We start from the raw sequence: 117,248 nt of genomic DNA, 5'->3' as shown, positions 1-117,248 counted from the left end.
ACGATGGAACTATAAACAAATACATAGCACATCATGCCAGGCACACTTAATCCCTCTTTTGAATGAATTACCAAAATTAGGGAGTAAGAGGGAATTTGGTAAGGCCTAATATAACCAATGTTTAATACTATAGCCAATATATTATAACCAAGAATCTCACTTGAAGAAATTTATTTGTGTATAAGCTATTACAAAAACAGAAAAACATTCATTAAAAAACCTAGCAATGATAACTGGCTATTCACAAAGTTGGGGGACGGTATCTGGTAGAATCTTTATACTATTATGATAGAACCAAGATTACTTGATGTTTTTATTCATCTTCTAGTAGAAGGCAGGAGGAGGTTATATAGTATCCTTCATTAGTATGATAAATTAGGTTGGAAGTTGTTAAAAAAAAAAAATTAAGGATAGAGGAAATAATGTATCATGGAAAAGATAGGATCAAAATATGGCAAGAACTAATAAAATGAGACTCAACTTGGATCATCTGAGATTCAGAAATTGAGCCAAAGTCTGGCCTGAAGGGAGGAGAGAAAAAAAGCAAGTAACAAAAATCACAGTGTTCTTGCAGCTTACATAGGCTGATACCAGTTCTTCCAAGTTATAAAGGTTAATTATTACATCACATCTTATCCTAGGATATGTACACAGCATAAAAATAGGACAGAAACATAGAAAGAGATTGACCTTGAGATTTCATTAGTATAAGGAACACCAGAGTGAGGAAGTTCCCTCTGAATTGTCCAGATTTAGAGGACTGAAAGCTAAATGATTAGCCTGTGGATCATTGCAAGTTTGTAGCTCAGACAAGATGTATCAATGTAAATTCTGTTGCTAGCTCTCTCTTTTCTATACCACACAGTGTATGTGCAGAGCAGACAGGAATAAGAAAAAAGATAATATAATTTCATTTTACATATGATACAAAATAGCCAGTTACTTTCCTAAAAACAGCTGTAGGACTACAAAGTAAGATAAATTCACTGCACATTAGAGACTGAAGATCGATGTATAGAAAAAAATATTTGGATACTCTAGAAGAAGGGAGTGACATGGATATTTAGCAGACTGCCTGTAGCAACTTGTGTACATGTGACAATCATAGCATTCTGGATTTAATAGGAAGAATTAGAACGGGGACTTGAATTATTCCATCTGCTCAGATATGCTCTGGGGTAAAAGAATTCTATCCCTCAAATAGGGTAAAAAATGTATTAATGTACCATGGAACCAACTCATTACCTGTGGTCTCTGGTCAGGATTTGAGCCAAATAAATATTTTTTGGTTAAAGGAAAAATCTACCCAAGAATCACTGAAGCAGGCTTCAAGTAAGGAAGATGAGTGGGTTGTTAAGGAGGGGCCCTTGTCTTTAGGCTCAAGTAAAGTCTGAAGCTAGTCCTGAATGTCATAAATCAGGAAGAAGAGAGAAGTGAAGGGAGGGGTTCTTGTTTTACTATCTCTGAATTTCTGGCTGAATTGAATTTGGGAAGTGGCTCAAATTCTGAACTGTCTCCTTGAGTAATGAAGACATAAGGAGAAAATATTCGGAAGAGTAACAGAAGAAATCAGAAACTATCAAATCCAAGGCTGTCATATAGGGTTATTTTTGCTTAGGCACACCTTTCAAATTGCTCATGAGTTTCAATTTGCTTCCCAGAAATGTAATATTGAATTCAAGATATCTTAGTTCTTGAAATGTGTTAAATAAAATAAATCTGATTTAGTTAATCCAGAGTTAGTTAAATTCAATATTCAAGATTTAATCTATCTAAAGCATACAATTGATTTTTCAATCACAGCGGGTATCATACGTGAATATCATGCTATTTCCTCACAGGGATGAGTTTCACTTAATGAATCCCTAAATCTGGGTATAGTTCCAGGGGCATGCTTCAGCTAAAGACATAGTGAACAAAACCAAGGGTGGGAAATCAGGGACATGTGGTAGTCATAGCTATAGGCAAAGCCAAGGATTTCAAGGATAAAAGTTGGCTGAGCCTGGCATGAATAGACAATGACGTATGAAGCAACACAGCAAGAAAAAAACATGGCCATGAGTCTGAAGATACCAAATATAGAAAAATCATCAAAAGCAAGAGGAAAGATGGCTAGATTCATAAGAATTATTTTCAGGGAGAAGAGTTGAAAGATAGGCCTGAGAAGTCTATTAGATTTTAAAACTTCTCAGAAACAGAGATTATTTTCATTCTTATCTTTTTATTTCTGAAGAACCTAGCTAAATGACTAGACCATAAAAGGGACTTAATAAATTCTTATCACATAATTCTATTCAATAGATATTTATTGAAACACCAAGGGTTTCAAGGATGCATTTAATTAAACAAATATTTATTAAATTGCTAAAGTGTGCAGAGTGATGTCCTAAGCACTAGGAAGATAAAAAGTTTGGCTCTCTTCTGGAGCTTATCATCTTATGCAGGAGTTATTAACCTTTTGGTATAATGCATTCCTTCAATAGTCTGATGAAATCCATAAACTTTTTCTCAGAATAATGTTTTTGTTTTAAAAAATTAATAATTAAGGGAAATGCCAAATTTCAGTTAAAAATTAATGAAAATAAAGATGTATTTTTTTCTTCCCAAGTTCATTTTCCCATGAAATCTATCCATAGATCCCTGTGGTGGTCCTTGGACTTGAGGTTAAGAATTCCTGGTTTAGTGGATAAGATTACTGTCTACTAGAGGATGGATTATGACTAAAATGTGGTTCCATATTTTAGCCTTCAATTGCTTATAGTCTACTATAGGGAAATATCCCATGTACATAAATCACAATAATTCAAAACCAATAGTGGAAATTCATGAGAATGAAAATGAGACATTTGGGATAAGAGAAATTGGGAAAGAAAAAGGAGTATTTAGGCAAGACTCTAAAGGATAGTGAGATTGCATTTGTTGAAAATATGGCAGGAAGGAAAATTCAGGCACAAGAATCATAGATGTTAGAATTATAAAGTGACTAATTTAGTATACAAAATCTCTGATATGCATTTGAATTCTAAATTTTGGGGATTACATATTGAAAACTTTGCATGAACAAAAAGTCTGCACCATCTTTCAGAAACAAGTAAATAGATTCATCTAACTAGAAGACAAGGTATAGAAAAGAGAATGGTATGAGACCAGACTGGAAAGAGTAGTTTGCATACAGATTATGAAGGGTTCCAGGAAAATGTACCTGGACTTTAAACAATAGACATTAGGAAGTTTATAAAAAATTTTGAGTAAGGGAATGACATGATCAGAGTTGTACATTTAGAAACTTAATGGCATATAGGTTAGGTTAACTGGCAATGGCATGTAGGTAGGATTAATTGCAGCAAAGGAGATGCGAGAAATTAGGGGGGAAATGCAGGTTAGGAGCCTTAAGCAATAGTCTAGGTGAGAGACAATGAAAGTTTAAAATAAGGCAATGTCACAGGATGTAATGAAGGCAATAGATGAAAGATACTGTGGAATTAAAATAGATAGGATTGGTGACATGCTTCTCTAGCAAGGAAGAAATCAAAGATGAATCCAAAGTTTCATGCATAGGTAATTAGTATAATGTTGTCATTAAAGAGATCTGAGGTCAAAAAGAGAAGCAAGTTTGGGGAAGAAGGTGAAGTTTTTTGTTTTGTTTTATATATTTTGAGTTTTAAATATTATTAGTTCATTTGGATGATGTCTAAATGGTACTAGGAAATACATGTAAGGATCTTAGAAGAAGGGCAGGTATGAAATATGGACTTGTAAGGTATCTGGAGAGAGTTGACGAAGACTATAAAGGTTGCTGAGATTGCTCAAGGAATGATAATAAAAGAAAAAAAGAGGAAAAGGGCCAAGATAAAGCTTTATCAATTTCTCTAGATTATAGTTAAATTTGAAACAACCCAATTTAGCTAATTCAAATTTGTTCCTTCTGAAATTTGTACTTCAAAATAATGAAATTTTAAATACATATTATTTCCTCATCTTATTTATTCTTTCATTGTATTAATAATAAATAACATTTGTGTAGTGTTTAAAGTTTGCAAATTATTTTATATATGAACCCATTTTGAATATCTATTAGTCTCAGTGGAAAATCATTTATCTTCCATCATCCTCAATTTCCTATTCTGCCAAACAGAACCTACTTCACAAGATGGTAATGAGCCTCAAATCAGATAACATCAACTAGGTACTTCTCAAACTTTAACTGCTATGAAAGATATTCATTATTATTATTCATAAAAAGTTTTTTTAATGGAATTCTGATATTTTAAAGCTAGGAAATATAGCAGAGATAATCCAACCCAATCTTCACATTTTATTCCTCCATCATCCATTGACTCCATCTTAAATGGTATCCTGAGGACCCTGCGAAAATGGAGATTTCAGAGAATGGCTTGCTAATTTGGCTAATAAATACATAGACCGGACAGTATCCCAAATGATCAGAATTGGAAGGGAGCTTTAGAAATCACCTTTCTCTTAGAGATAAGACAATCAAGGGTTCAGACAGGGATTTTGATCTGTCTGTGGTCAAAAAGTTAGTAAATGGTAGAATGGACTCTTTGACCTAGTTTTTATTTTTTGATTTACTCCAGTTTTCTTTCCACTATACCACACTTCTCTGACTAGAGATGGAGATGTGTCCATGTAAGAGCATGACTAAGACTTCCTTTGAATTCTCTTGGAATCTTGTCTCAATCTTACTGAGTAGCAAGAATGCAGAAAAATATTTATATTGTCTCTGGATCCTAGATCCCTGCCCTTCTCAATCATTCAGCTGACTTGACTTCATATATCTGTGACTTACCTACTCCCCATGTATCTCTGGAGAGATTTCAGAGAGCTGGAGAAATTGATGGTAAGATAGACAGACAGACAGGTAGGTAGGTAGATAGATATCTTTATCTCAATATCATTGGATTTCATTGGAATCCTATGCATTTTAAAAACATTATTCTGGATAATTTATCTTTGGAGTCAAAGAACATGCATCTTTTTATGGTCAACTATTCTTTATATAATTCTTTATATATATATATATATATATATATATATATATATATATATATATATAAAACCATATGAACAAAATAGATTTTCATGTGGGACCTAGTTCTTGAGATAGACCTAACAGCATTCTTGAGACAGCCTTGTATGGTGTTTGCAGAATACCTGCTATTCAAAATTTGTTTTTTGTTTTTGTTTTAGGTCTTAAGTTGGCATATGCTGAATATATCACAAGAAGATATCTCTTTCTTATTCAAAGGCAATGGACTGATGAGAGTAGATTGATCCATAAAAGTGCCAGGAGTAAAAAAAAAAAAAATTCTAATTAATTATTTACTCTCTGCAACTTTCATAGACTCCTTTACTCAAAGAATGTTATAGGTAGAAAGAGGCTTAAGTAAAATTTTAGAAGAAATTGTAGAAGTTTATACAAGAGCATTAATGCTCTCTCTAGTCCTATTTCATTTAGACTAGTGCAAAAAATACACATGATCCTTTCTTAGAAAATTCTTCTTTTGGAAAATAGTTAGAAATTTTTACAGATAAATTCATTGAGACTATTCTTTGTACCCTGAAAGCCTATGTATTCCATTAGATTGAGAGGTTTTTACCTTGGGGTTCACCTTTTTTCAGGGGGCCTGTGAATATATTTTAGGGGATATCTTAACTTGAATGGGAAAAATGCTTCTTTATTTCAATATATGTTTCCTTGTAATCCCACATATTTACTTTAATGCATTAAAAACATGATTGTGAAAAGGAGTCTATATACTTCCCCAGATTGCCAAGGGAGTCTTGAAATGTGTCCAAAATGATCTCATAGATTTGAAAGGGTTGTTAGGAAGCCACTGCCCCCATGAAATAGGTAAGGAAACCGAGGCCAGGACAGATTGAATTTTGCTTCTACAGTTGCAAGGAACCCTGGCAACATTCCACAAACCAGTGTTCCTTTTACCTATGTGGAAAGCAGCTCTGGCATGTTTGTCAGGCAACCTAACTTAGACAAGTCCCTTGGCCACCTTCTGCTTGGGCAGGCAAATCACATCATCTTTTCCTGACCAGGGAATTTCCTGAACAGCGAATACCGCTGGCAGTCTTCCTTTTTAAAAGGCTGCCATGGGGCAATCCCATGGTTCTGGCAGCAGCTCAGATGTCCTCTGGTGACCAGAGATTCTAGTCCCTGGGTACCAAGAAGGAAGCAACAGTTAGAATATTATTACATATGTTATAGTCTGCTAAGTATATGCTCTTTAAATGTAAAAAATCATCCAAATATATAAAAAAAAGAGAAACAAGAAAAATTAAAAATATTAAATACATTTACTAACAGGGGAAAAAGAAAACTAGTTCGTGTCTCTAAATAGAGACACAAAGAATGTTATTTTTCAAACAACCTTGTAGTTCAGAGTGATGGATTTGGACAGTTATTGTTTCATCATCCATCTTTAATCAGGGCCCTAACTCAACCATTCTTGACTGATGAGATTGTGGACTCTTCTTAAAAACCTCTAGACAAAGAGATAATCATGAATGACCTTCCTTAGTATCAGCCTCTTTCCAATTTTTGTATCATTGTAGTTCATTGTTATTCTCGTGTTTCATTTTCAGGAAGGGTAAAAAATTGTTGATCGCCAACATACTTTGAGCATAAAGACCTTTGTTGATTTTTCTATCATGTTTTTCAGGTAGTGTATTTTTATATGTCTGAATTATTCTTTTGGCTCTCTTTACTTTCTCTGAGTTTGTCAAATCTGTTGAGCTATGAAATCTAATAATGAGCCAAATTTTAAAGCAAAAATCTGAGTTTTTTCTGTGAAATCAGGTTTTGATGAAGCTAAGGCCTTACCAGCAAAGGGACAGTTTCTGGAGGCTCAGTGTATTGATTTCTTGGAACTTTAGTTCTAGATACAAGTTAAGTTATTCTTGAAGGATCCTGATAACTAATGGAGGAGAGGCTCAGTCCAAGGAATTTGATTTCACTTTTTGCTAGAAAGAGAATGAATATAATGGAAGCAATAATATAAAGGTAGATTTCAAATAAGCCAAAAGATGGAGAGAGAGTTATATTACAGTAAGAGTTTAGCAGTTTAGCACTCTCCTCCTTTGCTGTCTACCTCTAATCAATCCCATTGAGAAAAAGTTTGGCTGGAATGGACCTACCACTAAATATGTAAGAGGTGTTTAATTCTAACCTTTTCCACTTCAAGTGTCAGGAATTTACTCTAAGTATTTTGTGTTTTTAACTTGTCTGTAATCTTTATTTCCATAACAATTTAAAAGCCACCTTCACCTTGATATATACCTAACTGCTATGACCTAAGATGTATACTAAAAACTCATATGTATCTTTTTAATTTCAGTGAGTTTGGTGTTCTTTTCTTGGGACTTCACTGTACTTCACCTGGGAGCCCGTACACACAGTACTTCTACCTTCATGCCTATCTCTTCTTGTATGCTTATGGATGGTCTGAATCTACAGACCTCATGCTTGTTCATCTATCCAAATATCCCTTAACGCTAATTAGTTCCCACAAAAATTATTTCCATTTTATACTGTCTATATCTTGGTTGTACATAGTTGTTTATATATATATATATATCCTCCATTAGACAATGAGATCTTTGAGATTGTGTTTTTGCCTTACTTTTTATTCCATGCTTGCCACACACTGCCTAGTACCAGATATTTAATAAATAAATGCTTGTTGATTTGATTGACTTGACTCTTGCTATCTGCAGTGCTCTTAATAAATGCTTGGTGACGATTTGAAAGATTGGGGGGGGGGTGCTTAAGAGTAAGAGCCAATAAAAAGCTTGTGTGTGTGTGTGTGTGTGTGTGTGTTTAAATGGGAGTACAGAGACAGAGAAAGATAGAAAGAGTGAGGCAGAGAACAATCTCTAAGTATCAATTGTTGGGGGGAGGACAGAGAAAAATAGGGAAAGGATTCTCTCTACATTTAGGGAGGGGCTTTAAACTATATGAAAGAGATTCTTCTGAGCTTTGATTAAAACAATAATTTTTATAAATTACTTAATAGCTGAAGAGATTAAAACAGTAAGTCAAGGCTATACAAGAGTCATGAATAAACAGACTTTGATGGTATAAGGAATCTTGGTAAAAGTAGATTTTCTTAGAGGTAGGGAGTCTCAAGCAGGTTCACTCCTCCCAATTGTTTGTTTGTTTAATCCTTTGAAGCTTTTCTGCCCCTGGAAAGGTAAGAGCCATTGTGTGGGGAGAGTAATCTTTCTCTTATATAGCCATCCTTACCTGACAGCACCACCTACTGGTTACATATACATTACAGAAGCAACATCTTCCCTTTTAAGTCAAAGTAGCACTAAAGCAAACAGAGCAAGCTGAAATTCATGTTCCATTTATAATCTTTTGTAACTTTGTGAAAAAATTTTAATAAAGAAAAAATTATAATATTTTAGTCCTAATGTCTGCAATATCCTTATTTGAATTTTGTTTAAATATTTTCCTACACTATTTTTTCCAGAATCATGTTACTAAATCTAGGATAGACCTATGTATTAAAAGTTTTGTTTTGTTTTGTTTTAAGAGATTTAAAAACTTAAGATTTTTAAAACTGTTCAATTGTCTCCGGTATAGTTATTTACTTTATCTTCCCATTATCTCCTTTACTTTAATGTATTCCTTCATTAACTCCTTTAGTTGTTAAAGCTGTCTCATTCTAAGTACTTTAAGATTATCTAATGGAATTATTGAGTAGGTTTAATATAAATTGAGCCACTCAAAGAGTATTTCATTATGTAACTGAAGTCAGTCCTGAACCAGATTTGGGGCTGGAAGTAGGGTAGACAAACATATTTAGTAAGGACCTGCCCTTAATATGGCAGAATGTACTCAGTTGGAATAGACACTTTAGCCATCATTACTACTTTTTGAGTAATTGAAATATCCTCCTAATTACTCTCTCTGCCTCCAGTCTCTCCTCATTTTCATCTATGCTACATACTGTTGCCAGTGTGATCTTTCCTCATTTGACAGGTGAGAAATTGGAGCCCAAAAGAGACGGATTTTGGCTCTGAATTTGCTGGTGACCCTGCCAATGCCTCAGAACCCCCTGATACTTTGCCTATCAAAACTGATTGCAGTACTTTTCCACTCAAATATCTCTGATAGCACAATATTGCTTTTTGAAGAAAATTTAATGAGCATGTGAGGACTTCCATAATCTGGCTCTATTTTTACCATTTTAGGCTTATTTCATTCTACTTTGCTTTACATATTGTATCCTCCAGTCAGACTGAATTCATTATTTCACAAACTCATCCCAATTTTTTTCTGTGCCTTTTTTTTCCCAAAATATCTCTTACAGCAACATATATTCCTCTCCCCCTCTCTGCTTAGCTGAGACCATCTTCATCTCCATATTTTTATTACTTCATATGAAAATTGATAGATAAAAAGATATATAGGTAAATAGGTAGATAGATGATAGTTAGATAAACCAAACATTTATTAAGCATTTACTATCTGTCAGATTATTTGTTATATTTGAGGGATATAAATGCAAGTAAGCAAAGCAATTTCTAACCTCAAAGAGCTTAATTTTAATTGTAAAAAAGTATAAAAGGAGTTAGAAAACTATAAAGTTGGTGGGGAAGTTGTATGGCAGATAAAGCAGAAGCTCACTTTCAGAGCCAGGTTTTTTCAGTGAAGAGGTGGGAAATCAAGGTCAGAGTAGAAGCAGAATGGTGCAGTCATGAGCAGGAAATTATCTCGTTTCCATGATCTTTCATAGTACTTTGCACCTCTATATACCGTTGCTTATGTGATCTTTCTCCATTTGACAATTCAGAAATTCTAGTCCAAAAGAGGTGGATCCTGACTCTGGATTTGCCGATGACTCTGCCAGTGCCTCAGAACCTCAAAATACTTAGGATATTCTAATGTGTGGTATGTTTATTTGTGTACCTGCCTTGTCCCCAGATTTGATTACAGGTTCAGAGAGGACAGGGACTGTGTGTTCTCTCTCACCATAGCTTTCCTTATAGCACAGTGCTTTGTGCTAGGAGAAATATGAACAATGTTTGTTGAATTGACCTGAATCTAGAGGGATTCAGTCTGACCTTGGAGGAACTCATGTTTTTCATTATTTCTGCCATTAATTTCTCCCCAATGTGTTGATTTCCTATTGTGTAGTAGACACACTGATTTTCCCTCTGTGAAGCTGTTGTTACAACATATCTCCATTGGGTGGCAGTACATGTAAGCAACAACAATCTACATTTTAGTGTTTTTCCCCCCATCTTCTAAATGCAGGACCATAGAATGCAGGAGCTAGAAGAAACCTTGGGGATCATCTAGTTCAACCCTCTGAAATTAAATTTGTATCCTCTTTATGTGAACTCTGAGAATAATTTTATAAGGTTATAATTGCACCATATTTTGATGGGAAATGAGCAGAAGCTAAATTATCTTTAAATGTGCTTTTATTTTTAAATGTTTATAATTGGGTTTTTAAAAAATGGTTAGTGACCATATTTTGAGTCTTTAAAGTGGGAGTGCTCCTCAATACTATAATTTTTATTGATTCCAATTTGTCTGTAGCATTTTTTATGCTATGTTAACAAGAACTTATTTTTACCAGACTCATGCTTTGTGAACCTTGAGGGAAAATGTAACTTTTTCCCTGAGTTAATTTCATGCTGGTCTCTAAACCAAGGACAAATTCTGGATTCAGGAAAATGCATTATCCAGGCTACTCAACCCAATCACCTCTGTTGTCCTGGGTTACAGACTTAGCTGCTTATTCACCCTGTATTTGGAAAGCTGAATGGTACTCAACACAAGTGATCATTTCTATCTGGTAGAGTTTAGAGGGATCTACAATATCCTGTTTTTAATGCAGCACAGGTGGTAGCAGTTCAGGTTACAGAAGGCCATTTAATCATGGATATAGTCATGCAATCAATTTTCTATTTTTTGGTACATTTGTGTCCTATATTAGATGTTAAAACTAAGAGCAGAATAGTGAAAACAGTCCATTTTGTTGCTTCAAGAGGTTTTGATCCTTGCTAATCTTTGTTTTGACTTTTTATTTTCATTAAATATGCTTTTAAAATGAGTTTATTGCACTATGGTGCATTTTGAAAAGCTTTTGGCTATAGATAAATACTTCTGTAATATAAATTACTTCTGTATTGGAGTAAATGGAATTATTTGTATGAAGAAAAAGGAGGAGCAGAAGAAGCAGGTGAAGGAAAGAAAAAGGAAGAACAAGAAGAAAAAGAAAGAAAGAAAGAAAGAAAGAAAGAAAGAAAGAAAGAAAGAAAGAAAGAAAGAAAGAAAGAAAGAAAGAAAGAAAGAAAGAAAGAAAGAAAGAAAGAAAGAAAGAAAGAAAGGAAGGAAGGAAGGAAGGAAGGAAGGAAGGAAGGAAGGAAGGAAGGAAGGAAGGAAGGAAGGAAGAAAGAAAGAAAGAAAGAAAGAAAGAAAGAAAGAAAGAAAGAAAGAAAGAAAGAAAGAAAGAAAGAAAGAAAGAAAGAAAGAAAGAAAGAAAGAAAGAAAGAAAGAAAGAAAGAAAGAAAGAAAATAGGAAGGAAGGAAGGAAGGAAGGAAGAAAGAAAGAAAGAAAGAAAGAAAGAAAGAAAGAAAGAAAGAAAGAAAGAAAGAAAGAAAGAAAGAAAGAAAGAAAGAAAGAAAGAAAGAAAGAAAGAAAGAAAGAAAGAAAGAAAGAAAGAAAGAAAGAAAGAAAGAAAGAAAGAAAGAAAGAAAGAAAGAAAGAAAGAAAGAAAGAAAGAAAGAAAGAAAGAAAGAAAGAAAGAAAGAGAAAGAGAGAGAGAGAAAAGGAAAAAGAAAAGGAAAGAGAAAAGGAAGGAAGGAAGGAAGGAAGCACAAGTTAATAGATGTCAGACAGTGTGATAGAATGGAAAGAATATTGGACTAGTGCTCTAAAGATATGGGTTTTGTAAAAGATGTATTAATAAGATGTGGTGTTGGGCAAGTCGTTTCACCTCTGAGAGAATTCCAAGGATCAAAGGATAATATCTCTAAAGCTGCAAGGAACCTCAAAGGCCATATTAGATGGACTTTAAGGTGCCTTCCAGCTTTAACATCTTATGAATCTCTAACCTAATTAGAGAAAAAGCTTGTCTGCTAGATAGAATGATGATCCTGTGAGAATATACCTATAGGTACCCTTTCTTTTATTGAGCAGAAGGTGTGGCTCTCAACTTATGATTTCATCAGGATAAATAACCAATAGAGACTGTTCTATAAATTGTATTCTTAGAGAATTGTTTAGGGGTGCTGAGAAGCTAACTGACTTAGCATTTACTTCCATTTACTTCCAGAGTCAGTCATGTAATCAGTATATATCAGAGGCAAGACTGGAACCCAAGACTTCCTCTATCCATGAGGCTAACTAGCATGAATGAATAGATGACAGAAAGATGGATCGATAGATGTTAGTGATAGAAAATAGATATATAGATAATTGATGATGATAGATGAATAGAAAAAAGTAGATATATGGATAGTGTAGATAGATGGTAAATAGATAATAGAAAGCTACATAGATGCATAGATAAGCTGATGGATTAAAAATATAATAACAGCTAAAATTTATATAGCAGTTCATAAAATTTGCAAAGCAATTTATAAATATTATCTCACTTCATATCTATATAGGCAAAGGGAAGTATCGAGTTGTATATTTGTCTAAGTCATTTAATTAACACCACATTAATATGTATAAAAAGAATCCTCTCCTGTCCAGTAGGATTTGAATTTTGTTTTGCATATTGACTAACTATTTTCATCACCCTTTGCACCCTCACTGTTAGTTCCAGCACTCATAGAAAAATTCTTCTGTCCTACAATATCACTGTTAAAGTAAGTGCTTATTTTAAAAGTATAAGAGAAATTTCGATTAAACTATATTGAATTTGAAATGTTGCTGGTCATTTTGGCCCCCAAAACAGGAAGACCTCATTCACTTACTTCTTTAATTATCAAGTAATCATCCTTTCTTCCTAAAATATAGGGCTACTTGGACAGTGTTTATACTATTGGAGAGAAAAAAGGGAAGAATTTGTCTCTAATTCTCTCTTGTTCTTCATTGCCTTTTCTATGTAGGCCATGTCTCAATCCTTATCATGTGAACAAATTGAGGACCTTCTGTGCCTCCTGTAGGTTTAGCTAAAGAAGTTTTATGATTATAGTAGTTTATTGAGCCTCCAGGCTTCTGATAACAGCTCATAAATCTTTCCTATGGAATTAAACTTCAAGGAGGCAGGAAAGCACTGCCAGAACCTGTGCTACTGAAACTTTTGGATTATTCTCAGGGTTAGTTGTGGGGGCCTACTTAAATGATGGCTAAACCAATCTACAGAATATTTTATTACTATTCTCTAATATCTTTTGCTTTTCTATTTTAAAATAGAAGTTCCAAATACTGAATTCAATGATAAGAACTTTGAATTCAGTCTTTTTACTTCCATTGTATGATTTTTGTTTTGTTTTTTGAGACTATCTATGTTGTATAGGCTAGAATATTCTTTTTTAAAATTTATTATAACTTTTTATTGGCTACAAATTCTTTAAAGAATGTTCAGAACACCTCAAATCCCAGCTTTTGTTAGTGGAAGCCACAGGCAAAAGCTAAATGCTGTCATGCTAAAAAGAAATAGGTTGGACCATATGTCAACAGTATGAAACCCTCTGGTGGTCATCTTATGAAAATCAAGTCAGTCAACTATCTTAGAGTAATCCACTTTACACAGTGATCTGCAATACACTCACAAGGGCCAGATGGGAGATTTCACAAATTACAGTTCACTCTTCTATTTATAATAACAAAGCAATGTCAGTGAATTAATTAAAAATTATATTCTTGATGTATTATGTTTTAGTATGCAGTAGAAAAAAATAGATTATTTTACTTTGTCAAAATCTTACATTGACTAGATAGGTACAAAGGTTTTCTGTCCCAACAGTTATTTCTCTAACATACAACTGCTCAAGGGAATTCTCTTTTTAAAGGAATGATTCATTTAAACCTGATTGTGATTTAGAATATTCTGTAAACATTTTGATTAACCTTATATTTTATTTGTACAGAGGCTTATTAATCATAACAAGTTTCTAACCATTTGAGGTTTCTTCCATCCCTTCTCACATGTTGTATGGCCTTCATAAAAAGATCATCAGTTATTTAGTTATTCAAAAAAGATAATGAATACCATGATAAATGGTTAATGGGATATTGAAAAAGTATTTAACTTACTAATGATTTATTTTTTCATTAATTAGGATGCTATCATTTACTATTCTATTTACTAGCATGTTATTAGGTGATTAAAATATTTTTATTTCTCTTATTAAAAAGGATTCATTTGAAAGGACAATGGATGAAAATGGAAAAGATCTGTTAAGATTTTCCATAGTAAACTGTTTTTCCTATCAATAAAAATGATGTTACCCACATTTGTCTTCCACTATCAAATCCCCCATTGTGCAGAAGGAAGTAGAAAAGGTGACAAACTAAAGATAATAAAAGTGGCTGGAACAGACTGAGAATACAAAGAGACAATCTATGCTTAAGATGTCCTGTTTTGAGGGCATTAATGGATTGATTTTCTTATCTGAAAAATTAGAGGAAAAAAATAATAAATATCATTTTTGTCCCAAGACAGAGAAAATATCAGTAACTACTGATCCATCCATCTTCTTTTCCATCTTTAGCCTTCACCCTGAGACTTCCCAGGATTGCATTCCCAGGGAGGCCTTGCATCCTTGGATTAAGGCCTCAAGCCTCTATATTTGCCTCAGAGCCTTTTGCAGTGTTCTGGAGCCTGCTCCTGGATCAGGGATACATGAAGCTACCAACTTCTGCTGAAATCGCCTATCCTGTACTGGCACCTGCTCTTGCTTGTTATGCTCCTGGACTTCATAGTACTCAGCATCATCACTTACTGCAAGGTTGGGCATTGAGGGACATCTAATCACCTTCCTCCTTTGATGGACCTCTCTCCAGTCACTGATAACCTGCTTGTCCTCATTCCTTAATGGTGAGCATATTGTCACTCCCTCATTCTCAATCCATCTCTATGATTCTGAACCTTGGACTGTCATTGTCACCCACCACCTACTCCCTTTCTTTTACCCTCTTTTCTAATTTCCCATTCCAGCTCTAACCTTCTACTATGCTCTCTGGTTTCCTTTCTTGTTTTCTCCATTTTTTTTGTACTCACTGAGACCTGATTCCTACTTTATCCTACTATTTCCCTGGCCACTCTTTCTGATAGTTGTATTTTGACTTTCTTTTCCCTCTAAGTCTTTTCCCATTGTCCATTCCCATTTCTAAACACACTCTCTCTCTGTCTGTGTCTGTCTGTCTGTCTGTCTGTCTGTCTCTCTCTGTCTTTCTCACCTCATCATGTCCACTTAGTAACATCTCCTTCAAGGTTTACTCAGTTGACATTTATCATTCAATCAAGAGTCTAGTATGTATTGACCTCTAGGACACTCTCCTTTCATTGAATTTAGTGCCTGACTCACAGTCTCTCTCTCCCCTCTCACTCCAATTCTTGCCTTCTTGCCCTCATACTAGAAGACTTCAATATACATATTGATACTTTCTCAAAAACTCTAACTTCTGAGTTCATCAGTTTATTTATTTCCCATGACCTACTCCTCTACTCCACTTCAGCTATACACAGAGATGGTCATACTCTTGATCTCACCATCACCTATGAGTGTTTTACTTCCATGTTCATGAAATTCCTTTTTCTAATCTTAATCTTTTATTACTCTATCCTTCCCTCTTCCTTATTACCCCTGACCCCATTCTTTGGCCTCATTGTGAATTGCAGTCACTCTACCCTTCAATTCTTTTTTAACCCATCACTCTTATACTGGCTACACTTTCTTCCTTTCCTATTTTGAAGGGTCTTGTCCACTTGTCCCATTGACAATCATGCTTTTCCAAGACTCAACCTTGAATTATTCCCACTATTTGCTTCTTTTGTTCCAATTTACATTATGCATAGACTATTGTCATTGCCTATTGGGTGGTCTTTTTGTCTCAAACAGTTCTCTTCCAGTCTACTTTTCACTCAGCTGCCAAAGTGATTTTTCAAAAGGACAGATCTGTCTCTCTCTCCCTACTGCAACAAATTCTAGTGGCTCCATATTACTTTCATATAATATCCTTTCGTTTTTTATTTTGGCTTTTAAAAGCCTTCACAATCAATCTTCTTTCTAATCTTTTCTCCCCTCTAGACCTTGTGGCTGAGATTATCTCCCATTTATCAATCTTGTATACACAAAGCTATTTGTAGATTATTTTCTATGAATGGGAAATGGAAATTCCTTGAAGATAGTGACTGTTTTTACCTTTCTTTGTGTCTTCAGAACTTTGTACAGTGTTTCACATCTAATATGTTTTGTAAGTAATTATTGTTAATTTATATAATAAATACATAATACAATAAATAAATTTAAGAGTTATCTTCATTCGAAAAGGCAGCAGAACATAGTCATTAGTGGGCTAGGCTTGGACTTAGGAAGATCTGCATTCAAAGATTTCCAATATGGATTGGCATAAGGGAGTTTCCATACTGAGAGTTCATAGACACCAATCCTCACACATTAAAGAACTTATCCACACTGTTGAAATTATGGATTCAGATTCTTCCAAATAACATATACTTTCACCAAGGGCAATGTCAATGAAACATAAGCTCTGTGGAGTCCTTTCATATTGGAAAGGTTTCAAGAACAGTCCTCACTTAACACTTCCTAGCTGTGTGACCCTGGACAAGTCACTTAACCCCAGCCTCATGGAAGAAAAAAAAGAACAGTCCTGACAGCATTTTCCAATCTGGGCTATCAGTTTGGAAAAAGGTTATCACAAGTGGACTGATTATTTGGTGATGAAGTCTCTGGTCATGTCAACAAAGAAACAAAGAAAACCACTTCATCAAGAATGTTGGAAAGTGGCCTAAAAGTGAGGGCAGAGGACACTAAAAACCACAGTCTTTAGGTTGTCTATATATGTTAACTTATTTGTTGGAACTACAAGTGTGAAACCCTTATCTCAAGACTAGAGAGTACACATATTAGAGCTACCAAAGTGTACCAATTTTTATATTCTCACTATAAATAAAATCAGAGTAAATGGAAGAGTGACTCAGTTTTTCCTTGAAGAGAACAATAAAATCAATTGATAGAATTGGTTTTGTATATCCAAAAAACAATAGGTAACATCATTTTTGGGGACAGTTGGTTATCTTATACTGTAGTGCTCATGATAATTATTTGCAAAAAAAAAGGACCACTGTATAAATAGTGATAGCTTATATTTTAAAATTTCTTCTAGAGAATGAAGTAGAAAAATTCTACGAATGACTCACCAACATTCTCCAAATTATACCATCATGTATTTTGATAATTGATGACTTTAGTGAAAAGTTAAGCAAGGAAAATATAGTAAACATATATATTGGACAATATAGTTAGAGAGTAAGACTATGCAAAGATTTCAGAACTATTCAATGTACATTTTAAATAAAAGGTTCAGAAGATGCTTTGCATGGTGAGTATTAAATAACATTTTAAAAAAACATTTCATATTTGACAAGATAGAAAATAATTTGCTATTGGGAATCACTACTGAATTAGTTGCCTATGTAAACCAAATCACTTAACTTATTAAAAAATAAAAATGAAATATAAAAACCTATATGAATTCAAAATAACTTAGTCCATAAAGGAAAAGCAAGTGCAAAAATAATACTTATTAGAGGTTATAATAGATTATGGAATAAAAGATCCATAGAACTGATCCATTCATCAATATATGTGATAGTCACTGCCAATAAACAAAGCTCAAAGCATATGGTGGATATGAGTTGCAATATATAATCATTAAAAAATGTGCAGATATTAGTCAGTAGATATCATCAGAGTCATACAACCAGAAAAGAAAGTGAACCATTCATATAACTAGAGAAAGGATTAACTGACAGACAAACCACATGCTCCATAAGTACCTACATAATGTCAAAAGAGAGTACAGTAGCCCTCAGAATGTTAGATATATCACATGTGAAAAATATATGAAAAAATTTGGACAAAAATTGAATTGGATAAGAAAGCATGGATAACTCTCAATATGTACCAGTGGACAGAGAACCCACATAAAGGAGATCAGAGATTCATTGCCCTGTGAAGGTGCAGAGATGTTTGCAGATAAAAAAACAAAAGCTCAGAGAGATTAAATGTTTTATCCATGGTCACATAGCTAGTAAGTGTCAGAGGCAAATATCAAACCTATGTTTCTTCTGATATCATGTACAACATTTTTGAATGAAGGAATGAAAAAGCATTTATTAATGCTTATTAAATGTCTAGTACTATGCTAAAGAGATGGGGATGCAAATCCAAAAGTGAAATAGCCTCTGCTGTCAAGGAGAGACTCCTGTCATATTCTAATAAGAGAAAAAAGAAGGAACCAAGCATTTTTTAAAATATCTACTATGTGCTGGGAACTGTGCTAAGCACTTTCACAACCTTGGGAGCTAAGTGAAATTTTCTTCATTTTTAGCAAAACAAGGCAGATAATGACTAAGTGACTTACTCAGGGTCACACAATTCTAAGACTAAATGTGATCCTGACTCCAGTGCTCTATCCACTGTACCATTGAGTAAAGAACATATAGCAGGGAGTGCTAGCCAGAGAGGGTTGTTTTAGTCCATGGATTCATAAGAATGTTGAGAAACAATAAGGCATTCAATCGGCATGTGTTTTCCAAAAGCAATAATAGCATTGATTTAATTATATTTCCTGAAACACAAGGTGAGCAGCATGGGGGGACTGGGGTTGCCTAGATATGGTGAGGTTTAACCTTTATACTATTCTATACATATATCAGATACTATATCATCTTATTTTTTTCTTTGTACAGTGCATTGTTCATATTTATTATCTTAAGTTCTCAAAATCACCATATTCAGTACATTGTGAGATTATAGACTGATTAAAAGTTGTGATTTTTTGATAGATAATTTCTAAGCCAATAACACTTAACTCATGGGATCAATTCCATAGCAAGTTAAATAGTCCATCTGAGTAAGTCCAGATAGCAAGGTTGTTTTTATCAAAATGTTTTGTCAGTTTGATACCTGACATTCATTGTTCTTTTGGGGTAGAAAAGAAAGAATAAGGACTAGACTGTGCAGTGGATGGAGCACCTACCTTGGAATCAGAAAACCTTGAGTTCAAATCCAGCCTGAGACACTTGATACTTACTAACTAGATGACCCTGAGCAAGTCATTTAACCCTGATTGCCTCATCAAAAGAGAGAGAAGAGTAAAGAACAAAGAAGTCTATTGACTCCATTTCTTATTTTCACTGCTTAATAGCCCTCATAATATCCACCACTTTGGAGCTGATAATGACAACATGTGTGGTTAAGTTAAGTATGGCAGGTTTTAATGTGCACATTCTCAGGTTCCTTCCTTGGAGTCTATTACATGAACATAATAGGTTCCATGCAGTTGCTTAAATAAACACTGGAAAGCCTCAGATGTGGAGGGCATGAAAAACTGCTGCCTTACATGTGATTTCGCATATTTTTTCAGTGAACTTAGAAATTCTAATTCCTGTCCTAGGGTGTGAGACACACAGGGGCACCATGAACATCAGCCAATTAAATAACTTGAGTCATTTCCACTCTGGACAGAAGCAGCATATTGATTTTTAACCTAATATTTATATGGTGGAAGATAGTAATAAAGTCCACCTGGATCTTGGAGATAGTGGGGTAATAATATTGAAATGAAAGTTTTAGGGGACACACACACACACACACACACACACTTACACTCACACAGAGTATGCCTTTTCAATTCATTCTGAATAACAATAAGGGTTCAATGTAATTGCAATCTAATTTTAAACATTTCACTGGCTTAAAAAACAATATTTCTAGGTGATGCAGTAGAAAGATCCCTGGACCACTTCAATTCAAATCATGCCTGAGGCACTTCTAGCTCTGTGTTCTTGGACAAAAACCTCTGTTTACCGTAGTTTTCTTATATGTAAAATGGGGATAATAAGAATATCTACTTAGAATTGTTGTGAAGATAAAATGAGATGACATTTGTAAAGTATGTAAACCTTAAAGTTTTATGTAAATTCTAGTTACTATTTTATCAGTTTATGACTCAGAAATACTTATCACATTTGTTTAAAATCCCATTTCTCTTACTACATCTAGTTGTATCCCATCCCATTCAATGAGCCAAAGATAATCAGTTTGGGCTCATTTCTTCTCATCTTTACCATTAATTGCCTTCTCTATCATCCCCGATCTTTCACTTGGCTTCTTCCTTACTGCCTGCAAACACATCCATTTCTCTACCAACATTAAAACAACAACAAAAATAAACTCTCACTTTATTTATCTATACCTGCTAGTGATTGTCCTAGATCTCTTCTTCCTTTCCTTGCTAACCTTCTCCCCCTCCCCCAGATGTCCCTCTTCCTTCCCCATTACAGTGGAGAATATCCATATTTTCTCAGTCACTTGGACTCATGACCTAAGTATCATCCTTGATTCACTTTCATACCTCCTTCTCTCATTTAATCAGTTGCCAAATTCTGATTATTTTTTTCCTCTGAAATATAAAATATCTTCTTCTTGAATGCTGCTATCATACTGGTACAGTTCCTTATTACACCACATGATGAGATTCTTTAGTTCTGTTCCTTATAGTTCCTTGTTGGCTATATGCTTCAGACAGCTCATTCTCACCATGTACCTCTTCATTGTTCTTTGTGTGATTTTAATTCTAATTCTTCAGGGAAATGATGTTATGCCCTGTTATCATACAGCAATACTTACAGATAGTATTGAAAAGATGCCTTTACTATCATGGGAAACTTGGGACCAATAAAGAAACTTTATAATTTCCCTTAGGTAAATCAGTCTACTTTCTTCCCTCTATTCAACTTTGGATCCAACTCAATGTTCTATCTATATTGTCCATTCCAGAAACATATACAAGGAAATCTATAGGCAAATGCCATAGGTTATGTTTCCAAATGTGTATCATAATGTGATTAATAAACAGATTAGTGCTCTTGGTCATTCCTATATGGACAGTTAGGTCAAATCCATTTGAGTGTTTATTTTCCAAGAACATCTTTAGTGTTCTGGAGCTAAATGCAATAAGCATGATGTTATCCATAAGTAGAAATATCTGCAAGCCATCATTGTCTAGAGGAAACCTTCTCCAGCTTGGAGTTGGATCTATTGGATCTACTCCAATATGTTGGAGAATACCTTTGGTAAGCATACATATTCCTATTTTTAACCTTGTCTGATTTTTGTCAATAGATGGCCATTCAAAAGAGTAAGTTATATGGTTATATATTTCAAAGAATCTTGGATGATTTTGATTATGGGGAGAAATCACCTTTACGTTAAACATCATATAAGATGGCATTTTGTTCTACTATGTCAATAATTTTTTTATAATCAAGAAACAATAATCAAAATAGGATGTTTTATTTTATAATCTGACACTTAATTGTGATGTTTCAAAAAAATAACCCATTGTTTAATAATGCTTGTGAAAGCTTGCTTATTCCCTATTAAGATCATCATTGAAAATTTGTGTATATGTAACTTGTATAAAAATTTTGTATCGATGAATCAGTAATTATTGATGCCCTTTCAGTTTCAGTGTTAAGGGGGTCTTAGTTTTTTTTTCTATGATATTGGTGTCTTCTCTCCTTTTGTATTAATTTTGGCTTATTGTTATCCTTTTTGCTTTTACATTAGGAAACACTTTCTGGAGTATTGCCTCCAGTACTCTTTCTGTTCTTTCTGTTTCTCTCTGTTCAGCCAGATTACTTTTCTTCTCCTTTTTTTCTTTTTTTCATGCTATTTCTGCATCGCTTGCAAGTTCATTCAAAACTGTGGTTAGCTTTCAAGTGTGGTAAGTTCTACTGCCCTTGATGGAGAAAATAATATTTAATTTTTTTCAACTTTTCTTCTAATTATATCCTTTTAAAATTTTATTCCTTGAAAGCTCTTGAGATACTACTTATTTGGATATCATGACAAGCTTTCTTTAAACTGGTTTTACACTCTACTACTTCTCTCTAATTTATGAGATGACATTTCCCATATTCATCCATCATCCTTTATAAGATTTTTTGAACAAGTTAATATTCTAACCTTGTGTTGCCTTTGGCATCTATCTCTTTCTGTTTGGCAAGTAAGTCAACTTTATTGCCTCATTTTTTTTCCTTTTCAATATAAATAAATATACAAAAAACCCCATACAATTATGATTAAATACCACACAGGGCACCAAGATAGATAGTGAAGTAAAGATTTTCCCTGCTGATGTTCTACTGCAATGCCTCATGGGGATATGTAGGTGACTCAGGGTTCTTAAAGATCATTCCAGCTGATTGGAAAGTCTGACAGGTTCTATCAAGCTGGAGGAGTTTTGAATATGTAAACTTGATGATAGGACTATATATCTATTTGCTAAAGAGCAGCCTAGCCTAATTTGGGAGAAGCTCATCACCAAATTGATCTCAGAGTGATTTGTTTTTGAAATAGTAACTCTTAAAAGGCATCTACTGAGTTATGGAGGGGTTGCAATCTCTTCTAGAGGCAGTAGTCCCACACTACAGGATCCTTGAAGTTTAGATTCATATTGTCTCTTTGTAGGCCTGGTGATAGATTAATCCTTTATGTATTTTTCTATGGACAATTTCCTAGGTGGTTTTTCTTTTCATTATCTAGTCTCTTATCTCATGGCTCATTTTACAATTTGGGATGTTTATATAGTTCTACCTGTAGAAGTTAGATTAAGTGATAAATCAAGATGACACTGTTCTTGTTTTTGTTACTGTTATAGTTATTAAGTTTTATCTCCAATAACAGCAAGTGCAACTATCATTTTGGGTGACTCCTTTTTAAGTAGAGGTTTTATATTAATTAAAGGCTTTATTGTAATCCTTTTTGCTTTCACATTAAAAAATTAGTTTTCTTTGACACATTGCCATTCATAGCCTTGAAAATCTGCTTGTCAAAAGTTTAACAAAAATTTTGTTTTTCTTTTTACTTTTGCAAAAGATTTTGGCCTTCTCACTCTAAGACAATAAGAGTTACTGTCAAAGTCATTCTCAGTATATTTATTAGGGCCCAAGCTTAGCAGACTAATCATCCTGAGACAATTGTTATCTCCCAATGCCATTGAACATATATCATCCTTAGCTTAACTATGGGAACCAATCCATTATAAGTTCCCCTCACCATCCCTCACAGTAAGCATCTATATCTAAGGCTACTGAGGGTCAAAAACCAATTAAAAGCACAAAAAGGATTGTCCATGCAGTCAGAAAGGACTATGTGTAAGCTCAGACACATGCCACTTGGTCAATTAGCTCTTGTAAATCTTCAAGAGCACTTAAAGAACAAGGAGTTTCCCTGACATCAGTAACAGTTTTTTTTTTCACTATATAAGCAGGAACAATTCATCTCCAAATAGAATTCCTGTCCAAGAAATCCTGAGATCTTTCCACAAATACCGGTACTTTGACATTAAGAAGATTGGTACAGGGCCAAAAGATATTTTGTAGACATGAAGAAGTGTGGTCTTTATCTAGAAGTACCCAAACAGAACTCAGAAAAGCATTTGCATCCCAAGTACTTGCTATCCATCCAAGATATAGTCAACGGTAACCCATCTTTTCAATAATGTGTGCTCTTTTATCTCACTAAATATACATGTGTTGTACTCTGGAGTATAGATGTAATGTTTATTATATAATTATTCATCTGGAGGCCATTACCTGCTAAATATCAGAGAATGGGCATGGGATCCCCATCATCCCTTCAAGTCTTAGAATTATCTCCGTGAGCACAGTAGAGACAAACCGAACTAATTCTGGAGAAGCTCTTCACAGAGTAATCATTTTTTTTTTTCATCACAGCCACTCTCAAGAATATTTACAATCTTATGGATTGTAATCTGTACTGGTTGAGGAACTATCCATACTACTGAAGTCATATTCAAATTGCTGAAATCATTAAAGAGAGTTTTATTGTTGCTCAGGGTTTTTCTGTTTGTTTTTGTTTTTTGTCGTCATGTCTGACTCTTCATGATTCCATTTGAGGTTTTCTTGGCAAAGATATTGGAGTGGTTTGCCATTTCCCTCTCCACTCCATTTTGTACATGTGGAAACTGAAGTAAACAGGGTTAAGTGACCTTCTCAGAGTCACCCCACTAGTAAGTGTCTGAGATCAAATTTGAAGTCATGAAGAAGAATCTTCCTAACTCCAGACCCACCCACCTTAATGAAAATAATAATATTTTTGTTTCATGTCTCAAACTTAAATTTATAGTTATTTTCTTTAGCTTTGCCCTTCAATTTTCCATATATCTGAAGATAGTGTTGGATTGCCCTTCTACTTTCTCCTCTAAATGAAACATTCCCAAATTCTTTAACATTTTCCCATCATTTCTACCTAGATAACTCTCTTGAGGTTCCTTCCAGTTCTAGAATTTGATGAACAAGTGGCTTCAAGTTGATGATACATTCAGAACTTGTATGTGGTTTCAACTTCTAAAAAGCAACTGTTAATTGCTGGTCTATGATTCAGCCCTGAATAGTTCCTCTGGGATACTAAAAATGAAGGGTGCTATTCTGCCAGGGTAATTCTCATTGGTAACTTCTTACTGACTTCTTAATAATATTTTACATCTAACAATTTACAGAGATGAATCTAGGATGACTGATCGGTCCTATAATACAACTATATTAAGTTATTTACTTTATCACAGATTCTTATATTTGGAGGGCTCTTCGGAGGCAATCTAATGCAAATTGGACCTGAATAAAAATACCTTGTACAACATATATACCAAGTATTCACATTGCTTTTGTCTAAAATGCAAGGGAAAGGGAACTTCTGGAGGTCATTACATCTTCTCTTAGATATCTCCAATTGTTGATATTTTCCCCCTAAATCTCCTATTCTCCTCGTTCTGCCTTCTGGTCCAAACAGAACAAAGCTAATCCCTTTTCTCCGTGATTGCCCTTTACATGGTTCCAGGCAGGCACATGTTACATGACTGAGACTTTGCTTCTTTAGGCAGCTAAAAAAAAAAAAAAAAAAAAAAGTCCAATACTCAAGGCCATCTTGTCTAAAACTTATGTTAAGAAGAATTGCCATTGTGTTTTATATGAAAAGTAATCATCTAGTCTCTGCTTGAATACTTATAATAAGGAAAAGCTCACTTTCAAGGCAACCTATTTTCATTTAGCTCTAATTACTATGATTTGCTTTTGTTCACATCATGCCTCTTTTCAACTTCCATTCATTGCTTCAGGTTCTTGGAGCCATACAGAACAAATCTAATTTATATTTCTCCTAACAATCTATAGCTATCATGTTCCCCTCTTTTTTCCTACCTTAGTTTTTTTTTCTTCTCTAGGTTCAACATTCATAGTTCTTTCTATTAATCTTCAAATGTCATGATCTTGAGACCCTTTACTCTTCTGATTGCCCTTATTCTTTAGCTTATTGATAATTTTACTCTTTTTTACTTTCAGCTACATCAAAATCTGCCTGAATAAAGTTCTCAGAAACACAGCAGACAATGTTATTTCCCATCTATACTAATATATTTTAGAAGGCCAATGGGTGACTGATGAGATGTCCCTGCTTGCAATTATAAACTGCCCTTTAGAAGATAATTGTAATTGCTGCCCACGGGGCCTGTGGGAATTTGCAGCTCTCTCTAACTAAAAAGCAAAAAAGTTTTGTTTTTGTTTTTGTTTTTTAACTGAGATACCACAACTCCATAATTGTTATGTGTCTGCTCTGTTCTTTTTGGGTCTGTACCAAAATAATTTAAACATAATGATATTTTTAAAGTGCTATACATTCAGTTTTTAAGATAGGTATGGAGAAAGTTATTTATTTAAGATTAAACTCATTCAAAAGGGCAAATAGTTTCAGGCCAAAAGGAAAAAAAAATAGTGCAACTTTATATCTGGCTATTTTTTTTAAGTCTCTCAAAGTGAGTAGGATTCCATATCTGTTGTCTCTCAAGCACTTCTATATCAATTTCTTGTCAAAACATTTGCATACTGAAGCTTGGGCCAGAAAGGATCTCACAGGGTCTTAAGCTGCCACTTGGTCTCTGATTCCAGCATCTCATTATATTTTACAATTGCTTGCCTTTTGGGGGTGGGAGGGCAGGATCTCACTAAAGAGAAAAAGGGACTGAGGAATGTACCCTTAGATAGTCTGGGAAAATGAAATGCTTTTGCTTTTAACCATTAAATTCCAATTTTGATGTCAAAGTATCTTGCTTTACAAGCATAATAAAGCTTATTATTTTAGCCAGCATAGCAAATTCAACCAGAGATCTGAAAATCAAATTGTCCTGCAGTATTTATTTTCTCTTCCATTAGAATAAAGTAAAGCTTCAATGGTCCGAACTTAGCTAAAATTTTAAAAAGCAAAACAAAACTTTTTGATGATGTACAGGATTGAATAGACAAAATCCAGGTCAATTCCCCAACTATACAGACTACAAGGCTAACAGAAGTATGAATTTGTTTGGGGCCAGATTTTACTGTCAGAAACTTCCATGCAACCGTACAAATGTTGCGTGTGAGTTAATGAGGGCAGAGGTTGGCCCTCTGTCAGTAAACAGATGGGATACACAGACACTTGGGGAACAGCAGCTATGGTTCAATAAGAAGGTGACATTTTTTACTGAGTGACTTTTCAAACAACAATCATGTTCTCAGGTTCACGTGGCCAAAACATAGGGCTTAGTAGTTTAAGGAAATTAAGTACTTCTCTGATGTAGAGAAAGCTCCCAGCAGAAGGGATTAAAGTCTTTCACTGGGCAATTTGAAATACCAAAATCATCTTTCAAAGTATCCCTTTCATTAACATGGAATTTCAGAATCAAAGTTAAGCCAAAATAAACCCAAATATTTTTGCTTCACTTATCCACCTCCTTCATAGTTTGAAACAGTGATTCCCCACCTTGATGGAGTTGGATATCTTATTATTGTCGATTAATTTCATGACCTCCATATGCCCTCCACCCAAAGTGCTGCCTGGCATACATTAAAACAAAATTAGAATTAATTCCATTTTGGAAACTTTCGAGACCTTCAAGTGCCTCCTTCATGTAGAAGATACTTTAAGGTGTCATAAAACCAGGGTTGAGAACTTGAAATATTCTCTGGGGCATATCTTTTCATGTTTCATATTCGATTTAGTTTAAAACAACAAAAGGAGGGGCTGGAGAGGTTAAAGAAATCAGCTGAAATCCCATCAGAATCAGGAACTTTGTCTCAAGCTCTATTACAAAAAAGAGTGATGACATTTTATATTGAGGATTCTGAAAGCACAGAGTTGAACTTAAATCTTACCCAGTGAAAGTGGGTTGTATAGACAACTAACCTGGATCATTCCAGTCAAAATTTTCAAGAGCAGAATGAGGTGGAGGTGGGAGGGTATTGTTAATTTGTGAAGTAATATTCTCATTTCTCCAATTCACATTGCCTGTGTAGACACATTCTCAAGGAGTAATGTTACTTTTCTGTCTGATATGTATGACTTTGGCAAACTTTCATAGTTACTGGTATGAAAATAGAATCATCAATTTAGAAGTGAAAAGGTCCTCAGAAGCCATTTAGCCCAAATCCTTCATTTAAGAAGTAGGCAATCTGAGTCTCAGAAAGTTAGTCTTGTCCAAGCTCATACAACTAAGTGCCAAAGTTAGAGAATTTCAACTCCAAACACAGTTGAGTCAAAAAGCATTTCTTTTTTTCTTTTCTTTTCTTTTCTTTCCCCATTTAACAATATTCTTTTTTTCCCATTTACATGTAAAAATAGTTTCCAACATTCATTTTTGTAAGATTTTGAGTTCCAAATTTTTCTCACTCTTTCTATTCCTTCTCTCTTTCCCCAAATAGCAGGCAATCTTATGTAGATTGTACATGTACAATCATGTTAAACATATATCCTCATTAGTTGTGTTGTGAAAGAATCAAAAGAGATAAACCACAATAAAGGAAAAAAATGAAAATAATATACTCTGTAATACATCCAAACTCTAAATGTACTTTCTCTAAATGTGGAGAGCATTTTCCAGCACAAATCTTAAATAGCATTTTTTAAGTACCTACTATGTGCCTACACAGTGCCAAGCAAATTGAACTTGTTCAGTGTCTTTTTCTGCAGAGCAGTCAGATGACTTTGGTCAGTCTCACTGATGAAGTCTAATTGCACTAACTCAGCTGCCAACTCAGGACTGCTTTCATTGGGCATCAAGTCACAACTTGGATGCCAATTCAGTTTGTTCCTAAGCTTGAGCAGGAGTGTCAGATGGTGTTTTTCCTCTACTGTCTCTCACTCCAAATCCAGTATTGTTTTCACTATACCATGTGAATCCTGTGCCTTTTTTTTAAACTCTTAGATCCTGTAAAGTAGAAGTCTTTCTGTGGTCCTAGCCTCTAATAAGGTCATAAGACCACAGTGAACCAGGATAACTACAGTATTATTGTTGTGTACACTGGGTCAGTAGTTATCAAGTGTTTGGAGATTTTCAGATGAAAAATGATATAAAAATACCAATCATTCTTTCATCTTCAGGATCTAAGGCATCAGTTAGGGGTCTGATGGGACTCACTACTCTTGGTTTTCAAAATCAGCACTATCAGCTTACAACATTTTTTCCCTTTAAGTATTCTGGGTCTCTAATTAGATTTATTTTAAATGTACTGGGGTTTTATCTGTCCTGGTTTTCTGTTGTTGTTTACTAAGGATTGCAGGTCATAATGTCAGACGCAGTCTCTTTTATGATACATACCAATGTACCCAGAGGCTAATAAGCGATGGGCGATTCCAGTAAATATGATAAATAAATAAACAACCATCTCACTGTCTGGGAGATTTTCCTGGCATTTTGCCACCATTTCTCTTTCTGAAAATTCACATCTTCTTGTGATGTGCCCTGCTTGGAATTTTATGCTATCCTAAGATTGTATCTGGGATAAACATTTTGGTACTATGGGGAACTGATGTAAGACCACAAACAAATAAGGGTTGGCAGGCAGACAGGGGAAAATGATCATCAGAATCCTTCCCTATGTACCTGAAGAGGCTGTAGAATTCCTAACAAATTCAGCTCATATATAAGTTTATGTAGTGTAGTAATCATATCTTCAAGCTTCATATTTCCTGGTATCATACATTTATAATTTGAAGATACTATCTAGTTCAACCCTCTCATGTTAAATATGATGGAACTGAGACCCCAAAAAGGTTAAGATGACATAGCTAGTTAGTATTTTTTATAATTTTAATAACGGTTTATAAAACAGATGCAAAATGAGAAGTAAAATCTAGCTTCAGACTCTTAGCTTTTAATGAAGTATAACCAAAAATTCAAAATTCATGAATATTCTAGAGATAAAGAGATAGAAGTGATAGAAGAATTGAGGGATGAAATGGAAAGGTGGTAGAGGAAAGATTGGATAGATGGGAAGGAACACAGATTTATCCAGCTCAAATTTCCCTTTGTCTTTTAAATTTTGACTGATCAAAATGACATGAAGTGATCTCTTCTTCCTAACACCTATGGCTTAGGTCCTGTGAATTCTAGCCTGGCAACTGGCTCCTACTTGTGGCATTCCTGCTATGGGTTTTTGGAATCACTCCTGAAATTTTGTATAGTTATTTGCCTTTTTCATGAATTTATATCTCATTTTCCCACCTAAATTAGAAATGGAAAACTCACACAAAACAAGCACTTATAAGGTGGTCAGAAAAAGCAATATAATAAGAACACTCTCAAAGTCTCTCTTAAGAACTTTAGAATCAATTTATGACGTAGGTGACACTGGCACAGGACTACCCAGCATGGTGTGCTCTCATTATAGAAAGTAATGTACTCTATAAGCAAAGCAGCATTGAATTAGCCCAGAAGAAATGAGAGATGTGCAAAGTTGGAGAAGCCATCCCAAATATTCATAGGATCTATTTGTATCCAACCTTTGGCAGAGCATTCTGAGCTTGTAACTCAATTCTAAAGAGTGATATTGTTTTGGTCCTCTTCAAGAACAAAGAACAAGAATCAACCAATCAATACTCTTTATGTGCCCCAAAGTGGTACTCCTTTCCTTTGAGTTTTCAATTCTTGACAGCTTTCTTAGGAGCTTCTATATTTAACTTTGTATCACCTTTATTTGTATAAGTTATTTTTTAGTACATGTCTTATTCCCTTCAACTAGTTTGCAAAGTAGGGCAGTTACATGGGGCAGTGGATAGACTGTTGGGACTGATATTGGATAGATTCTTCATTTTGAGTTCAAAACTGGCCTCAGACACTTACTGGGCAAATCAATTAACCCAGATTGCCACAGTGCCTTATCTGTCAAATGAGCTGAAGAAGGAAATGGCAAACCACTCCAGTATCTTTGCCAAGAAAACTGCAAATGACTCATGAAGAATCAGACATGACTGAAATGACTGAAAACAATAACCTTACAAGCTCTCTAATGGCCTACTGGAAAGACTTTGCATATGGGTCCTGAGATGGATGGTATTTTTTTTCTCTGTAGTCTTCTTAGTGAATAGTAAAGAGCCTCCTTTCTACATAGTAGGTGTTCTGAGTATATTTATTGATATGATCTATTTGGATTTTATTTGATTTACTTGAGGGGAAAAAAGCAATCAAAAATGTCAGCAGCTAGGGATCTAAGAGAGAGCAGGGGAGGCATGTATGGCAAAATGAATCAGCTTAGTGGAATATTTAAGATAGTTGATTTAAGACAGAAGCCAAAGCCTGTGGACAGAGTAGGACAGCAGTAATTTGCTAAAGAGATCACCAGCTGTATGTCACATAATGACAAGCATAACTCAGGAAAGTCCACGGGAGCTTCAGTGCTAGGAGTTTGGAACTATTGCTCATTGGTTGACACTCATCAACTCTTACATTTATGTAAGAGAGAAAGAAGAAAATGAAAGGAAAATTATAATAATAATTCACCATTCTAAGAGCAAATCATGGGGATTTGGTGTGATGTATATTTACAATAGAAATTCATAAAATACTGGATTTATTTAGAAAATCGCTAAATGAAAGAACAGTGGACTAAAACAGAAGTCATTGATCAGGCTTTAAAATTTAAGATATCTTGAAGCAGCTGGTGATTTCTTTAGCATTAAATTACTGCTGTCCTACTCTGTCCACAGGGTTTTGCTTCTTCTGTCTTAATCAGCTATCTTCAATATGGTTAAGAAGTAGACAAAGTGAGGTGTACATTATTTCTGAAAGATTTGCAAATTATGGGAGCCTCCTTCAATTCAATTCACCAATCTTAAAAGCATGTGCTATGTGCAGGAACTGCACTAGGCAAACAGTCAAAAGGGATACTCATCAGTATGACCTCATCAATTCTATAATGATGAAGTAGATTGCAATGATGAAGATCACAATTCATTGATAAATAACAATCCATTGCAAGTTGCTTCCATGGCCATCTAAATATTCATCACAGTTAGTCTATGGAATATGCTGTAAACCTTCCTCATTTTCTTCTCATTTCATAATGATTTTACAGAGCATTCAGATGGTATACTTGTCATCCTTTGTCCTTATTATATATCTAGTCCATCTTCTCTTCAAAATTACTTTTCCCTAATGACATCTTTTATTCCTGTTCTTCAGAGTTTCTTATTGGTTGTCATAACTATCTTGCACACCTTCATTGTTCTCTGCGTGATGTACATTTTTGATTTGTCAGATTTGAATATGCATATATTCCCTCCAATGCTTTACCCTCTCCCCCATTTCTTCAGTCTCCTCAGCTGCCATGATATTCTTCTACTTCACTATATCTACTTTATATCAGGCGTCATACCGTTAATATTATCATAACTCCCAAGTACTTCACTGTCATAATCACACTGAAATTCCAATTATAATCTCCTTTTATTTAAACTCTACCTGTACCTTACTTCTCCCAAATCTATCCTTCATCTTTACCATGACTTGCCATTTCTCTACTCCACCATATTTTGTTAGGTCATCTATTCTTGTTCCAGTTTCTCTGCTCTTCCTTCCTGGTCTTTACCCTTATTGAATCATTTCAACTGTGTTCTGTTCTAGATTTTCTTGATTTTTTTTGTCCTATTACTCCTTATGCTTTGCCAAGTCTCAACCTTGGGTTACTCCTACCATCTGCAATCTTCATTTCTATTTTTGTACACTGAATGGACTTGCAGTTAATTTTGCAACTATACTAAATGATTTCACTACAAACTGATATTATTTAATCACAATTAAGCCTTCACTTAAGCAAGATACTCTTTCTACTGTTCCCTAATTAATTCTCTATCACACTCTCCACAGAACTTATTAAAATATTTTCTTTCTTCCTCATATCTCTGAGTGTACTCTCTATCTCTTAGCTTGAGGCCCTATCTTCATATTTTTTTTTTCTTTTTTTAATTTTTTATTTTATTTTATAATTATAACATTTTTTGACAGTACATATGCATGGGTAATTTTTACAACATTATCCCTTGCACTTACTTCTATTCAGATTTTTTCCCTTCCTCCCCCAACCCCCTCCCCCAGATGGCAAGCAGTCTTATATATGTTAAATATATTACAGTATAATTTAGATACAATATATGTGTGTAGAACCGAATTTTTTTTTTTTGTTGCACAGGAAGAATTGGATTCAGAAGGTAAAAATAACAGTTTACATTCATTTCCCAGTGTTCCTTTTCTGGATGTAGCTGGTTCTGTCCATCATTAATCAATTGGAATTGGATTAGTTCTTCTCTATGTTGAAGAAATCCACTTCCATCAGCATACATCCTCGTACAGTATCATTGTTGAAGTGTATAATGATCTTCTGCTTCTGCTCGTTTCACTCAGCATCAGTTGATGTAAGTCTCTCCAAGCCTCTCTGTATTTCTCCTGTTGGTCATTTCTTATAGAACAATAATATTCCATAACATTCATATACCATAGTTTACCCAACCATTCTCCAATTGATGGACATCCATTCATCTTCCAGCTTCTAGCCACTATGAAAAGGGCTGCCACAAACATTTTGGCACATACAGGACCCTTTCCCTTCTCTAGTAGTTCCTTGGGGTATAAGCCCAGTAGTAGTATGGCTGGGTCAAAGGGTATGCACATTTTGATAACTTTTTGGGCATAATTCCAGATTGCTCTCCAGAATGGTTGGATTCTTTCACAACTCCACCAACAATGCATCAGTGTCCCAGTTTTCCCACAGCCCCTCCAACATTCATCGTTATTTGTTCCTGTCATCTTAGCCAATCTGACAGGTGTGTAATGATACCTCAGAGTTGTCTTAATTTGCATTTCTCTGATCAATAGTGATTTGGAACACTCTTTCATATGAGTGGAAATAGTTTTAATTTCATCATCTGAAAATTGTCTGTTCATATCCTTTGACCATTTATCAATTGGAGAATGGCTTGATTTCTTATAAATTAAAGTCAATTCTCTGTATATTTTGGAGATGAGGCCTTTATCAGAACCTTTCACTGTAAAAATTTTTTCCCAATTTGTTACTTCCCTTCTAATCTTGTTTGCATTAGTTTTGTTTGTGCAGAAACTTTTTAATTTGGTGTAATCAAAATGTTCTATTTTGTGATCAATAATGGTCTCTAGTTCTCCCTTGGACACAAACTCCTTCCTCCTCCACAAGTCTGAGAGGTAAACCATCCCATGTTCCTCCAATTTATTTATGATTTCGTTCTTTATGCCTAAATCTTGGACCCATTTTGATCTAATCTTAGTATGTGGTGTTAAATGTGGGTCCATGCCTAGTTTCTGCCATACTAATTTCCAGTTTTCCCAGCAGTTTTTGTCAAATAATGAATTCTTATCCCAAAATTTGGGATCTTTGGGTTTGTCAAAGATTAGATTGCTATTTTTATTCACTATCTTGTCCTGTGAACCTAACCTATGCCACTGATCAACTAGTCTATTTCTTAGCCAATACCAAATGGTTTTGGTGACTGTTGCTTTATAATATAGCTTTAAATCAGGTACACTTAGACCACCTTCCTCTGACTTTTTTTTCATTAGTTCCCTTGCAATTCTCGACCTTTTATTCTTCCATATGAATTTTGTTGTTATTTTTTCTAGGTCATTAAAATAGTTTCTTGGGAGTCTGATTGGTATAGCACTAAATAAATAGATTAGTTTGGGGAGTATTGTCATCTTTATTATATTCGCTAGGCCTATCCAAGAACATTGAATGTCTTTCCAATTATTTAAATCTGACTTTATTTTTGTGGCAAGTGTTTTGTAATTTTGCTCATATAATTCCTGACTCTCCTTTGGTAGATATATTCCCAAATATTTGATACTATCGACTGTTATTTTGAATGGAATTTCTCTTTGTATCTCTTGCTGTTGGATTGTGCCTATCTTCATATTTTAATCTCCCCTTTCCCCTCCCCCACAATATAACATACCTTTTTCTTGGTTCCTTCTCATATGACATTTCTTGGTCTTCCTGCTCATCTCTTGATTCCTTGATTTCATACCCCACCATTTATTCTTCCTCCAGTCTCTGATGAAGAGATTTGCTCTCCTCCTCAAAGTTATATCCTCTATTGAGCTTATCCTCTCCTGCCTTCCCTAGAAATATTGTTCCCATTATCATCCCCTCTCTTATTTTCAACTTCTATTTACTAGTTTCCTTCCCTGATGTACAAACACATACATCTCTTCTTCATCAACTATCCTTCACTAGATTTCACCAGCCCTGCTATTACCCTATATCTCTCATACCTCAACCAGTCTCCTTGAAAAACTCATCTATACTTGGTTTCTGCACTTCCTTTCCTCTCATTCTCTTCTTAACTGTCTCCAATCTGACTTCTGATCTTAACCTTTCCTTCTGTAAACTCTCTCTTTTTTTGAGATTTTCATTTTTCATAAGTTAAGCTAATACCTGTCTGGCCAACCATATTTGTGTCATGTTCATGTTTGTCATCTATGTCACATTCCCTAACTATGCATGTGCCCCAAGGCTGAAACCCTTCTTTTTTTCCTTGACATCTCCCAGAGTTTCAATTACCATCTCTATTTAGATGATTCTCAGAAAGGTATACCTTGCTATAGTCTCCCTTCTGAGCTACAGTAGATATTCTGCCTGTAGATATTCCAATTGTGTGCCTCAGAGACATCCCTAGTTCAACATGCTCAAAATAGAATTCATTACTTTGTTCCTCCAACTGACTCCTGTTCCAAATTTCCCTATTACTGTCCAGGGCACAACCATTGGCCCAGTTACACATTCTACAACTCCAGTATTATCTTAGATCTTCATTCTAACTCACTCTCTCTATATAATTAGCTTGTAGCTTCTGTCTCCATAGTAATAATGATAATAATAATAATTACATTTATATAGTACTTTTAAGTACCTTCATTATCTGTATTACCTACATTATTTATATTTACCCTATGAATGAGTTCAAGTTATTATCCCCATTTTTACAGATGATAATACTGAGGGTGAAGGGTCATTCAGACAGAGTCCAAATCAGGTCAGCACTCTATCCATTAGACCACCTATCTACCATAATAAATTTTGTATGTTTCCCCACTCATACAATTCATCATACAGAATCATCCTGGTTCAGGTCCTCATCACTATTTGTCTCCTATTTAGTCTCAGTACATCAAGTCTCTCCTCATTCCAATCCACTCTACACATAGCCATGATATAATTTTCCTAAAACACAGGTCAGATAATGTCACTCCACTGCTTTAATAGGCACCAGTGGCTTCCAGTTGGCTTAAGGATCAATTTTAAACTCCTTTGTCAATTAAAGCTCTACAAAATCTGGTCTCCCTACCTTTTCAGTCTTCTTACCTATCTTTCTATACTCTTGTGATCCAGCCATTCTGGTCTATTCTTCTACACAAAGACGATTCCATCTTCTGTCTCTATCCTTTTGCATTGGGTGCTCCCCATTCCTAAAATGTATCCCTCCTCACTTGTGCCTGGAATTCTTGATTTCCTTTAAGACTCAGTTCAAGTACCATCTTCTATGTAAAGACTTTTCTGATTTCTGTCAACTGCTAAAACCTTCCCTGAAATAATGACTTATTTTCATTTTTTAAATAAATTACATGTGTGCTCATTTGTATCCTGTCTCTTCCAGTAGGATATAAACTCTATGAGATCAGGGAATATTTCAATTTTGCCTTTGAATTTTCAACATTTAATATAATACCCAATATGTAGAAATCACTTAACAAATGATTATTGATGGACAAATTTGAGATAGGAAAGTGGATTCATGCTTGGAGAATATAAGCAATTAAATTAAAAGATACTGAACAAATACAAACATAAATAAAATTAATGATTTTGTGGTCTACAAGCAAAAAGTAAGTTCATTTTGGGTAACAGGGAAAAGAAGGTCTCTGGAATGTTATATTTAGGCAGGGTGGGGTTAGTCTAAATCAACACCTCCCTTTCAATTAGTCTGTGAAGGAAAACAGAGGCTTTTCAATAGAAATACAGATGGAAGAAGAATATTAAACCTTGTATGACTGACTAACCAAATTATCTAGCACTATGATTTGGAAGAAAGAAACCAGCATAAAAATAATGCATTTTCCTGTAACATGACTACCAGACTTGACGTCAGGAACAAGCAGAAATTGGGAAGTCCCATGCCCACACACTTCTTTACTGTTAAATTGAAAACTGGGTGGTTGGCTGTATCAGGCAGGAATCATAAAATATGTGTACTCTGAAGACATCTACTAAAAGTTTTCAGGAAGGAAACCTTATTGGCCCTAACTAGATCTTAATTTGCTATCAATCTTTCAATACTTTGATAGTTCCAGATTACTTAGTGCCAGAAATTCAATCTATTGCTTTGTTTCTTACTGATGAAGGAATTAGACTAATTTGAAACATATGGTGAAGAAAACTCAACTCTTCTGTTTGCATGTGTTATACTTTTCATTGTTTTTAATTGGTTCACAAGTTTTTATGTAATAAGTGAAAACAGAGGGGTTTTTTTTCCAGGAGATACACAAATGAAAGAATAAACAGCTTCAAAAGTTTCGAGGGCTGTTTTTTGTTTTATCTTGGTTTGTTTTTAATCTCACTAAGTAAACACCAGATTTTTTCGCAATGAACACACTTTCAGGGTGCATGGTTACAAGACTAGATGAAAGTTATAGTAATGGAGTCTTCAGGCTGGAGGGTACCTTGGAGATCATTTAATTTAGTCCTCTTATTAGGTAGATGAAAAATTGAGGCCTAAAGAAGTAAAGGAACATGCCTAAGGCAAATGGAGTGAATCAGTGGCAGAGATGGTAGCAAAACTTAAGTTTCCTACTTCCCAATTCATTACTCTGCTCATACTATTATACTAGGCCATTGTTGACACATAAACAACCCAAACCAATTTTGGGGTTTGTTTGTTTGTTTTTCATGAAAATGAATGACTGGCCAGTCAGACTGGCCTATATATTATTAAAGCTTTACCATTAATTCAAAATTGCTGTCATCAGTATTTGGCAATAATAATAGCCAGCATTTATGTAGCACATATTTTGTGCCAGGCATTTTGCTAAGTGCTTTATAATTATTATGTCATATGATTCTCACCACAGTCCTGAGAGGTGGGTGCTATTATTATCCCCATTTTACAGATAGAAAAAATAAGGCAAACAGAGGTTTAAATTACTTTTGAAACTCTGTGACCTCTGCTCTTCCTCTTCTATCCATTACAACACCTAGTGGCCTACTTATATGGAAGAAGCCTATCCATGTTTTCCCATTTTAACTTTTCCTTTTCTTAAATACTAGAATGTTGGAAACAATTTTACAAACCAACTAAGGGAGCAGTTTTTTGTTTGATAGAACAAAACACTGGTGTCATTTATATCCAGGAGAATACTGGAGTCAGCTCCAGTGGGGATCATCAACTGATTCTAACTTTTTAGTGAGAGCATTTTATACCTCAGAAATCAGAAAATGTTACACATAGGGGCTTACTTTATTGTTTTGTTGATGATCGACACTAAAAACATCACAAAGAAAGTGTTAATATAATGTGCAGATTAGATTTAAATGTGTCTTGCTTTGAAGAATTGCTTGTTAAACATTTACCAATACCCTCTTGTCTCCATCTTTAGAAGACCAAATCAGAAAGAACTAACATATTAGATCCATTTAATTCCCTAGGGATGTTCTACATGATCATATAGAGAAGCATCATCACAGGGATGCCATCTGACATTTTAATGCAGAGCTGTCTCTAAGGTATCCTCAATCAAATTGATTATTCTACATACTGTAATCATAGAAGGGAAAGGATGCCTTACCACAGATACTGAGCTGGTAGTAACTCTGAGAAACTGTCTTGAAGGAGAAGAAGGATATATAAATTTGATGCCAAATACATTTATTAAGACCCCAGTTTTCCTTGACTTAGAGTCAGAGACTCTCACATTTGGGAAGAATCTCTGAGATCATCTTGTCAAATAGTTTCCTGACCCAGAATTTTCTCCATGATGTCTTGAAAATGTACAGTGATGAGGAATATACAACCTTTTTATACAGAGGATTCCACTTTTGAGACCTTTGATTATTAGCAAATTTTTCCCATATTGCTTCAAATCTTCCTTTCTAAAACTTCTAACCATTGCTGTCCTTTAGACTCAAGCAAAGTAAATCTAGTTCCTCTTCTACCTGTTGGTTGTTCACCTACTAAAGGTAACTAATCTGTTTTCTCTACACATTTTTCTGCTTTCCAGGACAAATGTCCCTACTTCTTTCTAGCATGTGGTAAGATCTGAGACCTATTGTCATCTTTGTTACCTTTCTTTAGACACCTTTCTCTTCAGTATCAATGTTCTCCTTTAGATGAGGCATCCAGAACTAGAATGATTTTCTAAATATGGTCTTAGTCAGAATACTGTTGGGCTCATATCTTCCTCATTCTGGACACTGTTCCTTTCAACACAGCCTAAGATTGTATTAGCTTTTTTTTTTTTTTTTTTTTTTGGCTCATGATTCATATTGAGCTTAGAGTCTGCTAAAACCCAGCATCCCTGTCAATTACTTTGTTTCCATCACTCTGTTGTCCCAAATCTCCTCCTAAGACCATCTTCTTATTTAATTATTCTCCTCTTTAAATTCCTCTGTTGGTATTATCTCCCCCAACTTTCTTTATTATGTTCAAATTCCTTACCATTTTGTCTAGACTATGTACAGAATACAAAATGAAATGGAAACCAGACATTATATCATTAATTTGATAAGGATAGGCAGAGCAACCTGGCAATTGTAAGTCCAAATTGAATTTTCCACCAAAATTGCATGGTTTGGCTTGTCCTGATCAAATTAAGGGAATAGCTGTCTAGCTTTCTACCTCCAATTGTACTGGGGAGAGACATCCTCTAAACCCTGAACTACGACAGACTCTTTTGCTTCCTTTAGTTAGGCTCATGTGTCCTTTCCCCAGAGACTTCAACATTTATACCATATGGTTACCTCATCATAGTCATTGCTTAGTTGTCTTTACTCTATTCATATGAGCCCTTGTGCCTAAAACCACATTTCACTTCTCTTTAGTTCTCACATTGTAGGTGTATGATAATTATGTCAGATGTCTTTCTATCAAAGTTCATAACTAGAAATTTAACTTTCCACTCTACTATATCTCAAATAAACAACAACAACAACAAAAATCAGGGGAAGTAAGCAGGGGATTTATCAGTTTCTCAATTAGTACTTCAAATATTGAGCAGCTAGGTGGCACAGTGGATAGTGTTCCTGGTCTGGTGTCAGAAAGATTCATCTCTTTCAGCTCTTACCAGTTGTGTGATTCTGGGCAAATAATTTAACTCTATTTGCCTCGGTTGTCTCATCTGTAAAATGAACTGAAAAAGGAAATAGTAAACTACTACATTATCTTTGTCAAGAAAACTCCAAAAGGGGTCATGAAGAGCTGGGTATAACTGAAAAATGACCAAACATCAATAATTTCAAACAGATTTTTTAAAAACTTTGTCTTTCTTCTTTATGATAATATTGGTATGTAACATTAAAATACCTTTAAAAATGTGTTTCATGGTAAATAGAGGATGATATATCAACTTTAACATAAATATGCATATATAATTTTTGGAAGGGGAAGCAGATCCAAACCTGTGATTTCACTGGCATATAGGGAAGTCCTAGTGTGGATATTCTATCCATCACTTGAAAATAAACAAGTTTTCTGTACGTTAGTCTTAAAGAGTTATTAAGGAAACTGAAATGATTAACTGTTTCTCTGTTTATTTTTCTGTCATATTTCTATGCATGTATATTTATACATATATATATATAACATGTCTCTCCCTCTCTTTGTTTCTCTTTCACACACACACACACACACACACACACACACACATATATATATATATATATATATATATATATATATATATATATATATATATATATATATATATATATATATATACACTCATACAAACACATATATATGGAAGCTACAAGTAAAGCTATCATTTTTTAAAAACCCATACATTTCTACTAGGGCCAGAATATTATATCTAGTATGAAGATAAAGATGAACTTTGTCTTGACCCAATAGTATGTTGTAGTATCAGAATGAAATCATTCTTTTTCTGATGATATTTTAATCTCAGGGATTGTCAATTTTATATATTAATGGTATTTTCATTTGTATACATTGACTAACCTTAGTTCTATACTGCAAAGTGACAAAATCAGAGAAATTATTTTTTAAAAACTTGCAAAAATCAAAGAATTTGTCAATTGGTAACAGAGTTGTAAGTAGGAACAGAAATGAGCCACCTCTGCCTTTTACGAGATGAATCTCACTCCCTGATCCATGGAAACTTTGCCTTCTCTTGCAATATTTTCCTTCTTCTATTCTCAAAATTTTCTGAGTTATGGAGCTCAGGGATTAGCCAAGAAGACCAAATCAGAAATATACAAATCAAGAAAAGAGCAGAAATACCCCCCCAAAATAATTGAATATGACATTCCTAGATAATTATCCTCTAAATTCAGATGGGGGGGGAAATCAAAAAGTTTTTACACATATCATTTCAAAACTGTTATAATGAGAGATTAAATTAAAGGTAGTATGGAACATTGGGGAAAGTACTGGACTGGATTTGGAAGAATTAGCTTTAAATCCTGATTCTAATATTTACTACCTGAATGATCTTAAGGCATCATGTTTACTTCTCTGGACTTCTGATTTCTCATTTGATAAATGAAAAATTTTCTGTGATGGAAGAAAAAGATCCTAGAAATTTATTTCCAAAGCTAGGACTTTTCTTAAGTCTTGAAGCACAATTTGCATTGTAAGGAGACATTCATAATCTTGTGCTGCCCTGAAGATCTGGATCCCCGGAACTCCCACTCAACTCAGATTTTTGTTTATCTAGTGGATAAAAATGCAGAGTAATTATCTATTTTCTAGTTGTTCAATTATTCATACCAGTAAGAGCTGTTGATGTACTAGAAAAAATGTTGGACATGGAATAAGGAAAACTCAAGTTCAAATCCTATCTCTGCTACTAAATATGTGACTCTGGGCAAGATCTTTTAATCTTTTGGCCTGAATTTCCTTTTATGTAAAATGGAGAAAAGTTCATAGAATTGTGAGGGTCAAATGAGAGAATATACTTTAAATACCTTGTAAACTTTAAATTTAAAGGTTAGCTATTATCACCTGCCAGTTCTGGCATCTACAAAGAGATTAAAGTTGGGGAGAATACCTAGAGGTTGGGGAAAGTCTCCTCCAGGCTCATCTCAGTCCAGTGGCAAGACATAGGTCAGGATAAGCTAGAGCTGACTCCAGATGCAGTGGGAGACCTTGGCCTTTTTAAACTAACATCTTTCCCAGGTTTCAGTTTGTCTGAGGCAACACCAATTCAGTGATTTAATATTTAGGCAAGAAATGAGGCAAAAAATGGTTTAGTTTGCCTACTCAAAAAAATAAAAATCATACCAGGAGGGAAAGACCCTTAGGATTTCTGATCAGAACAGAAACAATTACTATTTACACTCACTTTGAGCCATCCAAACCAAACAATGACCAAGTGAGACTTAGGCTAGGACCTATTACTAATCATTCAGTGAGAGTCAGAATGATTTTGCTTTAAAGCATGGTCAGGTAGCTCCATTAGATTCCCAGTGGACTTTATTAAAACCTGATTTTTCAAAGCTCTAATTTTTAAAATCATGAATGAAACTACATGGGACAAAAGAGTTAAATATCTCAGTTTTTTTTTTTTTTTAATGATAGAATAAATTCATACGGAAGAGAAAAAAAAATCTAATCTCCAAACCCCAAGATATCTTGTGAAGTTTTCGAAATCAAAAAAATTATATTCCTTTGGGCAGAACATCCATATATAAGGGTATAATTCCCCATGTAGACAGAGAAAGGAAGGGAAGAAGGAAGGAAGGAAGGGAGGAAGGAAGGAAGGAAGGAAGGAAGGAAGGAAGGAAGGAAGGAAGGAAGGAAGGAAGGAAGGAAGGAAGGAAGGAAGGAAGGAAGGAAGGAAGGAGGCAAAGGAGGGAGGGAGGGAGGGAGGGAGGGAGGGAGGGAGGAAGCTTTCAGCATGTGGTCTGAAATCTGAAGATTCTGATGTCACAATATTGTAATGTTTGCTTGAGAAGGCTAAAGAAGCTGCTTGATATTGGGGGAAATTCATAGCAAATTCAGCAACATAACCTGATTTACAGGGAAGGATCTCTCTGAATTTGTGCTTCCTATGGAGAGACTTTTCCAAAGGCTGGAAGTCAAGGGATTGATGAAACCAGCAGATATATGCTATATTAGGTTGTCTAGAATAAGGAGAAGACTGACAAGTAGCAGACAGATGTATTTATGAAGACAATTAATTTAACTTAAGGTGGTATAAAAGAGGTCTGGACACAAAGAACTCCTACACAGATTATATCATACAAACACACACACATATATATGTAGTTATATATGTGTATACATGTATATATAATCACAAATATATAAATATATTTAATACATAAACATAATTTATATATATAATAATTATATATATGTATATGTATATATATAAAATCACAAAAATAAAATGACTTAAAGAGAGAGCCCAGTAAAATATTACCCAAACATCTAGTAAATGCCAACCAAACATTTCACATACAGGCTACAGAATCAAGATGAGAGACTCCCCTTGGCCATTCAGGTCTGAGGAAGGTTCCAAAAAAAGGCTGGTGAGAAATGGAACTATGGGCAGCACAACTATATCTAAAAGGATAAAGGATCATGAGATCAGAGAATATGGCAATCTAAGGTAAGAATACTGATCACAGAGTACTCCCATAGGCAGAATTATCTTCTGCTTCAAGGACAATCAAGATGTATGTGGATATGTTGGATGGACTCAAGGGGAGAATGCAGCTTTTGTTTGGCAGAAGCTTTTGTCTACTGACCCAGCATTAGATAGATAATGATTTGGAGGTCAAAGCCAGAAATCATTTTGGACCTCAAAGCCCTGAAACTACATAAACAACCATTTACATGATCTTTATACTTAGACTCATAAGGTCTGATGACTGCACCACTCATTAGGATGACTGTATTGATTGAAGGTGTAGAGTTTCCTGACCATTTTGGTTGTCTGAGTCAGCAACCTTGTATTTCTTAGTTCTTCCTTTCCCTAAAGGACAGGGCTGAGTCTTTACCAAGAGGTGTGGAGAATTATGCCTTTATAAAATTAGAAATTAGCTCTGAGTCCCATGTGGACAGAGTTTGGACATATTGTCCAGACCTTGCCTTTTCCTTGAAGCCTGATTCTCTGGACTGTGCCGTAATTGTCTTCTGACTCAGATTGGGCAGGGCTCCTTTTCTCATTGCTGAGTTCTTCTTGGAATCTCCATTTTGGGGAAGGTCCTTAGACCAGTCATCCCTTATTACTGGACATAGCCAGAATTTTTATGATCTGTTAAAAAAAAAAAAAGTGGATTAGAATAGATGGTTTCCTACTGGAGCTAGCTAGAAGGCTCAGGGGAGCTCATTGTTAACTTTTCAGTGTGAATATTTACACCTCTAAAATCTGCAAAGTCTACAAATCAGGGTTTAATTCATTCTGTTTTCAATTGTTTAGACTTTAAACTTTAAAAAGTAATGGACAAAATGTTTATTATTAACATTTTGATTGAATTTTAAAGTATGTCCAGCACTCTTTCTTCCCACCCCCTCATCCCCCCCAAGAACCAGTTGTTAAAGATTTACCAGCACACCCCTGTGTCTAAAATTCCTTCTAGGCCCAAATCTATGATCCTATGAAACACATCATTAGTCAGTAATTAATTCCTTTTGTATCACTTATAGCACTAAACAGAATGCTGAATATACAGTAAGTGCTAAATAAATGCTTTTTCCATAAAGAGAAAAGTTTTTAGGTGGTTTTGCCCTGTTTGAAACCTTCCTTTTTTCTTTCTGCCTAAATTTCCTCCCTTCTTCCTTTCTTCATTTCTAAAGACCAAAAAAAATATATATATATATATACCTGGGCTTAGGGAAAAATCAAAAACTAATTATTTCATCTACAGTATAACCTATACAATCCTTCCTCAATCTAACTTCATGACTTCTATTTCCAGTCATTTATGTCAATTATTTAGGATAATTTAAGTGATTGTCAACTATGTAACTCTGGCATATAATTCCTTTTATTAAAAAAAAAACAAACAAACAACTAATTAGACTTCCTTGATAATACTGAGTCATCAATGATATGTTAGTTAACATTCTTTTTTATGTCAGTGTTCTTTCAAGTGAAATATTTTCTCAATGATTTGATAGTGAGATTTGAGTCACCAGTAAATCTTTTCCTTCCTTTCTCTTTGTTTTCTTCTCTTTCCCCACCTTTTTAAAGCAGCTGAATCTTCTCGATTCAGCCCTGAAATCTAGGAAAGGCAACCACTTGGTCTTGTGATTAGTTGAGATATGGGGCCTGTTTAACAAGTGCTATATTTTACTGATTAACAGTGTAAAAAATGATGAAGGCGATATTTTTTTTGGTCATTCTTTTCTTTTCATCCTCTTCTTTAAACTCTTATCCTTTTGACCCCGTTCACTGCCTCATTCCTCATAAAAACAAACTGCCCCCATTTTAGCTCCAACTTTTCTCTCTTCTTCCTTGAAATATTAAGTCAGGAACTGAATCAAAATGAACTCCCCCCCCCCCCCAAACAGAAACTTTTAACTGCTTTTTGGAATTGTTTTTGGTAGTCTTGAAAACATTTGTTTCAGGAGTCTCTGAAGACATGTTTGGCTAGAAAAAGGAGATGGGCTGTTCATATAATGAGGATTCCAGACTGTATAAGATAGATAGCCTAAGTGCTACATTGCTGACCTTCCCCCTCAATGTTAAAAGAACTAGAAGAAAACCTCTAATACATTGGACAGATCATCTATAAAAGATTTGTGGATGCTGTAAATAGGAATTGGACAGGAAAAGATCATTTTCCTATATATCTAAGAGGGAATCCCCATACCAATTAAATCACTGATCGATCCAAATATCAAAGGGAAGTAAGTTATTGTCTATTTTGTCTATCTATGCTGCATCATATATTGTACATTACAGATCCTTAAGGGATTTTTGTGATGACTAATCCTTCCTCCCTCCCTTCTCCTTTTTTTATTATCACTGATTTAAAGCTACAAGAGACCCTGGAGGCCATCTAATCCAACTTTTTTTGATTAATAGATGAAAAAACATCCAAGTTCACACAGATAGTATCAGAGGCAGAGGTTGACCCTACGTTTTCTTGATTTCAAGTCAGTCTTTTAACCACTGTGCCATACTATTTCCTGAGGTCGCCCATTCCACTTTTGAAAAGTTTTGCTAGAAAGATTTTTCTTACAGGAAGGAAGAAAGGCTAGAAATGCAGGTTAGAACTATGCTGTGAAAGATATTTAATACTAAACAATAGGATTCCTATTCTCTCAGGGATAAAAGAGAACAAGTAGATTGAACAGAAGAGACGTACAAATAGAATATATTTATATTAAAGAGGGTAGGACCAAGGACAAATCAATGGGATATACTTCCCCCAGACTGACATCGATCCATTACTCACTACTTCTTACATAACACTTAGCAATGTTCTGTGCATAAAAGACAAATTTTCAGGTACAATGTGAAGTTAAATGACATATTCCTTTCACCAGCACACTTCATAGACTATATATAGCATAATAGTTGGTTTTGACAGTCACTATGAATGGAGATAATTTTGTCTTAATGCCAATCCAATGATAAGTCTACTCACACTTAGTCTATTCTACAGACCACACAGACATATATTCCATTATTGATCTTATAAATGATGACTTTTCAGCTTATTAGAAACTGCCAGAGATTGTTTGTGCTCTGCTGTCTGGCATAGCTTTCAAAATCCTGGGGCAGGCTCCATACCATGATGAAGATTCAGAAGAGAATTTCAGTGGAAATGAACAAGATATTTGATTTTATTGCTTATAAAGTTCCTCCTATCATTCACCTTTCCCACAGCTATCAACATCATCTTTGCAAGGTTCTTTTTTTTTTACTACCTGACTCTCCTGTTCAATAATATCCAGTGCTTCTCTATCTGTTCTTTAGTTTGCCCTTTAAGGGCCTCCAGTATTTGGATCCAACCCACCTATCCCATTTTGAGACTCATTATTCCTCTTCCTATATATTTTAGTCAAAGTAGACAATTACTACTTTCCTTGAATTTGACATGCAATTTCCCATTTCCATTATTTATTTACAGACACTTTGTACCATTCCTGGAAGACATCTCTGCTTTTCAAATTCCTTATTATCCTGTAAGGCTGCCACCTTTTTTGTAAACCCTTCCATGAAATATTGGTGATTCCTCTCTCTTCAAATACTCCAAGACCATGTTCTCTCTTCTATTTCTTTTATTCCATATCTTGCATCACATTTATCTATAATAGTCCCCTCAATATAAGAGAAGCTTTTAAAGGTAAAGGGTTTTTTGTGTTTATCTTTGTAACTCTGATACTTAGCATGATAGCTTGTACATAAGCATTTAGTAAAAGTTTATTTAATTGAATTTGATTTTATTCAAATTTCTGTGCTGTACTAGAAATAGCACATCCAACAAATCAAAAGATCTGGGTTTAAGTCACAACACTACCATCTACTAGATATTTGACCTTGAATAAGTCATCTTTCAAATCTATTTATCAAATATTAAGTATCTACTATATCTGAGGCACTAAGTTAAATGCTTCAAGAGCTACAAATTTCTTTCCATAAGGCATTTACAATCTAGTGGGAGGAAATATACATGCAAATAAGTATAAGAAAAAGAAAATTCCACACAGGGAAACATCTAGTAGATGGAAAGTGCATATAACCTAGTCTGCAACATGCAGATGGGTGAGCAAATCATTTAGTTAGTCGGTTAGTACATAAATCTTCAACAAGCAGTGAAGAGACCTGAGGAAAGAATTCAATAGAAACTGAACTGGTTTAGTTGCCTTAATTTTTAGTAGAAATTCCCAGGCCTTGTGTGATTTTCATTGTGGTTCCTTGAGCAATTTCCTTCTGGAAGCATGCAGTGTTCTTTCTTTAATGTGGGCATTTGAAATTTGGGTTATAACATTCCTGAGACTTCTGCTTTTGGGGTTTCTTGTAGGTAATAACTAGTAGATTTTTTTTTTCTATCTTCTCCTTTGTACTATGGATTTTAAAGATCTAGGCAGCTTTCATTTATGATTGCTAAGAATATAATATTTAGAATTTAAAAAAAAATGACAGTCAAAGAAATCAAGAATTCTTTCTCTCCTTGACATATTTCCCAGGTAAGTTATTTTTAATGTCAGATATCTTACATTTTCTCTTTCCCCACACCAAATCTTTTGGTTTTGTCCTACTATTTCTTGCTGTTTCATTGGTTTCTGTTTTGTCTGTTCTAGTTTTCAATAAATCCATTTTTTTGGATAATCTTTGTAAATCTTCTTACAAGAGAAGGAGACTTGTTCTTCTTCCAGATCTTTCCCACAGAGCATTTATTTAATTTTTTTAAATCTCTTTTTGTTGGTATTCTTATTGTACTTATAGAAAAATTCATTTTTCCCTCTTTGAGTCTCTTAAAGTTATTGTAGACTTACTGTCTTGAGGGAACATCTAGATATCTAGATTTGTATTAATTTTTTATTTGATTTACTTTCAGCTTTGGTTTCTAAATTAGGGTTTTGTTTCAGGGCTGGACTCTGCCCTCTGCTTTGCTTTTGGCCATGATTTTAGCCCTACTTAGATTCACCCTGGGGCCCCCAGATTCCTGTGTTGAATTCCTGAGGTTATATCCATCTGGACCATTGTAATAATCAAATAAATTTTAACTTCATTTTCTGATAGCTTATTTGTCTGTTGAAATGACTACATAAAATTTTAATTTTTTTCCTGGCAATTGGGGGAAGGTTTAAAATGTATCAGAGGTAAAATATTAGGAAGCTTAGTTAATGCTTTTCTTTATTAATTCTTTTTTTATTACTAATTGAATTCTGAATGACCAATTGTCTAATGAAATAAAGAACAAACCTCTACAAAGACTTTACATTTCCCAAAATAAGCATTTAGTAATCATTAGCACTCACTATTTAATAATTTCAAACACTTCTTAGTTATGATAAACATTTAGTAATACTTATAATTACAATTATAATTATACAATTATAATTATAATATAATTTGAGAGTATTTGGAAACCAGAACAGATGATTAAATATTTTAAAATATTAAAAAAGATACTGTAGAGATAATATCCAATTAAATGAATAGAGAAGAAAGCCCTGTAGAACTTGATAACATGAGTTTTTGTCAGGACAAATTAAGCATTCTATAAATTATCCGTGACTTTATATTTAGATTTGTTTGAAGTAATAGCATGCTTTTCTTTTTTTTTTTTTTTTCAATCTGGATCTATGATTTCCTCAGTGTCCAAACTTGCAATAAGGAAATTCCCCATTTCTTTCCACCAATGAAAATCTGTAACTGTTTTTCAATTTATATTCTGGGAGTTACCTGACACACTGAAAAGCTAATGAACATGTCCAAAGTCAAACAGAGAGTAAAGCGTCAGATGCTTAATTTGTACCTACGTACAATTCACTTTTTTCACTTTGCTTTTTTCACTATATTATCCCAAGAGACAATATATTGGGGACAGAGGGTAAAGGAAAGGAAGTGTGAAAAAAGGGAAAAGAAAAAAAAGGAACAAGCATGTGTCAATTTTCTACTATGTGCCAAAATTTGGACTTTACCAACATTATCTCATTATATTCTCACAATGCTGGAAGACGGATGCTATTATTATTCCCATTTTACAAATGAGAAAATTGAAGCAGAGGTTAAATGGCTTGCTCTGGCTCAAATAACTAATAAGTATCTGAAGTTAAATTTGAACTCATCTTCTCGACTCCAAAGTCTACCACTCTATCCACTATATCAATTAATTGCTTTATTGGCAAAATAATACTGATGATGATGATGATGATGATGATGATGATGATGACGACGACGACGACACGACAAAAGATGACTGTACCAAGTGCCTTACAATTATTATTTTAATTAATCCACAATGACCCTGGAAGATAAATGATTTTACTATTTCCACTTTATGGATGGAACTCATATTTTTATTACTCCAAACCTAATGCCTTATCCACTATACCATCTAGCTGTCCAAAGACAAAGGAAGAACAGGAACAATAAATGAATAAATAACTCTCACTTATCCAACTTTCCCAGACCTTTTCTGTTTTCCCTAAATTTAGAAAAAACTAAAAAAAGTTGCTGGCTATCATAATCCCACTCTAATTCTTAAATGCTCAATTCCTCAAAAGTTAAGAGCAAATTCATCATGATTCAGGCATTCCTTGAAGAGTGGATACTTCCTTAAATTGAAGAATGTTTCCCAAAGTACTTGGCCATTCATTAATCCTAATAAGGCTGATGGTATTTCAATGGGTGTGTCACTGTGCTAATCCTATTATGAATTTCAGAAGAACTAATGTCTGTTGGGGTGTGTGTCATATGTGTACTTTTTGTCTACACTAGTTTGTACAATCTACCCACTTAAAAAAAACCCAAACACCCAAATCTAAAATCTAAACATATATGATATAAAACCAAATGTGTCCTGCTTTCTGCCTACATGATAAAGATGGGTGAATGATTCATGAATTGGCCACTAGAAACTTGATGGATATTTTCATGTCAGAGATGAAATATTCTATGTTGTTTCACTGAAGAGCCATGTGTGTAGCTGGGGTGATTCATGCAGATAATGGGAAATAATCCATTGTTAAGAAATTTCGCCAACATCTCATACTACACCCCTGTGATTTTTCTTTTCATTCCTAAAATCTTAGTGTTTACAAAAAGCATCTGTGAAGCCAACTTGATGGCCAAGGGGGGCCATCAATGGAGAGGATATTGTTAAACTGAGTGACAGCATTACTCATCATGATTGACAACCCCCAACTCTGTGAGTATACCCACGGTCTTGTGACATTTTGTGAGCTAAAGAGTATAAATTCTGCATGACAAAGGCAGGCAGCTAAACCAGGGTAGTCCAATGGGATTATTTTAGCTTTATCCAAGTTAGGTTAGCTGGATAATCAGAAAATTGGAGTGCTATATTTGGTTTCATGGCTTCCATGTATGAAGACAGCTTTATTTGGACTTGCAAATTAATAGAAAGTTCATAGAATCACAAATCTAGAAAAGAAAAAAAACTCAGGAGCTATGTAGTCTGATGCCTTCATTTTGTAAATGAGAAGACTAAATTCTAGGTCCATTAAATGGCTTGTCCAAGATCACACAACTAGTAAATGTTAGAGGTAGGATTTGAACCCAGGTCTTTTAATCCAGAGCCAGTATACATACTGTTTTTATTCCACAGCCCTCTGACCATTGCCCTTCATTTTGCCAAGTCCTACCTTTTCTTTAACATTCAGATCAAATCAAGTAATAGAAAAACAACAACAAAGGACTTGAGGATTGGCAGGGACCACAAGGGTCAATTAATTTATGAAAAAATGTTTAGTATAGCTCACTTGACAAATAGTCTTCTAAGATCTGCTTGAAGACTTTGATGAGGGAGAATCCACCAGCTCTTGACACAGCCCATCTCACTTTTGGACAACTCTAATTGTTAGGAAGTTTATTCTCACATCAAGTCTCTATTTTCCTTTTCTTTTTTTTATTGTAACTTTCACTCATTATTTTCTATACTGTCCTTTGGAGTCAGACAGAAACAGTTCAATCCCTCCTCTATATGAAAGTCCTTTCAATATTTGAAGCAAGTTATTATGTCTCCCACACACATACACACACACAGACACACACACACACACACACACACACACACACACACACACACAAAACAAACAAAAAACTACACATGGCTTTTCCAAAATAAACAAGCACAAGTCTTTTAATATATATAAGGGAAATTCCATCATGATAGATGACTCCCATCTTCCTTGTGTAGTCTTCCATATTTCCTCTGGCCTATAATTTCATCAGCTGTTATACCTTCATAGCCCTTGCCTTTATACCATACATTTCATATTTAATAAGTAAATTTATTATTACTTTATTAAATTTTTTCTTAGTTTTAACTCTCAAACTTGATATTAAATCTCTAGAAGGCAATGACCTTGTTTTATTTCTCAACTTTCATAACACTAGGGATAGATTTTTTTATATTGTTACATATATATTAGCACCAATAGAGCAAATGGTTTTATACTTGGTTATTTAGATGTGTAAAAGGTGAGAACTCACCGTGTAATCCTAACATAGATGGATCTGCATTCTTATTGGTATGGATAATCGATTCACCCTAATAATCTGTTTTGTGCTTTCTCTTCTTTTGTAGTTCTTGATCCTATCATTTCTTAAAAATCCTTCTTAGATCTTGAAGGGTTTATGGGAAAACTGGGACACTAATGCATTATTGGTGGAATTGTGAACTGATCCAACCATTCTGGAGGGCATTTGGAACTATGCTTAAAGGACTACCAAACTGTGCATACTCTGTGATTCAGCAGTGTTTATACTACCAAAGAGACCTTAAAGGAGGGAAAGGGAACCACATATGTGAAAATGTTCATGGCAAGGAAGTGGAAACTGAGGGTATAGCTATCAATTGGAGAATGGCTGAATAAATTGTGGTATATGAATGTTATGGAATATTATTGTCCTGTAAGAAATGACCAACAGGATGATTTCAGAGAGGATGGGAGAGACTTACATAAACTGATGCCAAGTGAAATGAGCAGAACCAGGAGACCATTATACACGGCAACAACAAGACTATACGATGGTATAGTTCTGATGGACATAACTCTCTTCAACAATGAGATGATTCAAACTAATTCCAATTATTCAGTGATGAAGAAAGTCATCTACACTTAAAGAGAAGCCTTTGGGAACTGAGTGTAGACAACAACATAGTATTTTTACACTTTGTTATTGTTTGCTTGCATTTTGTTTTTCTTCTCAAGTTTTTTTCTTTCTAGATCTGATTTTTCTTGTACAATAAGATAACTATATAAATAGGTAATACATTGAATTTAACATATATTTTAACATATTTTACATGTATTGGACTACCTGTCATTTCTGGGAGGGGATGAGGGGAAAGAGGGAAAAATTTGAAACAGAAAGTTTTGCAAGAGTCAATGTGGAAAAAGTACCTGTGTATATGTTTTGTAAATAAAAAGCTTTAATTAAAAAATGTGTTTGTGGCAGTCCTTTTTCTAGTGGCAAGAAACTGGAAACTGAATGGATGTCCATCAGTTGGAGAATGGCAGAATAAGTTGTGGTATATGAATGTTATGGAATATTATTGTTCTATATGAAACATTTCAGAAAGGATGATTTCAGAAAGGCCTGGAGAGATTTACAGGAACTAAGTGAAATGAGCAGAACAAGAGATCATTGTACATAGCAACACCAAGAGTATACAATAGTCAGCTCTGATGAACATGGCTCTTCTCAACAATGAGATGATTCAGGCCAGTTCCAATGATCTTGTGATGATGAGAGCCATCTACACCCCAAAAAGAGGACTGTGAGAACTGAGTCTAGATTACAACAGAGCATTTTCACTTCTTTTGTTGTTGTTTGCTTGAATTTTATTTTCTTTCTCATTTTTCTTACTTTTTAATCAGATTTTTCTTGTGCAGCAAGATAATTATATAAATATGTATCCCTATATTCTATTTACACATATTTTTACTATGTTTAACATATATTGGATTACTTGTCATCTAGAGGAGGGGGTAAGGAGAAGAGGGGAAATTGAAACACAAGGTTTTGCAAGGGTTGATGTTGAAAATTTATTCTAGTGTATGTTTTGGAAATAAAAAAAATTAATTAAAAATCCTTCTTAGAAAATTCTCTGAATATGCTAAAGATTTTTCCCTATATCCTTTAGTATCTTAGGAGTAGTTAGACAGTGTTTTGGCTATAATCTGTCATTATCTCATACTCACTAAGTGACTACCTCAACTTCTTTTTCCAGTTATGTGTCCTTGATAATATCACTTATCACACTTTCTAGTTACAATATACCAAATCTTACTTATGCCTTGTATCTTTCCATTGACCTTTAAGTACCCAACCAGTCTGATTCTTCCAAGATCACATGTTCTATAATTCATGGTCATACAGCATCACTAGTGTTAATACTGAGGTTAAATAAATAGGCATTTGTAGTGCTGTGTAGCTTAAGATCAAAGATAGTAAAGTTTGTTTTCTTAAATATAATCTAGCCTGATTTCCTATTATTCAGTTCTATGACTAACTCATTGTTTATTTGAAGAGATATTCTTTCAAGGTGGGAAGGAGGAAAGACATACACATATTGAAAGAAAAGGAGAAAGAGAAAAATAGAAAAGAAGAAAGAAGATGGAGAAGAAGAAAGAGAAGGAGAAGAAGGAGGAGAAGGAGAAAGAGGAGGAGGAGGAGAGACAGAGACAGAGTCAGGAAGAGAGAGACAGAGACGGAGACAGAGACAGAGACAGAGAGAGAGATATGGAATCCAAAACATAAATCCTGGCTCTGGTACTTATTATATTTGTATCCCTGAGCATTTGTATCCCCTCTTTGAGTCCCAGTTTCCTTACCAGTTTCCTCTCCTTACCTTACATGTTGGAATGGTAATCTCTCAGGTGTGCTATGCTTTATATTTATAACTTTTTAGGCAGTAAGGAGAAAGGTCATTTGTTTTTTCATAAAATCTTGGAGAATACAGAAACTCTTAAATACTCATTTGCCCAACTTTTTCCTCAAATAGGGTGGGGGGAGGTATATGGCAATAAGAATATGTAAAGACAGAAACCATTGACATCTGTAGTTCTATGCCAAGTATAGAGTAGAAAAATGAGTAGAGTCATCCCTAAGTAGATTTAGGGGTGCAGAATTGAATGATTCCATCTTCCTCTATATGTGTATCCCACCACAATTCCCTTTCCTAACATTTTTATTTAGGTGAAATTTTAAAATATAATATCAAAAAGCAGGCACTTTGGAGAGAAAATTTAATAGTTTCCATCATAATCTTACAGACAAAGAGCTAACATACAACATGAGGTATGAGTGGATGTATAACAATGGTGTTGTCAGGTAGCCAATCATCACTTTATATTTAACATATACATATACATATGCTTCAGTTATTATTACTTTTTTTTTTTACAACTTACTGACCTACTCATAGTCCTATGATATTCACCTGACTTGCTACTTCTGTGCAATATTAGTCACATCCCAGTATCTGATTGAGATTTCTGAGAGCTAAGTCTCAAGGAACTCTCTCAAAGTGCCATATCCAAGGAATTGGTTCCTAGGATAGCTGTGAGAATGACAATAGTTCTACACTTGGGCACTGTACAACTCTGAAGTATCCATGTGGTACCCAGATGCAAACCTTTAAAAGCAGGGCATGAATCAGGCATGACAAAATTGGGGAGGTGCCAGGGAGTGAACTCACCCCATATTTTTCTGAGAAAATTCATCTGAAGACTAGGTTCATATTAATATGCAGGCTAGATTACTCGAAGGAGTTTAACAAAGCCTTTTTGCTGGAAACTGCAGAACTTGCTTAGAGCCAAGGAGTGATTCTCTTTTTAGGCTAGGGATAAGAGGGAGAATCTGAAGAGAGAGCCAAGAAAGAATGTTTTCACTTTTATACCTAAGAGGTTATATTGTTAACGCCCTCTTGGACTGAATTGAAGATTTATCCAATTTAAGTCTATTTTCAATACCTGTTCAATAAAAATATCAAAATTATCCTAAAGATAGGATTTTTAATTTAAATCTTATGTTCATTAATAATTAAAATGAAGGTAACTCAATTTGGAGTTCTGGAAAATAAGAACAAATTACTCTGAAATAAGAGTAGAAAGTAGAAAGATCATTAGTCCCAGAACTGCCACAGATCTTCTGGGTGACTTTGCTGATAGTATCCTCAACTGTCAAGTTAGTACTGGAAATGATCTGTAAGGTTATTTCTAACTCTAAAATTCCTATTCTAAATTCATTAGTCTAAAATATAGAACAGTACACTCCATTTCAGAGCTCAAAAGAGACTAGCAATCATTTAATCCAACTCTTTTATTTTACAGATGAAGAGTCTGAGATCCAGAGAGGTTAATGGATTATCCTGCATAGATATATGCTGCTGCAGGGAGCTCTGAGTAATATAAGCCCAAGTATGAAATACGAGAAGTGAGAAGAAGGAGCTCAGCCCAAAAAAATGAAGACAAGAGAGTGGCATAAAACTAAAAGAATTGTATCAGAAAATTGCTTGCAAAATATGATTAATGCTAATATTAAAAGTCTTTCACCTTAAAAAAAAAAAAAAAAAAAGCTTTCAGAATACAATGAACAAGAAAGTGATTTAATAATTCTACTCCTGAGAAGGTATTGAGTTAACATTTGATAGAGAGAAAACAGAAGTATCCAATGATGATTTTTCTTGTGCCTTCTTTACTGAGGAAATATTTTAAGTTGGAAATTTTAGAAAAAAAAAATAGTTATTATATTGGATTGCTTGCTCCCTCTAGGGAGGGAGAAAGATAAGAGGGGGGTAGAAAAATTTGCAACACAAAGTCTTACAAAAATGAATGTTGAAAACTATCTTTGCATGTATTTGGAAAAATAAAATACTATTGAGAAAAAAATAAACAAAAAAAATGGTTATGAGGTCAATATTGCCTAGCCTAGGTTGGAAGATATTAAGAAAGTACCTAGTACTTTGAATGTGCCAGTCTTCAGGCCCAGACAAATTGCTGCCCAGGGTAATAATAATAATGATACTAATAATATCAGAATTTACATAACACATTGTGGTTCAAAAAGCTCTTTATGAACATTCTTCTATCTGATCATCTTAAAGCCCATGACCTTAAATGTCTTTACAAAAATGCTAGAAGTTTAAGCAAGAACAAAAAAGAACTAGTGGGTCTAAAACAAGTATTCCATTTTTAACCTCATGGGTATCACTGAGTTCTGGTAGAATAAAACTAATAATTAGAATATTATGCTGGATAAGTATGCCTTGCTTTAAAAAAAAAAAAAAAAACCACAGGATCATTAAAAGGGGGATTGTCTGTAGCACTGTCTATGTCGAAGTTATACACATGTAAAGAAAATAAGAAGCTAGTGATAAAGAATGTTGGAAAGATTTGTTTGAAGGTCAATGAAATGAGAAACAGAAGCAATTTTGTCATTGAATTATACTACACAACACCCAGATAGAAAGAGGAAATAGTTGAGTTTTGGAAACAGATCACAAATTGGGAAATTTTAATTATCTAGATAATGGCTCATGCTTTCTCTGCCAATAGCAGAGTAAGCAATAACTTCTTAACCTGTGCAAATCCTTCAAAAATGGAGAAAACAACGAGGGGGAAATCTTGTATCATTTCTGTCATGTCTGACTCTTCGTGATCCCATTTGAGATTTTCTTGGCAGAGGTACTAGGGTAGATTGCCATTTGCTCCTCCAGCTTGTTTTATAGATGAGGAAATTAAAGGAAACAGGGTTAAATGACTTTCCAAAATTACACAACTAATATCTGAAATAGCATTTGAACTCAGACCTTCCTGGTCCAAAGTTCTATGCACTAATTGCCCTAAGTGGAAAATATATTCAGTACCTAATTTCCCCTAACAGAGAGGATTTGATTGATGAAGTAGAAACAACAGGGACATTGAGGAAAAGTGATCATTCCTCCTAGAGTTTGTGATAAAGGAAAGATAAGTCATTCACACAATCACTGTAGATTTTAGTAAGACATATTTCAAAGGAAGGATAATTAGTAACCCCTGGGCTTAAATTCTGCAGGGGAAATCATCCAAGAGAAGGGTCAGAAACTTTCAAGAATGAAATTTTGAAGACACAAAAGGAAATAATTTCAATAAAGAGGAAACACAGAAGCTATTTGGAGAAACCAATGTGGATGCTCAATGAATTCATAAGCCAATTTTAATTTTAAAAAGACATATATGTAAATAAAATCAAGAGCAAATGACAAAGCATAAATAGAAAGTATGGCATAACCCTTTAAAAATAGCAATAGAAATGCTAAAGTTCAGAATGAGATGAAACTTAAGTGAATCTCAGGAACCACAAAAAAGTTGTGTTTTTTTAAAAATTATATTGAACAAAAAGGTTGATCAAAGAACAGATAGAATCAGTAACTGCAGTGAATGAGATGGAAAATAATAAATGATGATAAATGATAACAGACAAGTCAGAACTACTTAATTTTTATTTTGTTTGTTTTCTCTGTCAAAGAGAGAAAAAAATTAAGTATTTGGAAATATTGGAACAAAAAATGATAAACAGAAAGTAGAAATTTAAGTAAAGAAATAATAAAACACCTTGCTGACTTGATGAATTTGAGTCACTTGATCCTTACCAGTGATATTCTGGTAAATGTGCTTATGGAACTGATATTAGTGATATTTGAAAGATATTATTCCAACTTATAGAAAAAAGGAACAGACTAAAGTGTAAAAGTTTTAGGTTACTGAACTCAATTAAAAATCCTGGAGAAATTCTAGAATCATTTAAAAAAAATAGGTTCATTAGTGAACATCTAGGAAAGGAAGATGTTAAAAAGAATCCTAATGGCCTCAATACGAACTTCAATCATTCAATAAGAATAAGTCATACCAAATTAACCTGATTTTTTTGACAGGGTTATGAAGTTTAAGTAGACAGGGCTATGCAGCAGACATAGTTTACCAATACTTTATCAATGAATTTGATAAATTAATTTTTAGTAAACTTGTAGAAAAAATGGTGAGATATACACTAGACTAGAGCTTCTTAAACTTTTTCTATTTGCAACCCCTTTTCTACTAAAAAATATTTGTGTGTTTCCTGGGTATAGAGGTATATAAAATAAGTATACAAATCAAATGCTGATAATAAATCATAATTTTGTGATCCCCACATTCAGTGCAACCCCACATGGGGTCATGATCCATAATTTAAGAAACTTTAGACTAAATGACAATACAATTAGATTTGATGCTTGTTCAATAAATTGAGAAAACATTTTTACAGTCAAAGTTTCTGATAAAGGTCTCATTTCCAAAATACATAGATAATTGACTCTAATTTAAAGAAATCAAGCCATTCTCCAGTTGATAAATGGTCAAAGGATATGAACAGACAATTCTCAGATGAAGAAATTGAAACTATTTCTAGCCATATGAAAAGATGATCCAAGCCATTATTAATCATAGAAATGCAAATTAAGACAACTCTGAGATACTATAACACCTGTCAGATTGGCTAGAATGATAGGGGAATATAATGCGGAATGTTGGAGAGTATGTGGGAAAATAGGGACACTGATGCATTGTTGGTGGAATTGTGAATACATCTATCCAGCCATTTTGGTGAATGATTTAGAACTATGCTCAAAAAGTTATTAAACTGTGCATACCCTTTGATCTAGCAGTGTTATTACTGGACTTATATCCCAAAGAGATCTTAAAGAAGGGAAAGGGACCTGTATGTGCAAGAATGTTTGTGGCAGCCCTCCTTGTAGTGGCCAGAAACTGGAAACTGAGTGGATGCCCATCAATTGTAGAATGGCTGAATAAATTATGGTATATGAATATTATGGAATATTATTGTTCTGTAAGAAATGACCAGCAAGATAATTTCAGAAAGGCCTAGAGAGACTTACATGAACTGATGCTGAGTGAAATGAGCAGAACCAGGAGATTGTTGTATACTTCAACAATAATACTATATGATGACAAATTCTGATGGATGTGGCCCTCTTCAACAATGAGATGAACCAAATCAGTTCCAATAGAGCAGTAATGAACTGAACCAGCTACACCCAGTGAAAGAACTCTGGGAAATGAGTATGAACCACTACATATAATTCCCAATCCCTTTATTTTTGTCCACTTGCATTTTTTGTTTCCTTCACAGGTTAATTGTACACTATTTCAAAGTCCATTTCTTTTTGTGCAGCAAAATAACTGTATGGACATGTATACATATATTGTATTTAACTTATTCTTTAACATATTTAACATGTGTTGGTCAACCTGCCATCTGGGAGGAGGTGGGGGGGGGGGGAGGGAAAAAGTTGGAACAAAAGGTTTTGCAATTGTCAATGCTGAAAAATTATCCATGCATATATCTTGTAAATAAAAAGTTATAATAATTTGAAAAAACCCCACAGAGAATAAATAAATAAATAAGATTTGATGCTCGTTGAAGGCCTGGTCTAATGGAATTAGTCAGTCAGATGTCAAACACTTATTAAGCACCTACAAAGTTTAAGACACTGTATTAAGTGCTGGTGTTATTCAAAATGAATGCCAAGTTGGCAAGATGTCTCTGGTAGAATGCCACTGGGATTTGTGCTTGCATCTGTACTATTTGAAATCCACAATTTTTTCAACTAACATTCATAAGCCATATTTAAAACCTTGACTCTCAGTCTCTGGGTTTTGTTTTTTTCATTTTTATAATAAGGTTAATAATGCTTTTATCACCTTTAACACAGGTAGTTGTTATATGGGAAGTGCTTTGTAACCCTTAAATATCTATCGAAATGTGAGTTATATAGTTATTAGTCTCAGTATTGACTTACTATTCTTAGAGATTAAGGCAGTATAGGACAGAATGTTTTTACTACAGATGTGTTTATATGTTCAAAAAATAGCCTTTCATAAAAGCAAATTGGTGTTAAATAGTTAAATGATATCAGGGATTACTGGGTCAACTAGCTATAAAAGGAAGATATTAATTTAACTGGCAACTACTATTGGGGAGAATACATAAAAATTCTTCAAAAGTAGGGAAGAACACCAATTCTTAGCACCTCAAAGGGGTAGATGTATTTAGCCACATTCTGGGGATCCAATATGCAAATATAAGTGGAAATTGGGATAAGGACTCCAAGTACTTTTATAGGCTACACTTAACTTGTGTTGAATTCATTACACCAGAATATTTTCCATGATAAAATCAATATTTTCAAAGATTCTTTTAGTTTGAAATGGCAACTAAAAGTAAGATAATAAAGCTTAACAAAAATTAAATTCTATACCTTATTTTAAGAACAAAACAAAACAGTAGTTCAAGCAATATAGCTCCAAGGTTTTAGTTGTCTGTAATTCCATTATGAACCAAGATCTTAATATGGCTGCAATTTTACTCCCAACTTCTCTAACAAAAAAAAAAAAAAAATCTACCAGAACTAATATAATTTTTCTCTCTGTGTCTCTCTTTCTCTGTGTCTCAGTCTCTCTCTGTCTCTGTCTCTCTGGCTCCCTCCATGTGTATCTCTCTGTCTCTCATTTTGTGATTTAATTGGTAACTCTTGAAAAAACTCAATATTTTCTTATAAATGCAAGTTGGCTTCTTATCTGAAAGTTAGAGTTGGTTAAATTTGTTCACAAAATCAGTATGTGTCAGAGATGAGATTTGGACCTAGCTCTTTTTGTTGATATGTCTAGTTCTCTTAGGTTATTAATTACAGAAAATTGTCCAAATGAAATGAAATTTCAGTCATGTAATAGTCATTGTCTTGTACACTGGTCAAATCACATCTAAAGTCTGATATTTAACTTTTAAAAAAACTGTTTATTTTTGGAATAATAATTAGGATTAGTCTACAAGTTAAGGCAAACATAATAAGCATTTGCTTTTCTTCAGAAATCATAGTGAAAAAGATTATGACATGTCTGTTTTAAAACTTCTAAGAAATGTTCGTTAACTAAAGATAAGCCAAATCAAGATGTTTGCAAGTATATACAAGTAAACAATGCTTATAGTAACAGTATTCAAAAATAGCCAATGGAAATACATATATCCCTTTTGATCAAATGGATAATTCAAAAAATAAGATTGGCAGCTGTGTGTACATATATTCATAACAAACATAATTCTATTACCTAATTTCATAAGAAAATGATTTTTGGTTTCTGAACAAGAAAACTATGAAGTGATTTATTAAAAATGTGAACATTGAACAGTTACAATATACATTCAGGAGTCATTTGAAGATAGTCTTAATCCATTGTTTAAAATCAGAAAATTATGTGCATTTTGTCACTTGAATTTTTTCCCTCCAGTTTTTTTCTTCACTATTTAGGAAGTACATTTTTTTCAGTCCAGATTTGATATTAGCAGGAAAGAAGGAAATAAAGAATTTAATAAGGGCTTACTTTATATGTCTACTGTACTAAGTATTATACAAAATAATCTTATTTGATCTCACAAAAATACGGGGAGGGAAGTATTACTATTATATCCATTTTATAATTGAGGAAATTGAGATAAAGAAAAGTTAACTGTATTGTCCAGGTTTGAATACTTAGTGGGGTCTTCCTGACTCCAAGCTAAGATTTATTATTTATTATTGGGAACTTTCAACATGGAAACCACCTCTACCAATTCAGTATGGCAGCCTGTCTAATATCATTTGTAATCTTTAGAGAATTTTCTGGTAATGAAAGGCTAGAAGAGGTTTATCTATTGTTACATAGCTAGTATATGTAACGTGCTCTCCTGGCAGTTACAATTACTAGTCTGTCCTAGACCCACCAGAGTACCTTTGACCACTGTCCTTTGCAGTGTGAACTCTACCCGGCTCGCCTCCTCTGAGGCCTTCTAAGGTCTCTGGCCACAATCTCTTGAATCTATAGCTTAATAACCGGTAGCGCACTCAAGAACAGCCACGTGTAATCTTAAAAGCCTTTATTATACCTACTCACATAATGCCCTAACTGATGCCCTGACTTGTTGGTTCCCTGGTGAACACCTGGTCAGAAGACCCATGTGTTCACTACCAAAACCCTTACCTCTTTTGGCTACCCATCTTGGCTTGGCCACCCAGGCTAGGGAGCCAGGGTGAACAGCACGAGGTTAAAGAGGGCGGTTGCTGCCTGCAGTGGGCTTACATAGGGCCTGTGAGGTCACACACACAGCCAATCAGCGAGAGAGTCACCCATTACGAAACTATCTCAATATGGCCAGGATCCCGCCCAAGGGCAGTCCTAATATCCACAGAAATTACTTCTGGGCCTCAATCTCCCGATGCACTGTGTCCACCCATTTAAAGGGCCCTTACAAGTATATGTTAGAGAAAAGATGAACCCAGCCTCAATTCTAGTTCTTTAATGAATGTATCATATTTTCACCTCTAAATATCAGTAATTAAATTCCCAATTCAGTAACATTTTTTTAAAAATTATGTTTTCTTTCTTCATGAGGGGCTATCAGTTCATACCTCAACATGACTCATGCTTCCCTAAGAGTGATATTAGTATGTTGAATTATGAGCTAAGGAAAGTAGCTAAAATAATAAATAATTCATGCCAAATGAATAAGTGGGACATAATAATGGATTTTGGATATCTAAATGACCATGATGTGTAAGAGAGAATAGAATTATTCTTTATGATTATAGTAGTAGCAACAGCACCATATATTTGTATGGAAGTTTAAAGTGAGATGGTTTAAGTGTTCTTATCCCCATTTTATAACTGAGGAAACTGAAACTTAGAATAGATATCATATGGCTAGTAAGTGCTAAACTCAAATATAATTTCTGATTTAGAGTTCAGATAGTATAACTCCAAAGGAGATATTATCGTGAAAGTATAAATAGATTTCAACTCCATTTAAGAAATAACTTTTTAACAATTACAACTCTCTAAAAATGGAAGTTATCATGTCAGATAGTAAACTCTGAGGAATAAGTTGGATCAACATTTTCAAGGGATATAGAAGAATGTGTTCTTAATTTTGGTGGAAGATTGAAATTTAGGGTATACTTGATGAAAACATGAGAAAGGAAAAGGCAAACTCCCAATTTGCCTCTTTTAGCATTTATCAAGTAAGTATTAGGTACAATCATTTGGTGAAGAGCTAGAACACAATGACAAAAAACAAATAGTAATTGTTCTCAATGAACTAACATTTTATTATTAAGATATAATGTATATTGTTGTTGTGTTGTTGTTTAGTCCTATCCAATTGTTTGCGACCCAATTTGAGGTTTTCTTGGCAGAGATACCAAAGTAGTTTGTCATTTTCTTCTTCAGCTCTTTTTATAGATGAAGAAACTGAGACAAATAGGGTTAAGTGACTTGCCCGGGTCACATAGCTAGTAAGTATCTGAGCCTGGTCTGAATTCAGGTATTCCTGACTCTGGGTATCTGTACATAGACAAACAAATTCAAAATAACTTCAACAGGGGTTTGTTAAGAGCACCAAATGAGATGGAAAGTATGATAGTACCTAATTTGAACTGAGCTGTAATAAAAAAGACTTATTTTTTAGTTATTTTTTTTCAATTACATGTAAAAACAAATTTTAACATTCATTAAAAAAATTTTTGAGTTCCAAATTCCCTTTCTCCCTCCCCTCCCTGGCTTAAGAAAGAAAGCAATTTGATATAAATTATACATGTGCAGTCATGCAAAAAAAAAAAAATCCATATTAGTTGTGTTGTAAAAGAAAACACAGAGGAAAAAAAAACAAGAAAAATAAAGTTTACAAAGTGTGCTTCAAACTGCATTCAGACTCCATAAATTCTTTCTCTAGAAATGGAAAGCAGTTTTCATGACAAATCTTCAGAATTGTCTCAAGTCAAGACTTTTAAGAAGCAAACAGATAACGAGGGAGTGCATTCCAGACTTGGGGGACAGACAACAAGTGACAAGATAGAGAAGTGAGAGCTGGAGAGCTATGGATGGGAAACAGTAAGAAGGCCAGAATGTGAGAGGGAAACTGAATGTGTCATATCTAAATCATGAAAACTTTTAAATTACCAACAGAGGAATTAATATTTAATCCTGGAGAAAATAGGAAGTTACAAGGGTATGTTGCAAGATACCTGTGCTTTAAGTATAAAATTTTACTACTGTTTGAAGGGTGAATCAGACTGGAAAAAACTGAATACAGGAGCAGAAATTAGGAGGTTTATATAATAGTCTGGGCAGGAAGAGCTGACAACTTGAACTAGGGTTAGGACTATGAATGGAAACTAAGGGACAATATGAGAAATTTTCTATAAGTAGGGTCAACAAAAGTTTTGGCAATTGATTGGATATGGGTGGAGTAAAGAGTCTAGAATAACTCTAAGGATACAATCTGGTATTCAAGAAAGACTGATGGTACCAGAAATTAGCATATGTGGGTTTAATGATGAAAAGTAATGAGTATTATAGATATGTAGAATTTGGGATATGAAGGGTGTTGAACATCATGGTTCAATGGAATGGTGTGAAATTAGAGAACTAAGTTCAAATCCAGTCTCTACCATTTATTACCTTCGAAACTTCTGGAAAGTTACTAATTTTCCTTGGATCTCTGTCTCCATCTGTAAAATAAAGTGTTGGATGTGGTCTAAATCCCTGACTACTCTAAATCTATGAAATATGAAAAAGCATCCTGGTAGAGATGTTGAACAGGCAAATCAAAGATCACTGAAGATGGCGACTGCAGTAGTGAAATTAAAGATGCTTTCTTTCTTTGAAAGGAAAACTATGGCAAATCTGTGACATACTAAAAAGCAGAGAATCACCTTGCTAACAAAGGTGATTCCTTTATGGAAAAAGGTCCAGAAAGTCAAAGTTATGATTTTTCCAGTAGTAATGAATAGCTGTGAGAGTTGGATTATAAGGAAAATGGAGAACCAAAGAATCAGTGTTTTTGAATTCTAGTGGTGGAGACTTGTGAAAGTCTCTTGGACAGCAAGAAGATAAAATCAGTCAATACTAATTCAAACTCTTCACTGCAAAGTCAAATACTGAAACTGAAATATAAATATTTTGGTCATATAATAAGAAGACAAGACACATTGGAAAAGACTTATGCTAGGAAAGATTGAAGGCAAAAAGAGAAATGAATAGCAGAAGATGAGATGGATAGATAGTATCATGGAAACAATAAATGTGAGCTTGGACTGACTTTGAAAGATAGTGCAAGATGGAAGGTCCTGGTATGCTATTTTGCATGGGAGTTATGAAGAGTTGGACCCAAGTAAATGAATGAACAACAGCATAATTTCTCTGTGCCCTGGCAAATTATCTGTTTTTGTGAAAGTGCTTTATGGATCTAAGAAATGTGTATTTTCTTTAATTTTACCATTCAGACAATGCCACAACTCATTTAACTCTAAATTCTCCTGCAGATTATTTAGTTATATATGTTTCTTCTTATTTCTCTTTATGTTGAATATTTTTCTAGCTCAGAACATGGAACATTCAAGTTTCCTATATTTACTATTTTCCTAGTTGTGCCTTTCTACAATTCAGTTAATTGTCTCCTATTCTTTTGCATGCTATTATTTAGTAAGTTAATATTTAATGTTTTGGAAATAATATGGTTACCCTATTTATCTTTCTTGATATTTTGACTTTTTATTTTTACTTTATTAAGTAGTATGACACTTATTCTTTCTTTTGTATCAATTTCATGAATGTTAATTTTTCCCAGTCTCAAAAAAAAAAATATCTCAGGACTTCCAATTTTATGTTACCCCTAATATAGTTTCTTCTAAGTGTATTTGATCTCAACTAGCTCATTTTCCTGATTTTTATCTTCTTAAATGCCATGTTAAATTATTAAATTCTTTGAATATTGAGTTCAAATGTGGTAGCTTCATTTCATTCATGATAGAAAAAGATCACTTTAGTTAGATTGCCAAGTCTCTTCCATTTTGCATCTCTCTGTTACTCTCCTTTTAGTTTATTTTATAAATGCTTTGAGGATGATGTAGCTTATTTGAGTACCACACCACTGAATAAGCTTATTTTTCTATCAAAATTCTTTAATTTTCCCATTATTCTTCTCCATAAACAACTGCAAATGAGTCTACAATCAAAATAAGTGTTGCCTTTGACTATATTTTATATATGTATATGTAAACATATATATAAAATCTCTATGTGATAAGTAGATCAAATATTTGCTAGCTAAGAAAGCTTCTGTGTCCATTTGGCTTCCTCATTATGGTAAGGCCTTTATATTAGCTATAATCCAATTTCATTCAACTTAAGCAACCTTTTAGTAAGTGCCTCCCATATGATAAGCATTAGGCTAAGTGATAGTGATACAACAATCAAAAATAAAGCAATCCCTGCCCACAAAGGCACTTATATTCTCTTTCTCTAAGAAAAAAAAATCTTAAATACTGAATACTTAAATAAATCTTTAAATACTTAAATATATTTCTGTATTTATTCATTTCCTATATTCAAGTCATCAGCTTGTTCTAAAAGGTTAAAAAGATGTTGCAGTCATACAAAAGGTGGTTTCATCTTTATCCTTCTAATATATTGTTTATGATCTTTGCTCTAACTAATCAATAGTCTAAGATACACAAATAGTTAATCTTGAATTTTTTCTTTTTCTGTATTTCTGTAACATTTCCTGTCTTTCTGAAATATGATCAATTTCATTTGTGTGATGTTGTTCAGTACACATTATGTCCAGTGCTCCTTTCAATTTTTTTCCTAAGTATTCATAATCTAAAAATGAAGCTTCTGGGATGCTTACTAAGCCTTTAGTTCTTTTCATTTATCAATCTGCAAAATGGTGATACTAACATATTTTCCACCTTCCTCCTTTCCAACTTCACAAAGAAAGTTACTCTGTATCAAAAATATATTTTGATTTGGTTTACAGGATTGAATCATGTTCTTTTTATAATTTCTATACTTTCTCTAATGCAACAAATATTGATACATAAGCTGTATTATTCTCAAGGATGGTCTTTCTTTTTTCTCCTCCTGCATTCTGAATTCAATCAATCAGTCAATAAGTATTTTTTTTAATATCTAGTAAGTGTCAGGCATTATGCTAAGTGCTAGGTATACAAAAAGAGACAAAAAACAGTCTGTGTATCAAGGAACTCACAAACTGAAATGGACCAAGTATCCCAAGAAATCCTTTTGTTATTTTGAAGCATATAGGAAAAAAATACTATTTGCTTTTCCAAGGAGAACTTTTGCTCTGTGCTTCCATCTAATTATAACTTCTTTATGTCTTTTTGATTCATTTATGGAGGGAATTTTAATATGATTCAATTCCTTCTCTAATCTATCACCTTGTTTTTCATTGGACAAAGGTTTCACATTTGTAATACAATTAATATTCATAGATTGACAAACACCTATGATTCTAGTACTCTTGAGGTTCTATTCTGCTACTCTTTCACTATTGTTGCAGAAGCAGAAAGGAGCTTGAACTCCACAGAGTAGATAAAAATCTTATTTTTTACTTATTTCAATTTCACTTATTTATACTTAAATCTGCTGGATGAAAAAAAATAGGAAAGGGATAAAATAAAGACAATACTTCTCATGTACCTTGTGGGCAGAGACTGTTTTGTTTTAGTCTGTATGCTTAAGTACTTAATGTAATGTCTTGCAAGATTGTAGGCACTTAATGTTTGCTGTTGTTTTTAGTCATTTTTTCTTTGTTACCTCATTTGTGATTTTCTTGGCCAAGATACTGGAGCGGTTTGCCATTTCCTCCTCCAGCTCATTTTATGTATGAAGAAACAATAGAAAACAGAGTTAAATGACTTGCTCAGCACCATACAGCTAGTAAGTGTCTAAGGCTGGATTGAAACTCAGGTCTTCCTGACTATTCATTCTGCCTGCTAGTTGCCCCATTTAGTTTAGTTAATAATTAATCTTTGCCAAAATTATAACTATCTTACTTATAGGACACTTGATTAACATATATTTCCATGCTAAATGTTTCTCCCTGGCCAAGAAATTCATTACCTGATGACCAAGAGTATTGTTGCTTGAATCTTTCTGTACTTAGCAAGGCTGCTCCTGGGGACATAGGTATAGGTTGTCTCCAAGACTGTATTCAAAAAGGCTTCACAACTTGGTACAACCTGTCAGTTTTCCCTATATAGACAAAACATCCAAAGAACCAGGGGTGAGATAATCTATGTCACAGTGAAGCATTAGGATAGAAATGCTGTGGAAAGACAGAGTGGCTCATAGGGAACTTCAAGATGAATCATTGTGGGTACTAAGGGCTGGGCATTAGGAGGATGAGATGTTAAGATGTTAAGTTGACCAAAGTAAAGATGACCAAAGATTTGAAGGTAACAGAGAACACATTGTTGAAATAGATGCTACAGGTTATTTTTTTCTGTTTTCAAAGAAGACCATGACATAGTGTAAAGGGATGAAACTCTTGAGTTAATGCCCTGAGGTAGGACAACGAAATACTTAAGGCTAATTACTGATTGGACAATACTCTATAAGAATATGCTTGGAAAATGCTGGCCCAATCCTTTGGTGTATACAGAGAATTGTAGAAGGGACTAGGGGGTGGAGTAAGACTAGCCAGAGTCACTTCTGGGCAGCAGATGAAGAGGTGAGGTCGCAGAGATTCTGTATCCATTTCCTTCACTTCTACCGCTAAAGACCAAGAATAAAGACCAAGTACTTTTGCTTATCCTGACTCTGGCTGATTATAAGGTATCCAGAGAGCTAACGTGATCCATTACAACACAAGATCAAGGCTATGAAGGAAAATAAAACTGAAGCAGGGGCAATGGACTGGAAATATCCTCTACCTTTAATCAGGAGCAGTGGTAAATATACTAATAATTCCCTCCCCCAGTTTGCAGAACTTCAAAATGCCTATACTTTTTAATGTCTGATGTCTTCATGGGGATGTTCAACAACCAGCTTTCTGACTTTAGGGGATGACCCTACAAACACTTCTGTTTAATTTTCATTATTAACATTTTCTCCAACATTTTCTTAAGTCTAAGCAATATAAATAAATGAATGTATAACTAACTAACTAAATAAATAAATAAAAATAATTCTCTGTGCTGATTTCTAAGTTGTAAAAGTTCATATTGAAAATCTAATAGTTGGCTCTCAGGTTTGAGCTAGCTCCATATACCCATGTGTATCATCATCATTTTTCTCCACATCAATCATGAAAAGTAAATTTTACTAATTATGTTTGAAAAATCTCAGAAGCTCTCTTTTACCTCATTACATATATATATGTATGCATATATATACATATATATGTATATATGTATGCATATATATACATATATATATATATGTGTGTGTGTGTGTGTGTGTGTGTGTGTGTGTGTGTGTGTGTGTGTGTGTGTGTGTGCTTTGGGAAAATAGAGTACTTTAGACTTTCTCTCTTTAGGGAGGCCCCAACTCTGAAGATTCATCTTTTCTTCTCATGATAAGCATGTAGTACTTCATCATAACTCCATAGAGTTAGGCCAGAGCCTTGTTCTCAGATGTTTCCCTATCTTTTAAAGCAGGAGTTCTTAATGTGGTGTTTGGAAACTAAAAACAAACAAACCAAAAAAACCCTGTTATTCAAGAGAGATGGATATAGAATTCACAAATTTGGCAGTTGATTGGAAATGGAAATTAAAGGAAAGGGAAGGATCAAGAACAGTTCTAATGTTGCAAATGGGTAACTAGAAGGATGTTGATTCCATGGACAGAAATTTAAAAAAAATTTGGAGGAGGAAAAAAAACTGTTTTGATCATAGTATTTCAAAACGTTTGAATTTTTTTGTAATTTTATTTTAATTTTGTTCTTTTAAAAAACTTGAGTCTAAGAAGGAGTCCATGGGCTTCATTAGATTGCCAAAGAGTCCATAACACACAAAAAAAGAAGAGCCCCTGCTTTATGGGAAGAGCCTCAAAGCTATTACATAGTTAGTAGTCCTTCTTCTTCCCTTCATCTTTTGAGATATATTGCTTTCCCCTCTTGCCTCCTGAGCCTAGTGTCCATTGTCTTCCTACATTTTTTTCTCCTTGGAATCTTCTTTTGAGATACATCTTCCTTTACTCAAAGAACATTTCATTTTGTAAAGAGGCATCCTCCAGCCCTTTCACCTTGTCTGAATTTTTAACGTGGGTAATTGTTACTTGACTCTAAAGAAACACAAACAAGTGTACTTTCTACAGGTCACTGGAACATTCCCCTTGCCTTCTATTCTTGCCAAAACTGAAAGCCTCAGATCTTGCCTGTTCTTTCTGCTCCAGGCTGTGGCAAGCTGCCCATTTGGCTCTATTTATTCCTTACACCTGGGACTTCTATTGCCAACGACTCCTAAGCAAGGCTTTTCTACACTGGATTTTTTCTTGGGCTTTCCAGCCTTTTTGCACATAGCTGGCACTACTTTTCCAGGTCCTTTTGATGATCAATTAGCTGAATCTTGCCAACCCTGTGATGCAAACAATTGCAGCTTTCAGCTGTTATTATCAGAAGTATTCTAAAGAAATACTCTTGTTGCTTGCCTCTTTCTTCTGTTTTCACAGCTGAATAGATCTTCCTGTATCATACCAGTGTCTTCTGACAAAAGATAGAGTAAAAGCAGGGAGCTGAGAAGAATTAAGCAGCTTCATTGGATAGAGTCGAATCAGAAAGATCTGAATTCAAGTGTAGCCTCAAACACTACTAGCTTTGTAACCCTTAGCCTCTATTGGATCCAGTTTTCCTAATTATAAAATGGGATTAATGATAGCACCCACTTCCCAGGGTTGTTGTGAAGATCAAATGAGATCATAATTGAAGTATTATGAAGTATTATGTCCAGAATGTTTTAAGTTAAATTTCTTGATAATAAAGATTCCTAAATAGTAAGAATTATTCAACAGAGGAATAGATTATCAAATAAAGTTTTAGGCTCTCTTTAGAGCATGAGTTCTTATTCTTTTATTATTATTATTGTTTATCCTTCATTCTCAAAGAGGACCATGATATCAGGGAGGTCATGACATGCAAGTGAATCGGATTTAAGTGAGGGAAGGCTGTGCAAGGTTACCTACCTCACTTTTCCTTCCAGATTCATCTGGATCCAGTGGCCAGATATAGATAAGGACAGCATATGATATGACCCTGGATGTAGGGGGAGATCTTATTAGTGTTATCTGAAAGAGAACAGCTTCCACAAAGATTACAAAAAGACAAATGTCCTGACTTTTTAAAAGGGGGAAGAAAGGGATTATAGATGTTTGGGTCAATGAACTTTAACTCCATTTCTTAGAGAAAATTCTAGAAAGAATCATTAAAGAGATGGCTGGTAAGGATCTAGAAAAGAAAACTGGTCATTATAAAGAACCAGAATGACTTTATCAATAATAAATCAAGTTATTAATGAGTTTAATAGTACTTTGACTTAGATCTTAATCTTTTATTGGTATACTATATACATAAAAGTCTTTGATTGGAGAGTGAAGTTGATGTCCCTTCTCAGAATAAGGTTTTATTGCCTATATTCTAATGAAAAGAAATGCTGAGTTTCAGTTAGAAGTTATGTAACTTTTCCTCTGAAATCTATCCATGAATAGGGTTCCTGGAATTCAGGTGAAGAACTCCTGACTTAAAGGGAGCCTTTTGAGACTAATATAAGCAACTATCTTAACTGAGTTTTATTCTTATTGGATGACTTCCCTGTCCTTAGAGGACAGGTACTTGAGCTAGGTACTTCTTTTAAATCCTGGTTTTAAAAAAAAACAAACAAACACCACAAAAGGTATTAAAAACCTGACAGAATTGACAGATTTCAAGGACTTGGTTAGTACCTACAGTTATTGGCCTAAAGTCATTCTGGTTTGATTAATGTAGCCATATATTTAAAATGCTCTCTACTTAACCAATTTGCATTTTGATCCCTAGATTTTTTTCGTTACCTATCATAGAAGATTAACAAGGGACCTAAAAATGGAAGAAATCTCATACAGTTAACATAACTCTGGAATCCATGTCTGGAACTAGAAAGTAGAAACTTAAAAGAAAGATCCTATATTGGCCTGCCTGAACTTTGGACAACTAAATTCTAAAAGACTCAAACCCTCAGACATTTGTCCTGACAGAGCAAAGTACACAGTTCACATGTGGGATATCTTTAGGGTTTATTTCCATCTTGGAATTTTACTTGGAATGTAACTAGTGAATCGATGTCACATTGAGAGTTCAATCTGGTTTAAGATTGCAAGTGTCCAGCATGAATTTGTTTTTAACATCACCCCTTGGTTCTCCCATGTTTGGAGAGAAAATATCTCATTAACATCATCATCCATCCACCATAGTCCCTGGAAATTGGAGATCTCAAACAACTTTACCACCAAAGCTGTTGCTGACCAAGTGTTTCCTCTGTTCATCCTCAACATCACCTCCAGTCTCTTCAACTCTGCTTCTTCTCCCAGACTAGCAGTCCTGCTCTCTCTTCTCTTTCTCCTCTTCACAGTCTTAATTCTAGAGTTGATAAATTCAAGGACACAGCCTTTCACAATTAATTCCTTTGCTTTCTTGTCTTACAAATTTATGTTTGCTAATACTCAATTTTTGATCAACACAACCATCTATCTTCTCTGCTCATATTCCCAAGCTACTAAATATTATTGGAAGAAGTCAGACCACATGTGTAAGCCAGACCTACCAAAAAAAATTACTTTAATTGTATTGTATTATATATATTGTTGAATTATTTCTTGAATAATTCTCTCTTCCTCTTGATATTCTAAGCCTTCTTGACTCAAGTCTCCAAAGACTCCGTGAATCTCCTTTTTCTCAGAAAATGTTTATACCTCCCATTTCAAAGCATAGATAGACCATCTGCTGTGAGTTCCTTCTCCTCTACTTCTTAACTCAAGGTTTAGCTGCATCTTCAATTATCCACTCCTCCTTTACTTTTTGTCTCTAAAGATGAAATAGCTAGGCCAAGGATAACCCTTCTTTCAGGCCAGGATCCCATTCCCTTCTATATCTTCCAGGAATAAGGCCCATTAGTCATTCCTTCCACCCTTTCATCTTTAATTTCTCCCTATCTGTAGGCCTTTTCCTGCATGCCTACTGACATGCTCAGGTATACTCAGTTCTTAAATCCTCTCAAGTTTGTATCTTATATAATGTGGCATTAGATGCCAAATTGCTAGGGAAAAAATTGTCTACAGTTTCTGGCATCCAGCCTCATTTTTCAATCCTTTAAAATTTGGCTTGGAGCCTGTTTGGCATTTAAACCTATTCACAACCTGGAATCCTGTTCCTTCTCTGGTCTTCTTATACATCTCTCCTTTTCATGTACTCTAATCTGCCATACTGAGTTATTTGCTTTTCTGCTCCCACAGAACTCCATCCCCCATCTCCATGACTTTGTATTTTTGATTCCCCATGTTTGGGATGCATTTTTCCTCACTTGCTCTAGCCTGTATCTGTTCATCTATCTATTTGTATGTGTATATGTATAAATTTATATGTACATATACAATGTACACATGCAACATACATATTATAAGTATATATGTATATATACATATATATATACACAAATACATGTGCATGCTTATGTGTACCAGCAAGCATTTATATATTAAATGCCCACATAATCCACACATGTGTTATATGCAAGGCAATACATACACATATGCATATATGGTTTGTGTGTATGCATGCACATATGCATAAATAAACCCATGCATGCACACATATACTCACATACACACACATACCTAGACATACAAATTTTGTGCCCTGACTTTCCAATTACCCCAGTCAATACAATGAGTACAAGGACAATTTCTTTTTTTTTTTTTTTATCCTCAATTTTTAGGATAGCTTCTATAAGAGTTTAGTAAATGTTTGTTGTATTACATTGAAATTGATTTAATAGTGGAATAACCCTATCGAACAAAGATACTGGGTAAATTTTCATGCATGCTGTGCTTTTACCCAATGACAACTATCAAGAGTTGACCATAATTCTGTCAATGTAGTTTACTATTTCTCAGCTGAATGTAAGAAACAAGAGTGATTCTGATTTTAAGACAAAAACTGAATGTTTTGAAACTTCAAGCAACCTTCTTATCTGGTTTCATGCAAGGAAAATCTGGGCCAAGTCTGAACTAAGCTAGTTTGCTCATTTCTTGTTTCTATAGCTATTATGCAACTATCTTTTGACCTTTCAGCTGTTGACTTTTATCCAGCTCCATAATAAAATGACAAATAAGGTTAGCTTACAGTCTACATCAGGAACATGTGAGAAATTGTGAAAGAGAACAAATGCCAAATAAATGAGGTTATCCAGGTATGGAAGTAGGGAAAGGCTAACCTGGTGTATGAAGTCTTTCCATTGTGTCAGTATCTTGTGACAAGGTTTAGGTGGGAAACAGAGGGATTTGGATGAAATAAAGGAACAGATAAGACCTTTCCAAGTATATATAGCTCCATTGCAACAAAGGGGAGAACTGGTCAATGAAAACTCAGTCCTTAGAGCATACACAGTCTGCCTTACCTAGTGCCAACTTATGTGGATTCTTGGAGGGCTTGCTTCTTGAAGTTCATGATAACTGGAAATGGGTTTCTGTTTTACAGCACACAGTGACTGTTTTTTGTTGGGATGCTGAAGGAAAGCGTTTTAATTGGTGCCTGAGGCAGGGTGCTGTGGTGGACTGGCACAAAGGAGGGCAGTAGAACTATTGAGGTTCAGAAAGGAGACCCAAAAAAATTGGGGGTCACAGACTGTTGTCACAAGGTGTCTCAAAAGAATTTGCAGACTTGAACCCATCCCCAAGTCAAAGGACAAAATTTATTGTAATTATTAACACTAATTGAAGGTGGCTAAGTTCCCAAAATTTAGCAAAGAACCAGGAGCAAGGAAACAAATTTATTCAGTTCTTCATGTCATTGATATGCTAATTTTATGTCCCAGAGGTAGAACTGAGGAGTGGTCTCAGGATTTGTTTATCATTGACCAGCATATTATGTATTTGACAGTCAGCAATGTTTATATGACTAGAAGACTTTAGAATCATTGATAGACAGATTGTTAGAACAACAGTACTCAAGGTCAGGGGACCTTAGAATTATTGCTATATTTCCCCTAGAAGCCGTACCCTATCAAAACCATGGCCCATAACCTATTTTATAGGTAAATTTTAGCCTCAGGGACTTGGATTACCTCCAGAAGGTGGGACCACAGAACTAAACTGATCTTGATTATCAGAGCCTTTTTCTTACCTGTTCCAGGGAATAATTTTTCTCAGTTCTTCAATTTCTCTCTGCCAACCACACACACAATTCAGGACCTCATCATATATTTATACATACATAATACACATATGTCGTATAATACTTTAAATGGATAATTCTTATTCTTTAATTCCTCTAATTAATTGGCCACATTTATTATGCACATCTTTGTTTAAAAAAATTCTATCTCTCAAATTATTAGGGCCTTGTAGCTTTAGCTTATAGCTAAAATATTTAGACTGCAGAAAAATCTGCTTGGTTTTAATGTTATAATATTGCTCCCTACACTGACCATCCCATTTCTCCTAGTTATTCCCATCTCTTTCTTTCATTTTTAGCTATAGAATAAATACAACCAGTATTTATTGACTACTAGAAAGCAATAACATGTAGCATAATAATTTGAAAGAAGTAGAATCCTTAGAACCTACTCAGAAATATTTTCTCTACCAGTATTCTTTAAACTTTGAAGTGTTTGAAGTTTCCACCATTTAAATATTTCCTTTCCATTTAAGTATTCATTGATATTGATTGATTAATTAATTATTGATATTGATATAGATTAATTAGATATATATTGATATAGATTATTAGATATATATTGATATAGATTATTGATATTGATATAGATTAATTCCTAAAAATTCCATTCCAGTAGAAAGTAAGCTCCTGGAGGGAAGGGACTGTTTACCTATAGCAGTGACACTTAATAAATATAATTACTGAATTTAATTGAGCAGTCCCTGAGGAAATGGGCTAGTTGTTCAGATTAGTTTTTATAGAAATGTGTGCTGAAGTGTGCTGAAGTGTGCTGAACAGGAATGGGGAAAGAACAGGTCCAGAGTAATAACCTTAGGGGGAAAAAGGGGAGGGGTGTAATCTGCTACAAAACAAGCTTCAGAGCAACAAGTACAAACATCTCTTATTTGCTAATTGTATCAAATACTATGTTCTCTATATTTATCATATTAATTTTCAAAGGCCTGATGTTAAGAATACACAGTGTACACTGCCTCACACCTAATTTGTATCCTAATTTTTTTTGCCCTTGGATATGAGGTTGGGATAGGGAATAGGGTGGAGTAGGGTATGAATTTATTATGATAAACTAATTTGAATTTATTATGATAAACTAATTGTGAGAATGCTCTGAACTCTCCTCTTTATCTTTTCTGAGTTCTACAGTGTTCCTTTTGTTTCAAATAAACATTACTCTCAGTCTTCTCTGCCCCAGGTTGTACCTTCTTTAGCTTTGCAAACTCTCTGCAATGGGGTATATCCAGTTCCTGGGGGTCATTTAGGTCTTCCTTCAACTATAAAGTCTTATCTCCATGATCCTTGCCATTGGCTAGCAAGCTGTGGACCTACTCATTCTCCCATTTAAACCTGCTTCTGGACATAACTCTGAGGTTCTCACAGTCTCACTCTTCTGGACTTACTCTTGAGGAAGGGAGCACAGTGATCAAATTCCTCTGTCCATTCAAGAATAGATTTCTAATATGAACTGGCCAGATGTCCTGGTCTTGTTGTTTATTCATTTTCAGTTCTAATTCTTCCTGATCCCTTTGGTTTTCTTGGCAAAGATACTGGAATGGTTTACTATTTCCTTCTCTAATTCATTTTACAAATGAATTTACAAATTCACAAAAGTGAAGCAAACAGGGTTTAAATGACTTGTTCTGGGTTATACAACTAATAAGTGTCTGAGGCTGGATTTGAATTTAGGTCTTCCTAACTCCAATCCAGTGCTCCATCCACTGCACCTCTTCTTGGCTACCCTAGTCAGGGGTTCACTGAAAACAGGAACCATAGCCAACTCTCAAAGAGCTGCATGCAGTCAGGAATTGCATTTGTTGCCCTCTGTAGGCCATTTCCACAGCTGACATTTCAACTGTCTCCTCAACAAACTAATTCTAATTTCTCTCATTTGGCCTCTGCCTTCATGGATCATATTCAGAGTATATCTGCTAGAAAGGATGCTCCAGATGAACCCCTCTCCATTCCCCATGGATCACAAAGAAAGCATTCTATAGGGTCTTAAACTTCCCTTATAAAGGCAATAGGGATGTTTTGCATGTTCTCTGCATTGGGCTTTACTACTTTAAAAAGTACTCAAAAGACCTCATAACTGTTCCCACAATTTCTGAACTGTCCTTATAAATCCTTCTAGAACAACAATGTAATGAGAAACACTATCTATTGGAGGCTGGCTCAACAACCCACAATTGTAGCATGGATACCAGTGTCATGAAAAGAGAGTATTTCTCTAATAATTTTATAAAGGAGTAGTAGAGGAGTCTCCTAGTACTATGGTCATGGGGCAGCTTTGAACTTACTTTGCTCCATGAATATCTGACAATCGCCAAGTGCTAACACAGAGATTCCCCTGAGATATCTTCTACAGTGTATTTCATTTGCTTTAGCCCCAACACATAACATCTTATACTCATCACCTAATTTTCTATTATTCTACTCTGATATATTGTAGACCATGAACAAAGTGATGGTCATTTAGTGTTTGCTGTTTGTTTTCATAAACTGATACAGACTATATCTACTATCTACATCCCAGATTCTTAAAACTGTGGGTTGTGACTCCATAGGATCTTGTAACTGAATATGGGGATTATAAAATTATGATTTATTATCACTGAATGTTTGATTTGCATACCTATTTTATATACCTAGGATCATGTAAAAATTGCTTGGGCAAAAAAGGGATTATTAGAGGAAAAAGTTTAAGGACTTCAGTCTATATCAAACATCTGAATAAAAATTTAAAAAAAGATAATCCATGCCAAATATTTAGATTTTTAATCATATGAAAATAATTGTATGATTTTTCCCTCCTTTCTCCCCTCCCCCCACCTTGGTATTTGACATAACAGAGGTATGGTATATTTTTTCCTACAGGCAGCAGGAGTCTGCCCAATTTTTTAAATAGAATATTTTTTAAACAATTGGGCTATCAGTTAGAATTTAGATGTATCTGTTATATTCATTCATTCACTGAATAATGCCTCTTGGCTGATTCTATACAGCTCATTATGCATCATTTAACCAGTCCGGGTGCCATATGACATCTTCAAATGGGTTTCAGGATTATGTAAGTCATGACACACACAGACATGTAGGCCAAACTCTCCTGGATAGTCAATGCCAGAGTGAAGACAATAGCCCTACATTCCTTGGGTACTCAAGTCATAGAGGGTAGCCTGGGAGGCCACCCTGCCTTCAATCAGTGTCATAGATTGTTATTGTCTCTAACAGGGTTGAGTCAGCACTCTGCTCTCAATTAAGGAAGCAGAAACAGTGACTTCCATCCTCAGAAAGGGTACATGGCAGAGCCTCCAATCTAATTACCATGGCTGCCTTGAATTATTTCTGATGGACATTTTGTGAGACCAAAATCACCTTCTGCAAGCTCTATCAGGCAGCTGTTATTCACACACATAACAAGCAACTGTAGAATTCAACCCACCAAACAAATGGCAAACTGCAGAACAACGTGCTTCTATGTGACTACTTTTACACATTAATTGATAGTTTAGCACAGGGTCCCCTAAAGTGGGATCCAAAGATCTTAGAGACTTTCTAAGCTTGTCTCAATTGCTATAGGATCTCAGAGGATAGGAAATTTTCTTGGGAAAATGAACAGGAACAGATTAAAATTAAGTCCTGCAGGGATAAAGCCCTTTTTTAAAAAATGGAGTCAGCAATGTATATTGTACATTTGCTATATTTATATGCGTGCATATTTATAGTACACATTATTTTCTTCCTGCCCACTCAGCACATGTTCTGAAAATAAATGGTTTATATTCTATCATAACATCTCTGAGAGCTCCCAGCAGCACAGAGGTGCAGAGAATTTATTAGTCAGTATCACTAACTATCCTTTACCCACATTTTACTTGTATTTTCTACCTTCAAAACTTTGTGTTAATTAGATAAATTGGACAGGGGCACAGGAACAGACCTCCCTGTGTGATTTATGAGTAAGAAAACACAATATAAAATGAATGTTTTTCATTTAACTTGTTTTGTTTTTTCAGTCAGCTTGTCTTACTCAAAAGCAACAGAAGACCCCCAATTTCATTTCTATTTCAAAGCACCATCACAACTGAACATCTGCTTTTGCTGGCAGTTTAGACTATCTTGCCTGACTCTGTCCCTGCCTTCAAATGAATGTCTAAAAGACAACTCATTCATGTATAGTTTCATAAGGGACAGGTATTATCATGTCAGTTTGCAGCCATTGTGAATATTCCTTCCGAAATGTTTCCAATGGCACTTGATAGGTGTCATGGACTTTTATGAAACTTACCCAGTCACTTCCTTTTTGACTGTGTTTGAAATTACTGTATGTCTCTGTTTCCTGGCCTCTGGCTGAATCTGGTGATGTAAATAAGTTCATATGGCTGGCACGGAAAGAGAGAAGGTGTGGGTTACTAGAGCCACTGTATCAAAGACATATGCATGGTTTCAACCAAAATTAAGAACAGGAGTGCCTTGTAGAGACAGACACTCCTGAAGTTTTTCTTTAAATCAAGACTGCCTAAGGGAAAATTTCTCCCTCCCATCTTGATCCTTCTTCCCTCTTTCCTCTATCCTCTCTTCCCCCCTCCTCACCAAAACCCCAATTTCCTTAGAGAATGTAACAAATCTAAAGTTAACCTCTCTGAAGTTATAGACAGACTTTGTCTCAGAGGAAACAAGGGATCAAGAAAGAAGTGGCTAGGAATCTAGCTTTCCAAACATAATCCCAACCAATTTTGTATTCTCTGTGCAGAACCTTCCTAGGTCATCAGCTGTTAAACTTTGTCCCATAGATTAATTGGCAGATGTCATTGCTAGGGTACAAAACATGATGAAAAACGTTCTGTTTCTTTAACCTCACTATCAGAGAAGCCTAGTACAATAATATCAAACTCAAAGAGAGTTTTGCCTAGGATCACCTTTCATTTCTTCTGTACTACTATGATATGGAAATGCCTACTTTATTTCTTAAATTCAGAATAAAATAAAATTTTAAAAGTATAAATAGAAATGGGGGCCACTAAATTATACACAAAGATCCCCAGAGTATATTGACTTAGAAAACCCAATATTACCTATTTTCTATTGTATCTCAATTTATTTTGTTAAACATTTCCCCATTACATTTTAATCAGGCTCTGACTGCATTTGACATTGTTATCATTGTGGTTGGCATCTCTGATCTAGTACACAGAAAAGTGGCCTTGAAACCAAGAATATTTGGGTTCAAGCCCCACCCATGGGGTATTATCTATATGGCTTTGGACAAGCAATGTAAAGTAGCTTAAACAATTGCCTAAGATAATGAGTTTCTGAGCAGGTGAAGGTCACTGAGACCTTCCTACACTAATGAAATTATAGGTCAGATCCAAAAAAAAAAATAAAATTAAAACAAAACTTCAGCATTTATACTGTCCTCTAACAATGGGACATTTAGAAATAAATGTAACGCCTCCTTTTTTGAGCAAGTTCCCTGTCAAAAATCTCAAAAATTCACAGCTCTAGATTCTTTTCATCCTTTCCCACTCAAATCTAAATAGCAGTGATTTCTCTCTTTCCAAAGAAAAAAAAAGAAAAAGAAATATCTGAGCTAATCACTTTGTCCCAAAGATGAAGCTCTCATAAAAATGCTTTATCACTAAAAATGCCATTCAGGGAAAAAAATTAATTTATTAAAAATTTTAAAAATTGTAATGTTGTAATCAGCATTTGTTCACCTGTTGTGTGTTTTTTTTTCTTTTTTAAGAATCATTGTTATTTTCATTTAACTGAATGAATATTTGCTAACAACATTTATTGGAAAGCAAATTCTCTTAAATGAATATGATTTTCCCTTTTTCCATCATTGAAATAATAAAACATTTATGGAAGAACCCATTATGTGCGGCACATTATGCTAGATACTGGGATACAAAGAGAAAGGAGGCATAATATCTGCCCTCAAGCCTATTACCCTGATAGTAAAGGAGATGAGACACCAACAGCCTCATGCACCAGCCAGGAGTCTTCAGTGGCAAGTGCCAGCGTGCACGTGCTCTGAGGGAAGGCCCAGGTGTGGGGATTCAAAGGGGATGAGTTGGAATATAGAGGGGAGAATTCAGACAATGGACACCTGATTGCACTTATTTTACCCTCCAGCAGGTCTGTGGTAGCTGAAGAGTTTTCCTCCCATGGGGAATGGGGGGAAGGGGACAGAATCTTTCTCAGATTTGGTAATATAAAGATAAAGATGCAAACTAAATGAACGTATCTGAAGAGAGACAGAAACAGAGATAAGGAAACCAAGAGATAAGTGATAAACACAGACAGACACAGAGATTGAGACACAGAAATGGAAGCAAGTAGTGTACATTCATTTAAAAAAATAAAACAAAGCACATTTCCTTAGGAGTCATGTTGGGAGAGAAAAATCAGACCAAAAAGGAAATATCATGAGGGAAAAAAAATAGAAGAAAAATAAAAAAGGAAAATGAACAGAGCATTTCAGTTTCCATATTTCTCTCTCTGGATATAGATGATGTTTTCTATCCAAAGTTTATTGGGATTGCTTTGGATCACTGAATCTCTGAGAAGAAGTAAACCTTCCATTTCTCTCATCAATAGCAATTTGGATGATTTTTTTTCAAATGACTATAGATAACTTTAATTTTTTCATCTGAAAATTGTTCATGTCCTTCTACTATTTCTTGATTGAGGAATGACACGTGTTCTTATAAATGTGACATAGTTCTTTATATATTTTCAAAATGAGGCCTTTAGTGGGGTGGAGCCAAGATGGCAGAGAGGACACATGTTTCTTTCTTTCTCCCACAGCCCTCAGGCTAATTACCAAATCCAGCCTCTGAATTAGCTCTGGACTGGCAGAATCCACAAATATTGGCAGTGTAACAAATTGCCAGCAGAAGATAATTTTTAAGATCACCAGAAAAGGTCTGTTTCAATCAAGCACAGAGGGAGGTGGGCCAAGAGCAAGCAGGCTGAGGAGATGCCAGTGTAGGCTGCACAAACTGGGGCAGTAGGGGCTTGGCAAGCCAGAGAATCTATGGGGAGGAATCTACAGCAGTGTTGGCTATTCTGCCCTGGTTGCAAACCATCTGATCAGCAAAGAATTTATTAAACAGCCAACACAAACACAAAAAGTCAAGAGTGAACCCAAAACCGTTAGAATTTCATGGGATCTGGCCATGCCTACCCAGCACTGAAAGTCAATCAATACTAACTCAGTGCAACCACTGCTGTTTGTAGAGGAAGCTTGGACAACCTCCCTTTCCCTAAAAGCAGATCTCAACTTTTTTTTTTAAATGAATAAAAAAGAAAAAAGAACTTTGATCATAGATAGCTTTTATGGTGAAAGAGAAGAACAGATTTCAAGCCCTGAGGAGACTAAAAGTAGATTGTATCCAGATGAAGCCCCAAAGGGTGATATAAATTGGCCCTCCTCACACAAGGCTCTCCTAGAAGAAATTATAAAAAAAATTTTAAAAGAGACCTAGAAGAAAAATGGGGAAAGGAAATAAGAACTTTACAAGAAGGTTTGGAAAAGGAAACACAGAAATTATCTCAAAATGAGGCCTTTATCAGAAACACTGGCTGTAAAAAAAAAAAAATTCCCCCCAGCTTTGAACTTCCCTTTTAATCTTCTTTGTGTTAGTTTTGTTTGTGCAAACCCTTTTTTAATTTAATGTAATCAAAGTTGTCCATTTTGTATTTCATAATGTTCTCTCGATTTTCCTTGCCCATAATTATCTTTTGAAGGCAGGTACTGAGTAACCAAAGAGAATATGTGGATTGACCCCAAGGATCCTTTGGGTTTTGGTGGTGCACTTAACAACTGGGACTGAGTGCTTTCTAGATAGCATGTGCTCTGGCTATGAGAATTGAATAGTATTCAATAACACTGCTTGTGGCATCCCCATTTTGACAGAGACATAAGTGAAAATATATTTGTGGTGTATACATATATTATATATATATATGTATATATTACATATATACATATATATATTACACAAGAGAAGTTCAAATTATATACTAAACTAAAGGAGTTTAGGCTGAGCCTGAACTGGAATGCTGAGGTCATTTCAGGGAGTATGTACATAGAGCTCACTTGGAAACTTCCAGGAATTCAAAGGCTATGGTGATTCATAACTTGGGATTCTGGGATGGCTGCTTTTTTCCATCCATGTAAGGACAAAATGCAGTAGGGATTTGGTGCTTTAACATAATATGGCAAAGCTTGAATGGTGCAGTGGCCCTCTCTGGCATCAGTACAATGGCAGGAAGATTAGGTCTGGCATCTATGAGGGGGGGAGGGAAAGGGGGGGAAAGGGGGTGGAAGGAAGGAGAGGGGAGAAGAAGGGGAAGGGAGAAGAAGAGAGAGAGGGAGAGGAAAAGAAACAGAAAGGAAGAGAGGGAGAGAGAGGGAGACAAGGGTAATGCTTCTAGTACTTTCCTGACTATGACTCTTTTGGGGGGCTGTTAATGCAATGTCTCCACACCCCTGTAAAAGAAGGTGAGGTTATCCATTCTCTTGTTCTTGCTCCCTATGCAGTATGGATTTAACTTTCATTTAGGCTTCTGTCTTTCCTGCTTTATGCCCTTTCTGTGACCAAACATGATTCTCAAGATAGATGTGATTGGACTTTCAGGTGACCTTAGGAATTTGAAAGGTCCCAGAGTAAAACCTGATGGTGAAATTCAGGGCAGGTTTAATTTTGAATGGAATGATAGTTCAGAGAGAGTATAAAATGAAAATATGGCTTACCAGAAATCCCACAAACTGCTTTATATTCTGATGAAATTTGAGTATCACTCTCCTTGCATATTGTAACAATAGTTGTAAGTTACTAAATACTGTTTGCAAATGATCTCATTAAGGGGTACTGTGAGTCTTTTATGTCTACCATTCTTTTTGTATGTAGGAATAAATTATTTACCCCATACCTGATTATATTGTACAATGGGGCTTTTTTTTTTTCTCCCATCCCTTTTGGGGAAATCTTAGACTTGTGAATTATCACCTAAAGCAAAAGAAATTTTTCTGGAGGGAATTAGTGAGCTAAAAAGAGTGAGAAAGGAGAACCTAATCCATGTAATTAGAAGCAGGCTCACCCCAGGACTGAACCTGGTCCAAACCACATGTTTGCATAGAGAAGTGAGAGTAGTGCTATCAATACCCTAGCCGCTAGCAATGTCTCAGGGATAGAATGGATTTTAATATCATAGATTCAGAACTGGAAGAGACCTCAGCAGTCATCAAGCACTACTCCCTCATTGTACAAGAGGAAAAATGGAGTCCCAAGTAAGTTAAGTGGTTAATTCACTATCACACAGGTTGTATGTGTCTGAACTGAGATTTGAATCCAAGTCTCTAGAGTCAGTGATCCACTTCTAGATAGGGCAGAATAGGGAAAATCTCCATATAAGAAGTAGAATTTCCATCCTAAAATAAAAGATGCATTAGATTAGAAACATCTAGGTTTTTAATACACATATACACATATATGTATATATTTTAAATAGAATTCTGTACACTTTTTAAAATCCTATATTAGTCAGGATTTTCAGATTAAAAATAATATTATAAATAATTAACAACTTCTAAGTTCCATTTCATATCTATCCTATTGAAAGAAAACCAAACAAACAAACAAACAAAACTCTGATAATTGTTGTATGGACTGTGGAAATATAGGCACATTTAAATTTGTGAAGATGTAAATTGGTCCATTAATTCTGGAAATCGGTTTGGAATTGTACTTCTGAAGTATGTATCCTTGCCTCAAAGATATCAGAGAAAGAAAGAAAGAGGACAAGAAAGATCTGTATGTACAAAATATGCATAGAAGCTCCTTTGGTTATAGCAAAAATACTGCAATCAAGAGGCATGTCCATCAATTCACAGGAAAACCTGGATTTAGGGGAAAGAGAAGAGCCAGAACAATGTATACAATAACAACACCACGGTAAAAAAAAAAGCAATTTGGAAGATTCAACAACTCAGATCAGTGAATTGTACATATATAGTGCTTAATAATACTCATCAGGACTACAGAGGATCAATAATAAAGCATCCTATCCACCTTCCAAAACAGTAATGATGGATCCGAAATGCAGAATAACATATATTATGGCTTTGTTTTGTTTTATTATGCTTATTTTGTGTCATTTCTACCCCTTTTTAGGGGGGAGGGAGAGGATTAAAATGGGGAGAGCAAATAATAGTGTTGCAAAAAAGGAGGGAGAAGAAATTTTTTAAAAAAGGTCATTGAATATGACCTTTTAAAATGTACAGAAAGAAATAGAAAGAACTTGTGAGGAAACCATAGAAAAACAGGGCATCTTTGAAGTTAACATGCTAAATTTACATATTATACTATAAAATCAAGCTATATATCACTAAAATTCATAATTTTGTATATAATTTTGTTTCTATCATAATTTACATGTGAAAATATTATCTTTCTGGGTGTTTGTTGAATTCAGAATGCAAAACTTTAAAAAATGTTGTTCTTCATTCAAAATTATACAGTAAAAAATAATAAAAATGAGAAATATAGAATAGTACCAAAATTTCTAGTACTGAGTTCATTTTCTTTACCTTAGTTTCCACATTCCCTACTGTAGTGATTTTTTTTCTGTGTTAATCTACTTTTATTCAACCTAATGTTAACAGTATTTTATTAACTTTATATGTAATATGATTTCCATTGGATAGGTCTTCCATAAAAGGTTTAAAGGAAATCTTAAACAAGACTCAAAAGCATGAGACAAAATGAAGTGACTAGATTTTGTGTTGGTAAAAGGACTACCCACACTGATAAAATCACAGATTTTTCAAAGTTTAAAGTTCAAAACTTTTCTTACAATTTGAACTTACTGGCATTTCTCCAGATCCCTTTACCTAGTAACACCTGCACACTTTGTTCCTGTATCTTTGAATAGAAGACGTGGGAGCACATAAAGTTTTGACCTGGAATGTCCAATCTTTGCTTAGCCATGAAATTTATCTCCAATGTCTACTGGGACATTGTCCAACAACTGGATAATGTCTGATAGCAATCAGCAAATCATTAGCTCTGTGCCAATATGGAATATTCTGTTTGTCTAACTGATGGCTGGTATCCTTATTAGGAGCCATCAGAACAGAAATAGTTAAATTTCAATCAGTGCCAAGCATTACTCTATGGCTGGAATTCATCCACCCACTAAGATACCCATCCATCCATCCATGGGAGGGAGGATAAGAAGAGAGAAAAGGAGGAAGAGTAGAGAATGGAGAAGGAAACCACTCTAGTTAGTGGAAATGTCAGGGAACAGATATCAAATATGATAAAATGGCATGAATCACCTAAAATCCATATATTTGGAAGCTTTTTGTATTTAGAATAAATTTGTTCATTTATTAGCAAATTCTGTCAGAATTTATGTTAATGAGCTTTTTCATTGGATTTTTCACCCAAATTACTATCTAAAGTAAATATTTCCTTTAGAGTTCATTATTTATGTGTGGTAAATAGCTTAAGTTACCTTCCAATGTCTCATTGTGATACAGTAGTAACCTCCTGGGGTCTTCAAGGTCATTTCTGTGGAAATGAAAGACCTAACAGGTCCTACCAACTGAGAGTTCAGGCCAACAGATTACTTTCCTGTTGTCTGAAGAAAGCTCAAATATAGGCAGAGGGACATCTATAATTGGGCTAAAAATGGAGTTTTTGAATAAAATAAGTTGTGAAGACCATATAATATATTTTAGAGAATTGGCAATCTGTACCTGTGGAAGAAATACTCTCAGTGATGAAATCACAAATTTTTAAAGGATTGAAATAGAAAGTATAAAGAACTTTAGTCTGGAAATAAGGAAACAAATTTCTATCTCTTCTCTGCCATTGACTATTTTTGTGACTCTGGTAATCTCTCTGGAATTTAGTTTCCTTATCTGTAAAACAAAAGGATTTGACTAGAAAATCTCTATCTTCATTTCAGCTTTAAAATTCTGATTCTATACTATTCTATACTAAGAAATAATAAGTAGTTGGATTTCAGAAAAACCAGGGAAGACTTATATGAACTGATGCAAAGTGAAATGAGCAGAACCCAGAAAACACTGTACATAGTATCAGCAATGTTGTGTGATGATCAATTATAAATGACTTAGCTCTTCTTAGGAATACAATGATTCAAGATAATTACAAAGAATCCATCATGGAAAATGCTATCTACATCCAGAGAAAGAACTGATGGACTCTGAAATACAGATTGAAGCATGCTATTTCTTCTTTCATGATTGTTACTTAAATGGAAAAATGTTTCACATGATTGCATGAATATAACCTATATCAAATTGCTTACCATTTTAGGAGGAGGAAAGGAAGAGAGGAAAGAAGAAAAATTTGGGACTCAAAGTTTTGTTTTTTTTTCCCCTCAATAATTTCTTTTAATTTATCAAAATACTTGTCAAGATAGTTTTCAACATTCATTTTTGTAAAATTTTGTGTTCCATATGTTTTCTCCCTCTCTCCCATACCTCTTCAAGACAGCAAGCAATCTGATACAGATTAAATATGTACAATTCTTTTACACATTTTCATATCTGTCAGGTTGTGCAAGAAAAATCATACCAGAAGGAACTGAAATGGAAAAAAAAAACTTCGAGAAAGAAGAAACAAACAAAAAAGTAAAATTACTATTCTTCAATCCACATTTAGTCTCCAGAGTTTTCTCTTTCTCTCTGGATTCCCAAGTTTGTTGGAATTGTCTTAGATCGCCACATTGCTGAGAAGAGCTAAATCTATCACAGTTGATTATCATATGATCTTGCCGTAAATTCTCTTGTTTTCTTGGTTCTTCTTGCTTCACTCAGCGTCATTCATGTAATCTTGACAAACTTTTCTGAAATTACATAATTTCTTACGGAACAATAATATTCCATTACTTTCATATACCATAACTTTTTCAGCCATTTCAAATCCCAGTTGATGGGCATGCACTCAAATTCCAATTCCTTGTCATTACAAAAAAAAAAAAAAAAAAAAAAAAAACCTGCCACAAATATTTTTGCACATGTGGACCTTTTTCCCTCTTTTTATGATCTCTTTGGGATATAACCCTAGTAGTGACTAACTCAAAGTTTTGTAAAAGGGTAAAAATTGTCTTTACATATAATTGGGAAAAATAAAATACTATTTAAAAATAAAATGACATTCTGATTTTGGCAGATCTGATTCAATTTTTAAAAATTTATTTCATCCAACATAAACACCATTCTCTACTCCACCACCACTAAAATCTTTTTAGTATGACTATAACTTTGTGAAGCCAATAAATACATAAAAAGGGTGTTTGTTGTTTTTGCTAGCTTCTAATCCAGTAAAAGTCCAAGAGATACCACCTCACTAAAGAGGCCATTACATTTGTCTGTTATATTCTATAAATATACTATGTCATTTCCCAAAGTAAAATGTTTTGTTGATAAGCGGATGCAATTGATGAATGCATAGAAAATGAGTAGATCCTCCATCATTCTCCATTTCTGGAACCAAATGCTAACTGGTCTTCCTCAGAGCCCTTGAAATCTGCCCAGACTGTGTGACAATTCCCTATAGTTACTATTCATCCCCATTTTTCTACTATCTAAATTTGCTATGTTCCTCTTCTGGATATTTCCATTCTCAAATTGTATTAATTCCATCTTAAGAGTGTACTAGAAGGGGGCATCTAGGAGACCTAGTGGATAGAGCACTGGCTCTGGAGTCAGGAGTATCTGAAAACAAATCTGTCCTCAGACAATTGACAATCAAAAGCTATGTGACCTGGACAAGTCATTTAATCCTGATTATATCTTTCCCTCTCTCCCATAAAAGAATATACTAATCTATGATCTTCAGGAGTCTGGGATATATTTCTTCAATTTCATCAGACACCCTATCTTTCCTCTATCAAGGACTTCTTCAAAACCCATGATTTTCACAAAACTTCTCTGCAATGATTGTTCAATGAACTTTGTACAAGAACTTGATCTGCCCACAGATGGGACTCTTATTGTTGAAATATTTTTCAGATGGTGTGGTTCTCTCCTCCTTCCCTCCATTCTTCTTTCCCTCCCTCATTCTTCCTTCTCTCCCTCTCTTCCTTTCCTCCTCCTTTTTCTTCTTTCTCCCTCTCCTTTTTCCTCTTTTTCCTTCTCCCTGTCCTTCTCTCTCTCTCTCTCTCTCTCTCTCTCTCTCTCTCTCTCTCTCTCTCTCTCTCTCTCTCTCTCTCTCTCTCTCTCTCTCTCTCTCTCTCTCTCCCCACCCTTTTCTGTATCTATGTGTGTGTATCTTTCTGCATGCTTTTTCATCTTGTATGTGGATAACCATCTGTTGCAGATGATTAGCTTCAAGGCAATAGTTATCATATAAAGTTTAACTTACTTTGTGCAACTCCTGACATGGCACCATGTTCATGGAATTAGATGAGGATGGGGAACATAAGGATAATGGTGATGACAACAGACCAAGCCAGGCCTAGATTTGTGTCCTTATTCCTTCTTGTATCTGGTGCCCACACCCACAAACATGCACACACTCATCCATGAAACTGTGACCGAAACTATCAGAGTAGTCATAAAAGTACATGCTTTAATCCATCATCATTGGGGGACTTGCTAAACTTTTTGAAAAAAAAATATTATTCATGCTGCCTTTTCCAGGAACTTACCTGTACAGACGCACACCAAAGCTATATGGCAATGTTCCATGGGAATTATCCATATCAAATATTTAGAAGCTAGGTTTTTTTTTTTCGGTTGTTGTTTTAATGTGATCCTTTCCTCCAGACAGTTTATCTCAGCATCACACTTTGTTTCTTAATTTAGCCCTTTAAGAAGTGTTCTAGCTTGTTTTAGATCACACCTACAATAGTAAGATTTGGTCCAACATGCCTCCCACCTTCTCTTCTGCAGACCAGACTTTGTCCCCCATTTTAACTTGGTTCACTACATTACCCCTCCCTCTAGATTCAGCCAGTCTTTCATCTTTCCTCCTCATAACAAGTCTCAATATTACATATAGCTCAAGTGAACAACATAAAATGAACATTTTAAAAAGAGGTGATGTTAAAGAAAGCCACGAATTCTGCCTCCCTCAGAAGTAAATAAATCATTCTATGGGGGTTGGAAAGTGTTAATAAAGCAGTTATGTGCCATAGGGGTGGCAGCACAAAAGACTTATGGGATGAAAACATATGAAACTTACTCTCATAATATATTCAAAACCTTTAAAGAAATTTCTAGGAGGCCAGATTTTAAAAACATTTTAATGGGGAAAGCACTGAAGGAGAGAAATGGAAATCTTTGGTATTCCAATCCTCAACTCTGACATTTAAATTTGAGCTTCCTTAAAAAAAAAGCCATTTCACTAAAAGACACAAGGCTATTGTTATGAACTTGCCAAAGAGATTGATATGTATGGGCAAAACAGTCAACTATTCCATTAAGGTATCTAGGGTACTGTCATTATTCCTCTATGCTCTTCCTTTCCTTCTTCTCCTAATATTGTTTTATACAGGGAAAACAGTGTTGCAGTTAGAGAACTTGGGGTCAAATTCTAGCTGTCTTTGGTCAAATCATCTGATTTTTCTGGACTTCAAATTCTTTGTAAAATAGAGTTGGACTAGAAAGCCTGTAAGGTTCATCCTAACTCTAAATCTTTTTTTAAAGTTGCATGGCTAAAGTCCATTTATTCTAATTCCATCCCTATGGCTTTTTTTTTTTTTTTTGAGATTCAGCCCCTAAGTTCAGTGTGATATAGCTATTCTTTAGAAATACTTCTAATTAGGAGTAATTTTTTTTAGAGATGAAAAAAAAATACTGGTCTTATGAGCACTTGATAAAAGAAAAAATAAGTATTATACAAGAAAAGAACAATAGCTAAGTGAAATTGTAGATAATCAAGTCAGATCAACAAAAAGTTATTAAGTATCTATGCAATAGGCAGTTATGGGGCAGCTAGGTGGTTCAGTAGATAAGAGTGCTGGAGATAGAGCTGAGTCAAAATCCCACCTCAGACTTTATTTGGACAAATCACTTAATCTCTGCTTTAATCCACTGGAAAAGGAATGGCAATCCACTCCAGTACATTTATATATGTATATACATATATGTATATATATATATATATATATATATATATATATATATATATATAATAGGCAATATGATCTACACGAAAGTAAAATATGACTAAAGGACTGAACAATAAGTGTGCCAGATACTATGCTAAGCTTTGGAGATAGAAAGCAAGCCAAAAAAACAAAAACAAAAACAGTTCTTACTCTTAAGGAACTCACAGTCTTAAGGACACAATATGCAAACCACTATGTAATATACATATATATATATACATATACATATGTATGTGCATATGCATGTATATATTTGACACAATGCCTACATGTATGTATGTGTGTGTATATATGTGCATGTAATTAGAGATCATTTCAATGGGAAAGCATTAAGATTAAAAAATAGAGTTTTGGACTTGGAGTCACTCCCTCAGACCTTTAGTAGCTAATTGACCCCAATTCCAAATCACTTACCAGCTTTCTGCCTTAATTTTCTTTTGTTTGAAATGGGGCTAACAATGGTACCTACCTCTCAGGTCTTTTTTTTTTTTTAAGGATTAAATGAATTAATAAACTGTTCATCAATAAAAATTTATTAAGTGAGTATTATATGTTATACACTGCAGTAAGTGCTGGAGATAGTGAAAGATTAAAGGGCCCTCCCTGATCTTAAGGAACTCACAATCTAAGTGCAAGCTATAAAGGGATGTACAGGCCAATTGAAGAATTTGATAGTTGATCCTGGAAGCGATACAGAGCTATTGGAGTGTGTGACAAACCTTAAAGCAAGACATAATTCATAAATGGATATTGAGGATAGAAGCACTATGCAGATATTTCTATTTAGCTGATCCCATTCTCTCCCCTATAATAGAAGGTGTTTCCAGCCATGGAGTGGAGGTGGAAAAGATGGAAGGGATTTCACAGTCAAAGATCCTCATTGAGATCCCAGTGACTTTAAGGGAATGTTATAAAATGTTAACCCACTTTCCTCCTACCTCTAAGTTAATGCTGCTTTTTCATGTTATCTGACTCTTCATGATCCCATTTGGGATTTTCTTGGCAAAGATACTGTAGTCATTTGCCATTTCCTTCTCCAGCTTATTTGACAGATGAGGAAACTGAGGCAAATAGGGTTAAGTGACACACAGCTAGTAAGTATCTGAGGGTGAATTTGAAGTCAGGTCTTCCTAACTCCACTCACTGCCCTGCTTATTCATAAAGTTTTTTAAAAGTCCTAAACTGCTCCAGAGGTCTCCCTTGGGTGCTGGCCTCTATCCCCCAGGGGTGATCACACTAAGGTGGGGTGGGATAGCCAAGTGTCACTTCCTACTTTTCATAAGCTCACCTTAGGTTCCCACTCGTCTGAGTTCTACGCCCTCAAGCCTAGTGATTCTTGACATTCCAGAAGACTAATTAAATCTTCTGGCTGAGTGTGTTTCTTGGCACTCAGCAGGTCATTGTCTAGGGATTTGCGAGTCTAACCTATACCTGCCTGTTAGAGTCTTTGCTGAGAGGCCTAATTTTGTTGACTTTAGAAATTGCTTCCCTGCAGGAGGACAGATCTTGCCATAGAGGCCATGAGCTAGCCTAATCTCTCTAGACTCCCATATCCTATGTCTTTTGTTCAGATGAAGGAGTAAGTGAATCAGTTTACAATATATACATATGTATACACACACACACACACACACACACACACACACACACACACACACACACACATATATATATAGAAAAGAATGCCCTCTAGCATCTCCTAGGACAGAATCTGAACTGAATCCTCTGGAAAGTTCCAAAGTACTTCAATGCTGAATTTTTTCCCCATAATTTTCTCCTTCTTTTGAATTTTTGGCTGTAGGCCAAGGCTAGGACTGGCACTGCAAGCATTGAAATACAGCAAAAAAAAAAAAGCTGTTCTCATGACATTTATGACCTGATGCGAAACAAGAAGTCCTAGAAACTTCATGGGAAATCCTCTCTGTTAGATTTCCAGTCCAGATTTGCAAGATTAAAAGAATTATTTAGATTGGAAATGTGTCCATGCTATTAGGTGCTTAGACAGACCTGAGCTCCAAGCTTTCTGATGTTTTTTTAATCATGAGTCTAGATCTAACTTTGTAAAAGTTCCAATCCATACTCAGTGACTCAGAGGGGAGGAGTTGAGCTATCTCAGTGGTCTACTAACAAAGAGGGAAAGCCTGCCATAGAAATATCCTCAGAAGACCACAACAGGCTCCCCAGAGGTCCTTTCTTCAGAGGGCTCTGAGAATCCTTGAAGGAGACATTTGTAGGGAATCCTTTATAAAATCAGATCATTAACAGAGATCCTTTACAGGAATGCTAATAGAGACATGATATCAAAGATCTCTTGATCCTACAAAGAAATCTGTAGAGAGAATGCTCTCTGCAAATGGAATCTGTTAAATAAAATCTGCATCTGAGCAAAGCATTTGTTTTATTTGTGACAAATTTTTGTACATTTTTTGTATGTTATCTCCCAGATTAGATTATGAACTCCATGAGGACAGGGCATGTTGGGTTTTTTTCTTTTGCATCCCAAGAATTTAGCATAGTGCTTGGCACACAATAGACACTTAATAAATGTTAATTGACTTATTAGCTGATGATTCGACAGCTATCCATCTCTGTTCTATTCTGTGCTCTCTCTTCCTTCTTCACTTCCACTCCTTCCTTCCTCCTTCTCAATCTCTTCATCTATCACTGAAGTTCATTTGATCCTCTGTCACTTCTTAAGTGAATTCCCCATAGATGTAATGTTGTGTTTTCCTTCCACACAAAATAACTAAACTAACTTCATTATTATTGAAGAACATCTGAGATTTTTCTGAGATTTCTTTGGCAAGTACAAAAAAACTAATATTGCCCATTTAAAAAGTAAATATTTAATCAGGATAATTAATAAAACTAATGTGCTTATTAAAGCCCTTGGTAATCTGATCTCTTCTTCCTTTCCCAGTCTTTTTATACCTCCCCCTTCCAGGGATTCTAAAATCCAGCAATCTAGAGTGTGTTCTCTGCTCTCCATCTCCTGACAAAAAAACTTTTTGATTAGTTGGCCTTCCATACTTGGATTACTCTACTTCCTTACCTCAATCTCCTCCTGGCTTTTTTAAAGATTCAGTTTAAATCCAACTTTCTTTAGGAGGCTTGTCTCACAATCATGAGTGAAAATACACACCCTATAGGCTACTATTGCCACTATCCCTTGTTTTCTTTTAGCGTCCTTCTGATGCAAAAATTGTCATCTCAGTTTCCACAGTTCAATCAAGTTCTATTCTAGCAGTTTACTGGATCAGTGAGGTCAGAATTAGGTTAAAGGTTCTTCTTGTTCCTTCACTAAGGAACTAGGTACTTACATTTGTAGTTTCAGACAGTGTGTGTGTCCTCTAAGACATGTCACTGATTTGGTCCTTCATCCTGGCACTCCCAGTCAGGTGTGTATTTTAAATTCCTTTCCAGGTAGAATAAGACTGCATGTGCTCACAAGTTCCTGAAAGAGGCACACCTACCACATGGGATTTGAACCTTCGCCTTTTCTAGTTGGTGAAAGGCGCTACATTCCCCCCTCCCCCTGGGGCATAGTCCTGGCAACATGTGAGAGAAAAAAGCAGCTTACTCACAGCCTGAAACACCCCAAATCCTGCTATTAAAAAGTCTCCTGAGGTGCCAGAAATCTTACTAACCACCACCCAGTCTCAAACCTTCACTTCCTAGTAATATTAAAATCATGCCTCATTACAGGAGAGATGAACAATCACCTGAACTCTTAGAAATGGTCTCTTTGATGGAAATGAGGAACACAAATGAAAAGCAGTTCACCACAAGATTCCCTTAAACAGTGAAAGTAGGATCCCAAAGATTCTAAATCTGTGAAACAGGTTTTACTCAAGATGATCCTGATGTGTCATTGAGATATGGAAAGAATCCTGGATTCTGGAAGGCTAATTCTGAGGAGCCAATTCTGAAAAACTCCAAGGACTTCAATAACTATAAAGACTCTATGTCTTTATCCCATGATCAACATCTCATCAAATTGGTTTTAGGGTGACAATCTTTTCTACCATGGCAACTCAAGAAGACAATCTATTAAAACAGAAGAGATCTGGTATGAAGCTTTTTCTGATCTCCCCAGTTAGTTCTCTCACCCACTCCAGTTATTTTGTATTACTTTACACATATTTCATGCATATCTATGTGTGTATATGTTGTCTTTTCCCCTTGCCCTGCCCTGCCTCCAATGTAAGCTTCTTGAGGGGGAAGTAATGGTTTCATTTTTAGCTTTGTGTTCCTAGTTCCTAGCTTGGTTTCTGGAACAAAGTAGATCCTCAATAAAGGCTTGATGAATGCATCTGAATTAACCTGAAGGCCATCTCCTTTGAAAGACAGCTGTACATGACTTTTGCTCCTTCTCAACCCTAGACACCATTGAGGGTAGTGGAGTCAAGGGAAGGCGAGGAGAGGGAAGCAAGCACTTACTAAATATGTACTATATACAGGCACTGTGCTAAGCACTTATAATATCATCTTCTTTGATTTCTATGAGATCTTGGATTCATTGACAAATGGAATTGATATTTGATATGGTTTGAAGAACATTTGGACCTCAAACTTCAACCACTTACACTCAAAATATCTATTCAAGAAGCCTATTAATGATGTTAGGCATTCTGCCACTAAGGATTCTATCCTTTGGGTAGACATTGCCATCTGTTAAAATAGAACTACTTTTGGAACCTTGATATGGCAAGAAAACACATGACATGAATTCAAATACCAGACCTACCATTTAATAGTTATGTGTTCTCAGAAAGCTTATTTAACTTCCTTAAAATTTAGTTTCCTCATCTGTAACATTAGGTTAATAATACTTCCTTTACATACTTCTTGATGTTATTATAATGATAAAATAAAGTTTTTATAATAAGATGAGTTTTTATAATCATGGAAGTCCATTAATACCTTAGTGAAAATCAGGAGACTAAATCCATACCAACAGTTTTTTTCATAAAAGCAACAAAGAAGAAAAACATCTGTTTCCAAGAAAGAATGGAGGGCATAGGAAATTTTGCATGGGTTTTCAGAGAGGGTACCATGTATTTTTCCAGTGTAATATGTAAAAGCTAGGTATGCACAAAGTGTAAATTAGTCTCCTTGACTCAAAATCTTATAAAAATGAATGTTGAAAACTATGTTGAAAAAATAAAATACGATTGAAATTTTTTTTAAAAAATAGATATCTACTTAATTTGGATATTATTATCAAGTTCTGCATAAAGTGGGGCAGCTAGGTGGCACAGTGGATAGAGCATCAGCCTTGAATTCAGGAGGACCCGAGTTCAAATTTGATCTCAAACACTTAACACTTACTAGCTGTGTGACCCTGGGCAAATCACTTAATCCCAGCCTCAGGGAAAAAAAAAAAGTTCTGCATAAAGTTTCTCAATTTCCTCGTCTTCTATAATTGATATTAGTACTTAAGTTGAACTTGTTTTCCTAATGTTCTTCTAAATATCTCTCATGAATATTGTATTACAAAAGGTTTAAATATTCCCTAAAATGATGATCATTATTACCTTTAAACATAAAATAAAACCAATTCTACCTACAACTTTATTTAATATTTAACTGTAACTTCTTTTTGTTCTCTGGTTTAATTCATATTAAAGATATCAAAAGTGATATATCATTTAGTTCCTCCCACTTACTAATCACTCAACAATGATCCCATATTTAGAGTTCCAGCAGCCTAAGTAATGTTATTTAATCATCTTAAAAGTTGTTTTTATTTTATTCTGAACTTATGATTTCACTGATATAGATAGTTCCTTCCAACAAACAGTTCATCTATAAATTCTAGTTTTAGAAACTGTAGAAAAGGAACATTGATAGGTTAAGTAACTTAAGCAAAATCACACAGAGTGTAGGTCTGAGAGGTAGGATTTGAATCGAGATGATTTCATACTTCCTCATTTAATAATGTATCTACTCACTGGCCACTGAACAAGGAATTCCTGTTCAGCATATCAGTTGTTACTCAATCATCTCTTTTTAAAAATAATTTTTATTCATATATTTTTATAAAAATTGTATCGCCTTAATTTTCCGTTACAGAAGTTTCTAGGTGGCACAGTCTTGAGTCAGGAAAATCTGAGTTCAGAACCTAATTCAGACAATTACTACCTTTGTGATCCTGGCCAGGTTACTTACCCTTTGTCTCAGTTTCCTCAACTATAAAATGAGGATACTAATAACACCTACTTCCTAGGATTGTTGTAAGAATTTGTTGTGGTTGTTGTTTAGTCATTTCAATAATGTCCTATTCTTCAAGAGTCCATTTGTGGTTTTCTTAGCAAAAAATACTAAGTAGTTTGCCATTTCTCTGTCCATCTCATTTTACAGATAAGGGAACTGGGGCAAACATGTTTGAGTGACTTGTCCAGGGTCATACAACTAGTAAGTATCTGGGGCCATATATAAACTCAGGAAGATAGGTCTTCCTGATCTCAGGCCTGGTATTCTATTCACTGTGGCATTCACTGTGCCCACTGTGAAATTAAATAAGATAATATCTGTAAAATATTTAATATAATGCCTTAAACATAAGCACTTAATATGTATATTTGCTTTGTTGTTTCCTTCCTTTTCCTCCAGTGTATCCCTTCCAGATACTACTGTTTCCCTTCCAGAGATACATTTTTATAACAAAGAATAAAAAAAGAGAAAAATATTCAAGCTGACAAAACTAACACACAACTATTATTCCATATCATGGTACCCACCTTTGCAAAGACATGAGGAAGGTCCTTTATTATACTTCTTGGTGAGGAGGTAACCTTAATGATTTTAAGTTCATAACATTCAGTTTTACTTATTTTTGTTCTTTCCATTTACATTATGTATATTCTTTTCTTGATTTTGTTTACATAAGTCTTAACAGGCTTCTTTTTTTCATCATAATTTTCATTTCTGAAAGTACATTAGCATTACATTCATGTACCATAATTTATTTAATTATTCCTTAATCAATGGGCTTCCTCTGCCAAAGGGCTTCAATAAATAATTGGTATTTGTGAATATGTGAAATATGTGAATATTATTTTTATTGTTGACGTTCTTGATGCATATAAACATAGCAATGAGAATTTTGGATCAAAAGGTATGGACTTTTTAGTTCATTTATTAGCATAATTCAAAATTGCTTTCCAGAATTGTTGGATCAATTGACAGTTTCACCAAGAATGTTATACTATTCTTTTGTGGAGTACAAATCTAATAGTGGTAAATCTAAACCAAATAGCATGAATTTTTTATAATTATATTTTTATTCCAAATTGTTTTCCTTGATGATTATATACATCACAGGTCCATCAACGGTGTCTCAATGTTCCAGTTTCCCACATCTCATCCAACATTGATCATTTTCTCTTTTTCTTCCTTGATGATTTGATAGATGTGAGGTGGATTCTCAGAAGTACTTTAATTTTTATTTTTCCAATTACTAGTAATTTCCAAATTCTAGGGCAAATAGCACAAAGTCCTCTATGTACAAAGATTTTCATAGCAGCTTTTTTTGTGGTGGCAAAAAAAAAAAAGAAAACTAAAGGGAAATCCATCAACTGAGGAATGTTTGAATAGGTTATGTTATATGAATAAGATGAAGTAGTAAAGTGCTGTTGCAACTAAGGAAGTAGATGATTTCAAAAAAATATTGAAAAAATTATACTAACTGATACAAAATGAAGTAAGCAGAACCAGAAAAATATTTATATAACATCAATATTATAGAAATGAAAAATTTTGAACTCTTCTGTAAACCAACAAAGAATGAGAACACAGCAAAAACATTTTAAAGAGAAAAAACTTTGAAAGTTGTAGAAGTACACTAAAACAACCATCTAAACATACCAATCACTTCTTATTAGAGGTGATAGATTTATAATGCAGAATGAGGCATATATGTCTTTTTTTTTTTAAATACAGCCATTGAGGGGGATTTATTTTGCTTGACGATGCATACTTGTTACAAGGAATTTGTTTTTCTTTTCTCCTTTTTTTAATAAAGTGTGAAGTGGGAGGAAGAGAAAATAGTTTTCTGTTAATTAAAGAAAACAATTTTAAAACTAGAGAGGTGAGGAGGTGCAACAGTTAGGGAGAATTTCAGAAGAGATAATGATCTTGTTAGTTTTATGTTCTGTTTAGTTAAAATAAACCTCTCAAGGAATAGGGATAGTTTACAAATTTTGTAATACAGAAAAAAAAAAAAAAGAAAGAAAGAAAGAAAGAAAGAAAAGAAATGCATTAGTGTGTTGGTCAACCCACAACAACTCTAAACAATGATTTCCCTGCCTTTTATCATCTTCAATTTGCTTACTACTGAGTGAAACCTCCGAGTTATTTTGATTTGCATTTGTATTATTAGTAGCAATTTGGAGTATAGTCTCATTGTTAATAGCTTGCTGTTCTTTTTGAGACTGTTGATATCCCAACTTATCTGTTGGGGAATGGCTTTGGGGTTTACATTTTTTTCTTATAATTGTTCATATATCTAAGATCTTATATACAACTCAAATATTTGATATAAAGATTTTAGCTTAGGCTACTGATTCCCTTCTTATCCTAATTGCATTAGTTTTGTTCATTCAAAAAATTTTCAATTTCATGTTTTATCTTTTGTGATAATTCCTATCATTTGTTAGTTAAGAATTTTCTCTTTGGTGATAATTATGAAATTATCTGATAGTGTTCCCTTCTACTTTTCTTTTAATCCTATGACCTTTAATATTTAAATCACTTATCCATTTTTTAAAATTGCAATATGTGATATAAGTGGATGATCTAAAACTAACTTCTAGCAGATTGCCTTCTAGTTTCCCCAAAAGTTATTGTGAAGTAGAAATTTTTCTCTAGGTAATTTATGTTTGGGATTTATTGAACACTATTTATCAAGCCTAATTTTACTTGATATATCTTTATCTACTATGCTCTTCTAATCTCTTTAAAGCCATTTTATAATCTAATTTGAGATCTAGGAGTGCTATTATTCCTTCATTCCTATAAATTAATTTAGGTAATAATGCCATTTTTATTATATTGTTATGATCTAGCTGCAAACATTGAATAACATTTTAGTTATTCAACTCACTATTTCTTTAAAATGCATTTTATAATTTTATATAAACAGATTTTGAGTGTGTTTTGGTAGACTGACTCTAAAGATATTTTATTCATTCTGTAATTTTTGGGAATAGAATATCTTTCTTCTATTCCCTCTTGGACTTTCTTATTGCCATGTAGAGATATTGTTCACTTTTGTATAAAAGAATAAATGTTTTTACCTATAGTATGTCATCTTTCTTCTTAGCTTTTCAAAAATGATTAAGAATAACTTGGCATAGATGACATTTTTATCCAATTTTCATGTAACATTTCAAGAGATAGTTAATATATACAATGACAGAATATAAAGGATAAGATACTGTCTCAGGGTTGGTATTTTCATTGGCTGTTTCCCATACTTGGAATACCCACTGCTTTCTGTGGCATCCTCTAAATCCCAGCTAAAATCCCATCTTCTACAGGAAGCTTTTCCCAACTTCTCATAATTTTAGTGACTTCTCTGTCTTTTAAAAAATTCTTTTTAATTAATTTTATAATTATAACATTTTTGACAGTACATATGCATAGATAATTTTTTACAACATTATCCCTTGTACTCTCTTCTGTTTCGAATTTTCCCCTCCTTCCCTCCACCCTCTCCCCTAGATGGCAGGCATTCCCATACATATTAAATATATTATAGTACATCCTAGATACAAAATATATGTGCAGAACCAAATTTTGTTGTTGTTGTTGTTGTTGTTGTTGTTGTTGTTGTTGTTGTTGTTGTTGTTGCAAAGAAAGAACTGGATTCAGAAGGTAAAAATAACCTGGGAAGAAAAACAAAAAATGCAAACAGTTTATACTCATTTCCCAGTCTTTGGGTGTAGTTGATTCTGTCCATCATTGATCAATTGGAACTAGATTAGATCTTCTCTATGTTGAAGATATCCACTTCCATCAGAATACATCTTCATATAATATTGTTGTTGAAGTATATAATGATCTCCTAGTTCTTCTCATTTCACTCAGTATCAGTTGATGTAAGTCTCTCCAAGCCTCTCTGTATTCATCCTGTTGGTCATTTCTTACAGAACAATAATATTCCATAACATTCATATACCATAATTTACCCAACCATTCTCCAATTGATGGGCATCCATTCATTTTCCAGTTTCTAGCTACTACAAACAAGTCTTCCACAAACATTTTGGCACATACAGATCCCTTTCTCTTCTTTAGTATTTCCTTGGGATATAAGCCCAGTAGTAGCACTGCTGGATCAAAGGGTATACACAGTTTGATAACTTTTGGGGCATAATTCCAGATTGCTCTCCAGAATGGTTGCATTCGTTCACAACTCCACCAACAATGCATCAATGTCCCAGTTTTCCCACATCCCCTCCAACATTCAACATTATTTGTTCCTGTCATCTTAGCCAATCTGGCAGGTGTGTAGTGGTATCTCAGTGTTGTCTTAATTTGAATTTCTCTTATCAATAGTGATTTGGAACACTCTTTCATATGAGAGGAAATAGTTTCAATTTCCTCATCTGAAAATTGTCTGTTCATATCCTTTGACCATTTATCAATTGGAGAATGGCTTGATTTCTTGTAAATTAGAGTCAATTCTCTGTATATTTTGGAGATGAGGCCTTTATCAGAACCTTTAACTGTTAAAAATGTTTTTCCATTTTGTTACTTCCTTCTAATTTTGTTTGCATTAGTTTTGTTTGTACAAAAGCTTTTTTAATTTGATGTAATCAAAATTTTCTATTTTGTGATCAATAATGATCTCTAGTTCTCCTTTGGTCACAAATTCCTTCCTCCTCCACAAGTCTGAGAGGTAAACTATCCTATGTTCCTCTAATTTATTTATGATCTTGTTCTTTATGCCTAAATCATGGGCCCATTTTGATCTTATTTTAGTATGTGATGTTAAGTGTGGGTCCATGCCTAGTTTCTGCCGTACTAATTTCTAGTTTTCCCAGCAGTTTTTTGTCAAATAATGAATTCTTATTTCAAAAGTTAGGATCTTTGGGTTTGTCAAACACTAGATGCTATTTTTATTCACCATCTTGTCCTGTGAACCTAACCTATTCCACTGATCAACTAATAACTTCCCTGTCTTAATTATTTTCTATTTATTCTTTATATCTTGTTTGTATATATTTGCTTGCTTGTTATCTTCCACATTAGACTGGTTGCTCCTTAAGGGTAGGAGCTATCTTTTGTCTGTTTTTGTTGTTTTGTTTTGTTTTGTTTTGGTATCCCTGTACTTAACACAATGTTTGACACATAGTAGGCATTTAACAAATGATTTTTGATTAACTGACTGCAATGCAGTGCTAGACTTGGAATCAAAAAGATCTGAGTTCAAATCCTGCCTGCCTCAAATATTTCATAGCTATGTGAGACTGGAAAAGTCTCTTAGTTGCTATATGCTATATGCCTTAGTTTCTTTATTTGTAAAATGAGGATAATTATAAAATTCACCTTCCAGAGTTGTTGTAAGGATCAAGTGAAATAAAAGTTGTAAAGCACTTTGCAAACCTTAAAGATTTATATAAATGATAGCTATCATAATAAGGGTCATAAAAGTTCTTGGTAAGTTTATGATAAAACTGAATCTAGGATGTGAGGGCTTGTAAGATGTTAAAAAAAAATCCACTTCAAAAACCCAAATTTGAGGTGTCAAGATTAGGTAATGTTTTGCATGAAAGCTCCAGGATTTTAGTACATTGCAAGTTCAATATGAATGCAATTAATTAAATGCAATCAAGTTGTATTAACAGAGGCTTAATGTTTAAATAATAATTGCCACATTGTGCCTGCCCCAGATCACATGTAGAGTATTATGTTTGATTCTGAGCACTACATTTAAAAAAATTATACACATAAATATATATGTAAAAATTCGCCTTCTATTATATTCCTCCAAACCCCTTCCTTCAATTGAGAATGACAAAAAAAAAAATCTCTGTAACAAACACATTAAGCAAAACAAATTTTCACATTATCCTTGTCCCAAGAAGAAAGTATGTTTCATCCTGCCTCTGAGTCCTTCACTTCTCTTTCAGGAGGTGGATACCATGCTTTGCCATTAGTCCCTTGGGTAATGGTTGATTGCCCTGATCAGAGTTTTCAAGTTTTTCAAAGTTGTTTGTCTTTACCATATTATTGTCATTAGATAAATTGTTCTCCTGGTTCTGCTTATTTCACTTTGTATCTGTTCATATAAATCTTTCTAGCTTTCTCTGAATCCATTCTATTCATCCCCTCTAAGCCCAATAGCATTCCATCATATTTATATAACATAACTTCTTTAGCCATTCTCCAGTTTATAAGCATTCCCTCAAATCCTCAGAATTGCCATTTCAGAGCAAATACTATAAATATTTTTGTGCATCCTTAGATAAAGTTTATTTTTCCCCTTCTTTCTTTTCCCTCCTATTTGTCTTTTGGCTGAAATATATTTTTGTATCCAGTCAATTCAGATGACAATTTAAGGTTCAAGTGTCAGCTACTTCCCCCAAACCCTTCCCCCTCATTTGTATACACATTTATCTATACACAATGATTATGAGATAATTCCTCCTTACTTGCCTTTGCTCTCTCCTTCCCCACTTAATGTAGTTCTCTTTTCCCTCTTTTCATTCTTCTAAGATCAAGACATAATAGAACCACTCCCAGGCCTTGTCTAATTATACTCTTTGATGATACCTTTTAATGAAGTTCAGAAAGGATGTGTCATTTCTCCACATTAGAATGTAAGCATTTTATTCTTATTTAATCCTTTATCATTCATTCTTCATACCTCTAATATTTTCATGCAGAATCCGTATTAAGTCCTTTATTTCATTAAAGATTCTCCCTCTACAGTATTATACTCAGTTTTATAAGGCATGTTGTTTTGACTCTAATTCTAGATCCTGTGGCTTCTGGAATATTATATTCTAAGATGATCACTTCTTTATAGTGGAAGCTACTAATTGTGTGTGATTGTTACTATGACTCCTCTGTACTTGAATTCTTTCTTTCTGGCTACTTCAAATAGTTTTTCTTTAATTTAGAAGCTCTGGACTTTGGCTATCATGTTCCTGGGAATTTTCATTTTGCATTTTTTTAAAAAAGAAAGTTTTTTTCTATTTCTACTTCTATAACCTCTAGTTATAAGAGATCTGAATAGTTTTCTTTTAAAATTTCTTGAAATATGAGATCTAGGTTCTTGATGGTCAGGTAGTACAGGAATTCCTAATCTTCCCCCCTCCCTTAATCTATTTTACAAGTCAGTTATTTTTGCTGATATAGCTTATATTTTCTCTTAGCTTTTTTCCCTTCAGTCTTTTGCTTTCCCTATTGTTTTGTGGAGTCTTTGGCTTCTATTTTGGTCCATTTTAGTTTTCAGAGAATTTTTTGTTTGGGCAGGGTTTTGTACCTGAAGTGTCAAACACAATTCCACTCCCCCCCATTTTTTTCTTCCATTGTTCTCATTTCTTTTCCAACTTTTTTTTTTCTAAACCTCTCATTTCATAGACAAAAACATTGGTTGACTCTTTTGTAAACTCTTGCTATCTCTCTCCAAGGAATTCTAACTGAATTTACTGTGTGTGTGTGTGTGTGTGTGTGTGTGTGTGTGTGTGTGTGTGTGTGCCTTTGCTTGAGGATATTTTGGAATCATTCTCTTTTTCTGAATTTATGTCTCAAATGTCATTGTCATAACAATAGTTTTTTATGGTAGGATTCTTATTGTTGTTGTTGTTCATTCCAGCCTTCTCTGGGACAGCAGAAAATGTTAGAAGCAGGCTGTGCACTTCTGGAAGAAAGTTATGGTCTGGTCTTTTTGCTGCTTGAGGGATGTTGAGTTTTTTCATGATCTCAGGGACAGTTTAAAATAGGTATCTCCAAGTTTTCAGTATTCCCTAAGTGGTTTGATCCAGATAAAAGTCTGAGTATTATCCATCTAGCCTTCTGATCTACAAGTAGCTGAGATGGGTTTGGGTCTTTAAAAAGTGGTTCCTACTAGACTCATCCACTAACTGCTAGCTAGAAAGTCTTCCTGGGTTAGAGTGACAGACCTATAGATTTCCTTTTGTTTTGGTATTCTTGTCCTAGTTATTCTTCTGAAGATTTCAGAATGAGCAAGAGACTAAAACTGAGAGCCTGCAGTTACTGGGCCTGAAAAATGTAAAAACCATGTGCTTTTGATCTGCTCTTAGCTAAGTACATTGCCTAGAATCTGAGACTACACCTTACCTTAGAATGCTACCCCTGGGTGCAAGTACTCTTCTCAGGCTACCCTAGATCTTGATTTCAACCTGGATAAGAGACAACAAAACTACCAATTGGCATATTTCTGTTGAGATGTCCTAGTATGGGTGTAGGAATGCCCTCATATGAGTGTAGGACCTCTGCTTGCATTCATATGCTGCCTTAAATTGCTCTAAGAGTAGTGTACTCTTAGCCAAACCCTATCCCCAATATTCACACATCTCTCTGTCTTTCTCCCTATGCTGTGTCAGGGGAATAAAAATTATTTTGTCCATTTTTCTTGTATTTCTTTATCAGAATTTGTTCTGGTATATTTCCCAGATTTTTCTGGAGGAGTTTTTCTGTAGAAGTTCATTGAATTTTTTTCCTGAAACATCGCCATCATGACTCTGCTTTACTTGGGCAATTCATTTGCAGAACACTCATAGATTGGAGCATATCCAGTGGCCAACAATCAGGGTAGTGAAAGAATTAGAAACCATTACATGAGAGTAATCACTGGGGAAAAAAAAAGGTAAATGTTTAACCTGAAGAAGAAAAGTCAGGAAGAGACATGATAATTAACTAGTTGCCATCAAGTATTTGAATGGTTGCCATGTGGAAAACACATTAGACTTGTTCTGTATGGTTCCAGAGAGCAGAACCAAAGGCACAAGGTAAAAGCTACAAGAAAATAAATTTCACCTGACATAAGGGTAATACTTCCATAAAATCAAAGGTATCTAAAAAGTGGAAGGTAGAATAGACTTTCTGGGGAGGGAGCACATTCCCCCTTACTGGAATTAAGTAAGTAAATAAATAAGAAGAATCTGTATGACCTCTTTTTCTGGAAGTTTGAGAGGAGATTTTTGCTTCAATGTTTGTTAGACTCATTGACGACAGAAATCTCTCTTATGTGTAGACATTCTGTAACTCTTTAAAATTGGCTAAATAAATATTGAAAAGAAGGATCATTAATTTACTAGAAAGAATTTTTTTTAAAAAACTATCAAATTCAACCACTACTTCTTTGACTCTTTAACTTTTTTGGGATCTTGGGACTTCTGTGCTCATTGCAAGCAGTGAGAAGAGTATAGTCTCTAATCCTTGGAGTTTCATAAAGTTGGGGAGAGTAAAACTAAGAATCTTGGAGCTAAGTCCAAGTCAGGTTTCTCAGTTAGCACAGCATCAAGGCCTCAGAATGTAAGAAGTCTTTCTGAAGAAAACCATTGGATTCTTCACTCTTTGGAAACTGAGCTGAGGATTCATCAAGCAGCAAAGACAAATTTGGACATAAATTTGATTGGATTTAAGCTATGTAGGAATTAAGATAAATTGAGCTTACTCCCTTTCACAACTTCATTCCAAACACTCATGTTTTACAGAGAAAGTATGCTTTAGAGGTATTGGGAGAAATATTCATATTTTTTCTGGTTATACCTTTGAAGAAATATCTTTTCATAAAAGCTAATCAATAAAATAGAATTGGGTTGCAAATCACTGACCCTTAGCAATGAGAAGAACATAGCCTGTGGGGGTTTGAGCCAATGCAGTAAAGCAAAAATCACTTCAAATCCTTCAAAGTGCTCTGAAATCCTAAAGTAAAATTATAATCTAGAGAAATTTAATCAGAACATACCACCCTAGATGATAGAATATACTCCAGGCTAATTGAAGAGAAACTTTTATAAATACTAAACTTACTATGTGATTTTAGTAAAGACCTCTCCTAAGAGATAATTGCATCTACTGGCATATTATTAACAGGACCTAAACTGGTGAAGGATCATGACCTATCATAGCAGGAGATTAGACCCACAGATCACATACTAAAACATGAGAGTAGTAGCTGCCTTCTTTGGCTTCAAATCATGAGCGAGAGATTACAAACTGGGATTGTAATGGGGAAGGGGCAGTGTTTCTAAAATGAAGTAGTTGTACTAGATGGTCTCTAAGACCCCTTCTACTTATAACATTCTATGACTTTATGAAACCATGAAACTTAGTCAAAGTAACTTAAGAACTAGGGACTGAGGAGACATTTTTCTTTCCACATAAGGATGGTGGTTAGTGATCAGGCTACCTAAGTCAATAATGAAATGGAGTTATGAATATAAAATAAATAACAGCTCCCATTGCCCTTCCAATCTGTCTACATTAAAAGGTCTAGCATTGGAACCAGCTGTGTAAATTGATTTTAAAATAAAAACAGTTCAACCACCTACACCCCAAACTACCTACCTGTCAGTTCCTTTATGCTCTATTGTATGGGAGTGGTAGGTTGGCTGAGTGATTCTCTAATGGAGATAAGGGGCTGAGGAAGAAGTCAAAGTAGTCATAAAAGCCTTTAATTTGCTGCTGCTTTCTGAGTCTTGTAACTGGAACATTTATAAACACACAAAAAACAAACAATTCTCCAATAAAGTTGTATTTCATGTTTGCAAATTATGATAGAAATCACTATCTAGAAAATCAAGGCGATATAAAAATAAAAATGGGGGAAAGAGATAGGGCTAGGCCTATGACTGCAATTATACAAGGAACTCCAAAAAAAGGAATCCCCTATAATACAGATTAGCATTCTTATCTGCAACTTAACCTTCCCCCTTTCCTTTCTCCCTTATTCCTTCCTTCTTTCTTTCTCCCTCTCCTCTTCTTTTCTTCTTTCCTTCCTCCCTCCCTCCCTTCCTTTCTTCTTTCCCTCTTTTCCTTTTTTGTTCTCACCTTTCCTTCCTTCCTTTCTTCCTTTGGATCTTTTTTCTTTCCTTCCTTCTTTCCTTCTTTTTTTCTTCTGTATCACTCATTGAATCCTTTCACACAGAACTTTCATTCATACTATTGTTTTTTTCTTCTCCACAAAATACAATGACTCACTGCGCCAGTACAACCATTGAATAAATTCTTCCACGCCACTTCAATTTATGAACTGCCAAACACTTGCTACTCATGACTCAGTACTGAAGGCTCTGAGTTCACACAGTTCATGTTAAATCTGAGGATTTTTCACAAATTACTCAATTTGATTGATGATCCCACTCAAGGTGTCCCATTGGAACATTATGAATTAGCTTATTTTGTCCTCACCCATGCCTGAAACATAACTTGGCTTGTGTTTTTTTTTCCAAAAGGAAAAGAGTCATGCAAGTATTCAGGTTAAGTAAGATATAAAATAAGAAGATATAAAATAAATGATAGCTTTATTTCATCAGAAAAAAAAATGTGAACAGTCAAGTCAACCCTAGTTCCCTTTCTTACCAGGGAATTAAGTCTTATAGACTTATGTTATTACCTATAGCTGAAGATCCATTTTTGAATACAATCTTCCAGGAACATTGAAAATAATCTCCAGACTTATAGTCATACCCTGCTTGGATTTTCCAGCATGGTCAGAGTAGCTAGAAAGTTGAGTAGTCTTTTCTTTCCAAGAAAGGGCTCATGCAGTCCATTAGACATATTGGTATGTCTGTAGACTACACTGATCATTCTGCTCCAAAAAAAAATTTTTTATTAATTTTATAATTATAAAAAATTTTGACAGTATATATGCATGAGTAATTTTATGACATTATCCCTTGTATTCATTCTTCCAAATTTTCCCCTCCTTCCCTCTACTCCCTCCCTTAGATGATAGGCAATCCCATACATTTTACATGTGTTACAGTATAACCTAGATACAATATATATGTGTAAATACCATTTTCTTGTTGCACGTTAAGTATCGGATTCCGAAGATATAAGTAACCTGGGTAGATAGACAGTAGTGCTAACAGTTTACATTCACTTCCCAGTGTTCCTTCTCTGGGTGTAGTTGTTTCTGTCCATCATTGATCAACTGGAAGTGAGTTGGATCTTCTTTATGTTGAAGATATCTACTTCCATCAGAATATATCTTCATACAGTATTGTTGTTGAAGTGTATAGTGATCTTCTGGTTCTGCTCATTTCACTCAGCATCAGTTCATGTAAGTCTCTCCAAATCTTTCTGAATTCATCCTGCTGGTCTTTTCTTACAGAGCAATAATATTCCATAACCTTCATATACCATAATTTACCCAACCATTCTCCAATTGATGGACATCCATTCATCTTCCAGTTTCTAGCCATTACGAAAATAGCTGCCACAAACATTTTGGCACATACAGGTCCCTTTCCCCTCTTTAGTATTTCTTTGGGATATAAGTCCAATAGTAGCACTGCTGGATCAAAGGGTATGCACAGTTTGATAACTTTTGGGGCATAGTTCCAAATTGCTCTCCAGAATGGCTGGATTCTTTCACAACTCCACCAACAATGTATTAGTGTCCCAGTTTTCCCACATCCCCTCCAACATTCATCATTATTTGTTCCTGTCATCTTAGCCAATCTGACAGGTGTGTAGTGGTATCTCAGAGTTGTCTTAATTTGCATTTCTCTGATCAGTAGTGATTTGGAACACTCTTTCATATGAGTGGATATAATTTCAATTTCATCATCTGAGAATTGTCTGTTCATATTCTTTGACCATTTATCAATTGGAGAATGGTTTGATTTCTTATAAATTAGGGTCAGTTCTCTATATATTTTGGAAATGAGACCTTTATCAGAACCTTTAACTGTAAAAATATTTTCCCAATTTGTTACTTCCCTTCTAATCTTATTTGCATTAGTATTGTTTGTACAGAAACTTTTTAGTTTGATGTAATCAAAATCTTCTATTTTGTGATCAATAATGATCTCTAGTTCTCCTTTGGTCATAAATTCCTTCCTCCTCCACAAGTCTGAGAGGTAGACTATTCTCTGTTCCTCTAATCTATTTATGATCTCATTCTTTATGCCTAAATCATGGACCCATTTTGATCTTATCTTGGTATATGGTGTTAAGTGTGGATACATATCTAATTTCTGTCATTGCTCCAAAAATTAAAGGAGTTAGAGTCAACAGAGTCAACTGCTCCCTCGAACTCACAGTACCAGTGAATTGAAAAAGCTTGGCATTTTCTTCTATCTGACATTGTCATTGCTGCCATCCTTGAGGTCCATCCCTTGAATTGATATATGGATATCCTATGTCTGCCATCCCTATCAGGGATCCAAGTCTATTTTCTCTGGGTAGTTGTTCTTTCTGATCTCTGAATTTCTCTCCAGAAATTATTCTCTCTTTATCTCTTTCAGAACTCCTTTGAAAGGCCAAATTTAAAAGGATATCATGGTAATGATGAATATTGGAGGGGATGTGGGGAAACTGGGACACTGATACATTGTTAGTGGAGTTGTGAATAGATCCAACCATTCTGGAGAGCAATTTGGAACTATACTCAAAAAGTTGTCGAACTGTGCATTCCCTTTGATCCAACAGTGCTACTACTGGGCTTATATCCCAAAGAGATATTAAAGAAGGGAAGGAGACCTGTGTGTGTAAAAATGTTTGTGGCAGCTCTTTTTGTAGTGGCTACAAACTGGAAATTGAATGGATGACCATCAACTAAAGAATAGCTGAGTAAATTGTGGTATATGAATATTATGGAATATTATTGTTCTATAAGAAATGACCAGCAGGATGAATACAGAGAGGCTAGAAGAGACTTATATGAATTGATGCTAAGTGAAATGAGTAGAACCGGAGATCAGTTTCAACAATACTATACGAAGATCTATTCTGATGGAAGTGGCTATCTTCAACAATGGGAGGATCCAACTCAGTTCCAATTGATCAGTAATGAACAGAACCAGCTTCACCCAGTGAAAGAACACTGGGAAATGAGTGTGGACCACACAGCATTTACACTCTTTCTGTTATTGTTTGCTTGCGTTTTTGGGGTTTTTTTCCCCCCAGGTTATTTTTACCTTCTTTCTAAATCTGATTTTTCTTGTGTAGCAAGACAACTATAAATATGTGTGTGTGTGTGTGTGTGTGTGTATATATACATATATATGTGTGTGTGTATACACATATACATTATATTTAACATATACTTTAACATATTTAACATGTATAGGAATACCTGTCAAATAAGGGAATGGAAAGAGGGAAGGAGGGGAAAAGTTGGAACAGAAGTTTTTTCAAGGATCAATGTTGAAAAATTACCCGTGCATATGTTTTGTCAATAAAAACTATTAAAATATATATGTGTAGATATATATATATATATATATATATATATATATATATATATATATATATATATATATATATCATGGGGAGAGCTAGATGATATGGTAGATAGAGACTGGTCCTGGAGTCAGGAGGACCTGAATTCAAATCCAGTCTCAGACACTTAACACTTATCAACTGTGTGACCCTGGGCAAGACACTAACCCAATTACCTTGCCCCCCCCCAATTTTTTTAAAGCATATCATGTATTACGTTAAATAATGATGAAAAAACAACTGACTCAATAACTTTATCATGAAAAAAGTGATAGTCATGATAAATTAAGCTCATATCTAGTCAAAGAGTTTACAAAGTGAAGGAGATTTCATATTATAAGGAAAAATCCTCAGTTCTCATCATTGGACATTTTGGACTTTCGTATCTAATGTAGGGAATCACCCACCTATACTCAAAGCAATGCATAGGCTTCCTCCTCACTCAGCATAGATGCTAGCTCTCCATTCATGCTCCTATATTTGCAAAAGCCAAACCAATTTCCAAACTCCCTTGGATTTTGGGAAAGCCACCAGTTGTTGAAAACAGACTAAAACTATTCCTGATTATAATCCCTTATGCTCTTAAGTAGGTTCAGGAAATCACAGGCAATTGTATTCTCTTTAACTGTCAGAGTACAATTATGTCTTCTTTTCCTGTATTCTTAATCGTAATCTATTATCCTTAACTTTTGATACTTGATCAGCCCATCTCCTTTTCTAGTTATATGTGACCCAATTATGTCTTTTTGGATACTTTTTGCATAAGTCATCATTGACAATGTTTCAGATGAATCCTAAACAAATCATGTCTTTTGGTTTTGTGGCAGGTAAAAGATAAAATGAGTAAGGAAATAAAGGTTAAATAGGTTCAATCTTCTTAGCATATTGAATAAGTAAGGCATGGCAATTGCCAAACCCCTTCTTTAGCTTAGGGGTAGACCTTGAAATACAAGGGGAAACAGACTTTTATACATTATAAACAATCAAATAAGGGCAATTAATTAAAAGAAAAAAGTAATCTTATTTTTAATTAAATGAAAAGTTGGGGATTTCCAAGATTGATGGGAAAGAGAGAATAGATGCAATTCCCTGAATTCAGAAAAAGAGGTGTCCCATTTCCCCCAATTGTCTGTAAAAAATTAAAAGGACATGAAAACAATAACTGATCAATCAGTACAGGGCCAGTTTTCAGATAAGACATATAGGTTGCTTGAGTTGTACAATTGTGGGAAAACTCCTTGCCTCAATTTCTGTATCCAGTGAATTTCTGGCCAGCATAATCTAGGTCCTTGATTGAAAGTCTCTAAGTAGCAAGTAGAGGTGGTCCAGCTTCCCAGACACATAGGACTAGGTTCAAATAATACAATAGGGTTGTCTTCTAATTCCAACAATTGAATAAATGTTTTCTCAAAAGACAGAAGATGGACTATAACTAGAATTAAATAGAAAAGAATTGAGCTAGCTCCAGAACTGAGATACAAGTTGAAGTCAGAGTGGTTCACTCAATTCCCACAATTAACCACTTGCTGTCCTAATCCTGTTAATTCCTTCAGTTTAACTTTGTAGTTGTAATTTTTATTTTTCCAAGATCATGGAATTCTATGAATGTATAGTCATGTAATGGGAAGAATTATTTTAAAATAAATGACTTTCATTTTAGAGAACCATTTAAGACAATTAAAAATTCAAATTTCTGCAATACAATCAAATTTAATCTCCTCTACTGTTCAACTTTTGATCCAGCACATAGTTCATTTGTAGTATCTGTTCAAAATATCAATAGGCTTTTCTGTTATCCACTTTACTCTATGAATGATTAGCCTGATCTCTTTCTAATCAATACATAGTCTATTGAGGAAACTTTGCAGTGCTCCAACTTACACAGTTTGTATGTCATCTGTGATTAGGAGATTTTAAGAAGAACTTCATCATTAATTAGGTTTTTCTTTGATATGGATAATATGTAAGGCAGCTTCACTGACACTAGAAGATACCACAGATAATTCCTTCCTATTTAAGACATGCTCAGTGCTGAGATTTAAAAGACTGTTCATCAAAAGCATCTCCATAGTTTAATTCTATGATACATTCTTGCACAATTTACCATATATGCGGTAGGTACTTAATTTGAAGGAAAGCTTTTAATATTTCATTTTTGTTTTCTGAATCCAGCAAAAATAGAAAGGTAGGAAATTATTAACATATCAGACATGTCCTAGAAACAATGGGGCTCATTAATAAACAAGGTACTTCACTTTATGTTCTGGAATATTTAAGAATTACTTATAGCAAAAGCTTTTTGGTCATGATTTAATTCCTAACTTAGATCTATTCCAGTCTCTGAAAGCCAATGCTGTGAAAGCATTCGACCATACCCCATTCTTCTTTTAAATTAAGGGATTAATATGGGAATCTGAAACTAAATTTATTTGATAACAAAACCTGATCTATTTTTTTAAATGGAAGTGAGGATAATTCAGGGAAAAAAAGGAGAAATTAATCTATGCCTCCCAAGTTCACATATATAGGGCATTAAGCAAGGAAGAGTCTGGTAGTTAATGAGATTTATAAGTGCTATTTAAAAGACAAACACTAAAATTTCCAATTCAGTCTGTGAAAGGCTGAAGTTACAAACTTAGCCATTGTCTTTTCTTTAAAAACTCTTTGCAATGGTCTTTACTGGTGAAGCTCATCCTTATTATAACTGGCACCTTTTCCCTTCACAGACTAAGCAGTCATCTGGGGCTGTCAGTTCTAATTCTACCTGAACCACTAAGTAACCTTGTGATGGTGGTGGGGCAGGTCCTGTGACCTCTTTTTGTTTCCTCATCTGTAAAATGAGATAAATAATTCAGGCACAAACTCACATGATGCTCTGAGGATTATTGATTGATTTTTAGATTTCTTATAGCTGGATCTTATAAAAGTGAAGTTTCAGGACAAACTCCAGAATGGGAAACTTAGTGGCAAAAAGCAAGGGCATCTTCTGTGTTAGGAAATTCCTTTTTCCTGGTATGCAAATCCCAGGATCATTCATGAACGCTCCAGCTAAAATCAAGTAACCTTTCATCTGAATTTATAATTTTAATTATATCATTCCAGTGTTCCAAAACCTTTATCTGTTAAAACAGGTCCAAACTCCTTAGTCTAACATTTAAATCCTTCTAAAATCTATAACCCTCTACCTTTTGACTCATATCTTATACTTTTTAACTCAATGTAATTTACACTGCAGTCAAATTAACATCTTCAAACACACATAGTCCTTCTCACTCCTCCACTCTCCATTCCTTGTTCATTTACTAAAATTCTACCTATTCTATAAATCAAAGCACAAATCAATCCAACCAGAGCTATTCCCTTTATCCTGTGAACACAGCTTATTTATCATAAGAATGTGCACTTATCATATTGTAGTCTCTGTTTTGCTTTAATTGTTTGCTTTAATTGAGTAAGGCTAGTAGATAATTGATAAGGATTTGTTAAATAAACAAAAAAAAAAAAAAAAACCGCATAAATCTTTGGCTCATAAGTATTGATAGGAAAACTTTCTAGACCTGCATCACCTCCAATCTCATTTCTAGGAAAAGTAGACCAGTATCTGGTCTAAGGGGTGTGTGTGTGTGTGTGTGTGTGTGTGTGTGTGTGTGTGTGTGTGTGTGTGTGTGTATGTGTGTGTGTGTGTGTGAGATCTATGAAAAGAAGTTTTCTCTGTTAGGTCAACTGACCATTTTTCTTCTGTAATTTAGTTCAGTTCAATGAAAATTCAATTCAATTTACCAAACAATTGCTAAGCACCTAGTATATATATGAAATTAGGATGGACACTGGGAATTAAAAGAGAGAGAGAGAGAGAGAGAGAGAGAGAGAGAGAGAGAGAGAGAGAGAGAGAGAGAGAGAGAGAGAGAAACTCAAATTCCCAAAACTCAAAGAGCTTTGGGAATTTACATTTACAAATAGATTTTACAAAGAAAAGTCACATGACTTTTGTTGGCTTTAGCAGCCAATCTCTGCTTCCCTCCCTTCCCTAAACCCAATTGAGGCATTTTCTTTAATCCATGCTTTCTATAATGTCACCCATAGCTACCAAACACTTACTTGAGCATGCCCTGCACATTCTTATACCAAATAGCACTAACAAACAGCACTGACAACAGGTCAGAATTGTAGAGTGGATCAATAATTTAAAATTCAGTTTCAATCTAAACTCTCCTCTTTCTCTCACCAAGATGATGCCAAGTTTATTGGTTTTTGTTTTTATTTTTTAATCTTCATCCAAGAAAGGTTATCATAGTTAGTGTTGGCAAGAATGGCTCCCAGTTTTCAGCCAACTATATCTTTTGGCAGGTTTGTTTAGTCTGTTTCTCCAAGTCAAGCTCTTCAGAAGTCACTTAAGGGTTTTTCTATTCACATCCAACTAGATGGCAAACAGAGTTTTCCTGTTATGAGATGCTGTTCCTAATATTCTAGTGTGGATACCTTACAAATGAGGAAACAAACTTTGGATGTTCCTAAAGAAGTTTTAATTACCTAGGATATGTGTAGGTCACTTTAAAAAAAATCAGAGATCCTATTTATTTAATAGTTATCATCAGATCTCAACCCCATTCCTGCCTGGAGAGATACTGAAAATTGTCATTAAAAAAAAAAAAAAACACATCTTGATTTAGTTATAGAACTATTGTCCAGTGAAATTGAGATTCTGTGACCCCAGCTCAGATTGGTCAGAACATTCTTTTGGCTAATGGTAGTTTAGGTTGATAGATCTTATAAACCAGTAAAACATTTCTCATCTTGAATAATTAAACTTCGGCAAGTTTGTTAAGAAATTTTGTATTTGTCTTAATTATC

At 34.6% G+C, this 117,248-nt stretch overlaps 2 long non-coding RNA genes across 2 annotated transcripts; both read right to left on the bottom strand.

Annotated features, from left to right (window-relative positions):
• Positions 1 to 42,724: 42,724 nt before the first annotated feature.
• LOC141555520 (uncharacterized) lies at positions 42,725 to 95,347 on the bottom strand. Its single transcript, XR_012486223.1, has 5 exons — positions 95,282 to 95,347; positions 80,089 to 80,182; positions 72,857 to 72,989; positions 71,561 to 71,630; positions 42,725 to 44,108 (listed from the first exon to the last, which is right to left on the bottom strand). It is a non-coding gene; the product is annotated as an uncharacterized LOC141555520 (long non-coding RNA).
• Positions 95,348 to 101,638: 6,291 nt separating this feature from the next.
• LOC141555515 (uncharacterized) lies at positions 101,639 to 109,222 on the bottom strand. The gene is made up of 3 exons (XR_012486216.1): positions 108,996 to 109,222; positions 108,513 to 108,649; positions 101,639 to 101,851 (listed from the first exon to the last, which is right to left on the bottom strand). It is a non-coding gene; the product is annotated as an uncharacterized LOC141555515 (long non-coding RNA).
• Between the last annotated feature and the right edge of the window lie 8,026 nt (positions 109,223 to 117,248).

The sequence above is a fragment of the Sminthopsis crassicaudata genome, chromosome 1 (assembly GCF_048593235.1).
Source record: "Sminthopsis crassicaudata isolate SCR6 chromosome 1, ASM4859323v1, whole genome shotgun sequence".
Classification (NCBI taxonomy): Eukaryota; Metazoa; Chordata; class Mammalia; order Dasyuromorphia; family Dasyuridae; genus Sminthopsis; species Sminthopsis crassicaudata.
The sequence above is the reverse complement of the archived record's forward strand: the minus strand, read 5'-3'. Positions and strand labels throughout refer to the sequence as shown.